This window comes from Elgaria multicarinata, chromosome 6 (assembly GCF_023053635.1).
Source record: "Elgaria multicarinata webbii isolate HBS135686 ecotype San Diego chromosome 6, rElgMul1.1.pri, whole genome shotgun sequence".
NCBI lineage: Eukaryota > Metazoa > Chordata > Lepidosauria > Squamata > Anguidae > Elgaria > Elgaria multicarinata.
The window spans coordinates 60740338-60884516 of NC_086176.1; the positions used below are offsets into that span (position 1 = coordinate 60740338).

Consider the following 144179-nt stretch of genomic DNA (forward strand, 5'->3'; position numbering starts at 1 on the left):
TTAAAGGAGGAAAGGAGTCAGATGAGGGGTGGAAATGTTCCTCTTTCAGGCTACCCTTGGCTTCCAGTGGGGCTGTACTGCCTCAGCAATGGGCAGGTTACCTGCCTGCTCACCTATAGTTTGTTTGCTTGTTTTTATTTTTTATTAACATTTATATACTGCATTATTTGCTAAAAAGCCATTGAGGTGGTGCACAGCGATTTAAAATAATAAAATCTTAAAGCACTAACAATAAGAATATTGAAGGCTAGATTTAAAAAGATGTGTCTTCACACCCTTTCTAAAAGCCAAGAGACTGGGAGCAATTGCAGTTCCCAAAGGAGTGCATCCCACAGATTGGGAGTAACACAGGAGAAAGCCCTTTCATATATACCAGGCAAACAGGCCTCTGTGGGTAATGGTGTTCTCAAAAGGGCCTCTCCTGCAGGTCTTAATAATTGAGAAGCTTATTAAGGCCTTTTCTGCAGTGGCCCCACACCTTTGGAACAAGTCTGCCATGTTCCATCATTGAAGGCTTTTAAGAAGGCCTAGAACACATATTATTTGTTCTAATAGGGCTTTCTCTGCTGTGGCACCCCGGTTGTGGAATGAGCTCCCCAGAGAGGTCCGCCTGGCGCCTACTACTACTACTACTATTATTATTATTATTATTATTATTATTATTATTAATTTATATAGCACCATCAATGTACATGTTGAAGACCTTTTTATTCTCTCAGTATTTTAACACTTAATTTTAACTTAAATTTAAATGTTACTGTTTTAACTCTGTATTTTAATTTTATATCAATTTTGCTGCGTGGTTTTTATTCTGGTTGTGCTTTTTATATTGTATTTTGTATTTGTGCTTTTAACCTGTTGGTTGTCTTGCTATGGTTTTAATTTTTGTGAACCGCCCAGAGAGCTTCGGCTATTGGGCGGTATAGAAATGTAATAAATAAATAAATAAATAAATAAATTTTACTATGGCTTTCTCTTGTTACCTGAGGATACTTGAGCAAGCACCTCCTCCCTTACCAACCTGCCCGGTCACTGAGGTAATCTGAGAGCACATTCCTGGTGGTTCCATATGGATTTATGGTCTGATGGAGTCCACCAGGAGAAGAGCCTTCAATGTGGTGGCCACTTCCTATGGAATTCCTTGCCTTTAGAGGTCAGGCAGGCACCAATGTTATATTGCTTCCGGTGCCTCCTGAAAACGTTGTTTCAGGAAGCTTTCCTTGAATGACCGGCCATGGTTTTACAAGAATTTGGGTTTTACCAGAACTTTGTTCTTTTAAAAGTAGTAATTTTTAATATGCTTTTTAAAAATATGTTTTTATTCTTTTATTCTCTTTGTTATTCACACTCTGAAATCTTTTGAATGGGGAGCATATACAAATACTGTAAATAAATAAAATATGACTGCTGTTGTTGCTGTTATTGCTATCATTGTTACTGCTGGTTTTATTGTTGGCCCTGCCCTCTTTTGTATCTGGTCACTCTAATATAGCTCCTGCAGCTTTAACTGTTGTGATGAAAAGGGAATTTCACCAGATGCTGCATGCATATGAATGACACTTGCTGAAATTCCCTTTTCTATACAACCGTTAAAGATACAGGAAACATGTCCTTTTTCCAGATTATCACCCTAGAAACCACCATTTTAGCCAGGGGCAGCCCAAAACATTTTGCTGTCTGACACAGAGCAGCAAAGGCCGCCCTCCACCCACTCAAGTCAAGGTTCACAGATAAAACACCTGCAGTGCTATTTTGGCAAAAAACACAACAATAACAAAGCCAGTAATTAATCATTAGCTGCCTCTTCATCACACCCAATATCTGCTCCCTGAGGCAGCCATGCCACTTCTCCTAATGGTAGGGCCAGCCCTGATCTCAGCTGCAGGAGCAGCGAGCTTAATTTCTATCACCCGTTATCCTGATCAGTTGTCTTCTCCCTGCAACCAAGCTGGTGGCTGATCAACTAGGCTGTGGGGAAAAGTGGGTGGGCAGATGAATGGTGTCTATAGCTCGGTTTCACCTCCAGACACACAGGCTCTGCCCCTTGACTTCTCTGGATTCTAGCTGCAGGAATCAGCACACCTACAAAAACATTGGGTTTGAGGAAATGGCAGCCTTCATGAGAAAGGGCGTCAAATCATGCAGGAACCAGTGGTTACTGCTTTTGATACAGGACTGAAAAATACCATAAAATGCTCCCCAAGCTCCTATGTCATACTGACAGCATAGGATTGATTATCACCATCCTTCGTTAGTCAATGAAGACCCACCAAGGAAGGCTGTCAGGAAATTCCTCCTGCCTCCCCTAGCAATGATTCTCAACTCCTTGTGGTATGCAGGAGGTAAGAAACACAGTTCTCCTTTATGATCTTCGAATTAGTATTGTGAAAGCATATTTCTTTTAAAATTGACTCTGGAAAATAATACACAGACAGGATTAGCACTCAAGAGCTTCTAAATTGTATCACTATACCCATAACAAAAAGGAAAGTGAGGATGCAGAAGTATCAGTGTTTTACTGACTGTACAGCACAATTCAAACAACAGAAGAATTTGCACAATGGTTAATCCAGCCCTCTGAAATCTTATCGTTCTAAATTGTCCAAACTTCGCCACATTTTACATACAATTAAGCTCAGCAGCAACAACCTAAATCACATACTTACCAAGTCTTCTTCCTACAAGCCTGGGTTACCATGGAAACAAATTCTTCAGAAGCACCAATCAAATGAGCTAGTTGAAAACAAAAGATTAATGCATACCTAATTACACCTCAGCCAAATTAGAGGGGGAAGGGGGAAGCCAATAGAAAACATGAGGGGAAGAATAAAAATGTAACTGTAACTTGGCAGAGGAAGATTCATAAACAACCTACAACATTCATTTTAGAAACTAGAATTGCAAAAGGATAAGTATTAAGGGAATGGAGTCAAACATAAAATGTAAAAGGGGGAAATTAATTTTTATAGCCATTGGCAAAGAGAGCTGTAAAAATAAAATGGACTGAAAATGACTCATCAGTCCCCAAAAAAGCAAGATACACCAATTTATAAGATGATTATGCTTCTATACCTGACTAAGTAGTACATTAAGATTTGTGAGGTGCTTTGAACCAAAATGTGGTGCTGACTGACATTCTTTGAGGAGATGATAAGGTGATAGACAAGTTAAAGAGATTAAATGTAAGACTAATGCTGGTGTGTGTGTGGGTGGGTGTGGGTGTATATACCGTATATATATTGCCTTTCATGATTATTGGTATTCTGCAAAAGGATCCAGTGACCGTGAGCAGAACTTGGTGTGGGGAGCATAATTCTGTTCCCACAGCTTCATGCAAAAGCTATCCATCATTTATTGTTCCCTTTTAGCCCCACAATAATATACTCTTGTTTAACAGAATTTGAAATATTCCATGTTACTTTGTGCATTGTTAAAGTGAATGTTTTTTTTAAAAAAGTCAAAGCTAGAATCCAATAATACTCACCAGAAGCATACAGCTAAGCTTTAGAGGAAAACTGAACTGAAAGAAGGGGGTGGGGGATAAATTATGAGAACATTTTCGATCATTCACCCAAGAAGCTTTAATTGATACATAATCAGTTGTCCCATTTTTAGCCCACAATAACTATGTTAGGTTGGATAGGTGAAGATAAAGTGAATAGTCCAAGGTCACCACTGTGAGCAGATATTTGGCTCCAGGTCTTTCCTGGTCCAAGTTCACTACAGGGTGCACACAACATGCTAACCCACACTCAGTGGTTGAGTGTAGGTTGTTGTTAAACTATGGGTTATTGTGCTGTGTTATGGGTTGTCTGAATGCAGTGCATTTTCCATAGGGTGGTTTGTTAACCATGCAGTGTGACTTATTTTTCTCAAACAAGCCACTTGAGAACCAATGGTTTGTCGTTGGTTTGGTCAGGGAGGTTAAGAAGCCGCACTGGGTTCATACAACACGCTAAGATCATTGTTGAACAAACAACCCACATTTCAACAACAATCGAGTGTGGTTTAGCATGTTATGCGAACAGGGTGACCATATGGAAAGGAGGACAAGGCTCCTGTATATTTAATAGTTGTAAAGAAAAGGGATTCAGCAGGTGTCATCTGCATGCATGGTGAAATTCCTTCTTTATCACAACAGTTAATGTTATACTAGAGTGACCATATACAAAAGAGGGCAGTTAAAAGAAAAAATAAAGCGTGCTCCAATTCTCAGAGCGCCCGATTTCAATCGGCCGTTCATGGTGCAAACGGACGCTTCCGAAGCAGGGTTGGGGGCGGTGCTGCTTCAGGAAGGAGGGGGGGGCAGCTCCAGCCAGTAGCGTTCATTAGCAAAAAATTGCTGCCGCGAGAGAGGGCCTTGGCTACCATCGAAAAGGAATGTTTGGCCATCGTATGGGCAGTGGGGAAATTACACCCATACCTTTGGGGGCGGCCGTTCCAAATACAAACTGACCATTCCCCGCTGTGCTGGCTATCCCGGGTGAAAAATACCAACCAAAAGTTGTTAAGATGGAGCTTGGTGTTGCAGGACTATGATTTTACTATTTCCCATATGAAGGGCAAAGAAAATGTTGTGGCGGATGGGTTGTCCCAAAGCTTTGGGCGAGAGGGAGAGGGAGAGGGGAGGTGTGAAAAACCCCTGCCCCTGTGTGGGCACAAAAAAGAAAATAAACGGAGAAAGGGTTCAATGTGTAAACTGAGGAATGACAAAGGGAGGTAGGATGGAATTTTCTAGAAATTCCATCTTAAGGGGGGAGGTGTAAGGGTAAGGTGAGGGTTAAACTGGACCTTGGGGCTGGCATGTCTTTTAACTATGAATTTTATGGTTCCATAGGAAGGGAGATAAGAACCAGGCAGCTGTATGGGGGAGAAGACTGGAGCCAAGCCGATTGTAACTGTCCGCTTGTCCTTGAGTGATTAACCATCCCGGGCGGAGGTGTGAAGAGATTCCACGCATCAAAGCTGAAGGGAGGGGGGAAGGAGTGAAAAGAATAGTATAAAGAAATCCCTGTGAAGGGAACAGGGGGGGTTCGTCGGCTGAGAACAGTCTGGGGTGACGTATGAATTGTAGTTGTAGTTTTTAGCTTGCTTGCTCTGGGTTCTTACACATTTATGCGTGCTTTTATAGTTTTATTCTGCTAATCCCATGTATTCCTACCCTTTTCCTAATAAATGGTCTTAAACCTCATTTTGTGTGAGCCGTGAGTGTCTGTGCCTGGGGATCCGTGCTAAATCCAGTCAAGAAGCCAGCAGGTTGCTGGGCGCTCTTCCTTTACAATCTTCACACTGGCCGATGACAGTATATGGGAAAAATTAACAACCCTTGAAGATATCCAACCATTACCACATGCTTCCCAGGCAGCAAGATTTTGTTTTTCCTCCTGCCCAACAGAAGAACTTCATAGCCTCAGCAGTACTGGTACTAGAGCTTGAAAGAGTTTTCTTCAAAAAATTTCCTTAAAATTCTCTGCAGATCTTCACATTGAATATGCTTCAGATATTATCCAAATGCTAGAAAATGTGGCAGACATCCAGCAACCATTGGATACCTGTACTTGACATCCGAATTTCAATGTTTAATAGTTGACAGATTTACTCTGACAGCTATTACACAATGTTATTTTGAATTTAACAATATTTGATGGTTGGCATGCAATAGTATTTATTTTCTATCTGAATGAAATGGTCAGCTGAAATTACTTGCTGGATAATATGCAATTATATTTACTGTTTAACAGCTTATGAGGTTTAATATTTAATGCTCACCAACATCATAAAAATCAGGAGATGCTAGCAAGTACCTGAATTCAGAGGTTAAAATGTCAAACTGAAAATGCAAACTCAAATTTTGAATTTTTTTTTCTCTTTTCGAAATTTGAATGGCAAATTTGGAATGGGATTATAATTGAATGTTTTTCATGATTCCTTTCAACTCTCACTGACACTGTGTCTACTGTTTGGCCTCTGCCTACAACCCCCATACCTTCCATGTGCTGTATCGATGAAAGTGCAGTTATAGATAAGGCCCCTCAGACAAAATAGCTTGATTTTTATTTCAATAAGGCTATATGCTCAACCATTACTTTCTTAACAGACAGAAAAGTAAAACACCACCTACTCCTACATAGAATTGGTACCTGGAAGCTTTAGACAGATGTGTAGGAGATGAGTAGTAAAATCCAATCTGCTCAGGGAAGCCATCTTGGGATCTCCAAAGAGAATACCCTTGTAATGTTCTGTCAGGAATGCCCCTTTTACTCTTTCTCCCTGCCCACCCCTCCCCATTTATCCATTTCTTTCTTGTCCTCTTTCTAATCTAGTTTAGACAAGTGAGGCATAATAATGTTTCTTCAACAGTCTGCTGCACTCTTAAAACTCCACCCTCGACACCCAATCTGTGACTGTGGCCTCCAGAGTAGGTCAAAGGAGAGCATCTCTGATTGTCACTGGGCTGCTGCTGTGTTACATATCACACAATGCCCCAGTTATCCAATGCAATATTTCCCCAGGCCACTGTGGGAAATTTAAAATGGCAACTTGTAGCTGCCCACTGCCCAGCAAGGTGAGGGAGGGGGTCAAGGCAGACATGGGTGCCAGTTGACCATGCCAGGGTGTGTGGGGCCCAAAAATTTCTCAGGAATGCCAGGTGCCAATGCTGGCCCTGGCTTCAAGTTTATCCTCTCCATTTTCCTCAGATACAACAGTATCAGGCGTGAATGGTCTATAACTCTAAGTTCTGGTTCTATTCAAAGCCACCAAAATGGAACTCAGTTTTAAATATTCAGAAATTAAGCTTGAATTAGCAGCCCTGCTTTTCCCTATTGATTTGCGTCAGCTAATGGATCTCTTCTTGCACTAAAATCAAACGAATGGAGAGGTAGTTTTAAAAGCTTAAGTCAATATGACGGGAAAAGGACAAGAGCAAAGGTTTCACTATTACAGACATTTCACAGACTGAAGCCCAATCTGCTGTTTGGATTTTACACTCGTATGGCTTTATGGTCTTCTGCTACAGTAGAATAGAGTTATTTGCAATTCTTGTTTGCTCACACCAAACTTCTTCAGCAAGGCAGCCTGTTTACATTATAGCTCGAAAATAGTTTTTTACAATATCGATCCAACATTAGCTAAGAGAAGGCCAGCCTTGCATAAATAGCCTTTTACGAGCAATAAAAAGTTAAACAATTCTCCCCCAAACTTGTTCATGTGTGTTTTTACTAGGTGGGGTTGGATAGGGCGGGTGTTCTATCCCTCTAAACTATCACACCTTGTAAACTGTGTTTTAACTTTTCACTATGCAAACCTATTGGCTTCCTGCCTCAATTTTCCTGTGAGTAGCTGTTTTGCTAGCATGTTTATGGGACTGTTAAAGTTTTTGTTCTCCTGCAAAGAAACAAAAGTTGTCATTCTAATCATCTGAGATATGGTTCAGCACCCACAAGGATGGCTTATTTGAGAAGTAGACTTCACTTCAAAACCATAATTGATTTATGCTAGCTACAGAAAGAAAGACCTTTTTTTGCACATCAGTGCTTTCAATCCAAGCCACTCCTCATGAATAAATCTCTTTCAAAAACACAGAGATGAAATGGAAATATTTTAGTGCATTCTGCAAAATCCTCATAAGCAATTTTGCCTAATCGATGCATTTTACCCAGCACATAAGTCTCTCTGCCCTACATAAGTCACTTATTTGCCACCTTATTACATTAAGCTTATCTATACATGTAAGGTCCTCTTCTGTACAAACTCCTCCTAAAATGTACTGAAATAATGCCACACAAATCTGTAGGGCTGTTCAGTAATAAATGTTTTTGCCTCACTAAATCAATTCAGGGGCTAATTGGGGTGGAAGGTGACTATCTCTGGTGGTTATAAATACATTTGCATTGCTATCAATCTTTTTACATGGCCAGTGTTTAACCAAGCAGAAGGAAAAAGAATTGTCTGTTTCAAATACATAGGCAATGCTGCCATCATGTGGAAAAACTATTAGTTGAACTGCTGACAAATAAAGCTGGGTTGTATAAATGATGAGATTTAAGTTAGTTGCTCTAGTAAGGGAAATTCAAGAAAGGTTTAGCCGGATCAGTCCTGGTGCAGCTAGGACTAGGCTTTGAGGTCAAAGTCCAAGGTCCCCCCCCCAAGCCTCACCCCCCCCCACTCCATACGACTGCCAGAGAGTTTCAGGTGGTGAGGGCATCAGATGGAAACTGCCTTTTATTCCTGTAGTCATGGTGGCACTATGATTTAAGTAAGTTTGAAATGCAAAATTGTACATGCTCAGTGTGTTTTTAAAGTGTGCGTGCACGTACGTGTGTGTGTGTAATCACTGTTTGCAAACAGTTTTGTTGTTGCTGTTGGTCAAACCTATCAGATGTTGTGCAGACTTTATACTGTTAGTTTTACCCTACCCTGTGCCTGCTTACCCTACCCTGTGCCTGTTTGCATTCTCTTCCCCTCCTTATTGTTTTACTATGATTTTATTAGATTGTAAGCCTATGCGGCAGAGTCTTGCTATTTACTGTTTTACTCTGTACAGCACTATGTACATTGATGGTGCTATATAAATAAATAAATAATAATAATAATAGGAATGCTGAAGAAATTGTAAAGCATGAGTTGGTGGTGGTGTGGAAGAAGAGAAATATTAGTAGTGTGCTTCACAACTGAAGTAGCACACATGACAGTCTAAAGCAAGGGTGGGCCAAGGGCCAAATTCAGTTTTAGAGAAGCTCTAGTGGTTGTTCCAAAGGGAAAAGGGAGGGGAGCAAAATCCCAGCATATCTTAGCTTAAAGCTCTTACTGTCATTAACAAAGCCTTAGGAGAGGAATTTCAGCCTTTAAGAATGGGACATGCAAAAGCTGGAAAACCACTGAATGATCCGTGGTTAGGGGGGAGAGGGTGTGGCCATCTGATTGGGATCCAGGAGGGTCAGATTTGGACTGTGGTTCTGAGGGTGCCTCTCCAATGGCCTAAAAGTCTCTCCCACTTTCTAAAGTTAGACAGATAATGACCAGAAATAGAGTTTCACCCCTTTCTAAAGCTCCATGGAGTACAAATTTTCCAGGACGTTGCTCTGGTTTCAAAATTTGATGTCTTTCTATTGCTCACCAAATTTGCCTGGACCTTCCAGCATGTTGCTTTTCTTGCTTCTGGGGCTATAGAGCTGAAGGACTGCACTCCATGGCCTCATCCACCACCTAGGTGGCCAGAAGCCACTGAGCCTGTATCCTCTACCAGGCAGGAAGCTCATCACAGCAAGGGGAAAACCAACCAGCCATAGGGGGAGCTGCTGCTCCAATGCCTGTTTTCCTCTCAATTCCATTTTTCCTTAATATTGTGTCTATTAGATTGCAAGCCTGTGGCCATGGGCTGTTTTTTCGTTCAATATATGTACAGCGCTTAGAAAATCATAGGCGTGAAAACAGCAACACTTATCAACAGAAAGAAAATAAATTCAAAGTAGTGTAAAAGCAACTTGCAGAGGATTAGAAAGCCTGAGGGGAAAAAATTAAAGAACGCCTTTGCCCAGCACTTTAATGGTAAGTAGATGTCTGGTGAGCCTCCCTGGGGAGAGGTTTCCACAATCCATTCCTTGTAGTCACCTGATGACTGGGCACAAGGAGAGGACCAGCACTGAAGAACCTAGCCAACTAACCCTAGGGGCCATCACCATCTCTCATGGTAGATGGTACATTAGCATCTTGTTCATTGCAAATGCTTTTTTCTTTTGCCCCTTGTCTCCCTCTGTATATGGTCAACTGGTTCTCAGATTCATTTGTCTGAAGCAGCAGCTGCAGTTTGGACACCACCGCTTAAACCACTTCCAGAATGTTCCACTTATGGGAAATGATTCCAAGGAAGGGTCTGATTACTACTACTTCATATTGCTCTTTTTATTAGGTGGCTGTTGTACCACTAGAAGAGGTTGTTCCAAAATGAGGGTGCAGAAGAAGGGAGGCTTCTTATTTATTTATTTATTTATTTATTTAATTTATTTATTTATTTATTTATTACATTTTTATACCACCCAATAGCCGAAGCTCTCTGGGCGGTTCACAAAAATTAAAATCAAAATCTGGGCGGTTTAAAATCTGGGCGGTTCACAAAAATTAAAATCTTACATTCTAAACTACCAAGGAGTCAGAATTGATGCCTAGAGTCAATGCCTTCCTACCTTCCAAAGTTGCCTCACCTGAAGTGCCTTAAACTTTCAAGGAACAGCAAGCAAGTTTATCTGCTGTCACTGAGGAACTGCATATTATATGATGAGACTAAAAAGAGGGTTACCTCCCATTTCAACCCAAACTGCTTGCTTTTGTCATACCTTGCCACAACTTTGCTGTACATTTATTGCTTTAGATGTGCAACGTATTTTATGCCAACTCTCCTGCCCCTTTCCTCATGGAACAGGCTGCTGAGTTTCAGCTATGTTTCTTTATTTGAACACATAGGGTTAGTGCTCCCCCAACAACTAGCTGCCTTTGCCCCCGCTGTTCAAAATAAAATGTACGTAATTTATGAATGAACACCCATTTTGGAAGAGCCATACATAACGGACTACACACTGCTGGCTCCAGGTTTTTGAGGGCTCTTGGGCAGGGCAAGGTGATTGTGTCCCCTCCATTGTCGCTAGCTGCGATTGTTCTTCTCATCCTTGCTACCCCTTCTTGCTTGATGGACAGCGAGCCAGTGAGCAAGTAAGCAGTGGCATGTACTGCTCCTCCCTCTCACCACTATTGTCTGGATCAGAGCAAGAGGCAGTTGAACGAGCAGATTGCAATGGAGAAAAGGAAGCCCAGGGAGCTCATTAGTGGGCCACAGAGCCTGAACATGTCTACCCTCAACACTGGCCCTGAGACTACATTCAGACATCTGAAAGATGGAGCATACCAATTTGGATGAAATACGTTTGAACTTATTAGAGCCAAGCGACACTATCAGAAAATCACGTTGCTGGCCATAGCAGCTCAGAGGTGAATTACACATTTTAATGCTTTCCCAAAAGCAAAAAAACAAATATACAACATCCAACCCCAAAAACCTCCCTTCACAAAGATAATTATGTCAGACTGGCTAGGCTAGAATCATTCTCCTTGACATGCTAGCTTTATATGCAAAGAGAGTTTGAAAGCTCTGTGATTTTGACCAAGGTTGCACAAGCGCAGGTGATTAATCAGCCACAGTGGTTTTTAAACAATGCCCACATTGTGTTGTAGTGCAGCTGGGTAGCTTGTTGTGGTCTTTTGCTCTTAAGTCTGGTTTTGCATCACTGGGTATTTAACCATGTTTGCAGTGCTATATTGAAATTGCCACTTCTCCCGCCCTCCACCCCCCGGACACATTCCTCATCTTTAACAGCAACATGACAGGTAGGTAGGCGCAACATAGTCCTTTCCATGCCGTCAATTGAATTGGACCAGCACCAACATGTGAGAATTTTATTTACTTCCCTTTAAATAATAACTTACAAAAATTTACAAATTTCTTCATAAATGGTTTGGGAAGAACTAGTGTTAAACCCAACAACAATGTGGGAGCTAGTGAAACTGATGGATTCACTCAACTGTAACCAATGCTGAAACACGGTTAACTGGTTTATGTAAAATGACCTAATCTTGAGAAAAGTCCTTGAATTACATGACCCAAATAATTTAGATTGGGCTTCACCCATCATGCAAGACCTGTCCTCAAGCAATGGCCCTTTTCCCTTCCTTTTTGCCTGGCATTCTTCAGAGGGATCTTCAACCCCTCAGAACAAAGTGGGGGAAGGGAGACTGCAGGGAAATTCATTCTGTAAGTGATACAACCCAATACTGATAAGCAAAATATTCAAGAGAGAAGCTCTTGGGGGGGGGGGGATTTTTTTTTGTAGATAGGCATCATAGGGGTTTAGCCTATATAAAGGACATTGGTGGCTAGTTGAACATTATGGAATGGAAATTGTGTTAGTGTTCATTCATATGTTTACAGATCTTAGAACTGGGTATCTAAAATATTCCTGTTTTTAATGAAACCTCTGAAATTTGATATCAGCAATAACAAACTTAGTTGAGACACATGTGAAGTCATTGACATTCAAGCCCCTTAAGTTGGGACTTCTAAGGGCAAGAGGTTTGTGCAAAAATGTCTCTAAGGGCACAGCCCTTTGCAGGTTTATACCAAAAAAAGTCCTTCATCTATCAGCATTCTCCATCCAGGCTGGCTGTGGAATGCCGTTGAACTTTGTTCTGTCTAAATATGCATAGGATTGTGTCCTAAACCACATGGTAACCAAAGTCTGCAAACTCCAAATGCAGCATCTTAGTTGTTTTAACGTGTTCCATTGTATCACAAACTAATCTCTTCAATATATAAAATGCCTTAAAGTTATAGAGATGAGGCCTGACCTTTAGGGTACAAATTTTATTTCACTATCAGCTCTTGCATTTATTAATGGTTAACATGAAGTATTTGAGAAATATGACCCGACAATTTCACTGTGTATTTATTCATGTCAACCTTTCTTCTTTACTATCACTGGCTTGCCATATTACAGCTACTGGAGAGCCACTATTCGGTTGTTTCAGAGCCATGAAGGTCAAACACACAATCTTTTTCTGAAAGAAATCCAAAACTCGTTTTTCAACTGCATCATATAAATTAATAAATTAATATATTACAGATGTGGTAATAGGATATTTTCATGAATCGTTTTGCCTGGTTCACGCTCCGGTTATTTCATCCCCCATACGATAGTCTTACTGCAAGCATTCATTCAGAATTTACTAAACAATTAAGGGATGTATTAAATGATTGCCATAATTTTAAACAGCATTTCAAGCTTTAACCAAATATATTTAGTCCGTTAGATTCTACCCTTTCTAAAATCTTGTGTACACACACACGGCCAGGGAGGAGGGGAGTGAAGGCACCACTATAAAATCAAGAGTTTCTATAGGAACTCATCATAAAGAATTTAGGGGGTGGGGTTATGAAAAAGCTATGGTTGATTTCCAGTTCAGTCCTACCACTTACTAAGTTTGGCCAGCACTTCATTGTGGTTGTGTGCGTGCAGGTATGTAAGGAGGAGAGAGTGGGATTAGGGGAATGGCTAAGGAAGAAATCTTCCTCTCTGCCTTACTTGGTTTTCTCAATCTTTTCTAGATATGCGTTTCAAAAGGATTCAGCCACCTTGGTGTCCTTTTGTTTTCTTTTTCGGAATACCCTTCAGTCTGAGCTATGCTGCCTCTTTCTGGTGCGCCCTACAAGTATTGCCTCCCAACCAGGAATTAGCCCAGCCAAGGCCTCCGAGCAGGGTGGGCAACATGCCCCCTCCCCTTGTGTGATTGTTGCCCTGGTGGTGGCCAAAAACCTTCCCGTTGGCTGCCCCCTTTTTTTTTTTTTTTTTTTTTTTTTTGCCATCACTGAATTTGTGGGTGGCAGGGGTGCAGGCTGTGGAGTGGCCCCCAGAAACCCCAAAGTTGCCTACCTATCCCTCAGAGACATGGGAATAGATAAGGGTATTAGCAGCTTTCTATTAATGATACGAGGAAACAGCCACTGCTTCAACAAAACATGTTTATCTGCCCAAAAAGTAGAATTCTGCTTCTATAGGTATGGTTGGAGAAAGAAGAGCAGCTCATTTGCCTGAGCAATGCATGGGCCCGTTTTCTTAAGTGAGGAAGCAGCAATCATGTACTCTTACATAATTCTCACTGAGGACAAGGTTTGGGGAGCAATAAAATTCTTTCTATAGCTACAGGCAGAGCATTCAAATTTCACTATTCATCCTTGAGCAGGGGATTGGACTCGATGGCCTTATAGGCCCCTTCCAACTCCACTATTCTATGATTCTATGTCATACTGAATCAGCTGTGTATATCTAAATAATCCTTGCATTTATGAAACAGAAACCATCCAATTTTATTGGTAGACAACAAATGGCTAATTAAGAGGTGGTTTGTGTATCACACCACCAGCATAATACATGAAGGATGCTATAGGGTCTATTCAGAAGACACCTTAAACTCTGCTGGTTAAGGCTTTTGGTTAAGCAGCACTGTTTATGGTGCCTTGTGCTATGTGTTTTGCTAAACCCTGCTCACTCACTAACCGCAATCAAATCATCTGCAGCAGAGTTAGTGGCTCTAACCACGGCATAAAGTCTTGTATGCGACAGCAGTTTGTGGTTAGTGCTAACCCCAGAGAACCAGTTTCGCTAACCACAGAGCCTGAAGTGTCATTTGAACAGGCCCATAGGGTTGTTGCATTGCTTTTAGCATGGCTACTTCTATATAGTACATAAAATTGCTTTTAGATAAGTTTTAGAACATAGATCTATCAGACCTTATCATTAAACAAAAAAACGACTGTTTACAAACAATGTTAAGGCTCTACAGTTTTCAACGAAGCACCAAAAAGCAGGGAAATTGGGAGTTAAGGCTCACAAGCCTTAACGCCACATCCTCCCTAAGGAGGCAGAAAGTGCCAGTGAAATTTTCATTCTCCCAAAGCAGATAAACCAGGACATGATGGAGGGTGGGATTCCACCAAGGTCAGCTGAGAGTAGTTGCTGTAGAACACGGACCTGCCAACAGAGGTGAGGCCAGGTTTCTGGCAGACCCAGCAAGGCAACTTTATGGCCTGTTAGTCCCTCTGTTTGGTAGCCTGCCTCATAAAGCAAATGGGCACGAGAACTGTTATTACGGTCTGCCACTTCGTTTGTCTTTTGTGGAAAGAGCGGGAATGCTGCTCCTCCCTGTGGAGGGAGTTCATTTTCCAGCTGAGAGTCAATGTGAGATGGACAAGCGGGTAAGGTTCATAGCGCGTTTATTGATGCAATTGCCGCAGGCTCACACAAGCAAGATAGCGAGAGCACCGTTCTGTGGTTACAGCTGTAATTTTATACACATTAGATCTTTCAATGCTCACATCTTGTTGCTACTTTTCAAGGCATGGTGGTGTGCCAAGCTTTCTCAGTCTAAAATGATACTTCTTGCTTTTGCTAAGTAAGTAACTTGAAAATTCCACTCAACCCTCAAGTTTTGGTGGCTGTAGCTACGCACTTTGCACTTCTTTTATCTAAGCAAGAGTTGTTTACCAGCAGTTATAGCTGGCTGACATCTTTGTAGTTAGTTAATTTGGCTTAGTAAATTTCCCACATAGTTTGTGGTCAGGGATCCATTGGCATCAATGGGGTTTTTTTTTAAAAAATTAACCAGCGGGAGGGGGGATCTTGGGACAAAGAAAGAGCGAGGGCGGGGGAGCTTAAACCTTTCTCTCACAAAAAGCCATGGTCCTTAAATACACAGAGCTCCCAGAGAGAACTACAACAAAATGTAGTTCTTGTGGGCTCTCCCACACTGGAGGCATTCGAGGTATCTGGACGGACCATCTGTCAGGTATGCTTTAGGGTGGATTCCTGCAGTGAGCGGGGGTTGGACTCGATGGCCTTATAGGCCCTTTTCAACTCTACTATTCTATGAAAATCCTCACACACCTTCAAGTTAGTGCATGGGAGTGAGTGACATTGCTCTCAGTGGAACTTACTTCTGTGTAGACATGCCTTGGATTGAATTGAAAATCAAGCAGCAGCAATGATCAAATGAATAAAAGAACACACACACAAAGCAAGCAAGTTGTCAATTATAGTACTGGAAAGGAGAGAAACTTCTCACTCTCCCTTGCCAAAGTTCCAGGCAGTTTTAAAAAGGCTACAATCCTCTACACACTTACCTAGGAGTAAGACCATTACACTCAATGGAACTTACTTCTGCAAAGTCACTGGTTATTCTTCTAAGGAAATGTCTTTGCTGCAGGAGGCAGCCATTTCCCCTCAAGATTCCAATATGAGGCGGGAGGGAGTGTGTGATGCTACTGAACATTACACACTATCCACTGTAATAGCCGCTGTAAACACTCTAATGGAGTGGATAAATATTATTTAAAAATCAACTAAAGGGAATTTAAAAAAAAGAAAAGCTACTCCATCAACTAGATCAAAGGAATTGGAAATCATTGGGATTTTAATTAGATAAGGTCTAATTTTCTCACAAAAGGTGGATAAAAATAATTGCCAATATAAATCTTCAGATCCACTTTTATTTCCCCCCCCCTTTTCTATCACATGGTCAGTTCCACAGAAGCTAATATAAAATTGTTGGCTATTTACCTTGCAAAAACCATGAATTGGGACTGGTCCTTCACTATCAACATCTGGTAAGAGTTAGACTCTGAACTGGAAACAATTATTTATGCATTCACAACAGAGCTTGACTTATCAATTTCCTTGACTGATCTATTTTACTGATATGTAAAGCTGTCAGTTTCTTAATTAATGCTGTTTTCTCATTTTGCAATGTCTGACCTATATGTTCTTTGCAGTAAGTAGTAGATCTAATCACAGGAAGTTCATCTTTAAATGGCAGAGTTTCAAAAGTGATTACCTCTGTGAATACTGGTAAATATCACAAATCATATATTTAAAATATCCACCTTGCAATTTTATCAGCATATTTGCAGAGAAGACACAAGTCTTCATCTATTGATGCAAGAGATGGAATAGAGTGCTCCTATCTTGCTACAATAAAACATACACATATGATTGTGCTTTCTGTTGGAGGGAAGTGTTATTTTATGCCAAACAGAAATAAACATCTGATCCAATAGTAACACTTCAATTGTACAAGCAAAAACTACAGAAGTATAATTGCCACCTGTCAAGGAAGTCGAAGAGTAGCGCAACAACCCTTCCCACACCAAATGCTATATAAAGAACCCTGAGTGGAAGATTCACCGGTAGCACTAACAGTTATGCACTTGGGAGATACTAAGGGCCCAATGCTATTGGCGGAATTTTCAGGCCTGCAGACCCTCACTATGGATGAAGTGGCCCTTTCAGCCATACCCTTAACTGGCTGCCAATTACAGCTTGGCCTTGTGGTCTTTTCATCTCAGGTATGCCTCAGACATAACAAGGATGGCAGGAAAATCTTCAATAACACCACAAGTGGAACATTATCCAACTGTACCAGGTGTATCAAGGTTCCTGTAGTTTCTATAGCTCTTTTCATTAACATCCTATTAACCGGTACATATTTTAAGCCAATCCTTTCCTTTAAAGCTCTTAATGCTTGTTTGCCATCATTGCATTTCTTATTCTCTCTCTCTCTTCTATAAATCTTGAACCTTAATTATTTCTTACGTTAGCCCCGTGGCAATGTGTGTTGTAGTGACCGTGACACACACACCCCTCTTAGTTTTCCTTATGCTTCGAATCCTATATGCATATGGCAAAGTCGTTTTTCTAAGGGGGCATCTTTATGTTAACTAAAATGGCACCATCCACACACAAATATTATTAGCACCATTGGGGGGACCCCCAAGGTTTATAGGAGCACAAAAAACTTTTGAAAAAAACAAAAAGGGGGGGAACCCAAAATGAGGATTTGAGCATGCTCAGTAGGCACACAATATTGACTGTTTGGGCACATAGGGAGAACTGGTAGGGGGTAGGGAATAGAGTATGCAGGAAAAGGGCATGGCTAGCTAGCTGGAATCCTGAACAGGAACACTTCAGAGGGCAACATTTTGTGCTAATTCTCACTTGTGTCTTTCTAACAAATAGTTGGAATTCTTCTACTTTTTGAAACAGCCTTAAGAATGCAGTTTTTCTGCTTACTCATATTTTTTTCTATTAGTGCAAGATAACTCTTAACTAATCACCATTTACAACAGAAAGTGCAGTCATATTCAAGGCTTATTAAATTATTATATATCAGCTTACCCCTCAGCTCAGTCACTAATCTTTCAAAGTTCAACCACTACAAATTAATAAAAGGCTGCCTGTATTTGCTCAATTTTTTACTTCACTATATATTACTCATGAATTTTACGTATTCCCATCAGACTAGTATGGGTCCGCACAACTTCTGCCCAGCCACAATGCATAGGCAGTGACATACATTCAGTTTTGACAAAAATAAATTGTGCAAACCTAGCTTAGATATATGATTCAACTTTAATTTGAAATTGTTAAAAAAGTAAAATATGTCTAACACTGAGATGATACTTTATTTTATTTATGGCACTGGAGGAGATTAGCATAAGCTCATTATATTAGTTCGTTCCCTTTGCTACGTTACTGCAAATTCAGTATGTCATTTTAGTGGCATATTCACTAGAAGCAAAAGAAATCCAAATGTTTTCCACAAATCTTGTCAGTAGAATCAGCTAAAACTAAGAGAATGAAATATTGCAGAGCCAATCTCCCCAGTATTACAATGCTTTATCAAGCCACAATGCTATATTATTTTAAAACCTTTTAATCTTTTTCATGCTTGCAGTCTTTTGGTTAAAACTACAAACAACTGCTGAAAATGACAAGAAGGAACCACTTTATATCACTCATTTTCACCAGTTCAATGCTGCTGAAAAGATTGGAGAGGCAAGTAAAAAAACTACCTTTATTTTTTCTTCTTCATCCGTTACATATTTTTAAACAGGGATGTGTTTTATCATTCAGACATTCAGGCAATGTTGATTTTCATTAGTTTAGACAGGGAAAAAGCATATAAATGCAAACATTATTGTTTTAACCTGAACATAACTGCATAATTTACCATTGACCAGTTGTGTGTTGTGAGGACAAGGTCTTCCTTAACATTAAAATGGAGTACTTAAAATATTGCTAAATAGCAATGTTGAGATTCTGGTCTTTGCAGTACACAGGTTTATATATTTTTTGTCTTCAAGTCCATAATGGGGTTAATATACACACTGTTATGTGTAAGGAGTCCAGATCATAGAAACACTGTACAGGCCAAAGAAACCCTTGAGAATGAAACTGAACAGGTGCATGATAAGAAAGATACTGCATGTATTTACAAATATCATAAAGAAAGAAATTTGGTCAAATACTGCAAAGAAAGTGTTCACATTAGGAGGCCATGTTAACCACCTACCTTCTCAGCTCAAAAAATAAAATAAAAATAAAAAATGAACATCAGTCTCCTTGAGAGTTTAAGACATTATCAATAATACAAACAGGTAGAGTGAAACTTTTTGACCAAGTCATATAGTCAATGCTTTTTATAGGCCAGGTTCAAGCTTTTATATCAAGGATTTACTAAAGCTGTTAACAGCAACAGTGACCAACAATGACCAGATTTGCACAATGTGTTCATATGTGCACCTAATTCAAGACAATGAACTGCACTTTTGGCTGTTAAGAAAAAATAAATTACAAAATAATCCCTGTAAATGCAATAATGAATTCAAAAGGTGTGCATTTATCCATTTTAATACATATTTTGAATGTTACCACAAGATATTAAAAATAAATAAGTATGCCAAAAGGCATGCACTGATAGACAAAAGTTATTAAAAGTTAGCTCTAGGGTGCTCTTTTTAAAAGAAGACATACACAATTTGAGTTTTGGTCAATAAATCTGTCTAGCCATTTCCTTCCTTTACTCCAACTCCTCATAGTGACAGCTAAACATGACAAAAGCACACCTCTGTCATTATGGCTTTAAATGAAGTGATCTGGGAGGTAAAAGAAAAGAAAAGGGGGGGCTGCCTTTTCAACTGAACAGTTTGTTCATAATACAGGCACTTCAAGGAGCTATGGGGAAAGTACCTGACCAATCCTATCAACTGTATCTTAGTGTTACAATATTTCACCAAAGCGTAAAAGTTCCAGAAATCCCAGCAGCAATCAGGAAATACAGGCTAGCATTCATTAAAGGCAGCATTACAACCAATCCACTTCCATTTCTTTTCTTAAATCAAATAGCAAAATAATTTACAAACAGATCTAAATTTGTTACATGGCACATCCAAATCTTCACTTTTAAAGCTGTCATTCAGCACTAGCTTTAGATGAATATTTTCAGATTTATTCCCCAATCTACTAATCAGTGTTCACAGTTATTTCCTTGTAGTGTGTTTTAATAACCCCAAAGCATCTCTCTGTTGAAGTTTCCGCACTGGTGTCGTACATAACTGGAAGCACAACTTGCAGTATACATACATTTTGTATTTCTGTACAAGCACTATTACCACTTCTACTACACTGCATCTCAAGTAGAGGCACAACAAAAGCAGATTTTGAAACCCAGATTTCACTGACAATGATTCACTTTCTCCCCTATAAACCACAGCATTTAGCCTTTTATCATCAGATGACTCCTCATCTTGCTTCTGCCTTAGTACCACCAGGCAATGACTGTACCATATTTTTAATAAGATTTAATGGTAACAATTTGCAAATGCAGTACCATCAAAGCAATGACGGGGGAAACCAAGGTAGGTATTACTGACAAAAGAAATCTTAAAGCAAGACTTATTTTAAATGCTTGGGTCTTGTTTTCATGTTCATTGTTCTCTCAAAAATCAACTGCTTTCAATATGGCATCACACAAACCTCAACACATGCCAGGTGTATGAAATATCTGGTCTTCAGCTAATCATTGCTAATGTTTTCTAGGACAGTTTAGTTTTGCTGAGGAAAGAGCAGCATATTCCCCCATTGGTCCGATATCTTAGTGGTCAAATAAGTACTCATGTTGACACAGCTTTAAAGCTTCCAGAAGAGATGATCCAAACTAAAATATGTCGAACCACCAAATCAAAGCAAGTATGAGGACCTTCCCATTGAAAGAGGGGTGTCGGGAAAATGTGTGGTCACTAGAGAGATGACTAATCACGATATAGCAGATGAACAAGTAAGTAATTCCCCACGGTCTGCCTTCTTCCAAAGTCATTTGTGACGCTGAATGGTTTTCCTTTTCCTTCGTTTGAAAAAACAGCAGCACCTGCAATTGTGACATAAAAACTGTGTTATATAATTAGAAAGAAAGCATGTTTAAAGCAAATTATTTCTCTGTGGTCTAAATACACAGTTAATTAATTCCAGTCAGTTCAAAGAACGTTAAAAACAAACATTTACATTTAACAAATAAAAAACATAATAAATCAGATTTTGAATATATTTCATCATCTGATACATCTATACAGATGTTGTGATTAAGATACTATAAAAATAGTACAGTTTGATACTGTGTATCATGAACATCTCTAAATCAGCAAAAATAAGCATAACATAGGACAACGTTTTCTCGTCTACTGGTTTCACTAGATATGGACAAATAATATATTAGGCAAGGTAATGCGTCAATATAAAGTTGAAATTATCAACTCCATTATCTCAATGAAAAGCCCATATTTTGTGGAGCTTGGAGAAGGTCCTCAAATATTGGTTGTTCAAGAAAGTAAGGGATTTGAATTTTTGGTTGTTTAGATAGTATTAAGACCAGCATATGCCTAAAACTGGGAATGGCATGTAAAAATAGCTTTCATATGATTCTGGATTTGTTTATCTTTATGTAGTTTACTAATATTTGTTTAGCTTATTTTACTATTTTATGGTTCTGATAGTATCATTAACATTTTAATGTTGACAGCCACACTGTAGCATTATGGAATGAGCAAAAACAGGGAAAAGAGATGGTGGAAGTTTCTACCAGTTTGTCAGTAGCAGTGTCCCTGCTCCATCAAGCCAGCAGAGCAAAAGAGTATACTTACTTAGAACTCCACTCCCACCTTTACAAAAGCAACAAGGTGCCTTACGGGCATATTACAACCACATCTGATAAATATTAAAATATCAAAAAATAAAAGCCATGTTAAAAGATTAAAATTACAGCAAAATCTTGAATGCCGAAGTAAAAATGCAATCACTACTTTTAAAGTTTCTCAAAGCTGGATTCTAGGAGGCCCCTTTGGGGAATATTCCCAAAGAGTGATTTATGAGTACAGAATTTTCACAGCAAATCTACTGAAGTCCACCTGCCCATTCATAATTTTTTCATTAAGCATGTAGTCCCAAATCAACTAGTATTTTAAAAAGATGAAGCACCTTTTAGATAGCAATGGTACTACTTCAAAACAAGTCTATATGTTCTTCGCTGTTAAGCTTTCAGAAGTTGATCCTTATATTCAGTATTAGCTGAAGCTTCCAAAGGTTTTTTAAGGGTTGTCCCATATATATAATACTGAGTGATACATTCAAGGTTACAGAAACCACGTGTGGCGGTTATTCTATCACTTCCATGTTTCTAAAATGTTGTATTTCGAGCAGCTAGTAAAATGCACTGGGGATTTCCGTCTGAATAAAGGATCATGTTCAGAAAAGTGTATGTTACTGATACTAACAGGAGCAAAAATACCATCAATAATCAACCCAAAGCCTGCCTTTTTACCACACTGATTGCGTGAGCAGGGCTGCCCGTCATCCTGCTTGCAGAAGGGCTGCTCTGCTTATTTGGCACAGAGGAAATTAAATATTACTGAAGCTTGAGCTTTCAACTTTTTTGAAGTTTCAAAATTTTCTGCACATCTACACTGCTCAAGGTTCAGTATAAAAACAAAAATGAGCAAAATCAGCCAGGTAGATCTCTAGTAATAACCCTTACACTACTGTCTTCTTATAAAAGATGGAGACTATTATTCCAAGCACTTTACCATAGAATTGACGAAAACGAGAATAAATGTCTTCATCTCCTAACATTATTTGTGTTTCTTTAGGCAGGCACACATTTCATAAAACATTATAAACTGCTTTGTTTGCTTTAAAATGTAAGAATTCCAATAGCAGCCAAATGGCATGTTCTTAACTAAATGGTCACTAGAGGGCCTCACCTTCCCATGCACTTCACACAATTGCTATTTCTAGTGTTCTACTGTATCTATACCTTGAGAGACAGAAATTTTACATCTATATGGTTAGCAGATGCATACCCATAAGCTGTTACACAGAAAAGCATTTACAGTTTACATGAACTTATTTTGTCAAATGTACTAAAGGCTATAAAATGTTGAGTACATAAAAGCTGTGTGAAAACAGCCATCAACTATTTCAGTACCTTTGTTAAGTACCTTCCTAGAGAGCAAACATATGTCAATGTAAGCTGCCTGGTATGATCTCACGGTTCTACAATTCAGCCAATTTAACAACTTCTCTGCTACCCGCCTACAAAGGAAACTATCAAATCTTTTTCAGACTGAGCTAAGGCATGGGAACGGAAATCTCTCCTTCCCTTGACTCCTCTAAGTTTGACCTTTCCATCTTTCACTTTTAAGATACATCTGCACATCAGGATTTCCCAGTTCTATTTTATAGGCGTTTAATTCTTGTTTTTTACAGCAACTTTGGCTTTAACGGCTTATTTGTTCTCAGGAGCATTTTCTTCTCTCTTAAGTTTACATTCATCAAGTCATGTTGGGCTAACTTAGCGGTTTCTTAGGAAGGTACTACCACTTTTCTACTAGATTAACCTTTTAAAAAAAGCTATTGTCACAACCATCAAATGGTAGTGAGGTTTGGTGTGTGTGTGTATAGGAATACACAACAAAGAGGCAAGAACAAAAAAACTGAAAACCAAGTAGAAGAGATTTGTACCTAGATCTATTGCATGAGAGAAGTTGTCAATGCAAAGTAACATGTACTTGAAGCCACAACAACAATACTATGGTCAGGACAACAGCTGCAGGATAAATGCAAAATTTGTCTATACATATTTTACAGCAATACAACACTGACATAAACAAGGGTTTTCAGTATAGCAACAGTGACTCAACTGGTCTCCAGCTGTGATTGACACAGATGCCACATCGTGCATATTAATCCATAGGTAAAATATTTCTGAAGGAATACCTGTAGTTTTGTTAGATGTAGACTCTTCCTTTGACATTGAACGCCTTGAACTATCATCTCAAAATCCAATCTGGTGCACTATAATACTATTGGACCAGCTTCTTTTATTACCATTTACATATAATTTGCTAACAAATGATACCTGGGTTTTTTTTATCATTCCCTTTATTTGCAATGATTGTAGGTAAGTGTTGATCCTTATGTAATCAAAATGGTACCACCTATGCACAAGAATAGCCTCAAGGTAATCCAAAAGTTTGCAAACCTCTAACAAATGAAAGAACTGCAAACAAAGCCTTTTAATTGTTCGATGTACTTTGTTTATACTAGAGTCAATCTGTTCTGAAATTGCCCTACTCCAGAAACAGGAAGAACGTAAAACCTGCCTTTGCCTGAAAACAACTGTCAGATTCAAGGAACTGCACCAATCCTGTTGCAGTTGCATAGAAAACCTCCTGATATAGCAGAACAGAATCTGGTAAATTATTCATGACTACAAGGCAGAACCTAAATAGATTTGGCATTAATACAAATAACATATCAATGAAACAAGGCTTGGAATGAAATATTCCCGTGTCATGCACAACTGCATTCACACACAAACTAGATATCCTGCTAACTTATTTCAATGATAGTTCATTACACAACTTCAGAAGTGAATCCAGATGATTCCCCTTTTACACAGCTGGACCTTCCCCTTCTGTCTCACTCAGGCATGTATAATCATAGAATCATACAATAGTGGAGTTGGAAGGGGCCTATAAGGCCATTGAGTCCAATCCCCTGCTCAAGCCTTAACTCCCAATTTCCCTGCTTTTTGGTGCTTCGTTGAAAACTGTAGAGCCTTAACATTGTTTTGTAAACAGTCTTTTTTTTGTTTAATGATAAGGTCTGATAGATCTATGTTCTAAAACTTATCTAAAAGCAATTTTATGTACTATATAGAAGTAGCCATGCTAAAAGCAATGCAACAACCCTATGGGCCTGTTCAAATGACACTTCAGGCTCTGTGGTTAGCCAAACTGGTTCTCTGGGGTTAGCACTAACCACAAACTGCTGTCGCATACAAGACTTTATGCCGTGGTTAGAGCCAGTAACTCTGCTGCGGATGATTTGATTGCGGTTAGTGAGTGAGCAGGGTTTAGCAAAACACATAGCACAAGGCACCATAAACAGTGCTGCTTAACCAAAAGCCTTAACCAGCAGAGTTTAAGGTGTCTTCTGAATAGACCCTATAGCATCCTTCATGTATTATGCTGGTGGTGTGATACACAAACCACCTCTTAATTAGCCATTTGTTGTCTACCAATAAAATTGGATGGTTTTTGTTTCATAAATGCAAGGATTATTTAGATATACACAGCTGATTCACTATGACATAGAATCATAGAATAGTGGAGTTGGAAGGGGCCTATAAGGCCATCGAGTCCAATCCCCTGCTCAAGGATGAATAGTGGAATTTGAATGCTCTGCCTGTAGCTATAGAAAGAATTCTATTGCTCCCCAAACCTTGTCCTCAGTGAGAATTATGTAGAGTACATGATTGCTGCTTCCTCACTAAAGAAAACGGGCCCATGCATTGCTCAGGCAAATGAGCTGCTCTTCTTTCTCCAACCATACCTATAGAAACAGAATTCTACTTTTTGGGCAGATAAACATGTTTTGTTGAAGCAGTGGCTGTTTCCTCGTATCATTAATAGAAAGCTGCTAATACCCTTATCTATTCCCATGTCTCTGAGGGATAGGTAGGCAACTTTGGGGTTTCTGGGGGCCACTCCACAGCCTGCACCCCTGCCACCCACAAATTCAGTGATGGCAAAAAAAAAAAAAAAAGGGGGCAGCCAACGGGAAGGTTTTTGGCCACCACCAGGGCAACAATCACACAAGGGGAGGGGGCATGTTGCCCACCCTGCTCGGAGGCCTTGGCTGGGCTAATTCCTGGTTGGGAGGCAATACTTGTAGGGCGCACCAGAAAGAGGCAGCATAGCTCAGACTGAAGGGTATTCCGAAAAAGAAAACAAAAGGACACCAAGGTGGCTGAATCCTTTTGAAACGCATATCTAGAAAAGATTGAGAAAACCAAGTAAGGCAGAGAGGAAGATTTCTTCCTTAGCCATTCCCCTAATCCCACTCTCTCCTCCTTACACACCTGCACGCACACAACCATATATAATCTTCTGCTTCCTACCTTAATTCTCTTTTATTCCCACTTCACCTCACTTACTGGTGATTGGTAGCAAATACAGTAACTGACAACCAGGAGCAGGTGACTCAAACTGTTTGCTTTGGGATTAGCAATCGTCATCCCCAGGACAATCAGGATGGGGTTCCCATTTGGTAAAAGAATGCACCATTGTATTAGGCCTTAAGGAATACATCAGGGAGCTGAGCTAAGTTGCTTGGGGAGTCAGCAGGACTGAGGAAGAACCACAACAGACCCATTCATGCAACCGCCAGCTGAACCAAACCTTGCTGTGCTTCTCTGTGGATATGATCAGTTATTGATCCAGCTCCCAAAGAGAGCAAAGAAAACTTACATTGAGCTAGCAGATGGATGAAGTGAGCAGACCTGCCAAGTTCTCTGAACTAGCAAGCAAAAACCAGCAGGATATATACCTTTCGAACTACAAAGCCACTTTGTTAGTTGGGAAGAATGAAACATTCCCAACATAACAGTGATGGTAAAACTGTGCTGGATATTTAAAGTTTAAATACCTTTACATTTTAGAATTGAGCTGTAGATCGCACGCCTGAAAGTTATTGCACTGAAACTTATTCTTCAGTAGATATGCACAGAATTGAGCTCTGCTTTGTATGACTGGTAGCAAAATGTCCAAAATGCTAAAAATTACATTTGGTTATGTGCACGTGCCCATGCACCTGCAGCCCTTGGGCTGTGAAGCCCTGATTTAAAAGCAGACTGGCATTTTATTTAAAGTTTCTTTCCTAATATTCTAATAAGCAAAGGAAGAGGACAGGGAGGGAAGGAAAGCAAATATTCTAGTGCATAAACTTAGTGCCAAAAATGGCATCTTTCCTGGTATGAGCTGGTTTTGTCAATGTATTTTTATGTTATGGCCTTTACCAATACATTTATGTTACTTTTGTCTATTAATAACTATAAACCAAGGCCTGAGTTAGCTTTCTTCCTCCTCCCTACTAACCCCCTTTCCTTTTGTACTAGATATTTTAGATTGTAAATCTGAGGACAGGGATTATTTTTGACCTTTGCAAGCTGCTATGGGAGCCTTTTTTTTTTTTTTTTTGGCTGAAGAGTGGGGCAAAAATCCTTCAAATAAAAATAATATAATAGCCTATTGTTTAAACAAATAAATTATACTGGATTCAGTTATTTAAAATTTAATGGGATTTAAAGGAATACTTTGTACATCTCCTAGATATCTGATGCAAATACCAAGCTAAGGAAGCTGGCCAAGTTTTTTCAAATGCTTTAGAAAAGCTGACCTATAGTAAATCAATATAATAAAAGTTAGTCTTGTTTAGAGATTGTATTCTGAGATTAACACAATCACTGAAGTTAAGAAACACACAAAATTACAGGGGAGCAATTCTTCAGATTGAGCTATCAATTAGCAAATTACCAATGAGTAACACTTTTAGTAAGTATAGATGCAAACATCTACTATAAATTTAGTGGCATTCAAATGTTTTAATTGTTTATATTGTTAGGATATTACTGCGGAAGTTAAAATACCTGAAAACATTGTTTTCCCTTTAAAGTGGCAAACCAATGAGTAAAACTGTAAATAAGCAATGATATTAAAGCATAAATTTAGAAATATTAGACAAAAGTACACCAAGACTACATTACTTCGGAACAAGCAAGAATTGAAGCAGGCAAAAGTGTTCCTCAATAAGCCAGCAACTTTCTCATGTTATAAAAGACCAATGGCAAAATTCATTTGAATTCTTTTGTACTGGTTTTCAAATTGTACTTTGCTCTTAAGAGCTCTTTTGTGTTTAAAATGCTCTGGAGCCATTTCTGCCTGCCTGTACTTTAGAACTCACCACATGTTCAACACTTTCTGGCAGCTAATACAAAGAAAATACAAGGGGGAAAAGAGAATCAGTATGCTATACATTGCAAAAGGGCTGCATTTTACATATATAATCAACACTGAAGGAGATACCAAGACACCAAAACTAGAATTTGCAAATATCAATGAAATTAATGAAAGCCAATGTGAGCAAGCATATGTTGCTGTTGCAAATATTCAACTACTTCTATTGCATATTTATCTTGTCGCTTATCGAGCTTTCCAGACAGTTTATGTAGTACAACAAATGCACATATGTTGCTTGTTTGTTTGTAGCAAAGATTATAATTCTTTCCATGAGCTTTTACTACAGAATACAATTCTATTTTATTTATTTATATATTTATTTATTACTGCATTTATAGCCCGCCTTTTTTTCAGCAAGGAATCCAAGGCGGCATACATAATCCTCCTCCTCCTCTCCACTTTATCCTCACAACAACAAACCTGTGAGGTGGATAGGGCTGAGTGTCTGTGACTGGCCCAAAGTCACCCAGTGGGTTTCCATGGCCGAGTGGGGACTAGAACCCGGATCTCCCGACTCCCAGTCCGACACTCTAGCCACTACCCCACAAGTGCTTCTACCTCACAAGTGCTTCATGCTAACATTCGTAGAGATCCTCTTAAGTGTCAATAGAGTCCTGTTTCTTCTACCACTACAACCTTTTCACATGCAGATCTTGCATAATTTGCATGCACCGAGAAGGAGATCTGGATGGGTATACAGAATACGTTCTATGGGGCAGATGATGCCTGTGGCTTTCTTTTTTATAAATCACTCTGGGCCTGTTCAGACAACAAGCTAAACCATGGTTAGGCCACTAACCCTTTTGCAGCAAATGGTTAATGAGCTTGTTTCAACTGTGGTTATGTAGCCCCCATGGTTAGAATGGTTCACACATCAAGCTAAGTCATAGTTCACATAACACGCTAAGCTATAATGTTTAGCTCAAAATGCTTAACCACTGTGGCTTAGCGTGTCATCTGAACAGGTCCACTGAAAGCTTTAATGGGGAAATGGTACTGTTTCCGTACTTGTCATTGTAGTGGGCATTGTGATTTGGACAGGTGCATGAAACAGGGTGGCATAAATGCAGCATCAATACACTATCAATTTTAAGCAGCACAAATTAATCCCATGCCTGATGTTTGTTGTTCTGACAAGGGGATGAAGCCCCCGCTCTTTTTTTCTTTTTTACAACTTCAGACTAAAGCTGCTCAAGTGGTTTGACTTCCTTGTTACATTTAAGAACTAAAAATAATGGGAATCACATAGCAAATAATTGGTAGTCTCAGCATCTTAAGATGTGGTGTCAACATAAGGATGACTTAGTTTAACACAATACGTACTTGGTTTCATCCATTACTTCCACTTCTGTAGGGGCTGTGATAGGAGCATTTGAACGCCCTGCAGTAGGATCATCAGTGTTGAGCTCTCCATTTGTTGAGCTTACAACCTGCAATTATAAGCATTTCCAAAAATTATGCAACAGTAAATGCATGCATTTGCGGCATTACTTGACAGCATTTCAAGGACTTGTGGTTAGTATATTAATACATTATTTCATGTTATACCCATTTTCTATTTAAGCATCATGCATTTCTATTAGAAATCTTTCTTCAACTGCTTGTAGAAAAAGCCCTCTACAACACAAGTGACTGGTTAAAGGGTGGGGTGGAGGAGAGACTAAGGCTGCAATCCACATACACTTACCTAGGAGTGAGTCCCACTGAACTCAATAGGACTTACTTCTGAGTTGACATGCATAGGCTTGCACTGCACTTCACTATACTTAGGACTAACTACAGACAACCATAAACAGTAATAGATGCTATTATTAAGAGGGAACTAGTATGCCTCAAGCAAAGATGAGCATCCATACATATTGCATTTCAATTGCAGTTGACAGGATCAGTCCTTTTTCCAGAAATGAGAGAATTAGATCACAGAGTGACTCCAATAAGAGTCTAGTCATTAGTACAGAAAAGGCTATAGCTCAGTGACAGAGTGCATGCTTTGCATGATATAATAATGAATAATGGAGGATTACTCTGAAGCAAAGAATGGCTGTAATTTTGCCATTTTACATAAGGGAACAGCACATAATTGTCTCAATATTCAATGCAGGCTTGTATTATGAATATCCTGTGATGGTTAATTTTGCTAAGACATGTGCCAAGGAAACAAAATTAAGTAGTTCACTGCCGAGCATTTTATTACCCTTCAAGTCATTTGTGCCCCAAAGTATAGGATCTCTCCTTAAAAACCAAGAGGTATTATTTCTTCTACTGCACCAAAACCTTTGTTTGCTACATGCCTCACTCTACTACCAAACATCTGGAGAGAACTTAAGCGGAGGGTGGAGGAGTTAGTTTCAAGAACATAAACCTAACTTGTTTCTTACTGAACAGCTTCACGTGATAAGCCACTGGCTAGTGATACCAAAACCTCAATACTACTAATACAAAACTTCAAACGAATCTTGTAATACAACTTTTGATTTTGAAAAGTAGGTACTGTTTGTGTGTAACAGGTTAGTCACACCCATTTCTTGAAACAAACTTTTAGCATCCGAGACCATCATGCTATTTCAAATTTTAAAGCACCCTTGCACAACCAGTTCTTAAATAAACTTTCACTGGAACTTGGGAATTTCAATGTAACAAGTTCACATGATCTACTAATATAATTTTACCATATGTTCTGAGAGGAGCAAAAGGTTTGTTATATGGTGTAGCCCCATGTCAATTTATTTGGACAAGCTATTTCAGCAAATTGGGATAACCCTAGAATAAGAACAACATGTTGGAAGCCTGTAATTAGGCACGTTTAAAACATTATTTACAAAAATTGTTAGGAAGTCTGAATATAAAATGAAATCAGCTTCCTACAATAAGCAGTAAGACTTCTGGATAATTTGCTACAGGAAAAACAAAAACACAATTTAAAGAGACCTTTTATAAGTGTTTCAAGTTACTGCAATATAAGTACTGTGAAAGAGACAATTCATCAGCGCTATTCAGCTGACATTTTCAGGAACTAAGACAAACTTTTGTAGAACAGGAATGTAGGAGGCTAGCTAGTGAAACACTAACAATGTTGCTTACAGAAACTAAAACAAGGGAGAGAAATGATCAGAAAGATTTTTTTTAATGTCTCCTATTAAGCCAAACACTACAACCGCTTATTTTTTCTCCACAAATTGAATCATTCATTTTCTTTAATGGAAGCTGAATATGCAAAATAAAACTAAGGACAGATTCCCAAAGCACCCTGATAACATGTTTAAGAGACTTTAAAAAAAAACCCAACCCATAATCACCAACAAAGAATGACTCTTATTTTTTTGTATCTAATGAAAATATAGACAAATGAGAACAGAGGACTATTTTTATTCTACGAAGTCAAGGTTAAACCTTTCCATTTTAAAATGCCTTTGGTTGCTTTATAACTGCCAAATGTAATGATGTAGGCTAATATCTTCAATGCTAAAAAGTTTTTTTTGAAGAAACAGTACACTCTGTCCATCCATTTCCAAGAGTGAATAGAAAAAACAAGCACAACCTTGCCCACATTAAGTTCCTTTTTCCTTATCAACACTGAGAATCTTTAGTTCAGTGTGTAGTAACAGTGATACAGTCTATGTTTCAAAGTGTACAGCTCCATGCTCCGCTCTGTAACAGCAGTTTAACAAAGGATCTGGTGATAGTACAAGGTCCTACTCACAGTACAAAGGTGCAACCTATCCTATTCCTGTGATGCTAGGACACAGCCCTCCTACCCCATTCCTGTGTTTGTTGTGCCACTGAATGAAGCTCTGCATGATTCATCTGTACTGCAAAAGGAGATTATCAGAGTAGATCTGTTAAGAGACTCTTACGTATCATCCTAAAAGCCAGCATGTGCTGCATGTGCAAAATACAGCCCCAATAGGCAATTAAAATCAAGTAGAATAGGATGATATTTCAGTTGTAGATGGCAGAAGGCTTGTTTGTGCTGAAGAAGGTTAAAAGGGCAAAGGATTAGGATGCAAATCTATTTGTAGTTCTTGGGACAACACTGAAGGCTTAGTAATCAAGAATGAAGTTTCAGATAGCTGCTCTGATTCAACGTAAACTGCTTTGGTTACTTTACAGAATATTTATATTCAGGATCAGCCATGAGTTGGTTATTTTCATTTAAACATTAGAATAACAGCTATTAATACTAATCTCCAATTCTGGATATCCATATACCCAAAAAATCATCTCAGATGTTGCATTAATGGATGAGAAATAATCCAAACTCAGGCTTAAGACTGTTTAGGCTGTGCGAAATTAAGTTTATTCAGCTTCAGATAAAGCAGTGTCAGCACAGAAAACTCATGCTTACCCGTACCAGAAAGATTTGACCACATAGAATAGTAAACATCTGCTGCCTTAAACCAGTCATACATGTGCCTCCATGCAGGCAATGGCTTAAATTGCTGAGTCTAGAACACTGTTTCAAGCTTCTATGTCCAAACACCAACAAAATATTCAGAATATTTCATCAAATGGTAGAAAGATTGTGCTGATCCATAATTAGTAAATCTAACAGAGAGTTAAATTTATGTACTTTTATCTTTTATGCTTTGTAGAGTTTCTAAACATAGTTTCCAAATTTTGTATCCAAAAGCAAAAATAGTTTGGCTGTTCAGGAACCTGCTTCAAAGAAGGTTTGATCAGGGAACATGACTTGAAATAAGTCTTGAAACATGACAAAGAGCCAGGATATTTTCTTCTGGGATTTATCAAAACGGGATTTCTGCTTATCAAACTGAGATTTCTGCTATCAAAATTAATCAAACCAGTTTGAAATGTCCTGAAAATGCGAAGTGTCAGGAATCAAGATAAGGAAATGATGGGACATCTAGAATACTGAAAGGAAATAGGTACACATAGGTGGGTAGACAAGGACTGAGGATCACTGATGACAATAAGACACAAACATTGTGTGAGCACGCTTCCATGATTCTGCAATAGTCACATATCATTCATAGTATAATTGTGATGAGGGTAACTTTATGCCAATGGATCTACAGTAAGTCTCTGGATCACAGATTTCTTGGCTAGCTCAGGTCTTATGGCTAAAGCATATCAAACATATGTGGCCAAACACACAAAGCCACTCCCAGAAGCACATAAAAGCCCAACTTATATTTGAGGATAACATTTTTCACAGATCTCTATTATTGTACTGCTTTTGATAGGAAGATCTGCTAGAGGATACTCTAGACACAGTTCTTTTTCCTTACCTCCTATAATTATGGTGACAACACTGGATTAGCTTGTGATCTTTGTCACAGAGAATAAAACTACATTAGAGAACCATGCATCAGAGTTTGCTGAACAACAGCAATTACATCCTTAGACAAATAATACAAGTCAAAATGACTGCTCTATTGCAGAATCAGTATTCTTAATATCATTTCTTCTACTGTGAGGATGTTCTCTCACCTCACAGAAAGAGCAGCAATAAGGGCAGCATTATAGGTCACAATGTCCTTCATGAAGATCAGCAGTGGCCGACAGAAAAAGCTAACAAAAAACACATCGCTTTTATAACATGGATGTTGGGCTCAAGTAAAAAAATGATAATGTATGAAGAAACATTTAACCCTCTCATTTCCTTTCAACAAGCCAGAGATCGAAGTGAAGAATTATTATTATTATTATTATTATTATTATTATTATTATTATTATTATTATTATTATCTCTACTGCTACACCCTGAATCATCCATTCCCAATCCTGTCTCAGATGCTGATTAAATCACTCAGTATGGGAACTGGATTCCATTTCCGCTGTTGCCAAGCACCGGAGACAAAAGCAGATTCAAGCCAAACTTGACTATGGTGAGACAAAAGATGTCAAAAAAGCTACCTTCCACCTGTCTGGGTGATTTCCAGTTGACACAAAACCACTGAATAATAAAAAGGGCAGACTTTCAATTAGCTTTGGATAAATATTAGTGATGAAAAGTGGAAATGGAATGCTAGCAGGAGGGAGGGGAATAGCACCATTCAGCACCAATAATGTTCATGGGAAAGATGCAGGAGTCTATGCAGTTCCTTATTTTAAAACACAGGGAAGAGGGAACTGGATGCCAAGGAGCTACCACTGCAACCACTCAATTTTCACAAGGGACCAGTGTGTGTATGTGTTTCCATTTAAAGGGCTAGAGGATTCTAATTCTTAGCTTCTGTATGTTTCATTCATCTTCACATTCCATCTGATATTTGCTTTGAAAAGGTCAGTAAAGAATGATTAGTTTCCTGACTAATACCTCTATATCTGTGGTGGGGAAACTTCCACATTGAAGGCAACATTCCTTCACCAGTATCCTTCTGGGGACCATATGCCAGCAGTGGGTGGAAGCAAAGCCTCACGCACACCCCAATCATCCATCCATCCACATACTACACATCAGACACGTGATGATGCCCCCACGAGAGCAATTAGGCTTTAAAAAATCAATGGCCTTTTTCCATTAGGCTATTTTTCAAATCTAATTGCTGTACCGGAGGTAGGGTGGGGGTATGTTTGTGGGAGTTTCAGTACATGAAGAGGAAAGGTTTAACCCTACTAAGTAGTCAGTCTGACTCCAATGGGAGGCTTTTCTAAAGCTTAACTGCTGTGGAGACAAGGAAGGCGGCACAAGCTGGCCGAGGAGGCGCTGCTGGCTCCCAGTTCCCCACCTGTTTTATTTGATCAATCCTTTGTGGAATTCCCTCTCATGATAGTGAAATAGATAATTAACTTGATTTTTTTTTCACTCTGTAAGTGGAGATGCAGTATCACAACCTACTTTTATACTCATTCACTCTAATTTCATTTCATTTATTGCATTTCTATACTGCCCAATAGCCAAAGCTGTCTGAGCAGTGTGTAAAGGCTAAAAACTTTAGACATACAATATTGTAATTGAGTGAGATCTCTCCAAGTGGAAAACAGGTTTAAACTCATGCATTTCCCCACAATTACCCAAGTATGAGCATGGGAAAGGACGTTGCATCCAGAACTTGGGAGATCTATGGTGCTACTGCACTACACACGCACCACCTCAGAGATTAAACGATGCTTGTGGCTCTGACAGTACATATCTATTACATGACTGTTTATAAAGGGACAGCAAGGTGAGAGCCAAAAGCACTGATCATCTGTTTTTGATGGTGGGACAGCTGCACAAGCACACTATAATAGAAACAGTAAAAACAGATTTCTACTGTCCTTACAGCTTCTTGAAATCAAGGGAACATGTTTTTGGAATCTCACTACATTTCCACCTGATTGTTTGGAAAACCAAAATCATTTCTCAGTGGCAAAAAGCCTAATTAAATATGTTTCAGTAGCACAATAGTTTGCAGATATTATACAGGCTGTTTTACTTTTACTATTAAGAACAAAATATTAGTACTACTAATCAGAATTCTTTGGCCCCAATGGTACTGCCATTTATATTACCACCAAAGAGTGACAATTTCAGAGCCTGAGACTAATCCAGTTAACCATACTAACATATTCTATTCAAAAGCCAGGTAGCTGATGTTCTACAAGCATTTGCAGAAAATAAGTCAAATTTTGTGTGACCTTTCAGAATGACTATTATAATCAAAGAAATGGGGTTATGGACATAGTTATGAAATAGAATATTTATCAGAAAACTAAACACATGCCATGTGTGTCCAAGGATATTAAGATGTGGAAATAGTCATGCAAAGAACAGAAAATACCTGTACCGAGCCACCATGTCTGTCAGCTGCTAGGTGAGCTCTCAAGTGATGGGGATTGGCCTGATGGGGGTCCCAAGCTGCCCTGTGGTCTGTCGACTGCCAGTTATATAATGCATTAAGCATGCATGGAAGAGGAGGAATAAGAACCCAGAACATATTAAACACATCATGCGGCTAATAAACTGTATTCTACATAAATGTCACAAGAACACATGGGCACCTATGCACAGGTAGCAACACATGTACATATGTATCTGAATACAGAAAGACATGTTTAAAGTTTTTTTTAATAGAGCATAACGGTAATTGGGATCACTCAAAAACTTCAAACATGAAAACCCATGCAGAATAGGAATATTTGGGGGGGCAGCCATTTGGGGTGGGATAAGCTTTCCTTTTTAAAAAATAAATTTAAAAAATCAACATTATATCACAGACGAGCACAAACAAAATGAGAGCTCCAGTACTTCCATGGCATGCACACTCAACTAGAACAGATTCTTTCATTGTAACATTGAATGTTTAAAAAATAAAAATAAAATCTGCCAAAAATATTTTTTTAAAGTATTAATAGATTTTTTAACAAGTAACAAACTTAACATTGACACTAATATACATTTTGTATAGAAAAATTAAGAGTATATACAAAATTATGTTTTTGGAACTAAAGCATTTTAGACATCCATATTTTGTAAATGTGCAAAGATCAATGCAAGGGTGGAGAAGTTGTGTCCCTCCAGATGTTTTTTGATTTCAACTCCCATCAGCCTCAACCAATATGCAAATGATCAGGGATTATGGGAGCTGAAGTCTAATTTCATCTGAAAAACCAGTTTCCTTACTCTTGCTGTTATGTGCATTTCTTAGTTTCCCCAATGATTCTTGGGCCAGACTGTACAAACGACTCATTTTATAAACATATGTGAGCTCCAGTTTTACCCTTAGGCATTTTACAATGCCTCAGCTGGGCAATGCCCTTTCCACCATCTTGGGCTTGAAAAGGACTACCTGTCTTGCTGAGGGAAAACAAAGAATAGATGGAGCCAAGCCAGGCCACTTCCCAATAGTTTGGGTCTGGAAAATACTAGCCACGGTGAGAATGTCAGCTACTACCAATATCTTTTATTCTTATGTATTTTTTTCAGCTCTTGTATAGCCAACCAATGTAGTTCAACTCAAATGGTTGAACCACATCTGTAAATGTAAAATACACTATTGCGTTCTGAGCACCTCACAGACTATGAGCTGGCAGTGAAACAATTATTTCAAGAACATTATAAAATGGTACTATATAGTTCAGAAGTTAAGGGTCTTTTGGTCATAGCAACATGGGATGCTCTCACGAGGGAATCTTTATCAGCAACAAATATAATTGTTATTGCTGAGCTGAAACCATTTCCATGTGGTTATTTTATATTTCTACAAGTACTTGCTAAGAAAAGACTCATCATTATGGAAAAAACACAGATATAAAAGGAGTTCCAAAACCTTTCCTAATATCTGACTTTGAAACTGTCTTAATTTTTCTCCTTTAAAATATATACTTAACAAGAAACTAGTTTCTGGAGAGAGGCAACAATGCAAGAGTGAATTCCCCCTGTCTTAAACATGGTTAATAATTACATGAGCAATAACATCAATAACAAAAAGCTAAGCAGAGTTTTCTCTAAATCAGATTTGAAACCTGAGTTTGAAGCTGGCTTTAAATTGTGGTTTACCAGGAATCATGGTCAGTTGTAACCACAGTTAATGCAAGAGCTGATATAACGCTTAGCCATGGTAAAGGCAGGTGGGGAAATTCGCTATAAAGAACAGAGAGGTTTGATTGCAACTATTAGCAGTATTTGTTGAGAGCTTCTTTATTTTGTCTACACTACCAACAGGAAATTTAATATTATATAGTATTGACTGAAACACTGAGGCTCAAACTGAATTATACACACAATAAATTTAAACAAATTTAAAGTGTAACGTCAAAACATATTAATAAATAATGCAGCCAAAAGTTAAATGGTTAACACTTTTGCTGTACTGGTAGCATAAATCACAGCAGAATTATTACAGTACAAAGCTGGTACACATACCTGATTTTTGGACTGTTGCATCTTATCTCTGTGTGGATGTGCTTCTCTGTTAGAAGATATCGCAGGATCTGAATGGATTGAACCCACTGGAGTAGGCTGCAAACAATACATTATGCTGAATACTGGTAAAATAAAATTGTAGGTTTCAAAGATACCAACAGTTATTTTGAAAAACTGATTGAAGCTATTTTAAAAATCCGTGGCATAACTTAAAACAGCCACACTCACCTGGAAGCGTTTAAGTAATAATTACTATCACAAAGATTACTCATGTAAATTACTAGATTGGTACATGTGGACAGGTAAGCTAGTAACTTGTGAACCTATATATAAGACTAACATGAGTTTAACTTAATTATATCTTAAACAATTATCTTCGAAGACCCTAGAAGGTGCTCTCCAAACATTTAACTCAAAAGCATTCATTCATTAAATTGTTAGTTTAAACTTGCCTTCAGGAAGTAAAGCACACCATTTTATTAGAATGCACTAGTGAAAGTTACTTAGAAAGTTGATTCAGTTAATGCGTCTAATGAGGAGGACTGACAGTTTTGCATGACTGTAGCAAGAGGCACCTGAAGGATTTTAAACACAGTGACTTCACTAACGCCTATGAACACACAAGATCATGACTAAGTGGTTACATTTTATAGCTTCCCATATTTTCAAACACAGTGAACATGAATTTAAAAATTCAGTACTAGTTTCTGTAAAAAAGACTTCATCAGCCTCTTTCATTAAAACTTAGAAACAAATCAGTGGTAGGAGTCAAGTACATAAAATAGAATGTGAAACAGGACATAGCCTTTAGTTTCTACTGCAGTAGACCTGCTCAAAGAGTAAACAGTGCTGGTTCTCCATACAATCAAAATACAAGACAAATATAGACCCAGTATTCCTCTCAAAGACACAAAAGAAGTGCTTATAAAACATCTGCCTAAGGCTTCAGAAAAGACAGAGCAGGAACAGAGGTTAAAATGGAGTACCTTCTACATCTATCTATGGTGCTATATACTAATAATAAATTTCAAGAGCATTTAAGTAGTATTTGTTAAACTGTACTTACCAGCTGTTTCCCAATCCAGTCATATTCATAATCAAACATATAGCCCTTCCGATCAAACAAGTCTGTAAAAAGCTTTCTCAAGTAGTCATAGTCTGGTTTTTCAAAAAAATCTAGTCTTCTCACATAACGAAGATATGTAGCCATTTCCTCTACATGAATAAATACATGTTTATTATTTGAACTGTTTGGAAAAACAGAAGTGTTAAATGACTTTAATTCTTAATTTAGTATTCATAGTAAAAGGAAGTATTTTTACAAAGTGCAATTTAGTGCACAAGTGGAGTCTATTCACATTTAAATAGAGATTCTATGTAGAGCGTAAATTTTCCCCAGTCATAGTATAAGTATCAATACTAGCCCTATTTGGATATTCTTAATCTTATTTACAGTGGCACATGAGAAGGGAGAGCGAGAATAAGCAGATTAGTTCCACACACACCCCTCTCACTATTCACAATACCCTCCTCATGGTGTTCAGGATGAACTTCTGAAGCAGGGTTCTGTAGAGGCTCTCCACACCATGTCAAACTGTGGGGGACTTATCTAATTTTTACAGAACTGAATAATAATCCTTCTTGCTATGGTCTGTGTCATTTTCTTTAACCACAGGATTTTCTTCTACATCATCTTCATGTCATAGAATTGAAATCTGGCTTCAATTAATAAATGTTCTGGCTTATTAAACCACTTGTGTACACTTGTGGTTTCTAATATTATGTCCAGGTTCTTGTGAGCGTCTGTTGTATAATCCATTTTCTGTATTGGAACATTATATATTTCAGATTCCATGGACAAAATTTGTCTAGAGTATTTTCTATAGAATGACGAATGTTCATGGTGCCATAGTCTGTTCATTTGTTCCTTTGATCATGTTCAAGGGAAATCTATCTTTCTCTATGTACACATCCATACTACATACAAATGGAGGTTTCAATTCCATGCCATTTATATCACAACAGACTACAGCAAGAAAATTATTAATACATTTTAATTATTTTCATTCTATAAAACTGCAGCACTATGATCCAAATTGTTGTATCAGGGAGTGACGGCTGAAGCCTGACTATTAAAAATGTATTTCTTCCCTTAGTGAAAATATTCTTCTGCTTTGACAATTATTATAGTTATTTGGAGCTTCTGAACTGATTCACATATTTTTAAACTTAACAGTTTTTATATTTCCAGATTCTGAAATTATTGCACTTGCCCATCAATACAAAGGAAAAATTCATATGATACCGAGGGATATGCACTTATTCTAACTTGGGGCTCATCTGCACCAAGCAGGATATTCCACTAAGAAAGCAGTAGGAAAGTGGTATATAAAAGGCAGGAGCCACACTGCTGCTTTATAGCAGTATTGAAGTGCATTACAGGATTTACACTACAGCTTTATAGTGGTACTGAAGTGCACTGACAACTGTTGGGGCCCATGACACATCTACACCAAGCAGGATAAAGCACTATGAAAGCAGTATATGGTATGTGTCATAGGCCCCAACAGTTGTCAGTGCACTTCAATACTGCTATAAAGCAACTGTGTGGCTCCTGCTTCTTATATACCGTTTTCATACCACCTTCATAGTAAAATATCCTGCTTGGTGTAGATGAGCCCCTGTTCTTTACTTACTTTCCCCCAACACTGTATGCTCCACCCCTCAACTTTCCACAAGTATTATCTCATGGGAATAAAAGTGTTGGCACTATGCTGTTTAAATAACCAAAACCTTTGCTCTTTATGAAGTAATTATTTCAGCATGTGTTCTTGGATTATTAGCAATGGAAGCTATTTGGTAGCCACACATTTCCTTTCACAGGTCTCTCCCATGAATTTACTAGACAGCATCTAACAGCCGCCAGTTGCATGGTCAGGTTCATAAAAGCTGTTAGAAGCATTAAAAAACAATATGGGAACAGAAAGAATGCCAACTCTTTCCTTGCCAATATTTCTAACAGCGATTCAACCAGGATGGCGCTGATGAGAAAGAAGGTGAAACATGTATACATAAGATTGATAGTACCAAGTACGAATAATTAGGAGTATAACCTAGTGGTCAACTTTAAAAAATGTCGATGCATACAGACTGTTCTTTCATAGCAGAACTGATTACCTGGGAAGTTTTCACACAGTACTTCTATGGGAGTTGCTCTCTTTGTGTCTCCAATTTTCTGATACCGTTCTTTCAATGTATCTGCCTAAGTTTGAAAAGACATCAAATTGACTGCTTCAAAAACATTTTATCAAACTATGACAATATTTGGAGAAACAAGACAAATTCAAAGAATTAACACACTACCTTTAACCCTTGCCACGGAAGGCTGCCTCTTAAAAAATACATGAACATATGACCTAAAGCTTCCAAATCATCTCTTCTGCTTTGTTCTGAAAAAGTAAATTGAAAATATTAAGACTAACAAGTAAGTCTGAAGTGATTCAAAAGAAATCAATGATACAAATACACTCTACAATTATTTAAGAAATGTATTGTATATTTTATAGCTTTTTAAAAATATAGTTCCAGCTAAAATCCTTTGTACAGAAAACAAGCTATTCTTTACTATAAAATGTATTTTAAAATCTTTGAATGCCTGGTACAGAAAGGTGGGAGAGTTGTTGTTGTTGTTGTTGTTATTATTATTATTATTTGTTTTCCTACTCTACTTAAGACACATATTTAATTGGAAAATAGTTGTTTAGAAAGGAGCCTCACTGTGTTGCTGCCTTTGTACAGCAACCAACAAGGAACTAGATGTGAGGTTTAAAATTACTGAGGATGTTTTCTAACAGCACAGGGCACTTGACTCTTTTCTTCCTCTCCCTGTTCCTGAAAACAAGAAGGGAACAATCCAGCGTGCAGCTTTTACAAACCTGTCTTCCTCTTCCTGATTTTGAAGGAGGGAGGGAGTTCCAAAGACAGCCTGCAAAACCACTCAAAGCTCCCTTTCAGGAGTTGTTGGGGGTGGGGGGAGAGACAAGGAAGAAAATAGCTATGTACACTGCATCTTTAGTTTTGTCTAATGTTTTGCAGACATGGCTGCTGCATTCTGAAGTAGCACACCATCTTCTCCCCTTTGAAGAAGCAGGAAACAACTTCATGCAGTGGCTTCTGAAAGCTGCTTGTGGCTTAGATCAACAAGATCTAGAGCTAGAAAAGGAGAAAATCAAGCACAGGTTGTATCCAATGGGGACTTTGCCTTGGCAGAAAGTGTTTCTACTCATTTAAGTGGGAGAACACACTTTATTTCAATCCTCCCTACCCATTTACACCTCCTTTCTCCCAAAACTACTGCTACTTGGAGGTTGGGAGACCCTGTGGAACAGAATGCAATGTAGCACAGAGGACTGCAGTAGATAGGATAGATGAATTAAAATTGAGTATGCAGACTTTACTGTGAAGAAGTGCTTTTTACCAAGGCAAAGCCACTGTTGAATACAACCCCAAAACACTGTTCTGTTGGGTTCTGATTAAGGGGGCTCATTCTCATCCTATGAAGGAGGAAAAGAAGCCACACCCTTCATACCGCAACCCTTCTAACAGTGAGACAGGGTGCTTTCAACCATATGAGCCTGCCCACTGACTTGAATTTTCAGGGGTCCTGCTTTGGATGGTCTGCCTTCAGAGTTTAGGCACCATTTTCTGTGGTGTCAACTCCCCAGAGACACCTGTTCGGCACATAAAGCTTATCGTTTAGAAGTCAGGTGAAGACTCTATTCTCGGGGCTTTTACCCAACTGGATTTTTACTACTCTTTATATGCTTTTGATCAAGTTTGGTTTATTTGGGCTGTTTTTATAATTTCCTGCTTTGAATTTTGTAACATAGGCAAGATATAGTATTTTGAATGAATAAATAAATAATGGAAACTGCATGCAGATGCTATTAGTATTAGGGTGTCAAAGCTTCATAGCAATAACGGTTGCTGCACCTCCTGATTCCTTTGCTCTGTGCTGGAATGAACGGAAAGGGGTAAAGATGTAACCAAAAGGAAGCTGAAAATAGTTGTCCATGGATACATTTCATCTTTCTTTCTAAAGTAACTGTACATCATATTTAGGCATCTTTCCCAATCATATATTAAAGCAGTAATTTGCATATTTTAAAAAAAATCAATAGATTTTTCTGATGCCATTCAACAAGTTTCCAGAAAAGTATACGAAGTAATTTTTCTGCCAGGAAAACTCCTCTTCCTTACAACAGATCATGGCTATAGACATTTTGTTCCAACCCCATGGTTTTGAAGTCTAAATAATATTAGCCAAATTGGTAGAGGTGGGAATTATCAGGCCCTCATTACTGCTCCATAAAGCCTTTAATGTGAAGAGATGGGAGCACAGGAATGTAATACAAAAGGCAACAACTACGCTAAAGGTGGTGCATGTGATTTGGTCTGGTCACAGATGCCAATCAAACTATCAAACTATGACACAAGAGATCATAGGATTAAACTCAACTGTGCACTACCACAAAATGAAAAGATACCATCTTAGTAATTTTTAAAAGGTTTTCAAAGCTGAGCACTCACTGGGATGAATATTTTGGAACTCGACTTGTAATCCTCATTGAGCATGCTTCAATAAAACAAATGTAGCATATTTAAACTACTAAGTAAATCTGTTCAATAAAAAAACTCAAGTTTGCAAGTGATTATTAATATGCAAAGACCTGTTCACAGTGAAGTTGCTAAAATCTGTGTTCTAAAAATGAATACATACCTTTTCCTAAATGTGTATTTATACTCATGTATCTAGCAGTTCCTGTAAGGCTTTTGTGTTCTCGGTATGGTATGTGCTTCCTTGTCTCTGGATCTATATATTCTTTTGCCAAACCAAAATCTATAATATGAATAATTTGCTGAGTTTTGTTTCCTGGTCGTCCTATTAAGAAGTTTTCAGGTTTTACATCTCTGTATATTAAGTTCTTTGAATGAACATATTCCATTCGAGAAATCTGTTAAAGAGAATGAAAGAAAGGTGTGTGCTTTTAAACCAGAACTATAGTAGCAGAACAAATAAAAGCAAGCATTGCTGTATCTTGACTATCTTGAAGGAACATGCTTCATCATGGGTCAAAATTAAAAATGGAGGCTTTTGTCTTATAAAATCTTCCTTTAGCTCAGGGTACAAGAGTAAGTATATGCTCAGTGGGTAAATATGGAAGATTAATGCTTCAGTCAAATAAGTAGTGCTTGGCATTATGTACTGTTCATAAATACTTCATTTTGGAAGGATACTTTTAAACTTTAAACAAACTAAGAAAAATCTGGTCATAGTAAGAATGCTTGAGTTGCTCCTCAGAGAAAAAGCCTGATGCATTTAGCAAATGCCTTCTTCATTTTATTGATATGACAATGTATATGAAATAAATAAGAAGTCAACTTGCTTATCTCCACTGCCAGAAATGCCTTGGAAATTAAGTGGCTTCTGGATAATAAAAAGACCTGCAAATATCACGCAAATCTGCACCTGCATTGCTTCAGTGCAGAAATAGGTACTGGGTGCAGAATTCAGCATCCTAAACACCACAGTCTGTTTGAAGCACGGTTTCAGATATTAAAGCAATGAAGAGGGGCCTGATATGTGTAAGCAGAGCCAAGTGTCAGAAACTCAGAGAGGACAAGCCCAGAGGGCTTGCAATGGGCAGAGGGTGGGATGCTAGTTGTCTGTATTGCTGTTTGGCCCTTTCCATGACTAGTAGAGGCAGACCTACAAAGCACACAGAATTCAGCTTTCCTAGATTCATAAATCTATGTTTTCTATCAATGAGTATACAGAATCCACAAGATGTGGATTTATGTTGGATCTAGGTTTTGCTTTTAGAAGAGTTTACTGTTATACAAAGATTTTGATTTTGATTCAGAATAACCCTTCCATGAACAAAAGATATCCTTCCATTTGTACAATGGCTGGTGATCCAAAAGAGGCTGTCTCTCATGGATTCCCTTTTCCTTCTGCACCTACTTCCTGCGCTATTCCTGAGGGTCCTCCAATCCTCTGGAGCAGATTTTCAGGGGGAGTGGAGAATCAGTGAAAATTGCCTTTTCTGCTCATGAGATCTCTGGATTCATCCTTTTTTCTTCAAGCATTTAAGTGTATTAACTAGAAATATTATGGAGAACAATCCTTTGATTCTGCACTTGCTCTAAGAATATCTAACCTAACATTGTACAAAAGACCATTTAATTTTTTTTTTAGAAACTATACTCACCAATTGTATGGCTATCATAAGAACAGTTTTCAGAGAAAATGTCCTATCACACAAGTCAAATAAGTCTTCCAAACTAGGTCCCAGTAGTTCCAGCACCATGGCATTATATTTGCCACAAGGGCCAAAATAGTAAACCTGAGGTATTCCATCTGGGAAAGTGAAAAGTAACATTGATTTCAACAAATGCAACATAGCTTGTGTTCAACTCCTAAAAAAAAAATCTTACATATCAAGCAGAAAACACTTTAAAAACATATCTTACACACAAACATTTCCATGGGTTTTAAACTACTGATCACTACTAGGTTTCTGCTAGGAAAAAATATGGCAACTTTCAGAACAGATTTGATTCATTAAAGAATGTTTACGTTCTTCTCTTTCATGGTAGCTTGGACCATCTTTAAAATGTTGTAAACTTTTATGCAGACTTAAATTGTGACTTTTTAATACGCCAGTTGATATAAAATACGCAGTTACTTGATTGCAAAAATAATCATGCACACACAAGTTTTATCAACCCCAGCTTTTTCAAAGTGCCTTGGTAAGCCTATCACATCTTCACTGTTATCATGAACATATATCAAAATGAAATATGAATTTACAACCTTTATTTTGAATTGATAGCGCTTAAACATTTACCAGAGCAAGTTAAAATTTCCAGCATTTTGTCTAAGTGCCTTAATTTAGTATTGTTCATCATCTTCTAATCGTTACAATAGAATCAAGGTTATACACATTTCTAATGCTAAACTCCATAATGTTTACTTATGGAACACTACAGTAAGTGCTTCATTTTGCCTTTCATCAGGCAAGCCAACTTGAATCTAATATGGCATTGCTCTAACAAAAGTGACCGTTTTCCAGCCCATCTGTATGTATAGACCAGATCTAAAGCTTTTACTTGCTCTGGGCCAGGTGTACTGAAAAGTAAACTAACCCCCGGCATTTTTTTGAAACGTTAAGTATGATAGCACGCTATAGGAGATCATATACATGTAGTCACATTTTAGTAGTGGACAAATTCTTCAACTGATCATTCTTAGAGGTATATCAATATGATATGCCTCTGCATCTCTTTGTATCAACATCAGTGCTGTTTAAAAACCTGGGGAAAGAAATGTAAACACAGTCTTACAACTTAGTGTTTTTAAGTGCCTATCAGATTAGGTACTACAAGGCACAACAAACTGGACATATCAATAGCAGATATATAGAGCTATTGTGCATCTTAATGTGGATGCATTAAGATTCCCCGACTGTGGAATGATTTCCCCGATGAGGCTCGCCTGGCGCCAACATTGTTATCTTTTCGGCGCCAGGTCAAGACTTTTCTCTTCTCCCAGGCATTTTTAACAGCATTTTAACAGCATTTAACAACGTTAAGTTTGTTTTTAATGGACCCCACAATTGTTGTTTTTAAATGGATACTGTTGTTTTTATACTGTTTTTATGTGTGTGTGTGTGTGTGTGTGTGTGTGTGTGTGTTTTTAAATTGTATACTTTTAATGTTTACTATTTTTAAATGTTGTAAACCGCCCAGAGAGCTTCAGCTGTGGGGCGGTATATAAATGTAATTAAATAAATAAATAAATAAATAAATAAAATAATTAACCTAGCATACTAATTTCCTTTGGGCAAAGAAATACAATTACATTTTTAAAACTAAAATGTATCATTGTACAGTTTATAAAATCTATTTTACCTTTATTATAAAGAGATTGGCGGGGGAATCAAAGTAGACCAGTCGTAACATTATCCTTGAGCTACACTGGTTAGGTTAGGTAACCCTATCCTTGAGTTACATCAGCTGGAAAAGGATAGGATCCCCTGTGCTGATGTAACTGCAGATTATACTGGTGTAGTTGAAGTTACACTGTTTACCTCACAGTTACCTCTTTGAACCAAACTAGACTCAGTTACTATGAGCAGAGAGTGGAGCTTAGTTGGGAAGAATGGACAGCTCCATCAGGCTACCAAAACTATTTCCATTCTGGCTGGTTGTTAGAACTGTTGAGTTGAAACCTGGGTGCTTAAGGTTTATTTTTCCTCCTTATCCCCTTTTCCTCATGTATTATGTCTTTTAGATCACAAGCCTAAGGGAGGGGCCTGAATTACTGCTATTTGTAAACTGTTCTGTGAACCTTTCTGGCTAAATAGCATGGTAAAAACGCTTTAAATGAATAAATAAGTTTAGCTGGTGCCCCACTGCTAGTTCTTTATGTCATGTATAAGATATGCCAGCAAAATAGTTGGTGGCACTAACTTCACATCCATTGGCATTAATGAAGATCCCAACATGACTTCCCACATGCACCTCTCCCATTCTGCAGCCAATCACAACTCATAACAACAGGAATATATTAGCCACAACAGGGGAACAGAGTTCAAAATGTGTGGGAAGCACTGATATAGCCCATTCTGCATATCTTGATTTGAAGTGGGATCCAATCATAAACCTACTCAACTCTTCAAGACTTACTTGTAAACCACCTATGTTTCAAGCCTTGCTTTCCTCCTCTACACAAATATAGTATGTAAAATATATTACAGCTGACATATCAATAGTTAACACATTTATATTTTTCATTTTTAAACATTAATGACGGTATGTATATAGACAGTATGTATTTTTTTAAAAAAGCATAACATAGAAGGAACAAGCAAATCTGTTTCTTAAAGGAATTGCACAACAGTAATGGTGAGCTCTTTGTCCTGCAAAAGCAAAAAGGCCCTGGAATGAAAAAAACAATCTTCATTATGCAACGCACTCAGGAACCACATCACAATGCTCAGCTTAAGAACCACTGGGCTATATAGTCCATTATTGCTTACAGAACTATGGGCCTGAAGATAGGGAGTTAGTGAAAGGCACTTTGTCCCATATTCTTCCTTTATACAAACCAACAGGCAAGGCTAGCAATGAAGTAAGAAGGCAAACAAGAACAATATTTTAAAATACCCTGAAAGGTATTCTGCTACACGACTCCAGATCCAAAGATGCACCAGGAACCTCAACTTCACTTCTCCAACTCAAGCTGAAAGGAGAAGGCACCTCACAGAGAGAAGAAAAGGGGAAGGAAGCACTGGGAATGCTGGCGGGTGGAGAGAGAGATAGCATGCCTCAAAGTAGGATCACCCCTTATCCCTCTTCCCTGAGCATTCCAACATATGTCGGGCATGAACACATAAAGAACAGGGTACTTTCAACTCCTTTCCAGGAAGCGGCAAATGTGTACTGGCTTAACAATACTCGTTTATACAACAAGTAGCATTTATGTTTCCTCCACAGCAAACACAGGGACTGGGTTCACACAATACATTAAGCCAGGATGATTTATTTTTCTGAATTAACCACTGTAGTTTAGCATGTTGTCTGTACATGGTTTTCCCCAACCACAGTGGTATATTTAGCTGAAATAAGCCACCCTGATAAGCCACAGTTTGCAGGCTATTGTGTCTTCTGGATCACCAAGGTGGGTCAGAGAATCACCTGGCAAGAGCGGCAGAAACTCTTGCAGCTCTTGCCCAGCAGGGTCGCAATCGCCACAAATGATTGACCCCACACCGCTGCCTATGCCAGCAGTACTTTGCAAAATGTAATGGAAGTCTACCAGCAATTGCCTCCATTGACTTTTATTAGATTTTGAAAGTGCTCCTGGAGAAATTCACAGGGTGGGATTCCCTCCCCCCGCCCTGGCAATTTTCTGCTTTTTTAAAAAATTCCCCAGTCCCTGTGTGTTCAAAAAGGAGCTGGGGAAATACAGAAAATCTGAAAATTGGAGCAGGGTGGCAACACATTCCTCGGCTGGGGGATGGGTTTCACTCCCACATACCCCACCCCACCCCTCAATTTTTTGTTTTTTCTTTATTTCCCCAGTATCTTTTTGCACACAACTGCACTGGAGAAATTTTTTGAATAGCTGGAGGTGGGGTGGGGTGGGGACACAGCAAATCCACCACCCCCTCCAAGGACAAGGTATGTATGCCCAGGGTAAGTATGCACTGCACATCCAGGGATACTCAATTGTTCACAAACCAAATTCAGAAAAATGATCATGTGATTGGGCACAGTTGTCTATTTTTAAAATAAGCTACTGTGTGTAGCTTATAAACCACCATAGCTTAAAGTAATGTGCAAAGATGCCCAGGGTAAGTATGCACTGCACATCCAGGGATACCCAATTGTTCACAAACCAAATTCAGAAAAAATGGCTGAGGGGTTCTGTTTGTTGTTGTTGTTGTTGTTGTTTTACAAGGACTGTTTAATTTCTTCCAAAAAGTTCAAAAAATTGAATAGCTTTAGATTATGAAATATTTTCTTTTAGAATTTAATAAAAAATCTTTACATAGTTTTACATAGCTGTTACTCCCCCCAAATAATTTCTAAAAGCTATAGTATATCAAGAACACTTTTATAGAAAGACTCGAGATGTAAAATGTCTGGAAATAATAAAGCATGGGGAAAACGTTTTTTTAAATCATCTCGGTAAGATTCCTAGCACAGTTATTTCACTCACTTCTCATTGCAATTACAGAACTTAGTAGACTGAATTAGTAGATTGAAATGAAAGGTAGAGCTAAGTATCATCCACACATTGATGACACCTCAGCCCAAACTTCCAATGACTTTCCCCAATGTTTTATTGTAGATAAAGCAAGCATAGATAAGATAGACCCTTGCAGCACCTCAGAAACCAATGCCATAGGGTAGCATGATAGTCACCCAGCACCACCTTTTGAGAAGGAAGTACTGAAACCATCAAACACTGTGCTTCCCAAACCCAATATGAATTGTCAGTACAGAAGGATAACACAGTCAATGCCATCAAAAGCCACCAAGAAATTCAGAAGTACCAAGACAATTGCACACTCCCACCCCACCCATCCCCTGGGCAACTGAGTGATTTCTGTTCTCAAACTGGGTGTTAAACCAGAATGAATCCTCTTGAGGATTTTCCAGTGGAGAGAGTTGGTGATCCAGCTGAGGCCCTAACCGCACTGTAGAACAGTGAGATGTGGAGGGCCATCAACTTGATTGCACCTGAGAGCTCTCTCCAGCCCTGTAAAACCCACTCTGTTCCTTAGTATACTAGGGAGCTGTGGTCAATAAAACAGTCCTGAAGAAGCCCACCCTGGACCCGGAGGTACTAGACAACTACCGTCCAGTTGTAAACATTCCCTTTTTAGGGAAGGTTCTTGAGAGGGTTGTGGCAGAACAACTGCAGGCACTCTTGGAGGATACTGATTATCTAGACCAGTGGTTCCCAAACTTTTTCAGGTCACCCCCTCCTTGGTTCCACAAACTCATGCCCAGCGCCCCCCTACTCTACACTATAAAAATCATTATTCAGAATAGTGGTTTTCAACGACCCACCAAGGAAGATAATAACAATAAAATTCAAAACAGTAACAATTAATTGAATACTTTATTCAAAATCCAATTGGTGTGCCCTGCCATGCTGGCTGCAAACAGGCATTCGCTCTCTTTTCCCTCCCTCCCTCGGCAAGCCTGGGGCAGGTGCTTCCCATTTAGAGGGGATTCTAGGAATTGAAGGACTTTTTCTGCCTAAACATGCATAAAATTGTGCCTTTAACTTATCATGTCACACTAGCATGAATACAGGAATCAAATAGGATTTCCTTCTTCAGTGGAACACACTTACTTAGGAGTAAGCACCATTTTGTTATAGGAAAGGATAATAATATTTTAATTAAAATTTTAAAATAAGTATCTGCCACCTGGTACAGAGTTTTCCTATGGAAAATCTGGCTGGGACTGAAGTAGAGGGGCACTAATTTTACTGTACTTATTGTCTTTAAATATGGTTAAATATCCCACAGTTACCTTGCTATTCTATTTCTACAATTCATTTTCTCCTTCTTTTCTTCACCCTCTCTTCGTTTTCAGGCTGAATCCTATGCACATTTACCTCAGAGTAAGTTCTATTGATCTCTACTTACTTCTGAGTAGACATACTTAGGATTGTGTTGCAGCTCTGTTTTTATGGTGACACAAGATACACACATATCACGTTTACCAAAAGAACACTTGAAAAAAGGGGGTTGGACACCCTGAAATAAGCAAGGGCAGATAGGAATTGTTTCAGCAAGCATTCTGGAAAAAGGTGCTGCTGAATCTTCTTTAGCCAGGAAGGACCTGGGGAATTGCAATTCTCTCACAATCCTGTTGTAGTCCAGATTTTGGGGGTGGGGGGTGGGAGCACACACACAGACACACAGCATCACTCTCTCTCTCCAACCGCCCATCCCCCCAAGCCTCACAATAGCTGCCGGGCTGATTAGGACAGGAGGGCAGCAGCTCAGAGGGGAGATGGCCCCAATCTGCAACTCCTGACAAGGGAAGGGAGCCTGGTGATACCTTGCAGCAGCACAAGCAGTCCTGCTCCCCACCCAGCCTGCCGGCTGACTGCTGTTCTTGGCAGCTGCTCTGCCGCCCGCTGTCCTCCACATGCTCCTTCTTCTCCGCCACATGGCTGCTGCTCCCACTTTGTGCAACAACTATTGCGAGAGGTCTGCCGGGGCAGCTTGTAGGAGGGAGCAGCTCTGGCCGAGGGAGCAAGCGAGCGAGCAGGTGGTGGTGGCTCCAGCAGGAAAGAAGCCCTGGGCCCTCCTAGGCAGGAGAAGAGTGGGCAGAGCAGCTGAATTCGCCGCTGTTTCCTGCTCTGCTGCCTCCTGTGGGCGCTTCCCCCACCCACTAATTCTGGTGGGGCCGCTGTGGGCTTGAGATAGGAGGAGAGAGCGGCTGCGTGAATGAGAAAGTCCTTCCTGAGCAGGAGCGGTGTGGGGAGAGCAGCTGAATTTGCCGCTCTTTCCTGCTCGGTCCCTGGGTTTTAGGACCTTCTGGAGAGAGCACCTCAAGGGCCCCCCTGCCGCCCCTTTGCCTGTTAGTGCCCCCTCCAGCGCCCCCCTGCCGTCCCTTTGCCTCTTAACGCCCCCCTATGCAATCCCACCGCCCCCAAGGGGGCAATACCGCCCACTTTGGGAACCACTGATCTAGACCCATTCCAGTCTGGGTTCCGATCTGGTTATGGGACTGAATCAGCCTTGGTCACCCTGATGGATGAACTTTATCGACAGAGGGACAGGGGGAGCGCAACCTTATTAATTATTCTCCATCTGTCATAGGCTTTTGATACAATCGAACATGGTATCATCCTGGATCAACTCCGTGGGATGGGTATCGGAGGCACCGTGCTACAGTGATTCCGGTCCTACTTACGGGGTCATTTTCAGAGAGTAGCATTGGGTGACCATTCCTCGGCCCCTTGGCAATTTAGCTAAGGGTACGATCTTGTCCCCAATGTTATTTAACATATACACGAAGCTGTTGGGAGCGGTCATTAGGGGCTTTGGAGCTAAATGCCATCAATATGCTGATGACACGCAGCTCTATCTCCCTGTGAATCAGGGGAGGCTGTGCAGGTCCTGGACCAGCGCCTAGACTCAGTAATGGGATGGATGAGGGGCAATAAACTGAAACTGAATCCTGGCAAGATGAAACCCCTTTGGGTAAGTAGTTTCTAAGTCCGGGAGATAGGCTCAATGCCAGTTCTAGATGGGGTTGCACTCCCTCTGAAAGATCAGATTTGTAGTTTGGGGGTACTCTTAGATCCATCTCTGTCGCTGGAAACTCAAGTAGCCACCACAGCTCAGAGTGCCTTTTACCAGCTTCTGCTGGTTCACAAGCTACGGCCTCTCCTGGACAGGGACAGCTTGGCCACGGTGGTACAGGCATTAGTAACCTCAAGAATGGATTACTGCAATGTGCTCTATGTGGGGCTGCCCTTAAAGCTGCTGCGGAAGCTGGAGCTAGTGCAGAATATTGCAGCTCGGCTGTTGTCCAGAGCTGCCTCTTTCCAGCATGTAACTTCTTTGCTGAAGAAACTGCACTGGCTGTCTATTCGCTACAGGGCCAGGTTTAAGGTTCTTGTACTAGTGTACAAAGCCATGAACAACTTGGGACCAGGATACCTGAGAGAGCGCCTTCTCCCCTACCAACCTGCCCGGTCACTGAGGCCATCCGAGGGCATGCTCCTGGTGGTTCTACATAGACCTATTTTATGATTGGAGTCCATCAGGGGAAGAGCCTTCAATGTGGTGGCCGTACTCCTATGGAATTCCCTGCCAGGCGCCAACCTCATATTCCTTCCAGCGCCTCCTGAAAACTTCATTGTTTCAGGAAGCCTTCCCTTAGCAACCAGCTGTGGTTTATTTTGCATTTTATTTCCTTTTATTGTACTATTAATGTGTTTTTATTCCATTTTATTTTAGCCACCGCTCCAAAATTCTGAATGAAAGCAGTATATAAATACTGTAAATAATAAATAATAACAATCTTTAATAAATGTCTCCCCCCTGACTTAAGGCAGCAGGAACCATGTCATCACTCAAAGAGGTGTTAACTGCATCCAAGGTCCATATCTCCAACTCAGGCCTGGCACAGTTCAATAGCCAGGATTGGCAAAGATGAAGGGAAAGACAGGTTGCTTACCTGTAACTGTAGTTCTTCGAGTGGTCATCTGTGCATTCACACATATGGGCTCTGCGCCTGCGCAGGGCCAGGTTCGGAAACTTCTATAGCTGAAAATGTTTTAGGCGGGAACCCCTCCCCCACCGTCCACTGAGTATGCTCAGGGGTTCCCGCCTAATCCCCTCAGTTCCTGAAACCGCCTAAACAGTCTCACTGAGGAGAACCACCAGGTGATCAAAAATTAATGACACCATAGTGGGGACGGTGGGAGGGTTGTGTGAATGCACAGATGACCACTCGAAGAACTACAGTTACAGGTAAGCAACCTGTCTTTCTTCTTCGTGGTCTCTGTGCATCACACATATGGGCGATTAACAAGCTGACTTACTGGAGGTGGGTGGTGTCAGTTGGTATAAAAGTAGTCATAGGATTGCCGATAGGACGGCACACCCAAAGGCACAGTCTCTGCGCGCCCTGAAGTCCAGGCGGTAGTGACTGGCAAAAGTCAAAGGTGTCGACCAGGTAGCTGCTTTACAGAGGTCTAGTAGAGCGATCCCCTTTTCAAAGGCTGTAGAGGTGGCCACTCCTCTCGTGGAGTGGGAGCGCACCTTACCCTCCAACGGGAGGCCAGCGAGTTCATAGGCTAGCTTAATGGTCTGAACTACCCAGCAAATATTCTCTGCAGAGATGCCTGGAGTCCCTTTTGCTTGCCCCCATAACAAACAAAAAGTCTTTGGGATCTCCGGAGCGTGGCAGTTCTGGACTGGTAAAAAGGCCAGAGCCCATCTTACGCCCAGGGTATGAAGAGCAGACTCAATAGGTGACGTCGGCGAAGGAAAGAAACTTGGGAGCGTAATGTCCTGCCCAAGGTGAAAAGAAGAAACAACCTTTGGGAGAAAGGCTGGGTCCGGTCTAAGGACCACCTTGTCAGCGTGAAGCACCGTGTATGGTGAATCTATGCGGAGTGCTGCTAGTTCGGATGCACGCCTAGCAGGTGTGACTGCAACAAGGAATGCCACCTTGAAAGTTAGTAATCGCAAGTCTGTCCTTGCTAAAGGCTCAAAGGGCTTGGCAGATAGTGCCTTGAGCAGCACCGAGAGGCTCCATTGAGGGACAAAGGAGCGAACTGGTGGGATGGTATTTTTCATGCCCTTCATGAACCGTTTTGTCAAGGGGTGTGTGAAGATGGAACAGCCCTGAATCCAATGGTGTGAGGCAGAGACAGCTGCTAAATAAACTCTAAGTGACGAGAACTTAAGTCCTTTTTTAAATAAAGAATAAAGGAAGGACAGCACTGCTGCTATTGGTGCTGAAAACGGGTTCTCGTTTCTACTGAGGGCAAAGACAGAAAATGCTGTCCATTTTTTTGTGTATGACCTTCTAGTAGCTGGTTTCCTAGCTGCTAGGATAATGTTCCATATGTCAGTAGGCAGCGGTTGGCTGTCTAGCGATGCCTTATCCTCCAAGCCGTTAGGTTTAGGGACTGGACATCCGGATGGAAGATGAGTCCCTTCCCCTTGGAGATGAGGTTGTGGCATTGAGGTAGTCTGATATACTCCGCTGAGGACAGTTTGAGTAGTGGAGTGAACCACGGCTGCCTTGGCCACCAAGGTGCTACTAAGATGGCGTTGTCGCTGCGCAGCTTTACAATGACTTTTGAGAGGAGTGGTATGCGGGGAAACAGGTACAGAAGCTGTCCTGTCCACATCCTCTCGAAGGCGTCTCCTAGAGATGCTGCCCTGTGGTCCGCCCACGTGCAGTACTGGCTGCAGATGGCGCTCTCTGGTGACGCGAATAAATCTATTACAGGCTGTCCCCATGTCTGAAAGATCATGTCCAGAACAGTGTCTTTCATCCGCCACTTGTGCGTGTCCACAAAGGTGCGGCTGAGGTCGTCTGCCAGGATATTGTCCTGGCCTGTGATATGAATGGCAGACAAAGTCATGTCGTGGGCAATTGCCTAATGCCAAATGTCCAGAGTGAGGGAGATTAGGTCCATATACCTGGTTCCACCTTGCTTGTTTATGTGCCAGACAGCAGCCATATTGTCTGTATGGATCTGGATAACATGACCCGATAAGGTCCGCTGAAAGGCATGCAAAGCTTTTTGGATAGCCATCAACTCCAAGACGTTGATGTGTCTTTTCCTGTCGAGGGAGCTCCATCTCTCCTGGATGGTTAATTCCCCGCAGTAGGCTCCCCAGCCCAATAGGGATGCATCTGTCATTAGATGTTGCGATGGAATTTGGGGTTTGAAGTCCAAGCCTTGTGTGATATTGGACAAGACCGTCCACCAAAGGAGCGTGTCCTTTACTTTGGCAGGGAGCGACAATTTCACTCAGTGAGCGTCCAATGTATTGTCGTACTCCCACAGAAGCCACAACTGTAGGGGTCTCATGTGCAGACGTGCCCAAGGGACGACGTTGACCGTCGCTGCCATGAACCCCAATAAGCTTTGCACCTGGAAGGCAGAGGTAATTTTAGAGCGGAAGAGTTTAATTGCAAGTTTAATTAACGTATTAGCTCTATCCTTTGGGAGGAAAGCCCTGGAGCGGGTTGAGTCCAGAATTGCTCCAAGGAATTAATTTTTTTGGGTTGGATGAAAATTAGATTTTTCCTTGTTGATGCAAAGGCGTATATAGAAAAGATTTAGAAAAGACTGAAAATAGTATTATTCAGCTAAGGTATAACGATACCAAAACAGAGAAGTCTCCAAACGCTGTTGACCCTACAGGCGGTTGAAGAGAACTGAGGGGATTAGGCGGGAACCCCTGAGCGTGGACGGTGGGGGAGGGGTTCCCGCCTAAAACGTTTTCAGCTATAGAAGTTTCCGAACCTGGCCCTGCGCAGGCGCAGAGCCCATATGTGTGATGCACAGAGATCACGAAGAAGAATATATGGTTGGTCTGAAACATCCTAGCAGTTTGTCCATGCCCTCAGACTGTACAAATTGAAAAGTATCCATAATAACATGACAAGACTGTACTCTAGTTCCATCCTTATTGGTTTCTGTCAAAACTGTAGCATTTAAGTCAGAACTGATGTGAATAACTTTATCAGCAAGTTAAGTAGCAAGACGTTGAGAGTTCCAGCTTTTGCACACCACAGTCTACACCAAGAAAGACTTTCACCATCTGAAAAAGCTGACACTGAGCATACAGCAGGGAAAGCAGCAGAGAGTTCTCCACCATGACACTAAACCAGGGCTAAGTCAGACAAACATCTATCTTGTCTAGTTAGGGGATGTACCAATACTTCAAATGCCCGCTGGAGTCTGACCCCATGATTTAGCACCTTCTTATATAACCAATCCTTTTATTGGTTATAAGAGCTTGCTAAGTCATTATTACAAGCATCACATGCCATCCCCAGAGACCAACTCAGAGAACTAGATACTATGAACCCAGCAGGACTGAAGATCTGAAATCTCTCACAGTCCAACAAAGCCAAGGGAAACATGCATTCAGCCGAGATGCCCTCCACTTCAGCAACCTGCCAGGATTGATTCCATTTAAATCAAATTGATTTAAAACATTATTTGAATTGCTTGTCTGAAGAAGTCAATTTTCAACCACAGTAGCCATAGAAACAAAACATTACCAAATGGGGGCTCTTTTACAGTGCTGCTGCAATGCTAGGTATTCCCTTCTACAGCAGAGGATACCTGCAGCAGAAGTTTCCTCAGGAGTCAGGACTGCAAGAATATGTTCTGTTCATTATTGGTTTCACTTCATATTCCCCTCCTCTATCCCTTGCATTTATATCCAGACTCCTCCTCCTTTTTCAGATCTAGTCCATCTCCCCAAATTCTCTATTCATTGACCTTTGCACTTAGAGGCAAGGGAAGAGGGAGAGAGCATGCATTTATGTACACGATCTGCAGTGCAGAATCGGATTTATCAGATTATCTCTCATCTCCATAAACTGCTGCTAACATATTCATAGAATACAATTAGAAGTTGTATCATTAATATTCATGGAGATATCTTTGACCTAGGCTCTTTTTTAACTAATTGTTTTAAGAGAATTTCAAAGTCTGATTTATATCATTGATTTTTATCAACCCTGCTACCTACCCATCATATGCATGCTGTAGGCACCTTGAGATTATGAAGACCATCCAGATGATCCTTAGTTTAAAAAGACTGATTCTCCTACAAGGCTTCTGACTTGACTACATACCATGGTCCTTGCACATATTATAGTTAGGATAAAATGGAAGTGAAAAACAGGCCAATGTCTTATATTGCCATGAGTAAAAATATGGCAGTATTTTCACAACAGATGAATGACCAGATTTGGATAATAGATACATCCAGTAATTCAAACTAATTAGAAAAACTGTCCATATATCTAACTGAAATCCATCTCTATGATATGAATAGGAACAAAGAACACTCATAACGCTAATAAGCTGAATTTCATTTCGCTGAATACCATCTTCAATATACTTTGGCACGTAATTTCTTTTGCTGTCAAAATTAACATCCAATTTTTTGTTCATAGAACTGCAATCTGGACATCATAATTACCCTATTTCTTCGATTCTAAGACACACTTTTTCCCCCATATAAACATCTCTAAAAATGGGGTGCGTCTTAGAATCGCAGGTGCGTCTTAGGGGTTTTTTTTCTGTTGGTGGTACTGAAATTAGTGTGCATCTTACAATCGATGGCGTCTTACAAACGAAGAAATACGGTAGTACAGTGGAAAACACAATGCACAACAATGCCTTTATGGAAATTCACTATTGTGGTTCGAACTCAAGTAGCCCAGTTAAACAATTCCTCTCCAATCAACGCCAACTAAGGTAGTCAACTGCAATAGGCACCTGCCTTGCTTACAAAAGCAGTAGCATAGCAGAAATCATAAGAAGTGGATTCATCACGTTTAGAAGCTACCTCACTCATGGGATTAAGTGCTTGCTCTGTATGAAAAAAAATAACCTGAACTGACTAAAAACTTATTTTTCATAACTACTATGACATAGTTTTTTGTCGTTTTGGGGAACATGCAACATAAGCAAGCAGAATGCATAATCTAGATAAAACTTCCATGTATGTGTGTGTTCATGCTTTTTTACATGTAAAGCAGCACCTTAAATTTTTGATATAATCAAGTCCTTTGCAATGTTTCACTAGAATATAATTAAAGACACTAAAGACTAAACAATACTGAAAGAAGTTAAAAGAGGCACAGATATCATAAACAGATATGAAAGAAAGAAAATATGCCTTTTGCTCCAAACCACACTGGAAATACTTAAATTATGGCTGATCCTCTTTATTAAAATGGATTCCATATAGATTTCGATGAGCTTTAAACTTTACAGGGCAATTCTCAGTTTCTCTATTGTTTCCAAATGGAAACAATTAATTGTATCTAAAGTAACGGAAGTTATTAATTCCCTGAAGAGGAATACTATCCAAGTTTACTGTGCAACATCTTGTTCCACGATTATGATTTCCAAAATGCTAGATATGGGTGTGAATACATCTTTATTCATGGCCAAAACCTGAAGCATCTTCTGCAAACAGCAGCTACCTAATTAAGCTGTACTGCAGTTTGGTTTTTGTATTATACTTGATAATACTCACACAGGGCCAACACCAACACATTACAACCACACACAATTAAAACCCAACAGCTCCTTCAGTACTGCAAGGCAGCCTAGGAATGAGCTGTGAGGAAAGAGGTGCTTAACTTTCCCCTGGCAGCTGTTTGTCCTTTGAAAAGTCATCTTCTAAACACCCTCACAAAGTAAACATAGATGTCGAATACTGGCAGGAGCAGAAGCAGTTTGCTGGGTTGTTTCAACAGAGAATGGGTCATCAGGCTAATGTTACATGTCGCTGCAGTGAAATGTCAAAGACTAACAGAAAAATTGCACAAGTTATTGTGATCATGAATATGTATGAAAAACATTAATCATATGAATGTCTGGTAAAACACACAAATATTCCAATTAGCACACATTTACATTTCAAACAAAGTATACATTTTTATACACCAATATATAAGCTTGTTTCTTTGTAATAATTCACACTCCACCACAACTTGCTAAATTATACTCACCTCCAGATCCTAATTGCTTGTAGAATCTGTATTCCAAGTGTAGCTGTGGTGCTCTTGACTTCATTGGCTCCTGAAGAGACCAAGATTTTAAACTATGAAATCTAAGTTTTCAGTGAAACATTTACATTAATATGACACTAATACAAAGTAAGATGATTATGCTTGTGTGTACAATTAGAATAGGACTATGAGAAGCCTCTCTAACCTCTATATGTTTTCCTTCTCATAAAAGAGACCCAAGACATTTATTGTCCCTGGAACAGTACAAGATTGATAATGCAATGATGTTTACAACTCCGTTTACCTGTATACTATATTACATACAGAACGCTCCATTACAAAACTGTTCTTTCAACAAAGAGTTCTCATAGACTTGGGGCAATAAGACCCATGTAAGTAAAAGAAGGAAACATTAGGATTCCAAAGATAGGATTAAATCATATAGAATGTCAAAAAGTATCATAGTGAAAGAATGCAAGCCAGAAACAGGCAGGAGAAGCATACGTGTATGCACACATGCAACTTCCCATCTGCTGCACGGGTATCTGCAACAAGTGATATAACCACTATTCGTTGTTACAGTGATTGTCCTCCAAGGCACACAACTGTTTGTAACATAAAAACCTCAAACTTATGCCTAAATAAATGCAGTATAGATAATATTTTGGCCTGTTCTTTGATCCTCTGAAATGCGTAAACTATGCAGTGATGTGATGTGGAGCAGAAAATTCCCCATTGCTTTATTTTTCTGCAAAAACGTTTGTTTCATAAGTTTGTTACTGACAATGAATGAATACAGAATGCAAATACAACTTGAGGAAAGCTTGGCCTTAAAAACTGTAGAGTGGTTGTCAGCATATCATGCTCAGTTCTTTGGGCTGCTGAAGTGCATTGTCAAGTTTTCAGTACCTTTGTTTTTTAAATATAAACATTGTAAGGGAAGAATATGCTATTGTCTTTGAATTTTTTCACGTATTCTCATAAAAAAAAACTACATAACACAATCGCAGTAAGCGTCCTTTATTTATTTTTCCTTTAAATATTTCAAGTCAAATAATTGGTGGCATATTAGGATAAACATTAACATGGGGTACTTTGTTTTAGTTTTGTTGTTAACCAAATACAAGTAAACCAAAGACAAATACTAAATTAGTTCACTCTCTAGGCCAGCCTCCCCCAACCTGATACTCTCCATATGTGTTAACCTTCAACTTCCATCAGCCACAGCCAGCATGAGCAATACTACAGTATGCTGGAGATTGCAATTCAAAACATCTGGAGAGCATCAGTTTGGGGAAAGCTGCTCTCGGGCATCAGAAAATTTTCCAATTCATTTTTTCCAGAAAACCTACATCACTAGAAGTGCAACTCCTCCCATCTTTCCAGAACCTCCAGCAATCCATCCTTTCACACCATACCAGTTATAAAAGGAATGCATGCTGTGTTTTCCCCTCTATCAACAAGACAGACAAAGATCCCCATGCCCAAAATCCAAGGCCTTAAATACCACCACCAGAGTAACACTGCTGGAATATCAAGAACACCAGACAGTTCAGAAAAGTTTCTGTGGGAGGGATCATAAGAAACCAAAAAGCTTTGGAAGATATAAACCAATACTAGAAGAGAGGGAACTACTGGGACTCAATGCTGAATCACAAGACTCACTAAGAAAGGTCAGGTAGAAGCTCACACCACATTGGCAAGTGCTTCTATCTCCTATAAAGGCTTACACCACACTCTAAACACCACATGCTTAAAAAAAACTTTTAAAAAATGCTTCTCTATTCCTAACCACAAACCTGGTAGAAAAGCAATTCTTGATCAGATCAAGAACTTAAATGGCAATGTAAACAACTACTGTATATAACACTGAATGGGGAAAAGAAGATTGCGCCATATTATTCATTGGCAAAAGGACTAGTAACTTTATCCCTAAAACTATCTTACTACTACTCAGCTGGCACAACAAAGCACAAGAATGTCTTCACCTAGTGGAAGTTACTGTGGGTCTCTGGGCTTATAGCAATGCAAGAAGGATAGTGCTACTTCAAGTCTTTAGCACAGTACCACAGGGGGTAGGAAATTCTAGTAACATCTTGGGATGCGGTCAGCCAAAAGCAATGGTTTGATACTATGTAGCTTCAAAAACCACCCAGAAAAAAGTGCAACCTTAATAAACCTTTTCAGAACAAACAGGAATAAAAAACCAGGTAAAATTATAGGTATGATCATACTAATAAAACAGAAATTATTTTAAGGGTCCTCCTTGTAGTAGAGGCATGGTATTTTCTTAAAATCATTCTCTAGTTGCTGATAAAGGCAGTTACAGTGCAATCCTATATATGTCTACTCAGAAGTAAATATCATTGGTCCAGTTCACACAATCATCTTAGGTTAAACAAGTTTAAGCCGTGGCACTCACCAGGTGCAAGTTGCACAATTACCTGCCCTGCCTCAGCTTGTTTCATGTGAACTACAGTGGCATGGCTTGTTTGCAGGAAAAACAGCCCTCAACTAGCACATTAAGTTATTTGAGTGCTGGTATTGACATTTAAAGCCCTAAACGGTTTGGGGCCAGGTTATTTGAAGGAACGCCTTCTCCCTTATGTACCTGCCCGGACCTTAAGATCATCTACAGGAGCCCTTCTCCGTGAGCCCCTGCCAAAGGAAGTGAGGCAGGTGGCTACTAGGAGGGCTTTCTCCACTGTGGCACCCCGGTTGTGGAATGAGCTCCCCAGAGAGGTCCGCCCGGCGCCTACGCTGTACTCCTTTCGTCACCAGCTGAAGACCTTTTTATTTTCTCAGTATTTTAACACTTAATTTTAACTTAAATTTAAATTTTACTTTTTTAACTCTGTATTTTAATTTTATATCAATTTTGCTGCGTGGTTTTTATCCTGGTTGTGCTTTTAATACTGTATTTTGTATTTGTGCTTTTAACCTGTTGGTTGTTTTATTATGGTTTTAATTTCTGTGAACCGCCCAGAGAGCTTCGGCTATTGGGCAGTATAAAAATGTAATAAATAAATAAATAAATAAATAAAATTGAGGGTAGTTTCCCCCTCAAACAAGTCATGCTGCCTCGGTTTGGATGACATGGCAAGGTGATTACGCAAATCATGCCCAGCATGCACCACGGCTTAAACAAGCCACTGTGGCTTGTTTAGCCTACGATGATCATGTGAAGCATGGCACTGGGTTCAATGGTCCTTATATCCAAGTAAGTGTGCACACAATTGATTGCAGCCTTAAGGTGGAGGGGAGGGGCCCAGAGCAAGCAAGAGATAATGATATTATTTCTGGTAAAAAGATTTTGGCACTAGTATGCTATGATAATGAATGGAAAGGATTGTGCATGTAGTTCTGAGTAAAAGCAGAACTACCCAGAGAATCTGTTTAGATGTGAACTATATAATATCAGAGACTTTATTTTTTAGTATTTATCATCAGGGTACTATGTGCCATTTCCTGTAGGCAAGCAGCAGGGTGTGAAAATTTGTACTGTTGCTGCATCTCGCTGCCAGAAACTGCTTGGAGAAATGCTGGAGCCTCTGGGAAGCTGCCAATACTTCAGTGTTGCACCAACCATCTGAGCAGTAGTGGGTAGTTTGAAAATATTAATATAATTCATGTTAATGTTAACCGCCCAGGGAGCTTCAGCTATTGGGCGGTATAAAAACGCAATAAATAAATTCAGTTTAGCAAAAAAAAAAAACCTTTGATGAAGTTTAATTAGATTAATTCAAACCATAACATTATATCCAACTCATATTATCCCTTTATGAACTAACAATACCTAAACATTAACTATCTCAAACTGAATATTCTGACAATTTTCATTTATAAACATTTATTCATTAAACAAAAAACCTACAGTTTACAAAAAAGTACGGAAATTGGATGTTAAGGCTCACAAGCCTTAACACCACATCCTCCCTAAGAAGGCATAAAGTGCAAGTGAAATTCTCATTCTCCCAAAGCAGAAAAACCATGAATGGAGAATATGATACGCAGAGGTAGCTATGGAAAACTGATGACCAACAACTTAGAGCCATCAACCTGAAAAATTGTTCCACTGGAATTAAAAATCACTGATTAATGCTGGAAAAACACAAGATGATACAGGGAAGTATTCTATATTAAGATAGGTTACAGTTTTCTATGTTAATTATTACAGCTCATTTTATGCTACATGCTTTTTCTTCCTGTTTAGATCTCAAAATAGCAGATTGTAATCATGTTTGTGGTCAAGTTTCAAGCTTGTATTTCCATCTCTATTTTCTCAAAAGTAACACCCATTGAATTTCCTTGGTTCTTGAAAAGCACCATACTTGCTTTTAGATTTGCCAATCTCAGGACTCTATGTGTGCTATTATGCCTGCTCTGTCTATCCCTATAGTTTCCTGCAAGGCCCAGCCAGGGAAAGTCAGTAAATTAAACCCAGGGATGGAGGGTGGGATTCCATCAAGTTCAGCTGAGACTGGTTGCTGTAGAACATGGACCTGCCATGAGAGGTGAGGCTGGGTTATGGTCTGTTAGTCCCTGCGTTTGGTAGCCCGCAGGAGCACCTGCCTCATAAAGCGAATGGGCACATGAGAACTGTTATTATGGTCTTCCACTTTGTTAGTCTTCAGTAGTCTGTAGTCCAGAAGAGGGAATAGTGTTATGTGGTTGGGTTCAGTCTAAAGTATCACCAGGGGTCCCTTACTCACTGCATCTGATCACAAAGAGATTGAGGATTTACCCCAACTCTGTAATTTGAAGTTACTAGGCCTGTTGAAAATAGATTTTAAAACATAAGCAGGGAAACAGAGAATACCCTTTTTAACTTGTTAAACCAATGAAAACATGCCACACAAGAAGTCTTAAGATATGAATGGTTTATAAAGAAAAGTAAATGCAAAAGTACATTGGATTCAGAAGTGAAATATCAAACATGCAATGATTAGAAAGAAAATACATGTGTACACTATGCAAAATATACTAGTTTTACTGTTTCTAAGGCCTATTAGAAAAACAGTGTGACTAGGCCGAAACCAATGTGTTAGACCCAAAAGCACTTTGAAAGGTTTCAAAGTTGTACTTAAAACTTACACTGGCCCAAACTAGTTAAATGAAGTATCTGAAGGTTTCAACTTCATAGCAGTATGGTCCAAACTCTTAGAAAAAAAGGAATGGAGCAGTGTGTGTGTAGGGGGGTGGGGGATTAAAAGGAATGTATAGCTACCTTTTCCAAAGAGAGTTCTGAAGACCAGGTTATCATGGACCCAGATGAAGGTTGAAAGAGATCTGTCCTAGAATCCAGGGTGTAGAACTCAGCAAAGTGCAAGTGGGGAAAATTAATCCAGAAAATATTTTCAAATGAAAAGTGTTGTGAAGCCCAACTTTCATCAGTGAGCAAAATCAAATAGGGGGTGAAAACTACACCAAGCTGTTCAGCAGCCAGGTGCCTTGCTCAGAGGAACTTAGCTTGAGGCAAGATAGCCCAAAAGAGTCTCAAAGCCAAAGGAAAGGTGTCCGAAAAGAGGGCTCTTCTTCTCTCAAAAGGAAGGCAAGAACCAGGCTGAGTCTGCGTCTTAGACTTCAGGCAGCAAAACTCTCTGGCCTTAAGGAAAGCCAGGCCTGCTTATGAACTAAAGTTTCATTTCCATTCAATTCCATAGCTTCCTTGTGGTAGGGTCTGGTCATGCTGAGGGGTTTGCTTGTCCATGTTCACACAGATACACACAGACACAGAGGTCATAGAAATTCATAGCTGCTTGCTGCATCTACTTTACTCCAGATGGCAGTTATTCCCTCTTCCACCTCCTCCTCCTCCTCCCCCTCAACATTCTGAGTGCTGCATTATGAGCTTCCATAGGCTTTCATTAGCAAAAAAAATTTTTTTAAAAAAAAAGTAAATTGAATTTTAAAAAAAGAAAAGCTATTCCATCAACTAGAAGATCAAAGGAAATAGAAATCATTGGGATTTTAATTAGATAAGGTCTAATTTTCTCACAAAAGGTGGATAACAATAATTGCCAACAAAAATCTTCATATCCAATTTGTTTGTTTTTTTCTACTTCAAACTGCCCTCCTTCCCTCAATCTTTCACCAATCTTCTTGAAATTTTCAGAGTATGTAAAACCAACATTTCTGTCTGGCACATGTAAATTTCAGGAAGATTGGTGGAACATTTTTTAACTTATGTATGTTAGAATGACCAACCCTCGTTTACCCCTTTTATCACGGCTGAATGCTTTTTTCCTGTCAAACCTTAACTAAGGATGCATGGCTGTGCGTCCTTAAATTAATCAGATACCATATACACTTACATTGGTTACAAAAGACTGGTAGTTGACAGATTTGTCAGATAAAGTAGGAAACATCAAGATTTATATTAAGATTTTTCTGTAGTTGAAATCTTATTATTTAGTTATTGTTAGTTCACAAAGTGATGACATGAGTTGAATATAATTTAATGGTTTGAATTAACCTAATTAAACTTCAATATTTTTTGGTTAAGCTGAATAGCATTCAACCCTTGAGATGAGATCGTTATGTAAAGCTTATATTTGCAAAGTATCAAGACAGTATTGAAACGAGTAATCTAATCAAAGAGTTCAATCTATCTAGAAAGGTGTGTCATACTTTTGGACTTTAAGGATTTTTTTAAAAAAAATTAGCTTAACTATTGCCACTCTGAGACCTCAATGATATAGTGCAGGGTACAAATGTTTGAATGAATAAATAGTTTTCTTGAAAAATAAATGACTTTAACCTTTGGCTATATAGCTACAGCATGGAAAAGTTTAAAGTATCTCCCACAATAGGAATGTACACCTTTTAGTGCAACAGAAATAGACAACTATTGAATATTGCCCAGAACAAGCAAAATTCTCTGCCTGCTCCTCAACCTGGAAAGACTTGTCTATCGATTTTGTATCCGACAATTGCTGTTCCTCAAGCTTTTGATACCTAAGATACTCTATATTTTTCTGAGTTAAAATTGGATAAACACTAGTCTTAAAATGAAAAGAATATAAGCACACACCTCTACACACACACCACGGACATGCACAATATACAGAGATAAAAGGGGTGTGGGTGTGGGTGTATGTGTATAAAGACACCCACTTGCATTTCTTACAAGTTGATAGCCCAATTAACATTGCCTCGCAACATCTGCTTTCCTCTTTATCCAAGTCAGTCATGGTTCAAGGAATGCCACTGCATTTTCTGGACATTTAAGACTCCCCAACAACTATAGCACAGATTGCGTCAGTGTCCCAGTGCATATTTACTCACTTCCCTGGGATTATATAACTATATATTGGCAGAAACGATGAGGGTGATAATAGTTGCATGGATGGAATGAGGGATGCCATGTGGTTTAATTTCTCAAGGATCACTTTAGCCCCTCTAGGACACATCAGTGTGCCCAGAACATACTTTGGGAAATTATACAGTGCAAAGGGATGCAGTAAAGAAAAATAGAGCAAACATTTTCCCCATTGTATTTATACAATTACCAAGCTATCAAAGATGGAGTATGGTAGTGCTATGAAAACATAATGGGTAAGTCACTCCAGAACAAAAACAATGCTCACTTTTTAAAATAAAATGGGATAATTATACATTTCTCTCATCCTTATTAACAGTTAAGATATTCAGATTAGAAGCCTGAAAACATATTGCTTACAGAGTTGTTTTATGAAGTCATCCATTTGTTTAACGCAGTCACCAGATCTAGGTACACAAGCTGTCAATGTTCTCATCATGTGATATATCCAGCAATGTAATTTTCAGGGAGATATTTATTTATTTATTTATTTGGGGGGGGGGGGGGCGGTTGCAACTCAAGGAGCTTTCAAAATTTTCTAGGACCCAGACTGGGGGAAGGGTGTGATGAGAGAAGACGAAACTTATCCTGCTTATACCACTGAAATACTGTAATACTGCAAACAGGGCAATGCCACAACCCTTGTAAGAATGATATGTTTGAATACATCGTCAAGCAACTCTTTTATTCCAAATAAACCAAACCAGTTAAAAGCAAGCATAAACTTTTGAAAATCTAGGAGTTTCTATTTCAAATATCAACTAGTGTCAACTTACCAGCTTAATTGCCACATATTCATTTGTATATAGATTTTTCCCTTAAAAGATAAAAGACAAGAATGTCAGACTTCATACTTTTGGGTTCCAAGAAAAAAAGTTATTACCAAAAGAAGTTGATGAAACTGTGCAGTATTAGTTTACCTCAATAAAAGTATTCTATTTGTCAAACTGTCAATGAAAAATAAACATTTCATGAGTGCAGTATCAAACTGTACTGGAACTAATTACAGTGAAGCAACTTCAACCATTAAGCAAAACTGATATCCAGTAACTGACAAGTTAACAACAAACACTTTTGTACCTTGATCCATTGTTTAGCTTATTACATCAATATTTGAAATGTATTGTTATTTTTAAAATGTATACTCTCATTTATCTTCTGCTCATAGCAGCTATCAATTCAACACATACAAAACCACACCATGTTTACAATTACTAACAAATCTACGAACATTGGTTTGGGTCCTAACTTTAATTCTGTGAATAGAACAGTGTTTGTGGGAAGGGGTTTCCCACCTCCCACTTCATTCTGTAATCTCCAAAAATCTGTTCTGAGGATTGGGAACCCTTAGAAATAGTACCCGGGGGGCGGGGGGGGGGGGCTGCAGATGGAAGGGAGTTTGTGGAAACTGCCTCCCTCCTACATCAGTAAAGGAGCAACCTATAATCCAAGCCATAATGAGTGGATAATATCTGAATTTTGTTAATACACCATTAACTATGCAAGCTTTTGACCAATGTAAAAAATGTGAGTTACACGAAGCTTAACTGATTACTCTGAACCCTCAATTTTTCCTGATTCACTTAATGTTTTAGTCAGTAATTAAAATAATTCAAAATAGTATGCCAGTACATAAAAATTCTAAGCAAGCCTAAATATGTGTAACACTTAGTTTTAAACTATAACTCTCTTAAAATTTAACTTAGTTTTTCATCACAATCCATATGAATCCAATATAATCAAGAGCCTTATGTTAACTTGAAGTAGTTTAATTTCTAAAACTAAAATTAATTTCAACATTTATAAAGTAGGACAGTATCATTTAAGTTTGATAAGAAATTGTTTGAAATGAGTGTCCTGTCCAATAAATATTTGTTTAATGTTAAAACGTTCAGACTATTTTTTGCATTTCCTCTTTCCTGCTTTTGCACTTGTTATATTCATGTTCTGTAGCTGCCTTGAGATTTTAGGAAAGCAGTGTACCAATTTCTAATGCAGACAAAATTAAAAACAAACAAGCCTCCCCACAAACCCCAAAGTGACTCCACTCCCAGTGTTACTTATGTAGAAACAAAAGAACAAAGAGTTAGAGCAGCAGAGAACAGCCAATGGGAGGGGGAACAGCACGAAAGGGAAGACAAGATAACAAGGGGATTCCAGACAAGCACCCTGCTGCGTTCGTTCAGCCGTTGCCTGCCCCACGTGACTCACGCAATGGACAAGCAAAGCTGACAGCGCACTTGGTCATTGTTTCCAGGACATCCTTGAAGTGGCGGCCAATGACAATTTACTCATTTTTCAATCTCCGCATGCAGGGCAGGAGAGGGACAAGTGAAGCTTGCAATTCACTTGCCTGGTGCTTTCAGGAATCTGTCCATTTGTTGCTCACCCTCCCTGGTGGAGAATGTGACGGAGATGAGCAAGGTCAGTGGAACACTTGACCAGCACTTTCAGGAGGCAGCTAAGTTCCAACCACAGGGCTCAGCTTCTCCTGGAAACACCAATCAAGTGTGCTCCATTCTTCCCTCACCCTCCCTGCATGGAGAAGGTGAGGGACACGGGCCCCACCCACTGATGTCATCCAGCCCCTGGAACCGGTTTGATTTTAAAGCCATACATGTTGGTGGCCATCCCTACATTTTATGCCAGCAAATTTCATAGTTTAACTATGAGTTTTGTAAAGAAGTGGTGATAAATCTCTTTTTCTCCTCCACATAAAGTGGAGAAACCAAGCAGATTGCTGGACAGAGGACTCCATTCCTCCCTTCAACAGCTTCTTGCTACTCTATGCTGGGCATGGAGGAAGCAAAGTGCTGCCCTTGTAGTCCAACACAGAAACCAAAAGGGCCATGGAGGAGAGGAAGTTCCCTCCACTCCTGGCTCCAAGCATAAAAACCAAGCCTGACAAAGTTCATATTTGCCTTTTTAAAAATAGCCTCTCCTCTACCAGGCTGAGGAGTAAAAAGCAAGCTAGTACCTTTTATGGACTTATTGACAAGGCTGTATGAGATACTGTTTTACATTTGATGTAATGACTATCAGTTTAAAAGTTTGGTTAGGATAGTTGATGACAAAATTTCAGAAAGACATGACAGGCAGACACTGGGCTAGTTCGCACAACACAACAGCCCATTGTGGGTTAATTTACCCTTAAGCAACTGCTGCACATAGCAACCACCATTATGAATATGCAACCACAGACAGAGGATTGTCATGCTGTGTGAACCTAGCCAGCGGGGGTTATTTGAAGGTTCAACAACCCTCACATAACCTTACCACAGATCATGGGAGTTGTATATTCATACATGCTTCAGCTCCTTGAGGGTAATTAACCCATGCTGAACTGTCATGTCATCCAAACCAATGAAAATAATTTCAGCAGCATGAAAAGTGAGTAAAGGTGAGACAAGGTTGACCAATTATAAAGCAAAATATGTTTATAGAAAATGTTTCAGAGTAACAGCGCATTGTAGAATATTGAATGCTGGACTTGTACTGGAAGAGCTTAAGTTCAAATCTATACTGAGCCATGTAACTCACTAGGTAACCTTTAGCTTGTCACTCTCCCTCAGCCTCACTATTTTCAGAAAGCTGTTTATAAAAAACTAAAGTGACATAGACCCAATTGAGTCACCTTAAGTTCTTTGGAGAAAGAGTGTGATACAAGTTTAATAATATTCTATTAAGAGAATGGAACATTGGACATTTAAAGTGAAGGTTCCTTCTGGTTTGGTGTGAGGGAGTTATGCAACAATGATTATCTCCCCCATCATCAAGGAAAGGCAGGTATCACATCATGTAGATTTTTTCATTATGCTAAGAGGAACCTCCGTACTTCCATCCCATAAACAAACTTTAGACAGAGTGTAACCTGAGGAGTCTTGAAAAATCTTCCCTGGTGCCAACAGAGTGCAACAGAAGGTGGAAAGCGGCATTGAATTAGAGAACAGCCCCATAGTGTTCTATGCAACTAAGTGTAATTTTGGTGCCTCCTTCACACCAAACCAGTGTCCAAATATGTATTTTTGTGTGTGAGAGAGGATGCATTCAACAAATGGGATGTGCACAAGCTAACCTAAATACTAAGGTGGGACTAAAGTGGATAAGTCTATGAGAAAAGTAGAAAATGCTGTAGCACCCGTCTCCCAAAGGTTGCCTCTGCGGAGGCAGACATGTCCAATCTGTAGGATCTAGTGAAGGTGTTTCAAGTAGACCATGAGACAGTCCTACAGATTTTTCTGAAGGACAATCCTTAAAAAAAAGTTGATTCAAATTAGTTGCAGAGAAAGTCACACTAAAATTGTGCTCCCAAAATGGCATCTAATTTTGGCACAAAAAGTTGGGATCAAGGAAGAACTGCTAGCCCGGCTTCCCACTTGAAAATGTTTCCATTATGCCCAAGGGGCTCCATGGAGTTTTCCCAAGTCTGGAAGGCCTAAATGGCAGCTGGAGCTGGCATGTCCGGATTCAGAAACAAGCCGACTGATGGTCCCAATGGCAGCAATAGCTAGCTTGGGTGGGCTCCAATTTATTTATTTATTACATTTTTATACCGCCCAATAGCCGAAGCTCTCTGGGCTTCCAACAAAGACTCAGATTGGTGTCTTCAGCTGCTTTGGGTAGGCTCTGGAGAAATCTGAGCAGTGACTCTATTCTATCTTGGGAAAGCCCAGACAACATGTAAAGATGCTGGGCGGGTCTCTGATAAAAAGCTAAGAGGTGGAAGGAAGCATGCTGAGGGTACTCTCAATATAAATCCCAGAAGCAGGTTGCGCAGAGCATGGTTTACTTGTACCACATGTTTACTTTACACAACACATTATCATACTATAAATGTGTTGAAGAAGTATTTTCTTTCACTGCGCTTTAGGAGTAGTTTCCTTTGCCATTGGAGCCACAACAGAGCAGGGAGGAAATGGAAGGTGACTGGGAAGCCAACAGAACGGACTTTAAAAAACAAGAACAAGAAATGTGAAGAGAAATCTGCTAGGTAAAGGTATTATCAGAGATTAAAGCAAAAGCAAGAGGCTTTGTCCTGGGCGAAAGGTAACAAATTGGGAAGGAGTCTATGAGCACTGAACATAGTACAAGTATCTACATCATGTGATCCCTGCCTTTCTTATGCGATAGGTGGAGTTACCCCATTGTTGGGAAGTTCATCACACCAAACCTTTCTGCTAATAATTTAGAATATATAGCAAATAACAAACACTTAGCACTGTTATTGGGTTGGTTTTGACAAAGACCCTGACTTAATAAACTATAATTTATTAAGATGGTAATGATCATTAGGGCTGCACTCTCCTTCACATACTAATTTTTATGTTTCCATCGTAGTTTGTTTAACCCACAATTTCTTATTATGTCTGAAATGGGGAACTGTGGTTTAATGTCAATTTACTATAAGAACTGAAACCAGGATTCATAATTTCATAGTTTAGGAAGTAAATAGACTCTAAACCACAGTTCCGCTTCAGACATACAGGCAAATTGTGGATTAGAGCAGTGGTTCCCAATTGGGGGTCCGCGTAACCCACCCAGGGGGCCCGTGGCACCATTCACATATTCACCATTCATTTCTGGAGTCCACTGACAACGAATTCCTACCAGAAGTAACATATAACATCACTGAGCACCTGTGACTAGCTTCAGGGATTATTTCTCTGCACCTAATCCTGAAAACTCATGGATAAGGAATCCTTTTGAATGTGGTGATGTACAAACTAACAACTCTATATGCGGAAGAGCAAGATGCACTTGTTGACGTCACTTGTGATGGTACATTGAAATCATTTTTCAAAGAATAAAGACTGGACCAATCCTGGGTGATGGTTTTTCCTGATTATAAGAAGTTAGGTGAAAAAGCTTTGAAACATCTAGTTCCCTTTTGTTCCACATATCTTTGTGAACAAACATTTTTGACATTTTGTTATATGAAGAACAAGCATAGAAATCGGCTCGATGTTGATCCAGATTTGAGATTAAAAGTAGGAAATATTGAACCGGATGTGGAAGGGATTGTTTGGGACAAAAAGAGGCATGATTTCTCCCATCACATTTAGGTTTAGTAGCTGCTAGACATGTCATAATTTGTTCAATTGTAAACTAGACATTAGTAAAATTAAATTCGTCTTTATATTCCTAACTAAATCATTGTCATTTCTGCGTGGTAATATCACAAGTATCACAAATTTTATGGTCTGTTTTTTAATATACCTAAAATCCTTTGCTTATTAGGGGCTACCCCTTATTTTCTCCAAAAAATTGCTTCATACAGGTAACTACCATAGAGATAACCAATTTTTCAAAAGTAGGGGGTCCATGGCTTTGCATTTGGAAAACAAGGGGTCTGCAGTACTTAGCTAATTAGGAACCAATGGTTTAGAGAAAACACATCAGAAGTACCAAGATCAATGCACAAGGGAAAGAGGGAGTGGCTTTCATGCTTGTTCCAGGCTTAGTGGCTTAATAAACTGGGTGGGTGTTATGTCATGTTCATTAACACCAAACCTAGAAAAACTCATGTTACCCCAAACAAGGGCTTCATAGCAAAACATTTGAGTGCTATTTCTATTCCTGGGACTCAACACAAGTCAAGACCAACCAGTACAGGTTAATCACAGTATTCTACTTCACACACAAGGAGTCAGCCTATAACTGTGCACTCTCAGGTTAATGTCCCAACCACAACTCGGGTATAGACTCATCCATGAGACCAAAAATTACATTTAATTGCTATACTATTTTCTGGTATGTCTGGAATCAAAGTCTACTGTCCCTAGGCGAAGTTCACACATTCACGCTACTAGTAAGTTCTAACTCTGTATCACAGTCCAATTGATCTATTAAACTACAAGGTTTTGATACACTACAACTAGCCATCATAATATACATTTCTACATATACAATGTTTCATTGGCATGTACATCATAACTTAAAGAAAGTCTTACCTAACCGTAGCTCTCCAAAATTACCACATCCAATTTTTTTCCCAACTCTGAAATTAGGTCCAACCATTAACACTCCAGAGTTTGAAGAGCCGCTGCCTCGCGGGTTATGACTTGATCGTCCACTAGGCCTTGCCATTCTATCATCCAGTTTGTCCTTGTCTTTCTTTTTGCTATCCATATCAAGTTTATGGTACTCCACTTTGAATTTCTTTCCCCAATCAAGACAGGCAAGCTCAAATGGGGTAAAGTAGAAATGGAAACATCACTAGTTAAGTGCTCCAGCTAGTTACTGTGAGTCAGGAAGCTGCTTGCAGGCAGTCACTGTTTGTGTATTCATCCCATTCGCAAAGTATTTTCCCTTGGTAGTTGTTAGATAAAAAAATCTCAGATCTTCTATTAGCACCATTTACTGATATTTAAAGAGCTTCTGTAACAAGAACAACAGTTAATTAAACAAAATGGCAAGTACAAAGTTATATATGCTACTGGGTAGAACAGTTGTATATTACAACACACAATGAAAAGTTTTTTACTAATTATTAGATTAATAAACTCATAGAATACCATAATGTTGAAGGCATATTGTTAATTGTATCACAGTTGTATCTGAGCATTAAAGTACACGCAAAGGAAAATATCCAGGTCTGAGCCATCAATTAACTATTCTTTGGAATACCCTAATATAAATTGACTCTTTCCTTCAAAGTGCACTCAAAGATTCACTGAGCAAGATATTAATGCTAGTCAACCCACTGAAATATTTGCTAATATCTAAGGGCAGAATTGAAATGTCACACGAACTAAGATGCCCCTGTCTAATGGGAGGCACAGGTGAACTCAATGGCATGGAGTTATCATCTTAGACTGATATACCACCCACGTCCTTATCTGGACACAGATAGCCTAGCTACAGTTATCCATGCTCTGGTAACCTCTCATCTGGATTATTTCATGCTGCCTTTGAAAATAGTCCAGAAACTTCAGCTTGTCCAAAATAGGGCAGCTAGTTTGTTAATGGTGACGGTCAATATGAACATATTAAACCAGTAGTTTTTTATCTGCACTGGCAGCCAGTCTATTTCTAGGCCTAATTCAACATGCTGGTATTAATTTTCAAAGCCCTAACTGACTTGGAGGCAGGTTAGCTGAAGGATAGTTTCTTCTGCCTGGACCCTAAAATAGTCTTCAGAAGGCCTTCCCTAGGGTGCTCCCACCAAATAACGTGAGATGGGTGACTACTAAGGAAAGGCCCTTTTCCACTGTGGCACCCGTTGTAGAATGCCTTCCCCAAAGAAGCCTGTCCATGGGCAGTTTTTGGTTTGGGGGCAGTTCGTTAACAACAGCAACAACCCACCTTGCGCTGAATTTGGATGTCATGATACGTCACGGGAACCAACCACCATAGCTTGAATATTCACAATGGTCACCGGCACACACCTCCATGGCTTATTAAGTCATGCTAGGCTGCAGTGATGGTGCAAATGAGGCATATCTCTGGCCATTGTCATTAATATACCATTTACAATCTACCAATTCCCACTACAGTTAAATCTACAGGCTGAATAACTAAGCAGTAGAGTAGGCATTTGATGAGAGGAAAAGGAGCTCTGATATCTAAAGTAATGAGTCATCAAAATATAACTAGCAAAACAGAATCCTAGGCATTCCAACAAAGGGGAAATAGGATTTTAAGAAGTTGGTATCGCTAAATCATTTATTTCTCATCAACAACCGACTATTGACATTTGTTCAGGAGAGCCGATGTCAAAACACACACCGCAAAATTACTTTGAGTTTATTCTGAGGTGCTCAACCTTACTTTAGTTTCATTGCCAGTGTGAATTATGATTTATTTAGAGCTGCAACTAGATTTTAAATTGTTAGGTAATACCAACACCTTTTGTTTAGGGCATCAGGGATTTATTTTAGTATATATTATGTACTTTTTTTACAGAACCAGCTTGCCTCATTTCAAAATGTTACTTGCTTAAGTCCTACCTTCCCAGCATACCACGACTTCCTGAAAAGCTAGGGAAATAAACTTAAACTTACACACACATTAAAAACCAAACCCCTTGCTGCTTTTGCTTTACCATTACCACTTCATTGAATAGTCTCACTGTTTCTTGTGTGACATTTTTACAACAAAACTAGTTCATTTGCCAGCTGTTCATTTTAATTCCCATCTTTGGACTCCCCAAATATACTCCAGAGTCTTTATATGTTTGAGATCTAACACACTCACTTTCCCAGCTTTCCATAAACACTTCATAAAACAGAATTTACAACTCACACTTACCCCCAAAAAATGTTTCAGTTTTCATAGGGGAGGGGCTTCCATCACAATTCACACACTATTTTATATGGAGACATTCTGAAAACAAAAAATACATTCATTAGCAAATAATCCAATCCAGTATTTTGTTACACTAGAATACCATGAAAAATCCTGATGTTGTTAGCATTATACAATTCAGTCCAGCAAATAAGTTTCTATAAAAATTACTGTTCTGGGAAACGTCAGGGTGCTCTTACACTGTACCGAGCAGATCGATATCCCGAAGATGCGCTGGCCCCTGTTACTTTCATCTGGAAACCTAGAAACCGGTCTGATAGCACCTCTGAAAGCAGGCAGCTGTGGATATGGACACACCCAGCTTTTAAGCAGGACATACTAACTGAATTAAAAGCAGTTTTCCAGTGTTCTGAGCCCATAGAGTCCTATAATCCTGAACCGGTTATAACGTTACCTGAAGAAGAAAGCAAAATGGATGAAGTTGAAAATGTTGGCCAGAAAAGGAAGAGGAAAGACAAAGGAAGAGAAAGGGTTGTCCCAGTGAAAAAAATTCTTAGTGATGGAACCAGAGATCCCCACAAGCCTTACTTCTGGACATCACAAACAACTGGGGTTGTCATAAGTGACTTGACAATGGAGATCCTCAGGTATCGGTTGATTGGTCCCCTCTCTCACTGTGTCCTTACAGAGGCACTGAAGGTTGCATCTGTCCATACTGAACTGGATTCTACAGAGTCTGAAATTAACAGTTGGTGGATAGAAAACTGCAGAAATCCTGATCAGGTATCCCTTCATCGCCATCAAGAAACCATCTTTGAACTGCTGCAAGGGTTAAGTTCATCAGATATTCCATCAGGTACTGTACTAGGTTTGACTGTTGGGGATCCTCGAGTGAATTTGCCAAAAAAGAGATCAAAAGCCATGCCAAACCCAGAAAAATATCAAGATGATAAGAATGTTAAAGAGCTCCTCCTGGCAGGTGTGCCCGCGGAATGTGCACAGAGCTTTCTTTGGAACCACCATATCTGCAAGAGTGTCACAGACAATAAAATGCCGGAACAGGTCTTGAATCGTCTGAGAAGTCAACTCTTGGTACCTGGATCACGTCTTGATTTGGGCCCTCAAGAATCCAAGGTTCCTGTACTCCTGGTCCAGCATCCTGGAAAAACAGCTGGAGTCGATCGGCCAGGATGGGGAAGTAGCTGGGACATCTGTTTGCCCAAAGGCTGGGGCATGGCTTTCTGGCTTCCTTTTGTCTATCGAGGTGCACGAGTAGGTGGCTTACAAGAAGCTCTGAAGCATTCCCTGTACAAGCGTACACCTCATGTCCCCCATGATTATCCAGACTGTCCCGCTGGCCTCCAGTCTGCCAAAGAACTAGAGATAAATCTTCTTGAAAAGTTTAAGAGGCGTCCTCCTGCAAAAAGAGCTAATTATGTTAAACATGGGACCTTGACACCATTCCTCTGTCCTTGGGATAAGCTTACCCAGGACTGGGAAGCTCATGGAAACGAAGCTCAAGGAAAACACATCCCCCCAACAGCCCTAGACAGTGAAGCTTGTGCAAGTGATGCACAGGTTTCTTGTGGCCCCAGCACTGAAGCAGAGGTGGTGACATCTTCTATAACCAGCGAATCAGATCAGCTAACGGAGACGTGCTCCCAAAATGTGCAGATGGAAGAGGAAAAAGTGGCTGCATCTCTCTTGGATAGCAAAGTCACATCAAGTTGGGCTTTCTGTGTTCTCAGGAGCAGAAAATTATTAAGGCAGGTTTCAGTCTGGTGTCAGCCTACATCCGCCAGAAATCGGAAGATCCAGCGCCTTGCTTCCAAACCAGATCAGAAGGCGCTGGCAGGGGATGCCCTCTTGCCTATCTGTCTCCACTATCCCAGGGCACTAGTGTGGGTCAGCATGTCCTTCCTCAAAAAAGGTAGCCCCGAATTACACAGTATGATTTGCGTTCCAGCGAAAGAAGACTTGTTAGAGCTCTGCAAAGACCAGCACTTCTGTGGACCTCAGGAACCCAAACACAGGGATCGATTTAAGAGCAAAGTGTTGAAACAAAAGGGAAGGAAAAAGAGAGAGCACGTTGGAAAGGCCACAGAAAGTAGTGCTTCCAATGCCATGAGTGTAATGCCAGCTGAACACGAAGATCTCATTCTGGGCCTGTGGCCTGACTCTCTGCCAGAAGTTGCATCGCATTGTTCCAGAGTCCTCTTGGGTTTTGTCACTCAAGGGGACTTCTCCTTAGCCTCTGGCTGTGGTGAAGCTCTGGGGTTTGTTAGTCTGACAGGATTGCTGCAAATGTTGATTGGGCAACCAGCAGACAAGAAAGGGCTCGTGGTGTTAAGAAATCCAGCATCCCTACAGTACAGATTTGCTTGGCTTACTGTTGAAGTCTAACCTGAGTTGAAATGCAGTGGCATGTAAGAGGATCAAAGACACTCTTCTCTGAAAGTGTACACACTTCTTAATTGAGATTCAGAGCTTCCAAAAATGTTCACCGACTTTGTTCATATGTAACATGAAATAGACTTAAACTGTTATGTACATTCAGGTATCAAGTAACCCCTTCCCTTATTCAGAAGCACATATATTGTAAACCGCCTAGAGAGCTTCGGCTATTGGGCGGTATAAAAATGTAATAAATAAATAAAATAAATAAATATAAAGTGAATAGACAGATACTGAAGTATACCAGTAATACATTTTCCTGAGGCTGTATAGAATATTATATTGTCACCATACTTTAGGCTCCCTGAATATCTGCCCTTGCTTCTATTCCCTTATTTCTCCAATAGAACAACATTCCTCATTACAAGGCTCGTGGGCCACAGTCAGCTTCCAAACTCCCCATTGGTGGTTCCCAAACACATTGCCAGTCCCTTTCCTCACTTCTCTTTCTCCCAAATGTTGTGGCTCTGATTTTTTTCTCTCAGCAGAGAACCTTTTACAACACAGCTGAAAGGTATGGGTTTTCTTCCTTTACCAATCCACATGCTAAGACTCTTATCTCCCTACTTGGCAGGGAAGTGGCTGCTGCCGCCGCTACCCTCCCCAAACAAGGAGAGTGTCTTGCAAGAGCATCTGAAGGGCCAAAGGTGATCAGGCAATTCAATGGAGGATAACCTAACAGTGACTACTTGTCACAATGTATATATGGATCCTCAAGGTTCAGAGGAAGTATGCCACTGAATACAGTTACTGCAAAGCAAGAGCAAGAGCCAGCTATTGCCTTCATGACATTTATGGGCTTCCTAGAGATGTCTATTATGGGAAACAGGATACTAAATCCAGCATTGCTCTTCTAATGACTCCAAATGGGTATTTGTTCAATCTTTTAGCTTTTTAAGTCAGAGATACCAAGGCCATCAGGATTAATGGCCATTGTAACTCAACCAGCCGCATTCTGGTTAGGTGTAGAGTGGCTACACATATAGGGTTTTTATCTTTTAATGACCATGGTTTGCTAACAGCAAACAACCCAGAAACAGAACTCATGGTTTGTAATTGAGTTGTGAACTCTTGTTTGTTTAAATCTTGGGTTGTCAATATGCGTGAATCCAGAATCATGGATTGTTCATGGGTTGTTTTGCCAGGATACAGAAGCAGTAAGCAAGTGCAGTAAAGAAAACACACACCACACCACTTGCTTTACATGCCGGTACTACAGTGTCAGAAAGGCATTTAGGATACAGGGAGGGAGCTGGCAAATGATATAAACAAACAATACTGGGATTGAAAAAATAAACCAATTTTGGTTCAATCATCTGTCAGACAAACCCTGAGTAGAGCAACAAACAATGGGATAAGTATGGGTTATTTAAACCATGGCTTTATCTTTATGTGCAAACTAGGTCATAGTAGTTTATTAACTCAAGACTTCTGACTTAAAGTAATGTGTGAATGCGGCCAGTGATTCCACATGCTCATGCCACAAAAAAGCAGCCAATGTTAAGGCATGTTTTCATGTGCTCTTATAAAAAGCATTTAGCTTAATAGGTGAAGATACTAACCAACTGTGAAATAACTTCAGATTCCCTCATGATTCACGGTGGGCCCGTTCAGACAACACTGAGGGCTCTGTGGTTAGCTTAAGCATGGTTCTATGGTTAGCACTAACCACAAGCCGTACATTTGCACACAACACCATTAACCCTGTCCGGTTCCTGGTTTCCTTAACCAAACACTAACCACAAAGCAGTTAGATGAGCACTTGAGTCCTCCGAATGCCCCACCCTGTATCCCATCAGCCCTTGCACTAAGAAAGCCAGCAGTTGCACGATTTAGGCTATTTAGCCACTCTATACTGCTAGCTCTATGGTTTTGGCCCCTTAACTACAGCTGCATCGCATAAGACACCTTAAGCCAAAGTTAGTGCCATTAACCCTGCTGCAGAACAGGGTTAGTGAAACCAACCACAATGTGGTTAGTGCAGGCACCTGGTTAAGGAAAACACATATCAGAAGACATGGTTAACCCTGCTGATTAACCAAAAACCCTTAACCTGCATGGTTATCAGTGTCATCGGAATGGGGCGATCTTCTCAATTCTGTAATGGAATTTCATTCCTAAGAGCAGTAAATTCTCTAGAAACTATTTAGTAAGACTAACAGCATACTCCTTTATATATCTGTGCAAAAGTAAGTCCCACTGAATTCAATGGGAATTATTCCTAGGTAAGTACGTATAGAATTGCAGCTTTACTCTCTTTACTATCTTTTAAATACTTTCTTACCTGCTACAATTTGTTCAAAGAAAACCGGCCCCATTCAAAAGACACCTTAAACCACAGCTTTAACCACAGTGACTAAGGCAAGCAGCCTTATTCACCCTGGTTAAAGCAGTGGTTTAAGGTGTCTTCTTAACTGGGCCACTGTTTCCTATTATCCACATCTTATTTGAGATTTTTAACAACTAGTCAAATTTCAGGGACATGTAGCACAAAATTAATTATGTCTATAAACTTAAAACTGACCAAATAAATATCTTCTATGATTACTCCAGAAACTTCTGAATATACAAATGCAATCCCCATACTCAGTTCAATTTCTAGAAACTGTTTAGAATGAAGAAATTATATTTTATTTTATACGAAGCCTAACATTTCAGCCTGGGGGAGGGGGAACTAAACTTGAAACAGACTATTTATACTTTGAGAAATCAGTGGTATCTTTGTTACTTTATTATAATTGTTACACTTTCAAATTTTTATTCTAGCACTCAGAACCAATCAATTTTGAACAATTATGTATTACGCTGACAGCACAATCCTATGCATATTTATTCAGATCCAAGCTCCACTGCGTTCAACATAGTTTATTCCCAAGTAAGTGTGAATTGGACTGCACCTTTGTGCTGCAAATATCATCTAACATAAATATCATCTAAATGTTTATATAAAATAAATTCACTATTCCAAATATACACAACTGTACAATGAAAAGCTCGCAAGTTATCTGACCATCAGATTAATTTCTGTGAAAGTGAATAAATAACTTTTTTCAGAGATTAGCTGCCTCTGTAAGAGGAAAAAAAGATATGCATGTTTCTGTAAAGGGAAAAAGGGTATGCAATTTCAAAAGCAGATTTCTTTATCTTACATGGAGAAAACTACACACTTGAATTATGAAATTACATATCTATCCATGTGAAGTGTGACACTGGAACAGATTAAATTATATTGTCTAAATACATAATTAGTCCAAATTTACAAAATTAAAAAACCTGTATTAAAAACTTCAAAAACTGCCTATTGTGTTATGAACTGCACTGTAAAGCAAGTTCAATTCAAAAATTATACAATTTCTTTGCACTGTCAAACAATAGCAACTCAGGTCTAAAAAAAATCTAAACATTTATCCTCATTTATTATTTATATAGCCATGCCCCTCAAGGTCACATGTTGGTTGCATTTCTACTACGAATGCCTCAGGTCAATATAAAAGCTACTCATCTCTCCTTCTGGTGTTCTACTTCACAGGCATTTCTGCAACTGATCACAATGAATGTCAACAACATGAAACAAGTGCAAAGAAGAACTCCGACATGCCTGTGTTTAAGACACTCCAAGAAATGACCCTACACCCAAAGCAACACTACAGTATCATCTAAGCCACATGAGCTTACAGTACGTACATGCAGAAAAATAAGTATATGAGGGATGGGGAAGCTATTTCACTTTGAGAGTTGAATTGGTGTCACTCGTGTGTCGGGGCCAAATGGCAGCAGTGGGCAGGACTGCCAACACATTTGTCCCTAGCACAGACACCTCCCCACGCACAGTCACATGCCTACCCCCATGCATGCCCCCTGTGTGTGCATGCACAATCAGAGAAAGCAAGAGAGGAGTGAACCATCAGCTAGTGCCTCAAAGACAAGCAATTTGAGGCACTGGGCCTGTTTGGAAAACATGCTAAGCCATGGTTAGGCCACTAACCCTTTTGCAGCAAATGGTTAGTGAGCATCTTTAAACCACGGTTATGTACTTTCCATGGTTAGGAATGGTTCACACAACACACTCAGTCAAGGTTCACAAGACATGCTAAGCCATGTTTAGCTCAAAATGCTTAACCACCATGGCTTAGCGTGTCGTCTGAACAGGATCGCTGTCTGAATTGCTCACTGGCTTTGCCCACCTGAAGCAGACTCAGACAGTGCATCAAGGAGCAGCTCACCCCATTTCCCTTCTCTGAGGTGGTGAACCTTTGGGAGGAGGGGCATCATATGAAATTGCTATGGGCCTAAGCAATGGCCTGGAGGGCCAAAGTTGCCCAGTTTTTTCATCCATGCTGTATCTGCAAATTCCTAGATTTGTAATGCACTTCTAAGAAGTTTGTCACATCTATACAGCTTTTCTTCAATTGTTGCTTTTGTCCCTACTTCAGCTTCTATTGTGCACAGCAACTGACTGCACCACTGTGAATCTGCAATGAGATAAGTATCGCTATGTGGATACAGCCGTGTATCTGAATCTGCATCAACTGCATGTGTGGAAGAATGCTTCTTGTGAACTTACCTTCCATGCTGGATTGGGCTGTTTGTATACAATGCTACAAGTAAACGATCTAGTAAGGCTCAATATCACTGAAAGCAATCAGACGCTCCAATGACACATTCATACATTAAGTGGTATACTTATGTTCATTTACAATTAAAGAGACCTAAAAAGCATCAGTGTTCAGCAGAACTGCATGACTTCAGCGGTTCTAAAACTTTTTAAGCATTTTTTTTAGTGGCATGGAGATCCATGCCTTCTATTGAAACAGGCTATATTTAAGTATTTTTTGACAATAACAGGAAAAGAATATCTTCATTTTTATTTAGGACATTGAACTATAACAATTAGTCTACTGCACATTAAAATGCCTTTAAGGCTCAAAGTCCTCAGCTAGAATTTTTGAAACTGAAGAATTTAATAGTGCTGCTTATGAGTCAACTACTATCTACCTGAACTGTCCAATAATAATTGCATTGCTCAATAACCTTGATGGTTATAACTGATCATTAGCTATCTTTCCTTCCAGTTTGATTAAGAATTCTACGTAACTTGCAAAGTCTTAATGCCAACAAAATCTGCTCTAATAAAATATGTATTTCCTTTTTGTACTCTATGGATCAATAGCTAATGTTTATATAAGTTTTATTTTCAGTTTAATATGTTGTTATACATCTGATGAGGAAATATTTCATTGTAGTATGGCGTTTGCTGCACACTGTTCTATGGTTTCCTAAGCTTCAGAATTTTCTAACCTAGGGAGCTTTGAGACTGAGGGCTCGTAGCACTACCAGTCAAAAGCCATTATGCAGCTATTCTGTCTTTACTCATTATTTATTTATTACATTTATAGCCCGCCTTTTTTCCTCCAAGGAACCCAAGGCAGCATACATAATCCTTCTCCTCTCCATTTTATCCTCACAACAACAACCCTCTGAGATAGGTTGGGCTGAGAGTCTGTGACTGGCCCAAAGTCACCCAGTGGATTTCCATGGGTGAGTGGACTAGAACTCAGATCTCCTGACTCCCAGACCAACACTTTAGCCACTACACCACACTAGCTCTCTTTTCTCCTTAATAAATGTTCTATGGTAAGAACAATAGATGGGAGAGGCAGTGGTGAAAATATGGGATGCTTACAAAAGGAAGATGATAACATCTGAACTTCACGTAAAATACTGTGAATAAGTCAAAGCAATTGTACAGCAAAAGCCTCATCTGGAAACACCCTTGAATCACAGTCACATAATTATTTCAGTTTAGTAAAATACACTTTAATTCCTTAACATTCTTTGCATCCTTTGCTGTTCAGCTACAGAAAAATTGAACTGAAGATGGAATAGAAGAAGTAAATCTTTTTAAAAACTTAATCTTTGTTAATGTGAAAACTATGGGAGCAAATCCCACACCTTCCCAAGGTACCTCTACTCACCACAGATTGTACGGCTACTTATACTGAAGGAAGCAACAAAAAACTCTGGATTCTCTCTATAGCACCTTTGTTGAACAAAATATTATGTTTTCCCTAGGAGGATTTTGTACTTCTGTTCTTAAAAAGCATTAGCCATATTAAAGCAAGGTCTACATTCCTGAACAATGTTACAGTAGCAAATAATGCTACTTGAACTAATGTGAAACACATCAAAAACAAAAAGGCAAGTGCTATGGAATGACCCGACAACATATCTGCAACCAGAGAGAGCTAGAGATCACTTAAGTAATTACTCAGGCTACAGTGTGGTTTCCCCACTTTAATATCTATCTTTTTTTTCAAGATCATATATACTCCATATGATCAGTTATAGTTTAGGACAGTTACTAACCTATAAAATACATGTATCAATAAGAAATCTATTACTTAACAAAACAGCACAAAACAGTTACATTAAAATAGAAAAACACATCTAAAAGCCAAGATGAACAAAAGATCTTAACATGGCCCCCAAACTGTAACAATGATGGTGCCACAGCTTAAAATGCCCACTTCGGTCACCACTCACCTCATTTCTGTTCATGTGTTTCCCGGTTTTATTAGGGAATTATATTAAGAATTGTCTTAAGACAATATATTATATTCTTAATATAAGAATATTAGGGTTCGGAAACCAAAAGTAGGACAGTCAGTGAAACACTTCAGTCTAACTAGTAATACATTGGGCATCAGTTGGAAGAGACGAGATGATATACTTAGGAGTGTGATGAAGGATAATTCTCTAGGCTCTCTGTATTGTTTCCCCCAGAATGTCTATAGCTATGCTTGTGTCCATATACAAGTATGAACGTGGATATGCTTTGACTATGGCCTGGTTCACATATAACAGCAAATTGTGGGTTAATTAACCCAAAATTTGCCACAGCCATTCTGAATATTCAAGCTCTGATTAGAGATTGCTACGTGATGTCTGATACACTATAGGTTAATTGTGAGTTAAACAACCCACAGTTAACCTACTGTTAGGTTAATTAGTCGTTAGGGAAGAATGTACACCCAATAAGCAGTTCACTCAATGTACAACCAATAAGCAGTTCACTCATATGCACACAAATTACTCAATCTTAGCATGCCTACCTAAAGTCAACAGGAGCCAGTGGTACTTCCTGGAACAATTAACAAACAGCACAATCCTATGTATGTCTATTCAGAAGTAATTCCTACTGAGTTCAATGTGAGTTATTGTATAGAATTGCAGCTTAAACCACAGCCAGGAGATGGGGGAATCAAAATTCAATCTTCTGAGAGCGGAACAAAAAAATCCCAACTATGACATTTTTATTACACACGTGAGAAAAATGCCAAATTTTGCTTGAATGCTTTTGTAGAAAAAATATATAATATTGGTAACGTAAGTACTACTGACAATTTGAAGCAGAATTTGTAACAAAGCAGATTAAAAGACTTAGAGTAGTTTTCCCACACATAACATTCTAATTATAACGCGTTCAAACATTTTTTTTCTTAACGATATGTCATATAATTAGTATTCAAGCAGAAATGTATGAATTTGTCTACCATTAGTCTCTAAAAAGGATCTCCATATCTACAAGGTAATTTCCATTGCTTTCAAATATAATGGAATGCTACCATTACTGGTGACTAAAAGCAAGGATGACTTTATCATACACAAGACAAGATACAACAATTTTAAAGTATTAGTCAGTCAATCAAATTCTACCATATATGAAAAATATCTTCATTATCCAGATGTTTACGTCACAAATGAAGTATAGTTATCACAAATGAGGTATACTACTGCATCCTGGGATTATTATCATTGTACTGCTACCCAAGGAGACCCTCATTACAGTCACAACCTGGAGTGGAGGCAGAGGACCATACTGTACATTTATACTTATTAGCATGCAAGGATTGTTCTGTATTACTTTGGTTTATGTGGCTTACAAGTCCTTTCAAAGTGTTATGAACAGCACTGCTTACATCTATTGGGAGTGCATATCCACAAAGCAGATAAATAGTCAGTGTGGAAAACTTTGACATTACCAATCATATGCTCAAGAAAGGGGTTCCGTTGTATTCAATTTTTACCTCCCCTGCCAAACCTGTATCTGTTTTTGAAAGAAGGTGCAGGTTATAAATACTTAAAAGAAATATCATGCCAAGGATTAAAGACCCAAATCCAATCAAGCATAAGAGTGTGCACAAGCAGCTCCAGAGAATTAAGTCTATCTTCCATGGGTTTGCCTATCAACTGCTATTAGCCATAACAGCTAAATGAAACCTCCAAGTTCAAAGGCACTTCCACCACGAATACCAATCCTTGGAGAAAACAGAAGTGAATATTGCTTTAATCCTCTGCTTTCATGGGCTTCACAAAAATTCTGACCCCCTTGGAAACAAGATACTGGTCTGGTCCAAATGGGATTTCTTTATAAAAGACACAACATTTTCCAAAAGGGAACCACACACAGCTTACATACATGGATATACCATGTTGAATTGAGGTGCACTTTTTAACAATTTATATCAAGTTTCAGAGCTCTATGCAACACTACATGATATCCAATTAAGTTCTCCTGCTGACAGAATTGCTTCTCCCCATCCTGCACCCTCAAAATCTGCAGTGTGTTGGAGGACCACTCCCAGAGCAGATTTTCAGGTTGCATGGGGGGCTGCAGATGAAGAGGGGGGAAACACTGTGTAAGTGGAATTCAACTTTACAACATTATTTTTCAACTATTGTGCTTAATACACACAACATTTTGAGAATAGTCAAGGGCTTTCTTGAACTTATATACCACATGGGAAGCAAACATCAAGAAGTTGAGTTCCAGTAAGATTATTCTTACACATGCTTTGTTACTGCCCACTTTTATTCAAAGTAATCTAATAGTTTATCTATAGTTTATAATACAGAATACACTTGAAGTTATTTAGAACAATTATTTATTTATTTATCATACTTATACAATTATATTAACAATGACAACTGAGAAAATCACATGCACTATTATATGTAAAGCGATACTTTCGTTTTTGCCCCTTGTGCAAAGAGATAAAGTTTAATGCAGGCTATTATGCAGCACAAGTTAAAGGATGGAAACAGCTTCAGAATTTGTCACTATAGCCTGTGCTAATACCGTATTTCTTCGATTCTAAGATGCACTTTTTTCCCCCATATAAACATCTCTAAAAACGGGGTGCATCTTAAAATCGCGGGTCGTTTATTATTTCTTAGAATCAAAGCTTTTTTTCTGTTGGTGGTACTGAAATTAGTGTGCATCTTACAATCGATGGTGTCTTAGAATCGAAGAAATACGGTAGTATAGAAGAAATCATAAAACCTGACTTGCTTTACAAGCATGGAGCAGGAGACGAGGAAGAAGACTTTGATAAAGAGATATTATGAAGACAGCATGACTAAGTGGCACGTGATACTGCTGCAAATAGTGAATTGTTATACAAATTAATGTTTCAAATTAATTCAAAATTTATAGTCTTAATACAAGTACTTCTTCAGTACTTTTAAAGAATTGTGATGTTTCAGGACCACTTCACATGATATTTTTTTCGTGCATACCCTCAGTATTTAAAAAGATGTAACTGCTTCAAACTTTACAGTTGTTTGATGGGCATGCAAGGTATATCTATAACATGCAGAAACTTTTAAAAAGTGACATATGAAGAGACCCTCCCACCATTCAAAAGTTAAAGCCATCATTAAGTTTAAAATATAGCTGCGTACCTGTCTTGTAAGGGTGTTTTATTTTGGTTTATTATGCTTCTGGTGTTTCTTGAGATCCAATGCAAGTTTTTCCATTAACGAGGACTCAAAGGTATAGAAAATGCTTTAAAACAACTGGACATCCCTCACACACACAGTGTATCTGTAATCTGGGAATGAGAGAAAGAATATTTTGAAGGTTGTTAGACAGTCAGGCATACCAAATAATCTGGACGTGACACACAAAAATTGCAGGTAACAATTCTGAGTGACATGCTCAGATGTATACATTACAAACTTTTTAGAAAGAAAATCAAATAAAACATTCCCTTTTAAAATACATTGCAGTATCAATTTATAAGCAATTTACTCTTACTGATTGTACAATTCACTAGCCAGCACAGCACCTTAATAAACTAATCTTTCAGCAGAAATATAAGACTAGGCCTACATAAAGAGACTTCTTAGGGATTGTTTTCAATACTGCAATCAATTATTTGCAGTTACGAAGAGCGCTTAACAGCAATATGGCTTTACAGGAAATGAGTCTGTTTTCAAAAACAAGAATCAGAATTACAAAGTGATTATCCTACCGGGGAGACGGCAGAGGGCGGGGGAGACGCTAACTATCACGCAACAACTCACACTCTTCTTATCACGGTAATAAATCCCGTCCGTTGAGGTTCATTCCTCGTAGGGGAGAGATTAGGCTGCTAATTCCCTTCTGCTCTCTGGTTGGAAGAGCAGCGGCCAAACCGCGAGCCTTCCCCTCACCCCTACCTTCCACCCCATTAACACTCCTCCGCAAGGAGACGGGGGGATGCGCGAGCGAGCCTGTGTATGTGTGATATCCAACCTCATGCATTATGCACATACAACACAGCCTTTTCCACCATACGTACACCGACAAACGCACACACACCACCACAACAACAGACTGACTCACGGCAATGAAACCACCTAACGTTTGTTCCCACCCTAAACCAGATCTGGAGCCTCCGGTTTACACTATGTGACGCGAAAGCTAGCAGAACCTTCCTCCCTTCAGAAACACACAATACACACGCAAACACACAATACACACGCACACACATATCCCTAAGTCACACGTAAAGCAGAACCTCCATCATCTTTCTCCTCACAAAAGCAACATGCCTCACAGCCAACAGGCAGGGCCCCAATCCCCCTCCTCTTCCTCCCCACCATTTCTGCCACCTCCTCCATTGTGCACCGTTCAATGAGACCCCCCCCCTTTTCCCTCCTCTGCTTCCTCCTCCTCAGGAACCCGCCACCGCCGCCGCCGCCTCCTCTTCCTCCCCCATATCTTCGCCGCGCCGCGCTCTGAGGCGACTCTACCTTGAGAGGAGAGAATGCGGCCGAGTCCGGGCCTTGTCCTTCTCTCGCAGTGGCAGAGGAGCGGGAAGGGTGCAGGTGTCTCCCGAGCGCGGGGGCAGCAGGAACCGGGAGAAGGAAGGTAGGAAGGTGGCGCTGCTGCGGAGGGGAGAGGGGGAGGAAGAGGGAAGGGGAGGAGCCGCCGCCGCCGCCGCTCCTGGCCGGCGCAGGAACCAAGGGAGGGCAGCGGGGAGGCGTTATCGGGGGCTCGCAGTCCCGGCCACCGCAGGCAACAACGGTGAGCCGCCGCCGTCGCCGCCCTCGTTCCTTCTCCTGCCCGGCTGACGGTGGCCGCGTCCCGCCTGCCTGCGCAACGATGGACAAGGCGAGACCTGACGGGGGTGGCTGGGAGGGAGGTTCCGACTCAGAAAGGAACCCGCGGCGGAAGTCGCCCCAGCGGCGGCAGCGGCGACAAGACACACACAGCAGCGAGCTCGCTTGGTCCCCCTCTCCCCGCCTCACGAACAGGAGCGGCGGCGGCGGCGGCCACAGGAGCGACTCCGGCCGTCGGCCTAGAAAGGAGGGGCGGAGCCACTTCAAAGGGGTGGAGACGCACCCACGAGCGAGCCGGCCATGAGGAAACTAAAAGGAAACACACACACACGCACACACACAACTGGAATCAATGGGGAAAGGGGGGCGGGGATGACTCACGAAAAGTAAAGGTGGGAGGAGCCTCGGGGACAGAGTGGGCGGACTGAGAATGCGGCGGGGGCAGATAAGGGCCACCAGCGGCTGGGCCGGGGGCTGGCGGAGTCTTTCTCGCCTTACCTTGAAAGACAGGAGTTCTGACCAATCAGCAAGAAGGCACCTAAAGCCTTCCAGGAGTTGTAAGGGCGGCGGAGGCGGAGGCAGTAGGGTTTCTGTGGGAGGCATTTTTTTTAGTTATCTTCAGAAAGAGGCGGCCTCGACAGGTCTTAAGGATCGCCTTTCCTTTCGCTCCTGAAGCAAGGAGGCTCCATTTATGCTTGGCACTCTATGCTGTTTAGAAGTCAGCCCTAAGTAATGTCCAGAGGTTTGTAGCGTGACAAAGTATGCCTAATCGTGTGTTTTTCCCCCCGCAAGAAACTTTTACTGCGTTCATACGATTTTCTCTGACGACGATGCGCGTGGGATTTGAGTCACGTAGCCCGGTCCTATGCATGCTTACTTGGAATTAGGTCTCAAGTAACGTCCAGAGGTTTGTAGCCTTATTATGAATTTCTAGTTGGATTTACTCAGAAAGAAGACTCGCTGAGTTGGACGAGGTTTACTCCCAAGTAAACGTGCATCAGATTGCAGTCGTATGGCCCAGTTGCTTTCCCACAGAAATGTGAATATGTATCTGTGGAGATAACTCTCTGGTATTCCCAAAGGACAGCCCTTTCAAGTTTAGAGTAGGTTTGCCAGATGGCTCTCTTTTGCAAGGCTTGTCCCTTTTCCCAATGGTGAAAATGGTTGGTTTGCCAATTTTAAAACAGCTTGGCTTTTGGTTGTTCTGACTGGCTTACTTCTTTTTCTTTTTCTTTTTTGCACTGCCTTCCTCCAAATCAGTGGACAATTTAAAATGTCTTGTTCTTAAATGACTAGAGTTGGGTTTTTTATTATTAATTTTTAATTGTATGATAATTCAGAAAATTTCCATTACTAAACTTGATTCTAAGAATTCTAAGAATTTATAATGCAAGAATCCAAACTGAGTTTTTATCCGTCGGGTAAAAGTGAAATAAAAATGTAAGCAGTGCCATTTTATGCTTGAATTAAACCTGTTGGTAGGGATAGAATTGCTGCTAAAGTCCATAATGGTGCCACAGCACATAATTTTGTAAACATAACTGCAATATCAGATGAACTGCACTAGTACAAGATGCAAAAATAATGGAGTTCTGTGTATGGTGGGAAAGATCCAAAGAGACTACTATGCTTGATTAGATAGCAGTTCAGTTCCTAATGACAGCATAAAATTACACCAAAAGTATAGTGTAAGCAAATACTCTTCTCACTAGAGTCATAGCCAGTGAAGGAAGACACTTTGATTGGACAATTGATACTGTGGAGTGAAGATGATCTGCATAGAATAGAAAGAACCATTGAATGATATTGTTTGTATATGTTTTCGTGTTACTGTTGTCTAAATTGAAAAGAAAAGATCCCAAGCCCATTCCTTTGCGTTGCTGCCAGAACTTGTTTCCTCTTGGAATCCTTGTTCAATAAAACTAACTTTTTCAACTTTATTATGATTAATAAATAGGTTTGTTTAACCCATTTTTGTTGTATTATTTCCCTGGATTAAGTAATGAAATGAACTTTTGGGATATTTTCAGTGTTATAGTGTTGTTAAACATTATTGCTTTTAAATCAGTTGGTCTTTAACTACTGCCATGGCTGCACAGTGTTGGAGCAGGAGATGGGGGGGGGGGGGGAAGGCACTAGCAATCAACCTGGTGCCTGATCATAGAATCATAGAATAGCAGAGTTGGAGGGGGCCTACAAGGCCATCGAGTTCAACCCCCTGCTCAATGCAGGAATCCACCCTAAAGCATCCCTGACAGATGGTTGTCCAGCTGCCTCTTGAATGCCTCTAGTGTGGGAGAGCCCACAACCATGATGGGTTTGAGCAAAATGAAAAGTATCCTGCATCAGTTACTTTTCTAAATGAAGCTATTAAAACTCTGATTGCCTTTAACACTGCTTAATCTGAGATGCCTGTGCGTGTTTTCCAGAACTTTCTTCTGGGTTCCCATAGTTAGAGATCAAAACTTGTGTGAGGGGCTTGTGTTCCATTGAGTCTCATACAGCCCTTTCAGTACAGGTTTATATATTGCTTGGTGTGATATATAGCAACTCAGAGTGGTTCTAAACAGCTGCCACTGACTGATTACAGGTAGTGTCTTGAGAGTGATTGTTTTGATGCTGTTGAGATTTGACTCCGAAACATTTTGCAGGGAGGGGAGAAGGCTTACCATTGCAGATGAGTGGGGCATTTTTATTTACTTCCAAAGGCAAAAGAAAAAGACAAAGGCAGGGGAGAATTGATTTAAATTGAGTTCCTTTTGAAACTTTCCCCTTTGTTACTTAAATATATTTCACAAATAATTGTGTAAATCTGACCACTAAACCAGGTTAATTTATAGTTAAGTAGAATTGTGTATACACTGCTTCATTCTTACAGGCAAGCTAATTTAGCTAGGTTAAGAGCAATAATTATTTCTATAGCCTTATTAAAGTCCAGTACATCAAACTGATGATTCGCTACTCCTAATTTACCATTACATACCTGCACATTAACTATATTTTCTCTTAGAATTAAACCATTTGAATGCTACTATATAGTTAACTATGCAAGTGCTACTAAACTGTGCAGTGCTGTATATACATGTGGCGGAGAGAATCCAAGCAGTCTGCCAGAGGTTACTTGGAAGCCACTTACTCTGCTGCAGAGGGAAGACACTTTTTATTCTGAAGTGCGGCTTTCTCCCTTCAGGAGTACTAGCAGCTGTGAGGCGAGCCTCAAAGAAACCTCCAGCTGTGTGAGTGGTTCTCTGCTACTCATGCGTATAGCTTTGTTGGATCATGGCCAATATTTGAGCAGCTCAAGCAGTGTAAAATGTAGGTGCATAAAAGTGCATGTTTAAAAGGGGACATAATACAGAGCATGTAAACAATCGATTCAAAAATAGTGAGCTATGGAGAAGAGATAATTTGCTGTAACTTAGGTAAGAACTGATTGAAATCAGTGTATTATTTTTTAGTGTGTGCTGGTACAATCCATGTACTTTCCATTGGTGTTTCTCATCACGAGGTCTACCTACTTGATCATGAAATCAATCCAGGAACAGGTAGGAAAATAACAGGTGCCCAGGTGGGAAGAGTAAATACAGTAATGTAAACATTAATGAGTTCTTTTTAAAGGAAGGGGGTGGTGCCCATTTCTTTGTTCACATTAGATGGGGATCAGCCATTTCTTCATCCCAGAATCCTAGGTGTAATCTGATACTTGCAGCACCTAGCATTGACTAAGTACTTCAGTCTACAATCTTGAGACTGGAAGCTCCATCACACCTTGGAAGAAACACTGGTTACCGTCGCTTCTCTGTGGACACTCAGTTACTTTCTGTTTTCAAACAGGAAGTAAAAAAGGTGCATGAGGGCCATTCAGTCCCTCGTTGCGAACTCACTGCTTCTCCCACACACAGCAGGAGAGAGCAGCAACTTAGGTTTAAAAAATATTTCAGAATTTTTCTGGTTTTTCTTGCGGCACAAGGAAAACCAGAAGGGGCGGAAGGCATGCAAGAGGCAGACGACGTCATGTGAGCTACCTCCGAGGAATCCGTGAATGCCCAGTAATGAGTGTGCAATAAAATGCTCGTTGGATGGAGCTTTAAGTCTAAAATGCAAACATCTGGCCTAATTTTTATACTTTTGTTTGTTTTTCTGCTGTCCCCTGCTTCTTATACCACTTAGTATTTTTCTGGAGAACTCAAAAGTCTTGCAGCCACTTATGACATTTTGGTTGGTCCTAATAAAGGTATTGCCCAGCTATAGATTATGGATTCCCCGCCCCCTTCATGGACCAATGTGGCTATCTTTGCTTCTTCTTTTCTTTCTTGTGTGTATGTGTGTCATATTTCTTAAGCCCATTAGATTCTTAAGCCCATTAGAATCTATGGGATCTATACATGTTTAACTAATCATGCCTACATATTTTCAAATGCACCATTTGGCACCTCTGGCTTCCATTCTTGCGAAGTCGCCTTTGCATCCTGGTTGATTCCAGTGAATTGTCCTGAGAAGTGTGGAGGGATGTAATTGAGGAATAGCGTTCTGTGGAAATGCCATCCCTTGAATATGGCAGGACATGTTTTTCCTAAATATAATGCAAGAGGTGTGCACTTTTAGAGTTAAAGATACAGACTGATTAAAAAATAGCATTTTTTTAAAAAGCCCTAAAATAGCAAGGTGCTATTATTTCAAATCATCCTTTTGGTACATAGATTTTGAAAATAGGCTTCTTGGAAGAGAGTTGTTGTCAAGAGCAGCCTGGGCACAATTCCTCTTCCATAGCTGCGATGGGAGCCTAGCAGGAGTGACCATGAGCTCCAGCACGTATTAATGGCATTACACACTGGCAGTTACCTGGAACCAAGGGACTGGCTAGCGGGGGGGGGGGGAACGTATCCTGTTGGAGATCCCAGGCAATTTATATGACAGGGCTAAGTCAGGAAGGGAAGCCAGGGGCCAGATGCCCAGCAAAGAGAAGACGCTGCTAGGGTTGAGATGGGAAGCAGGAAGGGAGGCGTATGTTCTTTCACTAGGTTGGGAAGCCTAGGGATAGGTGACTCCAACAAAGCTGGAATGCTGCAACTATTCTAGTCAGGACAGAAGCATCTGTAACAAGCCTGACAGAACCCTGTGGCTTCTGTCAAGCCCTTGTTGAATTATCTTGGGGGGCAGGGGAACTATTGCATTTGTATCCTGCTTTTCAGAACATTATTGCCTCCCAAAGTGGCTCACAGCAATAAAAAGAGGGAGGGAGTAGCCATGCCATCATTCTTACAAACTAAAAATAGTAAGCCTATATATACCAGTTGCTGGGGAACATGGGTGGGAGGGTGCTGTTGCACTATTGGAAGAAAAAGTGACTACTTGAGCAGCAGGTATTCACCCTCCAAGGAATAAGAGAAAGCAAAGAGTTCTTCGACAGAACAGTGGAACTGCAACAGTAACAAGAAGCACAAGAGATGGAAGAGCAACAGCAAGATGAAGCAGAAGTGGCAAATGCTGAGGTGTGGAAAGCCAATGAAGAGGAAACACCCTGGAAACAGGTGACAGGAGCAGATGAATTAGAAGACACTCTGCACCAGTGGAACCACTAGAGTTATGTAACCACTGTCAGCTACTGGAGGACAGCCTGCAGAGAAAGAATTACAGGGGACCCCGTGCAACTGAGCAAGAGGCAGAAGGGCAGTTGACCAAGAAGAAGAGAAGAGTAGTCATTCTGGGAGACTCCCTGCTGTGGGATTGAAACCCAAGTATGTCGTGAAGACCCATGGACGTGACAGGTATGCTGTCTCCCTGGAGCACAGATTAGAGATGTGACTAAAGGGTTGGCAAAGCTCATAAAGCCCACTGACGCATACCCTTTTCTTCTCATCCATGTGGGAACAAATTATACTTCCAAGTGTCGCTATGAAGAAATCTCATCAGACTTCGAAGCTCTGGGAATGAAACTCAAGAACTTTGGGGCCCAGATAGTTTTCTTATCCATCCTCCCAGTTCTTGGAAAAGGAATAGAAAAGGAAAGGAAAATACTCTGGGTGAACGACTGGCTATGAAATTGGTGCCGACGAGAGATTCAGATTCTGGGACCACGGGCTACACTACTTGAAAGATGGACTGCTGGCAAGGGACGGGTTGAACCTCACAAGGGGTTGGAAGAATGTGTTTGGCCACAGCATGAAGAACTTGATCAGGAGGGCTTTAAACTGAATCCTACAAAGGAGGGAGATGTAAACTTGGAGGCAACAATGGATGAAGGCTTATGCACCATAATGAGAGAGAAGAGCTCTAATAGTGCCCCAAAATAGTCTTCACAATAATTTAGGAAAGAAGCCAGACCATAAAGCACATGGTCTTCAATGTCTGTATACTAATGCCCAGAGAATGGGAAACAAACAGAACAAACTTGAACTCTTAATACATGAAGGCAAATACAATTTGGTAGGTATAACTGAAACTTGTTGGGATGACTTCCATGACTAGAATATGGCAATTGAAGGGTATATCTTGTTCAAAAACAACAGGAGAAATAGAAAGGGAAGCTGAGTTGCACTATATGTTAAAAATACAGAAATATGAGAGGATGAGCCTAGTAGCCACATCGACAGCATCTGGATTAAAATAAATGGGGCAAAGAATAAAAGGAACATGAGAGTTGGAGTCTACTATGGACCACCCAATAAGCAAATTGCCAGTATTTCAAGGAAGTGTAATGGGGACATCAGTTACCCCAATATTTGTTGGGAGACAAATTCTACCAAAAGTGGCCCTTCCAATACATTCCTGACATGTGTGGCTGATAAGTTTTTCCTACAGCAAGTGGGGGAAGGAACTAGAGGATCAGCTATTCTTGACTTGATACTGACTAATCGGGATGACTTAAAGGATAAAGTGGCAGTTACAGGAACTCTGGGGGAAAGTGACCATGTCATACTTGAGTTCTTGATTTTAAAGGAACCAAAACCTGAGTGTAGCCATATGGGTACTCTGGATTTTAGGGAACTGATTATTAAACTCAGGATAAGTAAGGTCCCATGGCAAGTGACCCTAATGGAAAAAGGAGTCCAAGATGGATGGGAGTTCTTAAAAAAGGAAAATTTAAAGGCGCAATTAGAAACAATTACAACAAGGAAAAAAGATAGAAGACAACAGAAGAAACCCATTTGGCTCCACAAAAAGCTTAGAGATGACTTGAAAACAAGAAAGGACACATAAAGGAAGTGGAAGAAAGGCCAGAAAAAGTGGAATGAGATTAGTTCAAGGCCAGAACAAGGTGGTGAGCTATAAGCAGGCATTTCAGTGCACTTTGGTCCAGGCTGATCTTCCCTTGCTGGTGTTCCTGCTTGAATAGCAAGTGGTGACTCCTGCTACTTTGGCCGATGGATGAGGCTATCGCATTCCTCCCCTTCTGTAGTCCCAGGGCAACTGTCAGAGCCCAGTGTTATTTCTGGCAGTGGGGAGGAAGTGAGCACCTTGCAACTGCTCCTTTAACTGGCCTCTTATTAGATGGTCCAGGAACAGAAGAAGCTCTTTCCCATGGCAAGACTGGACCCCAGCAGTAACAGCTTCCTGGTGTTACTCAGTGGTATAGTTATGGGAGCTAATACAACTTAATAAAACTTGTGAATGTATGTGTTCACAGTTGTTCTTTAGAGCAAGTAATAGAAGAAGGGGCTTTTGATGTCTCCTTGGCAGGGGAATGCATGATAGGTGATTTAACAGCAGTTTGTAGCAATATCAAATGTGGCTTCCCTGCTGCCAAAAGCAATTTAAACCATTGTTGTTGTCTCTGCAGCTAACTAGAAACCACTCCAAAGATTCTTCATCAATCAATCTTTCTGACTTTTGTAATCATTTACTTTCTAAAAATCAAAACTTCCAAGTCTGTTTCACATATCGTTTCACATGCTCAAGAACCCCAGACCCCAAACCTATCTGTCCTAGATGAATGGGAAATGGCTGTAATCCAGTGCATAGCTAATCACACTTAACTCCCATTGTACCCCTTTTATTTCAGTGGAACTTAAGCATGCTTAATTGTATACTGGATTGCTGCCAATGCCTCATCCTGGATCCTATTCAAAAAAACACAAAAACCTTGTCTACCCAGATTATCAAATAATGAGAGATCTTTTTATTTCACATATACTTCAATCAACACCGTTCCTTTTGATGATTGTTTGTCCCTCACCAGATTCTATGATCTACTTTGGCAGATGAACTGCAGCTCAGTTTACTGCTATAGAAATTAGACTCATGTGCTCCTTCATAATTTGCAGTAAGCAAGAACATATTATTTGTAATGCCCACTGGAGATTACGAGCACTATGATAAGACCATGAGCCATGCTGGATCAGACCAAGGGTCCACCTAATCTAGTACTCTGTTCACACAGTGGCCAACAAGCTATCAACCACAGACCCACCATCAAGACATGGTGCAGCAGCACCCTCTCACCCATGTTCCCCAGCAATTGATGTATATAGGCCAAGGATTTATTATATGGCCAAGGACATTTATTATGAGTTATTTTTCTGTGTAAGGTGATGAAATGTATCTATAACTTATACATTCTTGTTGATGAAATAATAGCAGAAAAAATATGGTGTGAAAATTTATTATCATTATTTACATTATTTATATACCGCTCAATTATCTAACACAGATTCCAGAGCAGTGAACATAGGTATAAAAAGTAAAGTTAGTTGTTCCTGGTGAATATGATCAATGCTGAATTTACCTATTCATGCTAAAAAATTCTATTCTGCCATTCTAGGAAAATCTTTACTCAACAATTTAAAATAAAAGTAGGCTAACAAAACAATTTAAAGTACAAACTTCAAAAAACATAAAAAGAACAGAAGTAAAAATGGATCATTCAAAGGCCCTAGCTCAAAAAATGCTATCTGAAAGAATGGCCAGCAATTACCAGGGGGCTCGGGAGGACAACACTCATGTCTCTGGGAAAGCTGTTACATAACCGGTTTATTTTTTTTCCAACCAAAACTGAAAATCCCTTTCATTTTCACAAGTCAAAATGTTGTGTCAGGGGATCTCAGAAGCTTGAAAATTTCAAACTAGTTCATATGGAAGACCTATATCATCTGAGATCCTGTCCAAGCTGTTTAGGACTATAAAGACTAGCATCTTGAATTGAACCTGGAAACAAATCAGCAGCCAGTGATGTCAATTTAGAACTGGTGAAATATAATCAGTCCTGATAGCCCCCAATAACAATCTAGGAACAGCATTCTGGAGCAGCTTAAATATATGGACTCTCTTCCATGGTGGGCCCATGAAATGCTAATTCCAGTAATCCAATCTGGAGGTCACTAGGGCATGAATGACTTTGGCAAAGTCTCATTTCTCCAGGAAAGGGCGCACAGGCACTCCTGGCTACTGCCTTCACCTGTGAATCCAAAAGCAACATTTTGCAAGATTTAATTTATTAGTTTTGACTGGAATCTACAATCATATTAAAGCACCGGTCCAGGATCATCCCTTTTGTGGACAAGGTTTCCAGGGTTTCCATGGAAACATTAAATTAAGAACAAACGTGACCAGCCCTTCATATTCTCTTTGAACAGGAATACATTTGTAGATATGTAAGACCTCCAGGAACAAATAAGACATTTGAAGATATTCAGCTGAGAGAATCAGTGTTCCCCTATACAGTCTTGTTCTTTAGTTAGTTTCCTTCCCCTGCTCTCTTAGGTCAGAGATGTATTGCTGCTTGGAAGAATCAGAGCATAAATCCTATTTTCATCTGCTTTTGTTTTGTTCCAGAACTTCCAGAAATGAGACCCCTTTTGGTTAGACAAATAATTTCATAAGATTTATTATAGCTGCCTGGTGTTCACTAGAGTGTTACCCCAGGGAGCCAAACAGACTAGTCTAGTTTCTCTGTGATATTATGTCCAAGTTTATTTATCCAGCGGGGTTATAGAAACTTCATTCTGTAACATTCTGATTATGTGTGGGTGTTCCATCTCTAGATTCACCATGTCTTATATTTAAATCAATGCTATTTCACATGGTACAACTAGAAAATAAACTGATTCAGAACTGATTGTTGTTTCACTTGTTGTTATAAGTTCACCAAGTCTGCCCACACAATATGACTCTTCAACATTTAACTGAATATCAGTGGGTAGCTTTAGGTAATCCATTATCTCTTAGGCTCAGTTTCCTTCCTTCCAGTCTAGGGATTGGCCTGCCCTATAGGACTTGTCAGGATTACCAGAATAAATGTACTTGAAGTGCTTTGAGCATTTAGAAAAAGCATTACATAAATATTTAGTATTAAATACCAATTCAAAACTGAAATGTTTATACTATTACGATAGATATCATGAACATTATGCTACTCCAGTGAAATCGCTAAAGAGTAGAAGATGGCTCCTTATGCCAGATTAAATCTAATCAAAGAGGAATCATAGTACTCAACAAGATAGGATTCCTGATGCATCCTAAACTTTTGTTTAGCTTTGTGTCATTTTAGGGGGAAGATGCACAACGAATGATATAGCTAAAATCTCAAAGCTACCTCTAATTAATAGCACCAAAGACTGACCTAGATGACAATAAAGTAATACTAATCCTAGGAAGTCTGTGTAGACATCTGTCACTTTGCTTTGTTCTGCTGCTTAAGGCATCATTTAATTATTTCTCTATGATGTGTGTCTTAACATCTGGCCCAGTCCTTTGTTGCAAATATACAGTAGATACATCGTGATGAATTGCCATCCTCTGTAAAGTTTGTTTGTGTAGGTGTAAGTGTATGTATGTATATGTACAGACAGAGTTTCTTTGGGTCATTTCCATCATCTTGTTTTTATTGAAGTCACAAAAGAAACGAGTCATTCTATGACTCTCGTCGCCCAAGATATAAAGACAAACTCTTCCACAGCTCTGGTTGTGGCTTTCTCATGGCCAGTCAGGAAGAAAAGCAAAAGGTTGCAGCCTGGAGCCTGAAAGAGCAAGTCCCACATGTCAACCACAGGGAGTAGGAGTTCCATGTCTTAATGGTTCTGTGCTCTATCATTTCCCACCCAACATAATGTCACTTGGGGAAGGCACTACAAACTAAAATAATCTGAAACAGATGTTCATGCATATGTTCTAAATTATGTGAGTGTCCAAAGAGATCTCCAGGCTGGGGGTGGGAGAAGAAACGTTGCACACAACCATCACAGGGAACTTCCTCTTTAGGTTTGTTCTGCAGATGAAGAATGAGTACATAAAATACATCTTTTAGCTAAGTAAGGCCAAACATTAATAGGCCTTCATTTTGCTTTCTTGTAAACCGGCTAATTTGGTAGTGACACATGTTCTAAGCTTTCTAGTATAACAGTTGTAGCTAAGAAGGATCTGATTCTTACTTGAAAAATAACAACTGAAAGGAGCCCAATAATAAACCAGCTTTTACCAACACCAGCTTCTTTATTTTCATCAATTTTTGAATAAGTTAAAGATAATAGCCTGAACCAAGCTGTAGTCACAGGCAACTAGTTATAAATAGATTGGATTTACACATTGCCAACAACCCACAATTTAAAAACTCTGGGCTGTTGGAAAAGCAGCAGAAGTATGCAAGTATGCTGGTTCCCACACATCCACCCACTTTCACTGTGATAGACATCCCAGGGATGCCCCATCCTTGGATTTATGTGATGTCCAAATCCAGAACTCTGGGTTGTTGGGAGATTAAGGGCTTCACCACAGCAGGCTTTTTGCCCCACAATTTACCAGGTTTCTGCTTTTGGATTCTTTGCAGGATTTAAATCAATTTTTTGCACAGACTGTTTTTCTTTTACTGCATAGCGCTACCTGCCATTTACACTGCTGGGTGAAGACTGATGGGATGTTATTGAATATCAGCAGCATTGTACGCCCACTGTCCACACGCTTTGGGGTAGTCTCTCCCCAATCTCAGCATGAATGTTTCCATTTCAACTTGCTTGCCTCCCATTTTCACTCCTGTTGCCTCCGACCCCTGCATAGGCAATTTCTATATACCATCCACAGTCCGGAACTTCAGAAGTCTGCTCCTCCCGCATGCACCATGTGTGCAAGTTGGCATTGTCCCTGTAAAAGCCAGTAGTAACACTTTTCTCACGTGAGTATACACTGGGAAAGGGGATTGTATTATTATTTATTATTATTATTTATTTATATAGCACCATCAATGTACATGGTGCTGTACAGATTACACAGTAAATAGCAAGACCCTGCCGATTGAATGGAAAGGGGTTGCATGTGCCTGTATCATATAAGGGCCACTGCAGGCACCACCCCTCCCTGCTGGTGCTGCTGCCCATCTGCTTAGGCATCCCTGAAATGTGGAGCTGAGCATGGCTTGGCTTCATTTCACTCCTGTCCCTCACATGCTGCCAATTTGTTCACTTAGTCGCATCTGCCTGCTTTCCACAGCCAATTCACCTGGAAGCAGCAACTGTACAGTAGAAGCAGGAGGAGGAAGTGGGAGACACTCCGGTCACTTCATAACTGCTGACATCACACCCACACATAGCAGTTCTAAGTGTGATGGCAGAAGGACACAGTCGGTCAGTCGCAGAGTCATTGTGCAACTGCAGAAACTACCACATTTTCCCCTTTCAGAAATAACATTGGGGGAAGAAGGAGGTGGAAGACATGAGGCAGCAGCTGCAGGACAATGGCATGTCAAAGCACATGGAAAATACAATGACTGAAGAATGACAACCACCCCAAAAGAAACCTGTGTGATGTGCCCCTAACAATCCAGAGTTTGAAACCATGGTTAAACTAAGGGGTTCTTCAGATGGGCGATTTTTCATGCGATCATCATAGTTTGGTCACTGTTTTTCCCATGCGCTTTAGAAGATGCCGTTGCCATGCAGTTGTCCCACCTCTCCCCCCACACACACACTTTTCACATGCTATTTTGCTAAGAGGAAGAGCATCATCAGACAGAGGGGAAATCACAATTCCCTGCCGTCACTTATCCACCAGCAAAACTCTTGATTTATCCAGCTGGAATTGATGTTAACCAAGCTGATTGGATCCAAAAGTTGGTGGTACTGAAGCTACGGATGTTTTTAGAAAAAAGAATTAAATAGTAATATTAACATATCTTAGATTGTAATTCTGTACACACTTACCTGAGATTAAGGCCTATTTAACTCAATGGGGTTTTCTCCTGAATAGATAGACAGCTATGCATAGGATTGCACTGTTAACACTGCTAGTTGTTACGTTATGCAAGCAATAGTTCTACTATATGCCACTCAATTGATGTTTGAGGGTGCATAGTGTTTAGTCTTTTACATTCAAAGCAATGCAAGCAGTGTAAATTGTCCATCTGTCCACCTATATCACTTCCATATGTCAGTGCAATATTTTGCCAGATAAAAGTCTGTGCAGCTTTGAAGTGTCTACTTTGTTTTTGAAAAGAATAAGTCTAATGCTTCATTACCATAGGAGGCCCTATGCTACATACATCACTACTAGACAGGTCATTTTCAAAGCTCTTGCTAGTCATTTATTTCCTTCCTGGAAATGAAATGTTTGCAACTTTACATGGTTTGGCATCTGCCATTTTCAATACTGTTGATTCTTAAGATGACCCCCTACGGAGAAAAATCTTCAAGTACAAGTAACATTATAAGCTGTCCTGCCACTGCATTCTGTGTTTTGGTGCAATGTTAGACCCCCAACTTCTTTTGCATTGTGTACTTCTTCTTAGGGCATAGGTTATTGTAATTTCATGTGCTGCAGCAGCCTTTACAGAAGATAATGAAATCTATACAGGTATTTGCAGGCAGTTTCTATCAGACCGCAGACATGAGTGTGTGAATGTGTGTTCACGTAACATTCTCTCTTTCAGTTTCTGTTTGGAAAGCTGAACACTTCTACAGCTCTTTTTTGTTACCACTGTTTGAAATGTATGTTTTACTTATTTTTATTATTGCATTTATATCCTGCCTTTTTTCCTCCAAGGAACCCAAGATGGCATACACAATCCTTCTCCTCTCCATTTTATCCTCACAACAACAAGCCTGTTAGGTAGGTTGAGCTGAGAGTCTGTGACTGGCCCAAAGTCACCCAGTGGGTTTCCATGGCCGAGTGGGGACCAGAACCCAGATCTCCCAGTCCAACACTTTAGCCACTACATCACACTGGCTGTCAATGTATAAGCTATTGTGTTCTCTTCTCTTTCTTAACTTTTGATTAAGAGTCAAAAATGAAATTTCCCCAGTATTCTATTACTTCCTTTGCACAGCAAATTTAATGAAAATGTGGAATTATGCATACCATTCAAAATTATAAATCTTGCTATTTCTATGATCTACTTTAGGAAATTAGTATTTTCTCCAACAAGCCATTATACAATTTTATACCAAATGTATATTGCAATGGAAAACTTTACATATAAAATGTTTGAGCACAAGCCAATTAAAGTTAAAACACTTTTAAGCCCCATTGATTTTAACAGGTGTTAGGCATATGCTTAAGTCTCCCATTAGCATGTAACAATACATTATTCATTGTGGAGTTGTGGAGCCTATTATGTGCTTGGATGAAAGAAGGATTTGGCCATCATACCTATAAGAACCAAATTGGATGGGATTTTAATTTTAATTTCATAATTGCAATTAATGTATCTAGTTTTAAGATCTTAAATAGAACCAGAATTAGGATCAGAACCGTGATGCATGGGGAGGGGAAGTTAACCCATACAGGCCCTGCTCAGAAGACACCTTAAACCACCATGGTAAGGTGTCTTCTAACAGGGCCACAGTGAAATTAAAAATAATTTTGGCTTAGTTTAAGATTAGTTATTACTCTAGTGTTCTGGCTTCCCAAGTGAGCATTTGGTTCACTAGATTAGAAATTAATGCAGTTACCAGGAATATAAACAGAAATATAACTTTCACCCCAAGTAGAGTGTGTAGAATTTTAAAAGTAAATGGCCCTGTTCAGAAGACCCCTTAAACCATGGCTTTAACCATGGTGAATAAGGCAAAAAGCCTTATTCACTGTGGTTAAAACTAGTTTAAGGGGTCTTCCGTATAGGGCCAATGCAGGTTAGTAATTCTGTTGTTGTTCTAGACTAGAATGATACAAAAGGGTACTTGAATTTTTGAATTGCTCTATAGCCTTTTCTATCCATGTTTTTAAACAGAATTGTTTTCTGCTAAGTTCAGATAGTAAAGGGCAGAAACTATTGGGAGTGTGTCCTTGCTGGACCTCTCAGCGGCTTTCGATACCATCGACCATGGTATCCTTCTGGGCCGCCTTGCTGGGATGGGACTTGGAGGCACTATTTTACAGTGGCTTCATTCCTTCCTGGATGGGCAGACCCAGAAGGTAGTACTGGGGGACTCTTATTCAACTCCTTGGGTGTTGGCCTGTGGAGTCCCTCAGGGCTCTGTTTTGTCCCCCATGCTATTTAACGTATACATGAAACCCTTAGGAGAGGTTATCTGGAGTTGTGGGGTGCGATTCCACCAGTATGCTGATGACACCCAACTCTACTACTCCTTTCCACCCAATTCCAAGGAAGCAGTTTCTGTGCAAACCGGTGTCTGTTGGCAGTAATGGATTGGATGAGGGTGAACAAATTGAAGCTTAATCCAGATAAGACAGAGGTGCTCCTGGTCAGTCAAAAGGCAGATCAGGGAATAGCGATTCAGCTTGTGCTGGATGGGGTTACACTCCCCCTGAAGACACAGGTCCACAGCTTGGGTGTACTTCTAGATTCAGCCCTGAGCCTGGATGCCCAGGTTTCAGCGGTGGCCAGGAGTGCATTTGCACAGTTAAAGCTAGTGCACCAGCTGTGCCCGTTCCTAGAGATGTCAGACCTGGCCTCGGTGACACATGCCTTAGTTACATCCCGATTGGATTACTGTAACCTGCTCTATGTGGGGCTGCCTTTGAAGAGTGTTCGGAAACTCCAGCTGGTTCAAAGAGCTGCAGCCAGATTGTTGACTGGGCTGGTTACAGGGAGCATACAACTCCCCTGTTAAAACAGCTCCACTGACTTCCAGTCTGTTTCCGGGTACAATTCAAAGTGCTGGTTATGACCTATATGGCTTGGGTCCAGGTTATCTGAAAGACCGTATTCTCCCTTATGAGCCTGCCCGTGCTTTGAGATCTTCTGGAGAAGCCCTTCTTTCAGTCCTACCATCTTCACAGGCGGGTTTGGTGGTAACGTGGGAGAGGGCCTTCTCTGTGGCTGCTCCAGTGCTTTGGAACTCTCTTCCTGGGGAAGTTAGGCTGGCTCCCTCCTTGATGTGCTTTCGGAAGCAGGCAAAAACTTGTTTGTTCTCACAGGCCTTTGGAGAATAAACTGGTCCTCCATCTATGTTAAGGTCTTGTAAAATTGTTGTGAGTTTTAAACATTTAATGTTTTAATATTGTATTTTTTATTATTTTAATTTTTAATTTTTGTACATTTCTTTTCCTAGGTTTACAATGTATATGTTTTAAATTTTGTATGGCCGCCAAAGCTGAAGGGTGCTCCTTATTCTACAACCTCCCGCTTTAGGGTGATCCAGTCATATAACTATCCCATAAACATTACTCATACATAACTGTTGCTGCACCAGTACACATTTGTTTTCATTGTAGTCTCTTTTGAGTGGCTGCTGTGGCCTCTTAAGAATTCAGATCATCTCATGGTAGATTATGGAAGCAGCTACAAGTGGGCCTTCCTGCTGTATGGGATACTCCTGTGCACCAGCCAGTCATGCCCTCAAACTGTCATGACCTCCATTCCCTCCAGCATTTGCACGTGCTGGCAATCTGACATAGGACACCCAATCAGTGAGACTTCTTTTATTCAGGGAAATCTCACGGTGAAAAGCTTAATGATTACACACTTCAAAAGTACTTAAAGCTGATTGATGGTCAGAAAGCTTTAGGCTCCAAGAGAACGTACAGTCAAAATGCTACTCACTACAAGAACAACCTGGTTTCCCAGTTGCCATCTCAAAGGTTCCAAAACTGGGTTCAAAACCCAACCAAGGGAGGGGAAAGATTCCTGATATGGTCCTTCAGGCAACCACAATGGGATATTCTTGAAAGGCTTAACAAACCATCCCAAGGGAGCTAGTCCAAACGCGGCCACACATTGGTAACTCAGGGAAAATGGCCAAAGCCTAAACAAGATCACGGGCTGGGTAAAAATCTCAGGCACAAGAACTCCCATGCTGCTGCTTTAGCATGGGGAACTCCCTGCCACCTGAGTCTGCAGAGAAAAAGCCTAACAGTAAAAATCAACCCCAGTCTACCCTACACTGAGCAGCTGATGAACAAACACACACAATCCACAACAAATGAAAGTTCAAGTCTATGAAAAGCCTCACAGTACTTTTCGTGGCATACTCCTTGGAAATCCAAAGTCCAAATAGGAGAAAGTCCATGTGCAGAGTGCTTTCAAATCCCAAACGGTGATGGATCTAAACATCTTTATCACAATAGTTAAAGCTGCAGGAGCTCTGCCACCCTCTTTTATATCTGGTCACTCTAATATGGCTCCTGCAGCTTTAACTATTGTGCTGTAGTGGGGATTTCACCAGGTGCTGCATGTGTGACGCCTGCTGAAATTCCCTTTTCAATACAACTGTTAAAGATACAGGAACTCTGTCCTCCTTTTCATATGGTCGCCCTAGCTGAGTAGAAATCTTGGTTGGTGGCTTTGGATTTCTTCTCCTACTCCCTACTATCTGTCATTGAGGGCGGGGGACAGCCATTGGCTGATAGGGGTGGAGGTGCATTAATTAGGTTAATTGGTTGCAACAGGTCAGCAGGGAGAGGTTGAGTTAGTTTCAGTGAGAAGCCTCAGGCACCTTTAAGGCAAATGGGAGCTCCTGGTATTTGCCAGCTAGGAACTTGAGGCAGGGAAGGACTCCCTTTTGGGGCCCAAGTGGGTCATCCACCTAGAATCTGGAGACTAGGGGCAGTGACTTGTGAGGGGGGACCTCAGGAGAGCATGTGGACAGCAGCTCAGCTGCCTCCGTCCTAAGGACAAGTATGCTCGCTCTTTAAGAGATCAGGATCCTGCACTTTTTTTTTTTTACCATGGCAGATTGGTTAATGTTACGTAATAAAATTGTGGCCCTAGTTTACCCAGCCTTCTGTGTCTTGTCTCTTTATTTTGGTGTTCAGTCACAATTTCCTAACATATGCGCAAACATATAGCTGGGTAACATATATACAGCTGCCTTATTTGAGCAATTCTCCTACAGGTGCACACTGATATTAGCTCATGTCAGTCAAGTGAAACTCTTTCCCAATCCTGCTATCAGACATCTCTTTAACTAGAAATTAATGAAACTTCAAACACATACTAACAAAACAAGTTCCTATCACCTGCCCCTCCCCATTATCTCATCTTAGAGTCATAATATGTTACTCTGTAGATGCTACTGAAAATGGCCTCTAAAGGTGAATCATCTCCACCTCAGCCAATTACTCAGCATGTAGATCAGCAACATTATCTGAATCTCTGTACATGTCTCTCCACCTTCCCAGCAGCTGTGGAGGCAGGTTTGGAGTCTTATGATATGATGGTACCAATCTCTGGTTCTCATATACATTACGGCCAGGACGATTCACCATGATCAACATGAATGATGAGGATGACTCACCATTTTCAGCACTAGTTCCATATCTTCTAGACATTAGTTGTGCATCTTTGAATTGAGTTAGATGTGTACCTCTTTGAACAATTTGTTAAGAAATTCATGGGCAACTAGACAAGGACCACTATGGTATAAATATTGGGTATTATTCTAAGAATTTTGGTACTTAAAATCCACACATGGCTATAACGTTAACTGGTAAGTCATGCCCTGGTCCATTCACTTTGCTCACTATGGCACTTGATATATTATACTCTTTTTCTGCATTTTATAGCAGTACTACAATAGGTACTTGATATTTGGATAAGTCCCCTGAGAATTCTTTCTACACTACAGATGATTAGGCAGAAGAGAAGAACATTATCTTTATACCATGAAATGATGAAACGTTTGTCACTATTGTAAACAGTGCTATACATTTCATCAGGTAAAACTGTACATACGCTGTATGTGGATGTTGTAACACTATCCAGCAGGCTTGGAATACATTGTGCAAAGATCACCCCACTCTGTTTACAAGGTAAACCTTTTGGAGCATGGAGGATGCCTTATCTATATTCCATAAAGCACTATGTAGATTTACAAGAGTCTATAAATGTTTTACAAGGATAAGGATAATAATAGCAACAGTGAGAAGCATGTGCTTCCTAAAGAGGAAAGGCAATGATGATTGAATGATACCCAGAACAGATTATGTAATAGAGTTGAATTTCTGGAAATGAGAGCTGGCAGGCTAAAGAGTGCTTTTCCTATTGCATTTTGTATTATAACTGTAATAATGAAATACTGACAAAGAAAGATTTACCATGATAATACTTTCCTCTAAATTAAGGCTCTATTTAGAATAGCACTATTGCTGTTAATACAGCTAAGACACTTCGTAAACATTATGCTGTGGTGAATTAGCTGAGATTTTAACAAGATAGTTTGAAATCCTTTATTTTATTATTTAGTTCATTTTTATACTGCCCATTATCCTAAGCTCACAAAACAAAACTGAAAATCATAAGATACAATACCATGGTAAAACATAGTATGCAAACCATACACTTAAAACAGAATAAAACTAAAGCAAAATCCAAGATAAAAGCCAGCAGTAGTGCAAACACCTAAATATGCACTGAAGCATTTAAAAAAAAGATTAAAAAGTCTTGGGAAATAAAAAGGTCTTCACCTAGCACCACAAACTCCCCAACTTAGACACTAGGCAAGCTCCCTGAGGAAGGCATTCCAGAACTAGGGTACAACTACTGAAAAGACCCTGTCTGTAATATACACCTGTGTTACCTTATCCAACAACGTCACTTAGCGAAGGGCCTCTGAGGTTAATTTTAGGGTCCAGGCAGGAGATAATCTTTCAGGTAATCTGGCCCTAAACTATCAAGGGCTTTGTAGGTTAATACAAGCACTTTAAATTAGGACCAGAAATGGACTACCAGCCAGTGCAGATCAAAAAGCATTGGCATAATATGATCCTATCTGCCAGCCCCTGTTAACAATCTCACTGTCCTATTTTGTACCAGCTATTTTTTACCAGCCCCACATATAATGCATTGCAATAATCCAAACACAAGGTTACTAGAGGATAGATAACTGTACCTAGGCTATCCCTGTCCAGGTAGGACTGTAGCTGGTTTATCAGTATAAGCTGATAAAAGGTGCTCTGTGCCACCAAGTCCACCTGTGCTCCAGCAGCAGTGCTAGATTCAAGCATCCCAAAACAACAAACCCGATCATTTAGGGCAGGGGTAAAAATGGCCTCAGGTGGGGTTTCTGTTGTCATCCCTGCACTGCTGAAATTCGGTGGCAGCAGCAAAAACAATCGGCAGTTTACCCCTGAAATTCAATGGCAAATCACCATAGAGATTCAGATGTGCCAAATTTAGCCCTTTTGAGTTTGCTGCTGAATTTTGGTGGCAAACTAATGATATTTTTGCTGGTGGCACAGCAGCAATGGAAGAAATGCAGCCTGCAGGAATTGTCCCTGCACTACTTGAAGTTCCCCACCCCTGCCTTAGGAAGAGTTCAACCCCCTCCAGAACAGAATGAAATCATGCAATGAAGTTCCTCAAAACAGTGTGATTCATTATGGTTTCCTGCTGTCACTCAATAAGACTAACCTGTTTTTGTAGGTTTCTACCCACAGCATGAAGCAGAGTGTACTTCTTATCGGTCTTTTATACAGATTCATCTCTTCTGTATAAATATCACCATTCAGCAACAGTTTATATTAATGAACAAAAAACCTACGGTTTATAAAACAACGTTAAGGATGTACACTTTTCCACCAAGCATCCTCCCTAAGGAGGCAGAAAGTACCAGTGAAATTCTCATTCTGCCAAAGCAGATAAACCATGAGGACAGGATGGAGAATAGAATATGCAGAGGTGACTGTGGGGTTGTGGAAAACTGATGACGAACAACTTAGAGCCACCTACTTTTTTTGTTTAGAGCAGCCCTTCCCCAACCTGGTGCCCTCCAAAGGTGTTGGACTGCGACGATCCATCATTGCAAGTCAGTATGTCCCATGGTCAGGAATGCTGGGACAGCAGGATGGGGAACGTAGGGCGGCGCCTCCAGGCAAGCCCCACCCCCACCCCACCCCGCTTACCTGCTCTGTCGTCGTTGGGCCCGGGCTTGAACTGAGCGCCCTGGTGCACCCGGAAGCAAGGCCACACTTGCAGCCTTGCTTCTGGGTGGACCCAGGGGCTCAATTCAAGCCTGGGCCAGGCGACGACGGAGCAGGTAAGAACACCCCCCACCTGGCCCCTTACCTGGACCTGCTTCCACCGCTGCACAAAGTGCGGCAGCTCCAGCCAACCCCCCTCCTGCCTGGCCCCTTACCTGGAACCGCCATTGCACAAACTATTGCGGTGGTAGCTCCAGGCAAGCCCCCCCGCACCCCACCACTTACCTTCTCCGTCATGGCCTGACCCGTGCTTGAATCGAGCCCCTGAGTCCACCCAGAAGCAAGGCTGCAGGTGCGGACTTGCTTCCGGGTGGACCAGGGCACTCGATTCAAGCCGGGGCCCAGCAACAATGGAGCAGGTAAGTGGGATGGGATGGGGTGGGGGCTTGCCTGGAGCCGCAGTTTGCACAGCAGCGGCAGTGGGTCTAGGTAAGGGCCCAGGCAGGAGGGGGTTGCTTACCTGCTCCCTCGTCCCCGGGCCCAGGCTTGAATTGAGCTTCCTGATGGACCAGGGTGCTCAGTTCAAGCCCGGGCCCAGTGACGATGGAACACGTAAGTGGGTTGGGGCTTACCTGGCAGCAGGGACGGGCAGGAGGGGCAGAGTGCATTACCTCTTGCTGATGTGAGTCAAACAAGCAACGATATCTGGAGGCCGGACGTTTTGCCAACCCTACCAGCTGAATTCCTGCATTAAGAAGGGGATTGGATTCTTTAATGTTTATAAATTAAACATTATAAATTTTAGTGTTAGATTCATGAGTGTATTAGTGGTAAGTTAGATAGAATACCAATGTATTAGTTAGTGTAAAACCTGAGTTTGTAGCAGTTTTTGTCACGGACTTTTGCGTTCGGGTGTACTTACTGTATGCAGAAAATGTTTTTAATAAACAACACCTCCTCCAAAAAATCTCAACTTGCTTTTTCACAAAACACAGATGTGACTTTATATACCCATCTATTTTATGGTCACATGAATTTTATATTTATATTTATATTTTATATTTGCCTTGGAGAGCTCCTTTGTAGTTCTGACTGGCTATAACTGAAACCTAGAGCGGATTCACCACCCCACTGACATCAGTCACAAGCCACTGCTGGATTTAGCATGTCTCGCTCCTGTAGAGTGACCATATTCAAAGGAGTACAGGACTCCTGTATCTTTAATAGTTGCATAGAAAAGGGGGTTGGACTGGATGGCCTCGTAGGCCCTTTCCAACTCTGCTATTCTATGATTCTATGATTGGGGTAGTTTATGCTCTCTCTCACACACACACACACACATACACACACACTCACTCAAACCCAAATATGTGCCAGTGTAGTGCAATGGTTAGAGTGTCAGGCAGGTTCTAGTCCCCACTTGATCATGAAGCTCACTGGCTAACTTTGGACCAATCACTGACTCTCAGCCTCACCTACCTCACAGTGTTGTTGTGGCTATTAAATGGACAAAAGGACAACTATGTAAGCCACCTATGTAAACCACGTACCAGCCTCTGATACAAAAGTCCTGTTGGGTGGGGGTAGGGGAATTTCACTAGGTGCTGTGTGCATACCTATGACACCTGCTGAAATTCCCTTTTCTATGCAACTGTTAAAGGGAATTTCAGCAAGTCTCATTTGTATATATGGAGAACCTGGTGATATTCCCTCTTCGTCACAACATTTAAAGTCGCAGAAGCCTTGCCTCTTTTGTATCTGGTCAAGATGGCAGGGTTCCTGCAGCTTTAACTGTTGTGACAAAGAGGGAATTTCCCCAGGTGCTGCATGCATACAAGTGACACCTGCTGAAATTCCCTTTTCTATGCAATTTTTAAAGATGCAGGAGCCCTGTCTTCCTTTCCATGTGGCTAGGGAGACCATATGCAAAAGAGGACAGGGCTCCTGCATCTTTAAAAATTGCATAGAAAAGGGAATTTCAGCAGGTGTCACTTGTATGCATGCAGCACCTGGGGAAATTCCCTCTTCGTCACAACAGTTAAAACTGCAGGAGCTATACTAGAATGACCAGATTTAAAAGACAGCAGGGCACCTGTAGCTTTAACAGTTGTGATGAAGAGGACATTTCACCAGGCCCTCCACATATACAAATGACACCTGCTGAAATCCCCCTTTCTATGCAATTATTAAAGATGCAGCAGCCCTGTCCATTCCATATGGTCACCCTACATTGTAACCCCGAATTAACTAGGTCTCTAATTTAGAGGATTTTAGCTACAAAATTGATTTACGGATCAAGAAGTGCTTGGCTTTGAACCTCACCTCTACGCTCAACTTCCTATGTGGCCTTTTGTGGCTGAGGGAGCCATGCTCTCCATCTGCCATATTATGATAATACTAAGCTAATTCTTTCTTCATCACAACAATTAAAGTCACAAGAGCCTTGCCTCTTTTGTATCTGGTCAAGATGGCAGGGTTCCTGCAGCTTTAACTGCTGTTTTCAAGAGAGAATTTCACCAGGTGCTGCGTGAATACAAGTGACACCTGCTGTAATTCCCTTTTCTATACAACTGTTAGAGATACAGGAGCCCTGTCTTCCTTTCCATGTGGCTAGGGTGACCCTATGGAAAGGAGGACAGGACTCCTGTATCTTTAACAGTTCCATAGAAAAGGACATTTCAGCAGGTGTCACTTGTATGTATGCAGCACCTGGTGAAATTCTCTCTTCATCACAACAATTAAAGTCACAGGAGCCTTCCCTCTTTTGTATCTGGTCAAGAGGGAAGGGTTCCTGCAGCTTTAACTGTGGTGATGAAGAGGGAATTTCACCAAGTGCTTCAGCATACAAATGACACCTGCTGAAATGTCCTTTTCAATACAACTGTAAAAGATACAGGAGCCCTATCCTCCTTTGTGTATGGTCACCCTTATTGAGGCCCACAGTAGGTCAGGGGATGCGTGGGATGGCTGGGTGTAAGCTTGGTGAGCTGAATAGCTGCTGGTGCTGCCCAGAACTCCTGTGCTGCCGCCTGCCATGGGGATTTGTTGCTTCCACCCTATAGCTGTGATGCTTCATGGTTTCGAAGGAACAAATGCCAAAGTGACACCATCAAGACACCTCTTTTATAGCACAAGGATGATCAGGGGTCTGGAAACAACGCCCTATGAGGGGAGACTGAAAGAAAGGGGCTTGTTTATTCTGGAGAAAAGAAGATTGAGGGGAGACATGAGAGCACTCTTCAAATACTTCAAAGGTGGTCACACAGAGGAGGGCCAGGATCACTTCTTGATCCTCCCAGAGTGCAGGACACGGAATAACATGGTCAAGTTAAAGGCAGCCAGATTCCAGCTGGACATCAGGAAAAACGCCCTGACTGTTAGAGCGGTATGAGAATGGAACCAATGACCTAGGGAGGTTGTGGGCTCTCCCACACTAGAGGCCTTCAAGAGGCAGCTGGACAACCATCTGTCAGGGATGCTTTAGGGTGGATTCCTGCATTGAGCAGGGGGTTGGACTAGATGGCCTTGTAGGCACCTTCCAACTCTGCTATTCTATGATTCTATGATTCTATGAATAAACAATTTTTTATACATCTAGTGAATGGGCTTTAATGTGTGGCCATACCCAGAATTATAAGACAAGACATGTGCCATTGGGTTAGCATAGGGCCACATTTTTTTAAATGTCAACACAATAGGTTTAAGTGCATTCTTTAATGTTAATTAAGTAAAAATTATAAAATTTAGTGTTTGATTCATGAGTGTATTAGTGGTAAGTTAGATAGAATACTAATGTATTAGTTAGTGTAGTTAATGTTCGTGTAGTGCCCTGCCCTCTTTTAAATCTGGTCACTCTAGTATAGCGCCTGCAGCTTTAACTGTTGTTTTGAAGAGAGAATTTCACCAGGTGCTGCGTGAATACAAGTGACACCTGCTGTAATTCCCTTTTCTATACAACTGTTAGAGATACAGGAGCCCTGTCTTCCTTTCCATGTGGCTAGGGTGACCCTATGGAAAGGAGGACAGGGCTCCTGTATCTTTAATAGTTCCATAGAAAAGGGAAATTTAGCAGGTGTCACTTGTATGTATGCAACACCTGGTGAAATTCTCTCTTCATCTAATTTCCTTGAATGAGTTTAAATCTCCAGGGCCCGATGAACTGCATCCTAGAGTAATGAAGGAGCTAGCGGAAGAACTCTCAGAACCTTTGTCTATTATCTTTGCAAAGTCATGGAAGACGGGTGAGGTGCCGGACGACTGGAGGAGGGCTAACGTTGTCCCTATCTTCAAAAAGGGCAAAAAGGAGGAACCTGGGAACTACAGACCAGTCAGTCTGACATCCATCCCTGGGAAAATTCTGGAGCAGATTATAAAGAAGTCAATCTGTAAACACCTTGAAATCAATGCAGTGATTACTAGAAGCCAACATGGATTTGTCAGGAACAAATCCTGTCAGACTAATTTGATCTCATTTTTTGATAGGATAACCTCCCTTGTGGACTGTGGGAATGCTGTGGACATCATATATCTTGACTTCAGCAAAGCTTTTGACAAAGTACCACATGACATTCAGATTAACAAACTAGCTAAAAGTGGGCTAGATGGAACAACTATTAGGTGGATTCACAGTTGGCTACAGAATCGGACTCAAAGAGTACTTATCAATGGAACCTTCTCAAACTGGGGAGAGGCAACGAGTGGGGTGCCGCAGGGCTCAGTCCTGGGCCCAGTGCTCTTCAACATTTTTATTAATGATTTGGACAAGGAGGTGCAGGGAACGCTGATCAAATTTGCAGATGACACAAAATTGGGTGGGATAGCTAATACCCTGGAAGACAGAAACAAACTTCAAAGTGATCTTGATAGGCTGGAGTGCTGGGCTGAAAACAACAGAATGAAATTTAACAGGGATAAATGCCAAGTTCTACATTTAGGGAATAGAAACCAAATGCACAGTTACAAGATGGGGGACACTTGGCTCAGCAATACTACAAACGAGAAAGATCTTGGAATTGTTGTAGATCACAAGCTGAATATGAGCCAACAGTGCGATGTGGCTGCAATAAAGGTAAATGCTATTTTGGGCTGCATTAATAGAAGTATAGCTTCCAAATCACATGAGGTACTGGTTCCTCTCTATTCGGCCCTGGTTAGGCCTCATCTAGAGTATTGTGTCCAGTTCTGGGCTCCACAATTCAAGAAGGATGCAGACAAGCTTGAGCGTGTTCAGAAGAGGGCAACCAGGATGATCAGGGGTCTAGAAACAAAGCCCTATGAAGAGAGACTGAAAGAACTGGGCATGTTTAGCCTGGAGAAGAGAAGATTGAGGGGAGACATGATAGCACTCTTCAAATACTTAAAAGGTTGTCACAAAGAGGAGGGCCAGGATCTCTTCTCGATCCTCCCAGAGTGCAGGACACGGAATAATGGGCTCAAGTTAAAGGAAGCCAGATTCCGGCTGGACATCAGGAAAAACTTCCTGACTGTTAGAGCAGTGTGACGGTGGAATCAGTTACCTAGGGAGGTTGTGGGCTCTCCCACACTAGAGGCATTCAAGAGGCAGCTGGACAACCATCTGTCAGGGATGCTTTAGGGTGGATTCCAGCATTGAGCAGGGGGTTGGACTAGATGGCCTTGTAGACCCCTTCCAACTCTGCTATTCTATGATTCTATGAGGACAGGGCTCCTGTATCTTTAACAGTTGCATAGAAAAGGGGGTTGGACTGGATGGCCTCGTAGGCCCTTTCCAAGGAAATGACGGGGCTACTCTGGAAAGTACTCCATGAGGGCATGAAGCCCTCCCCCCAGAACCAGCATTCCCCTTTCTAGCAGCGGAAGGTACATCCACAGAAAAAGAATTATCCTTCATTGCATTTGACAGGTTATCAGAGCAGGATTGGGCTGTCCAAAGCTGCATTTGTTGCACTAAAATGTGTTGTGCAGAAAGGCTTTAAGAGGCAGTAGCCTGTCAATTCCAAAGCCTCCTTGTAATCCAAAGATTTAGGAGGGCTGCTGTGGTCTCATTAAAAATCCATACCTGGCTCTGAAGAATAGGTCTGAGTGGGTGGGTGGGGTGGGGGCTTGCCTGGAGCCGGTGCCGCAGTTTGCAGAGCAGTGGCAGTGGGTCCAGGTAAGGGCCCAGGCAGGTGGGTGGTGCTTACCTCTTCCAGATGGACCAGGGTGCTCAGTTCAAGCCCAGGCCCAGTGACAATGGAACACGTAAGTGGGTTGGGGCTTACCTGGCAGCAGGGCCAGGCAGGAGGGGGTGGGGTTTCTTACCTGCTCCGTCGTCGCAGTCCAACACCTTTGGAGGGCACCAGGGGAACGGCTGCTCTAAACAAAAAAAGAAGTAGGTGGCTCTAAGTTGTTCGCCATCAGTTTTCCACAACCCCACAGTCACCTCTGCATATCCTATTCTCCATCCTGTCCTCATGGTTTATCTGCTTTGGCAGAATGAGAATTTCACTGGTACTTTCTGCCTCCTTAGGGAGGATGTGGCGTTAAGGCTGGCGAGCCTTAACTCCCAATTTCCCCGCTTTTTGATGCTTGGTGGAAAAGTGTACATCTTTATACATCTTTAACGTTGTTTTATAAACCGTAGGTTTTTTGTTCATTGAATTTCATGGCTTTTTGTAAAGGATAACGAGAGCCCTTCCCTCTTTTAAATGCGGTCACTTTAGTATAGCTCCTGCAGCTTTAACTGTTGTGATGAAGAGGGAACTTCAGCAGGTTGTCCATATATACAAATGACACCTGCTGAAATTCCCTTTTCTATGCAACTGTTAAAGATACAGGAGCCCTGTGCTCCTTTTCATATGGTCACCCTAGCCACGTGGAAAGGCACTACACGAACATTAACTACACTAACTAATACATTAGTATTCTAACTAACTTACCACTAATACACTCATGAATCTATCACTAAAATTTATATTTTTTACTTAATTAACATTAAAAAATGTACTTAAAACAAGTGCAGTTCAAGGATCTGTATTAAGACCGGTGCTTTCCAACCTGTTCATAAATTATTTGAAATTAGGGGTAAGCAATGACTTGACCTGTTTGCTTTAATTGTGACTTTAACTGTTGTGATGAAGAGGGAACTTCAGCAAGTTGTCCATATATACAAATGACACCTGCTGAAATTCCCTTCTGGGGAATACTGGAGGGCAGTCTTTTGACTTCCAGATTTGAACTTCTTCTACACTGGCTCTAGCCTGTGTCTATTGCGTCTAATACTAAATGTTGCGTTGCCGCACTTTCTTTATGTAAAGCAACTCTGCTGTCACTCACACCAGACTTTCCAACAAATTCAACCTTTTAGAACGGGGAAAAATCACACAAAAGCCTGGAAACGGCCAAACAGATAGTTGGGGAAAAGGGAATGGAGCCAGGAGAAGGGGGTCGGGCCTTCTGGGGAATACTGGAGGACAGTCTTTTGACTTCCAGATTTGAACTTCTTCTATTATTATTATTATTTATTTATTTATTTATTTATTTATATAGCACCATCAATGTACATGGTGCTGTACAGAGTAAAACAGTAAATAGCAAGACCCTGCCGCATAGGCTCGCTCTAGCCAGTGTCTATTGCGTCTAATACTAAATGCTGCGTTGCCGCACTTTCTTTATATAAAGCAACTCTGCTGTCACTCACACCAGACTTTCCAACAAATTCAACCTTTTAGAACTGGGAAAAATCACACAAAAGCCTGGAAACGGCTAAACGGCTAAAGCAACTCTGCTGTCACTCACGCCAGACTTTCCAACAAATTCAACCTTTTAGAACAGGGAAAAATCACACAAAAGCCTGGAAACGGCCAAACAGACAGTTGGGGAAAAGGGAATGGTGCCAGGAGAAGAGGGTCAGGCCTTCTGGGGAATACTGGAGGGCAGTCTTTTGACTTCCAGATTTGAACTTCTTCTACACTGGCTCTAGCCTGCATCTACTGCGTCTAATACTAAACGCTGCGTTGCCGCACTTTCTTTATGTAAAGCAACTCTGCTGTCACTCACACCAGACTTTCCAACAAATTCAACCTTTTAGAATGGGGAAAAATCACACAAAAGCCTGGAAACGGCCAAACAAATATTTGGGGAAAAGGGAATGGAGCCAGGAGAAGAGGGTCGGGCCTTCTGGGGAATACTGGAGGGCAGTCTTTTGACTTCCAGATTTGAACTTCTTCTTCTTCTTCTTCTTCTTCTTCTTATTATTATTATTATTATTATTATTATTAATTTATTTATATAGCACCATCAATGTACATGGTGCTGTACAGAGTAAAACAGTAAATAGCAAGACCCTGCCGCATAGGCTCGCTCTAGCCAGTGTCTATTGCGTCTAATACTAAATGCTGCGTTGCCGCACTTTCTTTATGTAAAGCAACTCTGCTGTCACTCACACCAGACTTTCCAACAAATTCAGAAAGATTCCTGAAATATTTTTCATTTTAGGCTGCTAGGTTGACCCACCCCCTAGCAATTCCATTAACATGGCGGAATGTTCAGATTACTGAACATCCTTAACACAGGAGACACTACTGTGTCTCCTGTAATCATGGATGCAGAACCGCCAGCCTAATTTGGTTTAGCATTCTGACCCCCAAAGCCCCTGATGGAATCTCACTGCCCTCCCCCACAGGAATCTTCACTGTTATCTTCGAACTGAGATTGAAGTTAATAGCAGGGCTGTAGGGGACATAGCGAGCACCAGGAAAGGCACATTGCCTGTGCGATGACCTCATGGGGATGCTGGGCACCATGTGAAACCAAGGACTCAATCAGCATTGACCCAGTTGATTCATGCAGCTACTCCATGGGGACATTAGGAGAAGCCACAGACATGGCCAGGGCAGGAAGAAGCAACTCCTCCCTGTGCCCCTTCTTTGTGCTCTCCCAGCACAGGGCAGGCTAAAATGGGCAGAGTGATGTGGTTGTCAAATGATGTCATACAGACTAAGGAGGGCTTGGTGGAGAGCAATCTGGTCCCCCACTTCTATAATGTTCTCCATCCCTAGTTTATATAGAAGACCATAGTTCATAAACTTAAATTTTATTCATACAAACTGTACCACTGCTGAATCACCGCAGTCCAAAGCAGTAATCAGTTGTCAACATACACACCACAAGATAACAGATTTCTTTCTTTCTTTCTTTCTTTCTTTCTTTCTTTCTTTCTTTCTTTCTTTCTAAGAATGCCAGTATATTTAAAATTCACCTTTACTGGGGCCACCTGATTAGGTTTCCAAAAACCACATACAAAACACTAACGTATCTTCTGTTTTGAAACGCATAGTACAGAAAAATCATCTCCCACATTATCAGTAATGTTAGCTGTATGAATAAGCTCAAATATCCTGGCATAGAATAACAGTAGAGTGCATTTTCTGAATTCATGGATTATCGTTACAGCTATAAATATTGACATAAATGCAAGATATAAATACTGTGTTCAATAAACCTAAATTTGACCCCTTTGTGTATAAATACATTAGAAATTATTGCAGGAATGATTTCTGGAAGTCAGCAAAAACCACATTGCTGTTTTAATTATTAGAATCAGCAACATCTTACACATGTTTCTAATGGCCTTTATATAGACCTGGTTTGCATGTAACAGCAGCAAATCATGGGTTAATTAATCATGAGTTAATATTCAACCTCTGATTGGGCTCTCAGGGGTTATGTGATGTCTGAACCTAATTGTGGGTTAAACATGCCACAGTTACGTTATAATTAGTAGTTAGGTTTACTGTGGCTTGTTTAACGCATGATTAACCTCTAGTGTCCAGGTTTGGACATCATGTAGCTACTCCTGATCAGTCCAATCAGGTTGACTATTCAAAAAGGATATGGAATGGACCTGGCACATGCCACAGCAAATCATGGATTAAATAACCCATGTTTTGCCACTGTTACAAACTGTCCTATAGTTTAGAATAAACCATCATCCAAAAGGATTACAATTCATTACTCCCCCCAATTATCTTCCAAATACATCCAAATGTCTCAGCTCATAATAATCATGCCTAAACACCATAAAAGGGATACTATTTGGCTAAAAAAAATCAGTTTGCCATTCAAAATTATTCCTAGTATGTATCATACTACATACATGTTAATACAACATGTAATAATCACTAGATTCACATCCTGGAATACTTCAGAAGACTATGCAGCACCCAAGCATCTGTACTTGGAGGAAAAAGGTTTTTAGGAGGTCTTCTGTTTTTATTGGGGGGCAGGTGTGTTAGCCCTGTTTATTATTTTAATAACCCTCCTCAAGTATTGCCTCTCCTTGGTGAATTTGTTCCCCCTTTTCTTTGGCAGGGTTTATTCCCACCTAGTTGTATATATTTAAAGGGTACATTATAACCTGTGGAATACTTGGTGTTTTCTAATTTCACTATAAAATGCTGGCAGCCTAGCTGTATCCTCTCGTGCATTAGCCACATCCTGTCTACATCAGCCCCTTTTAACATCTCTTTCAGATGTGACAGCTTTTTATGAGTGTGTGCATAACACTTGGACAGCAATGTAGCCCTCTGGGCACCTTCAAGTGTGGTGTCTTCAGCAGGCATGGGCAGGCCGTCTTCATGACTCCCCCTATTAGATTCTCGTGGCATGCCGTCTTGGAGGTAGACTGTCTCATGCTTCTCATCAGCTTCCTGTCAGAGATTTAGTATCGAAAAGTAAAACACACACATACACACACACACCCTTGTTAGCTATGGCCAATGTCCATGCACAGAGAGAGAGCACTTACAATAGATACTCTTAACAGAGCCATTGCCCAATGTCCTTGAGCTTCTTAAGACAAGCATTTTATAGTGCACTCGTGACTGGCCACTCACAGATGTTCGCGGGTCATTTTGACGACACAGTGATCCTCCTGCGCATCTCTCACTCCTGCTCTTTTTTCCATCACAAAATAAGATCCCCAAAACCCAACTTTTCTGAGCTATAGTGGTATTTATCCCTATTTCCTGCCCGTGTGCAGGAGAAGTTGTGCTATAAAATGCCCTCTAGAGGGCACGGTCCCACTAAACTGAATGGGCCACGTGGTCGCTGCTTTCTTTCCCTTTCTTCCCTGTGTGATTCTGCTCATCCCTATTGCGGAAGAGAACCAAGAAGTGAAACAACGGTAAAGAAACATGATTTCCCACCCATCTGAAAATTCTTTTTGTGAGGTTATGGGTTCCCCCCACCCCCAAAGGGGAGCTACAGTGATCTCCATTGCAAGGAACAACAGCCATGTTGCTGCATTCCTAGGCAAGATCTACACCTTGTGTCAAATCTTTACGACCCCATCATGGTAATGCTATAGCACTCTTACGCATTTAAACCTCATAGGACACACAATGACATTGGTTGCGTTATTTTGGATAATGTGGAATATAAAACAGGAAACAACTAGATGAAAGCAATATGTGAAATGTGCCCCAACAGTTATCAGTGCACTTCAATACTGCTATAAAGCAGTAGTGTAGATCTAGCTCTAGTCTTCTTAACAGCAACACCCCACCAAAACAAAAGCGCCTGCTGCTTGACCCATGTCATTATCAGAGCTTCGTGGGATTATGCTTTTTTTCTCTCGTCAGGTTTCTTAGTTGAATTTATCACAGATCCTACTGGCACTTCAGCCTCTTGACCATTAGTTTTGCTTCCTAAAAAAGCAAAACCCTTCTCTGCTTTACAGGCTATGGGCATCCCTATGGATGCTAGGCTAGGCATTTATTTTAATACACTTTACCTGCTCCACCAAATGCCAGGGTATACTTTGTCCTGGGAACGCCTTTCAGACCAGGGCTACATTCAGTGAAGTATTATGCAAACACAATGCTCAAATGTACTGGTTTCATGAATGAAAAAATGTTGCTTTAACATTACAAAAAAACCTTGTTTCCGATAACACCTTGGCTTTATCTCTGTGTTCAGCATTGAAGGAACCTGGCAGTAGAATCAGGGTTTCCTTATGATGCTCCTCTGGAGCTAATTTAGGAGTAATTGGGATGAGAATGTGATACCATGAGCAAGGAGCATCTGCCAATATGTCTGCAGATATGAAAATACAATTAGTTTGTAATATAAATAGACCATAGGGCATGTTGAAGCCTGCCCAGGCCCTGGAAACTGTACGGCTTTGGGCATATTTAGCTGTGCCCTGAGAGAAAATGAAGACTTACTCTGTTTCAAACTTATTTGAACTTTGTTTTCTGAAAAAATACATCTGAAATATTGCAATGTAGTTCTTTATTTTTATTTTTATTTTAAAACAACCTAAAAGGCGAGCATAAACATGTACGTTTGACCAAAAACCTGCTGTTCCACACTGCATGGTTGTGGTTTAAATTCAGGCCCTCAGATTTTAAAACTCCTTCCTCACTTCTCCCATGTCCCCCTCAAAATCTGCTCTAGAGGGGCCCCCAATCTTCTGGAACAGATTTTGAGCATGCATGGAGAACTGCAGGGGGAGGAAGAATAATTTCTTACCACCACCATCCTACTGATGGATAGAAGCCATCCATCCACAGGAGGAGTTAATTGGATACCCACCTTGAATTGTACAATCTATGCAAGCGTCATGTGAATATTGGGTTAAGCAGTGTTTCAGAAAACCATGTGCTATCATTCTCACAATAGCTTTCATTACTCTTGGTGTTCATTTTGCAACTTTCAGCCATCCTCAGAAAATGGCCAAGTTTTGCCTGCATGATATGGCTGGGGCAAGGTGTCTGGGCCTCAAAATATCCTCCTACTGATCTGCAGTAATGGGGTATGATTATGGAGGGATCACTTGTTTCTGAGGGTCAATCCAGGAAGGTGATAGGAATAGCCCCTCATGGAGCCCATGTCTTCCTCAAGTCTTAGGGCTCTAAACGCTTTTTACTATTGCTGCACAGTAATGGAACATGGTTGTAAGATGCCCGTTCTGGGCCATTCCAGAGAGTGGTTGAAAATAGCTCCCATCTGTCCTGTATGTCCCAGGGCTTTAAAATTTCTTCTTGTTGATCCATGGTGCTATGTCAGGTTCATGACCCTATGCCAGTGATCCCTTCCAGAGGAGGACTTCCAATAAAGACACAAATTTTACTAGAAGGTCTTCTAGTCTACTACTCTCATAGCTACTTTCTTCCCAGAGGAATCTTGTGACAACAGCTTACCCCTAAACAGATATAATATTTGTCAATACTCTGTGATATCATAAGGGTTTAGCCAATAGCAGGAAAATTCATTTATGCAGCTCTGATAACGGGCTTTCTGTGTCAACACAAAAGCTTAGCTGTCCTAGATCACAGGTTGACTACTAACTTGAAGACTGTGCTTGAGGGGGAGGGGAGAGTTCTATTCATTCTTTTCCTCTTCCATGTATACCTAGGACACATGGAGGGGGAAGTGGGATTGCACCTATTGGCCCCACCCCAAGTTTGACACACTTTATCACCCCATCCATGTATTAAGTACAATGTCCTATGGATTGCCTATGGATGCAGATACCCCTTACAGATACTGCCCAGAATGCACAAATTTCAGGGCAAGGCTGTCAGGCACAGCAACATTGGCAGCAAGACCATTGGTCTTCATGCATTCATGGGAGATGAGCAAGTGAATAGCCTTAAACTGTTGTCCTTTTCGAAAATTGTATATTAAATTACAATTTAATTTAGAGCTCCGGCTATTGGGCGGTATAGAAATGTAATAAATAAATAAATAAATTAGCTTAACTCGCACGAACCATCTGTGCACTAGTACTTCATTATTCAGTATCATACTTTTCTGGCTTTTCCACAGGTGCCCAGAAATGCCAGGCCCGAAGCCAACTTGGAATTCATTGGACTCCCCCCTCCCAGACACTCCCCCTGTCTTCCTACCAGCTGCTCCCCCTTCCCACTCACCTGCCCAACAACCCATGCGACTTACCTGAGTACTGTGTGCATGCCAGTGAGCCACCCAGCCTCCTCTCTAGGATCCCCATTCTTATCAACTCCCCCCCGCACTCGCCCCAGCCACTCCCAGCTGTGCTTATATATCCTGTTGCTTAGCCACACAAAGTTCTTCTCATAACTTAGAACCTGTAGCATACAAAGTTCTTCTAATAGCTTGGAACCTCCAATGTGTCATAGCACAGAACCTCCGTGCCACGCATTGCCACGTATCGCCTTAGCGTTTTATATATATAGATGATATTGACCTTTTTCAAAGTGACTTTTTAGTCAAAATATCAAAGTACTACATAGGGGATATCACCCTTTTCTTTTTTTACTCGTTTTGATAGAAGGTACTCTGATATATTACTTATATAGGTACTTCTGCCCATTCCTCCCTTGTGATGACAGTTTAACCCTGAACAAATGTAACGCTGGGGAATATTCTGTGACATCACAAGGATTCAGATTTAAATTTATTTATATAATCATGGGGCTGTATTCATGGTGCCAAGTTGGTGCTGCTCTGACACCAAAACCCGCAGTTTCGCTGGTGCAGGGTGGCAGCAAGTTATCCAGACAAAGGAAGACAGTGAGGGATTTCCAGCAGCCATTAGGCTTGGCAGTCCCACTCCCTCCCCTTCCTGTAGTTTCTGGTTACCAATGGCAGGTTGCCTTCTACCCTGGAACACCCCCCAGAGCAGCGTCCAAGCTAGGACAGATGGGGAAGAGCTGTGTTGCTGACCTTGCTCGAGCAGGAAAAGTTGGGGGTAAATCCCTGATTTTTCTGCTCCGCATCTTCAGCTCTTTGCCCTTGGGTGGCTCCGAATCGGTGGCTGCATCATATAACCAATGCAGCGCAGATTTGGAGACATCACAAGACAAAGGCAGCATTCTGTTAGAAAACCTGAGTTCAGAAATAGGATATAGATACCTGGGCTTTTAAATGGATTCACATTGTTCAAAACTGCATAAAACCAGGAACACACTATTTATGTGCTCTTAGGCCATGGCTAGACCAGGCCTATATCCCGGGATTGTCCCAGGATCATACCTGTGCCTCCAAATGACACACAGGGGATCCCAGGAGCAGGCAGGGATGACCCCTCCATTTGCCTGGGATAATCCTTAGGTCTAGCTAAGGCCTTAGTTTCATGAAAAGCCCTTCTTAAACTGTGATGGAATACTAATAAAGAGCAGCAGAACTAATCGTAAAAGGATTTAACAGATGATATTTCCCAAGCAAATTCTTCCTGTAATTCCTATCAGGGATTGTCATCTGCTGTCAGATATCACAGTCATACACAACTGAAAAGCTTTTCAGAGAGAACATTGCTGGGCACAGATCCAAGAAAAGACAACACCAGGTCTGCAAAATGGGAGAGGGAGAGCAATACGTTTCCACTCATTGACAGAGTGTCCTTCCTGGGAATACTTGGCAAGTGAGCTAAAACCCAAGTTTATTCTTAACAGCAATCGAAGAAGCTCTTCTTCCTTGCAATAAACAATTGGGCTTTCTCTGAGAGGTTCCAGCCTATTTAATTCGCTTTTGGAATGTCTTTCTGAAAGCTGAAAGCGAATTATCTAAAAATGATCTTTTGTATTAACCCACACAATACAAATACAGCATACATGCACCAATAAATCCATCCTAGCCAATTATCTTCAAGAAAAAGGTGATTTCTCTGTGTGGTCTAATTAGACTGGATCCAGTCTTACATTTGATTTTATATACAGGCTCTGATTTTCTCAACTACAGTATATGGTTTAGCTTTCCATGTATCTGTTTGATGTTTGCCTGATAAAAGCTTGTCACCTATAAAAAAATCATGGGAATGCTTTCTGGTGCAACAATAATGAACTAGAAAGACAATTCTTGTCTTTAAAAACAACAGGGTCTTGTGGCACAAAGACTAACAAATTTATTCTGGCATAAGCTTTTGTGGAATACTTCATCAGATTCATGGAGTTTAAGGAGAGTTTCAGGTCTTGTCAGTTCTTATACAGAATATATGGGGGGGCAGTAAGGAAGAATTGTGAGATCAGAAGGAAATTCAATGCTTAAAGTACTGACAGTAATCACATTATTAACAGTGATCATTTCTAGTGCAACTGCTGCTGATAACAAACATCCTGGCACAAGAAGCATCATCAGACAGGGGGGAAATCGTGTTTCCCTACCATTGCTTTCCTCCCCACCCCTCACTTCTGTCCCACAATACTTCCTCTTTCCTTCACACGGGGAAGAAAGTGGAAGTAAACAATGACCACATGACCCATTCAATGGGCGTTTTTATAGCACTGCCTTTCCTGGACATAGCAGGAACTGGCGGCATGTTTAGCTCCCCCCCACCCCCAAGGATTTACTGGGATCTTATTTTGTCTCAGAAAGAAGACCAGAAAGAGCGGGAGATGTGCAGGAGGTGGGCAGCAGCATCAAAAGGATGAAAAACCATGAGTGGCCAGTAACAAGCATGCATTAAAATGCTTGGCTGATGACGCTCAAGGTAAGCCAAATAAAGTGCAATTAAAATCGATTATCTTATTCAAACTTTGATGATAGATTAAATCTGTTGATGAATTCTAATTCAACAGCCTCTTGCTCTAATCTTCCTTTGAAGATATTTTTTCTTTTGTTTCCCAGAATGGCCACTATAAGGTCAGCAACAGAATACCCTGAGAAGCTGAAACATTCTACCACTGGTTTATGAATATTGCCATGTCTGATGTCAGATTTCTGTCCATTTATTTTTTTTCTGCAGAGGCTGCCTTGTTTGCCCTATGTAGAATGAAGAAGGGCACTGTTGACAGAAGATGGCATATATCACAAATGACTGAGTCCTGAATGGTGCTGCCATAGGTAGTCTTTGTCATTGTTTCCCCCCCCCCCATCATCCACCCACCATCATTTTAGTTGCATTGATCGTCTGTTTCCTGAGTAGCTCTATCATCTGAATCATCAAACAGATCCATGGAGAAGTGTAGTTCCGTGCCATGGAATATCACATTGAATGTCTAAATAATGTTTTCTGGATACAAGGCCCCCACTATGTTCAATAATGTATGACTGAAACTCTGCAGCTGAAAACCACCTGCTCCACAATCCAAATACCTGGTTTCTTTATGATCTTGTTTCCCACTGCCTTCACCATTTTTCATTGCAAACTGCATCAAATTCATCAGGATGTGAATGGATGCAATTCTGCAAATCCAGCATTTGGTAAGAAAAATAAAATAAAATCTTAGCAATTATAGGACAAAGCACATATGTATACTAAATGCATGAAAATTTGCACTGGAGCCATGAGAGACAAAAATGAAGCGAAATGAAATGTACATTCCAGATTGGACACATCTAGTCATTCAATATCTGAATCTTTGCATCTCACTGACCTTGGTTTTCAACCATCAACTCAACAGGATGTGATCAATGTAAATCTCTCATTTTTAACTCTCCTCTTCCTTCTTCACAGTGTGGCACCATCCTCTCCATTAGACCACTTTTTGAGACCCACTTTTAATCCCAAACTACAATATGGGTGCCCTTTTCATTGCTTTTAAACCATATATGTTCTTTTCGCTGCCGCCTCCTCCTCTTCCTCCTCTTCCTTCTAATTCTATTTCCCCTCCTACAAAATCTTTAAAAGAACGTGGATGGTGATTCTGCTTATGTTGGGCATGAGTCTTAATTTCCAACCCAGCTGTTGAAGACAAGTGTGCTAGACAAAACAAGCCTCATGGATTAAGCCTTGGCTTTGTTCTGTTTTAAGAAGCATCCCAGCTGTTTCCAAAGTTTGCCATTTCCCATCCGTACATTTCCAAGTACTAATCATTTGGGGTTGGGTTTTTTGTTTTTTTAAACCTCATCCAGATGCTATCTGCAACATCTGTTGAAATGAGTGTGGCACATAGGCTAGTTGAATCAGGCTGGAATCTGGCTATTCCTTGTCTTTTGGAATTTAGATCCTGTGTTGATGCTATCTGTCTTCATACCTTTAGGACATAACATGCAGCTCTTTATAGAGTGTTGCTTTATTTAAAAGTGTGTGTGTGCGTGCGAGGGGTTATCTAGAGCATGCAAGGAGGTTTAAACTGATTAGCTAACTGCTGTGCAGGAGGATTTCCAGGGGGGAAAGGTAAGGGCACTGCTTACTTTTAAGTAAAGAAAGACCCTATACAGAGCTGTACACTACGTATTAAAGGTAACATGTACTAGTTTAAGACATTCTGCAACTTGCCATGCGCAGTAAAGCCACTATGAAAATAAGTAATTTAAAATAAGTTTACACATCCATTTATTATTATTCTTAACTGTTTCTCTGATTGTATTGCTTTTGAACCCCTTGAATTTCCTCTCTCTATATATTTTGGCACAATGTAACACTGATAACCAGGTGCTATAGAAATATAAATGGTTAGATAAGGTTACAACAAAGCACATTGCAGCTTATTTGTGCAGAATTCAATGGCTAGGCTTTTCAGATGCTTTGCTTGGGTTTAACAAAAGGTAGCATTGAAACCTTTCTGTGCAGTAGGAGCTAGTATAAAAGAAGGACAACCCCACATCACTGGTGGAAAGAAACACACCTTGCTACAGCAATTCTGATCTCCAAGGGCATGTGTTTAGTCCTGGAAAGGCAATAAAACAGAATTACTACAGGACAAAGGCTGAAATCATCATATGTGGGTACTAATGTGGGACACTGCCTCTACGAATGGGGTATCCTCAACATTTTGTATGCCATCATTTTTCCATATCAAAGCAGTTCCCTAAACTTCCTTGAAAACAATATTATTAATGTTGACAATACTGTTATGACCTTAAAGTGGTCATTCTTGAACAAAGATATTTCAAAGGCAAATATCAACATGAAATTGCTGAATTACAATTCATCAAGAGATTCAACTCTGTTTCCTGCAGTTAGAAGGACAACGTGTGTGTGTTTTAATCACATTTAATCACATTATATATATATTAATCAGCTTAACATTGTAATGATGTCTGTGTTATCAACCAACATTTTGTGAATGGCAACTCTTAAGGTAATCATTCACTGTCCATATTTCAATTCCCTCTGATAAAACAGTTTACATCTCCTCCACTCTGGCATGTGGATATCGGGCGGTATACAAATGCAATAAAATAAATAAATAAATTTTAATAAACTCAGAACTATGATAAGTAAGGTCCCATAGCAAGTGGCCCTAATGAGAAAAAGAGTCCAAGATGGGTGGGAGTTTTTAAAAAAGGAAATTTTAAAGGCACTATTACAAACAATTCTAATTAAATCTTAGCTATAAATTGCAGGGCCCACTACAGTGCTGAAACTATTCCCTGACAGATATTAGCAGTGTGGATGGCCTTGAAGCAATACTTGCACATGACAAAGTTCTGTTATGTTATGGCACAGTGTTATGTGTCTCTATGGGAGCTAAAAAGACTAGGATCTGGTTTGCCCATAACATCAACCTAAAGTATGGGCTGAATATGGATTATTGTTGAATTGTGGGTTGTTGTTTTGTGCAAATGTTGTACAATGGCATAGCTATGTGTTGTTAACTACAAACAATTCTGAGTTCACAACCCAATGACAAACCATGGGTTATCTTTAACAACCCATAATGCAAGATTCACATGTAAAGCTTCATCCCATCTACACTTTTGTTCTGGTTCTCCCTCGAATTATCCCATACCGTTGTTGTTGCTGTCGTTGTTGTCGTTGAGCTCCATCACACCAGCCTCTGCACCTCTGCCCTGCTCCGGCACACGCCCCGGGAGAGCTGGGCCTGCTCTAGGCTCCGCAGCGCTCGGGGCTGCCAAGGGAGGCGGCTCTGCTCGTCGTCATCCTTCTGCACTCCCAGTGGCTGCTCAGAGTTCAAGAAGAACCGTTCTTTCCACACTCCAAAATACGTTGCCAAGAGCGGGGGGAAGACCCGTGATCACAGCAGGACATAGTTGATGTCATCCAAGCAGACTAAAAGGTGAGCATCATGGGAGTGTTTTGAATGAAATTTGCCATGAAAGCACACTATCAGCCTGGTGTGATAGAGCTTGTAATAACCCACAATTCAACACCAGCTAATAGGGTTTTGTTACATGTGAATCAAGTCTAGGTGATCATCATGAGAGATGAACTAATCCAGATTCTCCCTCTCTAGCCAGGGGAAAGGGTCAAGGTTTCTATGTGAGAAAAGAAAACAGACTGAAGTTTGACTGAAGAAAGACAGAAGGCTGAGTATGGAATTGTAAGCATTTTCAGGTGCTGCCTTTCTCCAAATGATCTGATATGGGAGCAGTGAACACTGACTGGCTGTTGAAGCATTTAGGCTGTGTGCCTCCACTTAAGATCAACTTGTATATTTGTAAATAAGGCAAATATTATAAAAATATTACCCAGAGAACTTTCATTATTGGGCAATTTAAAAGTACGGTAAAGGAATAAATTTAAAAAAAATGGAAAGAAACTTGCAGTGACCTCCTATCAAAGGAAACCTTTGGAAACCTTCCTTCTGCTTTTAAACATGCTACAGTCTCTCCCATTCTCAAGAAACCTACTCTTGATAGGCTATCTCTGTCTAACTACCGACCTGTCTCTTTGTTGCCGTTTGTTTCAAAGATCCTGGAGCGTGCGGTCTACTCTCGCTGTCTTGACTTTCTTTCTAGTAACTCTGCTTTGGATCCATTTCAATCTGGATTCCATCCTCTGCATTCCACCGAAACAGCCCTTACTAAGATCACCAATGATCTCCTTACTGCCAAGTCTAAAGGCCATTATTCCGTTCTTATTCTCCTTGATCTAACTGCAGCCTTTGACACGGTTGATCATGATCTTCTCTTAGATTTCCTTCATGACCTTGGATTTTGTGGCTCTGTCTATAACTGGTTTGCCTCCTATCTAGCGGGTCGCTCTTTCAGCGTGTTGACTAATGGCAGCTCGTCTTCCTCCTTTCCCCTTTCAGTAGGGGTTCCGCAAGGCTCGGTGCTTGGCCCGTTGTTGTTTTCCTTATACATGTTGCCCTTGGGCAAGCTTATTCAATCTCATGGCCTCCAATATCATCTGTACGCCGATGATACACAACTATATCTGTCATCTCCGGAACTTTCTCCTGATGTTCACGATCGTATCTCGGCATGTCTTTCAGATATCTCAGCTTGGCTGCTTCATCGTCGCTTGAAGCTTAACATGGCAAAGACTGAATTGCTTGTTTTTCCTCCTAAACCTTCTCCTCATCTCTCATTCTCTCTTACTGTCAATGATGTTACGCTTACTCCGGTCAAGGAAGCTCGTAGCCTTGGCTTTATCTTCGACTCCTCGCTCTCCTTTATTCCTCATATTGAGGCAGTAGCTAAATCTTGTCGATTTTTCCTGTATAATATTGCCAGGATTCGATCATTTTTGTCTGTCTCTTCTGCCAAGACGCTTGTTCATGCACTGGTTATTTCACGGTTGGACTACTGCAACCTTCTTCTCTCTGGCCTTCCTTCTTCTCACATCAGTCCGTTGGTTTCTGTTCACCACTCTGCCGCAAAGATCATCTTCTTAGCTCGCCGCTCCGACCATGTTACTCCGCTTCTGAAATCTCTTCATTGGCTTCCAATTCACTTCAGAATCCAATATAAACTTCTCCTGTTAACCTTCAAAGCTTTTCACGGTCTAGCTCCTTCCTATCTCTCCTCTCTCATCTCACACTATTGCCCCGCTCGTGCTCTTCGCTCCTCTGATGCCATGTTTCTCGCCTGCCCAAGGGCCTCTACTTCCCTTGCTCGGCTTCGTCCATTTTCGTCTGCTGCCCCTTACGCCTGGAACGCTCTTCCAGAACATTTGAGAACTACAAGTTCAACCGCAGCTTTTAAAGCTCAGCTAAAAACTTTTCTTTTTCCTAAAGCTTTTAAAACTTGATGTTGTGCAGACTTCTACTGTTACTTTCTACTGTTAGTCTTTCCCTACCCTGTGCCTGCTTACCCTTCCCTGTACCTGTTTGCATTCTCTTCCCCTCCTTATTATTTTACTATGATTTTATTAGATTGTAAGCCTATGCGGCAGGGTCTTGCTATTTACTGTTTTACTCTGTACAGCACCATGTACATTGATGGTGCTATATAAATAAATAATAATAATAATAATAATAATAACCAAACATGGTTAAGGGCTGCACCCCTGAAACGTCTCACAGCTTTGAAATGTGGGAGGAGTATAATAGTATTACCCTTTATGTACCTTCCGACAACATTATTATTGTTAACACTATAGCCATTACTGTATTCATATGAACATTCACAACTAACCAAGCTTAACTAATTACACCCAATAAAACATAAAGCATTGTGCTAAAAACAACACTTTTTTATGGGTTCTGCAAACTGATTCAATTTTGTTTTAAATGGATCTTTTGGGGATTAATGGTGGGAGAGAGGAAGCCGGAAAGAGACAAAATCTTTTGAGGATAAAAAGAGAAAAATAATTCCATCCTATAAAAAGTTCTTATTATTTTTGATGAAACAGGATGTGCATCCTTTATGTGCATCCTTATTCACATAATAAGCTTGTAGACAAGACCCAAAGAGGTATTCTGATAGTCTATGGAAATAATGGTTTGATTTCTCTTAAAAGGCAACATCCGCTAGCATAGTAGCCTATGAATGCAGGACAGTTGTAGTTAGCAGTCAGAATGTGCCAAGTTACCATAAGTGAAAGCTGCCTAGTTCACTGAGCAATAAGCTCTGAAGAGTCTGCATCCAGCTTGTATTCTTACAGCTAACAGACTAGTTATTATAAATAAGGGTTGACAGCAGTAGAGCTAAGAGTGCTCTATTCCCTGCAAATCTCATATGCATGTCAAATGTGTTTGGCGTACATAGGTGCAATAAAATCAGCAGCAAGTCATCGTATTTATTTTCTTTAGAATTTAACTGCACCTGACAAGTGATTTCTGCAAGGTCACATACCCTTGAAAAGTACAGTTAGGAATGTGTAAATCAGATTAACATATAGTTTGCTATTTGGGATTTTTAAAATAATAATTAAGGGCAGTATCCAACGCTGCCCATCTGCAACGCAGGACAATATCCAAGCATTAGAAAAATATCCAATGCTTTTCCAACTGCTATTTGCAGTACAGGAGAAACAGACAGAGATCACTTTGGAAAGGGTTAATAGGCACACAGGCACACAGTTGCAGCCCATTTGGGGCTGTCCTGAATTATTATTATTATTATTATTATTATTATTATTATTATTATTATTATTAAAAAACCACAGGAGATCTGTGATCAGATATTAGAAAGCTCCATCTGACTAGCATTTTATTGCCCGCTCGTTACTGGGCACCCACGGAGTTTGCTCAGGTCCCTCACATGACGTCGTCTGCCTCTTGCGCCCCTTCCGCCCCTTCTGGCCTTCCTTGTGCAACAACAACAACAAAACCTCATTAAGGAAAAATTTAAAAATGCCCTTCTGTGCACAGTGGTCTCAATAAAGATTGGGGCCCTACACATTTTCTTTACAGTAAACCAAAAGGGGAGCTCCACATCATGTAATTAATGTAATGTGTAGGTTGACCCTATGTGAACCTCTAAGAAGGAAATTTAAAGAGCATATAGCACAGCTCAGAATCTTACCATTATTATGATGATGATCATGATCATCATTATTATTATTGCCAATAATATACCAAGTAATGAACATAGTTGTTCATACAATCTTATGTGTTTGGCTGCTTTTCTTTATTAGATAGACTTTTTATAATGATATGTTACTCGCAGTGCACGGCCTTTCAGCCTTTGTTTTTTGACTCTTAAACAAACTACCAGCATGATCATTCTAAAGACTTTTCTAATCAAGTTTTAATATGCCATATTGATCATCCATCATGAACTCAAGTGCACAGTGGCTGCTTATGAATCAGTAGGGTCATGGGCTGCAGTACAAATTCATGAGCTGCACACACCCTGCTAGGCTAGATGTTAATTACTGTGATCCTTACCTTAAATGTAGCACTCCAAAATCCTGTTATATAATGTAAGAACCTGAGTTATTCTTGTTGTTTCCATTCTGAAGAGTGAGCAGTTGCTCTAGAACAGCCTTCTTCAACCAGATGATCACCAGATGTATCGGACAACAACACCCCAGCCTGCATCATCTGCAGTGGCCATCCTGAGGGTACCAGGTGTCATGTCCCACCTGGAGGAGTCCTTCTCAGAGCAAGAGATAGAGGCCCCAGAAACTCAGGGTAACCCAGGCCAGGGAGTGCCACTAGACTCACAGGAGAGATGGGGAGATGGTTGCAGGACCATCCCTGTCAGGGGAAAGGGATTCTGTCTCTGAGGCAGAGCAACCTCTTGAGCCCTGGGAGCATCATTGCCTAAGCAACAGGCAAGTAATATTCCTGTAGAAAGGCATGCTTGTCTCCAGAAAGGTCTCCTCAGGAGGAAGGCTTTGGAAAGTAAGCCTTGATTACAGCACCTGAGCTCTGGGTGGGGTCTAGCAGGCTTTTGGCTTAAAAGCCTTCACAAAAAAATCCAGCCAGTATTGGAAGGACTTGGTCCATCCTGCCTTTGGTCATGTTTTCTGAACCATGCCTGTGATTGATGCCATTTCCTGACCTTTGAACTACTTAATGACTTCTGCTTCTGGACTGCATAATGCACCTGAACTATCTACTGTGTTTGACCTCTTGCTTGTTATCCTGACCACTCTTGCTGCTGACTGTTCCTCTTGTCTGCTTGACTGTTTGCTAACCCCACTGCATTTAGAGCGTGCTGTAGTCAAAGCAAGACACAAGGAAGGGGAAGGCTCCAGAAGAGTATTGGGCGTTCTAGTCACTGCTCATGATCCATTTCCCACAAAGTATTTGCAGAAGGCACAGAGCAAAGGCTTTGTGCATGTCGAAGCATACCAGTCAGCCTCAACGGTCTTCATTCACACCTTAGGTGCAGCACGGAGTCCAAACTACCACCATGTCAGAATGGTGTAATGTTGGCCTGTTGCAGAAAGCCCTTGGCTCAATCTATGCAGCACCGTACACGGTGCTTCTTTGCAAATTTTGCAAAAGGCCTAGCTAGATGTCACGTTTCCAGACTCTTAGCCCAGCAGTTTCAGGTTCAAGGGTCCAAGAGTTCCAAGATGGTCAGCACAAAGAGGAATCAGGCAAAAGGCAAGATCTTGACAGTCCGGGTAACAGGCAACAAGGTCCCAAGGCAACACAGCAGACAAGGAACAGACAGAAGAATAGTCAAGAGTTCAGAAGTACCAGGAATCAGTCAAGACAGCAGTCTGGAGTCAAGACAAGGGATGCTGGATTCAGGATGGCCTGGTTGACATTGTTTCCAGCAATTCTCTCAGCCTTGCACTGCTATTTTTATAGCAGCCTTCTCTGCACTGGCCCCACGCCTCTGGAATAAGTTGCCATTGGTGATCTGCCATGCTCCAATATTTTAAGAAGGCCTTGGAAACACATTGTTTTACTTTGAACTTCCAATATTATTGCTTTTGTCGCTGGGTGTTTTTTGTTGTTGTTGATCTTTTTGCTGTTTTTATTGTTGGTTTTATTGCTGTTTTATTCTTTCTGTTTTTATTGTATTTTATCATTTTAAATATCATGACAGTTTTATGTGTTTTATTGCTATACTCTGCCTTGGGAGGGCTTATGCCCTGTAAGGTGGTCAAGAACTATTTAAAATAAAATATTAAATAAATTTATGCAGATGTTTGTTATCCAGAGGTTGTTTGATTTTGCAAATTGGGTCAATAATAACCTCCAACTTTTCATTCCAGGTGCTGGGAGGAAGGAAGAATGCATTCCTAATGTCAGTTTTCCGGGGACCTGCTGGCAACTGCAACAGCATGCTTCTTTGCCATTGCCAACCCCTTCCGTTAGCCGGCCACAACTCATTCTATTATCCATTGTCCCTGATCAGTAATCATTCCCTGATTATTATTTTCCTTGTAAAAGGTAGCATTTCATTAACACACACACACACACACACACACACAGAGAGAGAGAGAGAGAGAGAGAGAGAGAGAGAGAGAGAGAGAGAGAGAGAGAGAGAGAGAGACCTGCCAGCTGAAAGTGGAGAAGTAGGTTTACCATATTGGCTTCTATTTTGCAAATGCATGGAAGAGCTAAGAAGTTATGTGGGGGGTGGGGGAGGAAAGAGATTTTCTAAAGATGGAGAAATGTCATTTTAGCAAGTTATTGACTTGAGCAACTATTGGATCAGATCCTAAATGGGAAGATAATATCATTAGCTAAAGTGCTGAAATGTAATCCTTTGACATTTTGCACAAAAATATATATTGCAAAGACTATTTCCTTAGATGGTAATTATATAACCAAAGTTGAGGTAAAGATCAAGACTGCAGTAATGAACATGTATGCACTAGTGGTGGAACTGTAATTATTTTATCAAGAGCATGATGAAAGAAGTCACAGTAGACCAAGGGTTGATTCCTGTGCAATGGCAAATTTCTCATAGGAAAGAAGCCAAAGAGAAATGTCCTGTTTAAGAGCATAAGTCGAGACCTACTGTATCAAACCAAGAGTCCATCTGTTCTTTCTCTATGAATATAAGAAATTTCGTGCCCACTCTTCATTATAAAATAATCCCAAAGTGAGATACAAACAATAAAACACAGTAAAATCATACAATATTTGGGGGGGTGGGCGGATATCACATAATCAAACAAGGGAGAATGGTAACAGATAACAATTTATATGGTGAAGTGAAAGAAAAAAGAGAAAAATTCAAACACTTAGTAAACAAATAGATATTGTAAGACTTGCTGCCTCCCGTATATGAAAGGGAGAAAGTTCCACAGTTAGGGTGCCTGTATCTAGACCAGCATTCTGCTCCTACAGTGGCCAACCAGATGCCTGTGAGGAATGTGAATTTATTACTATTATTTATTTCATTTCTATACTTCCCAACAGCAGAAGCTCTCTGTGAGTCTACAATTTAATAGTACACTTGCAGTCATGTGCCCCATTAACTTGTATAATTTGCTACAATAAAATAGTTATGAACAAGTTAAAAAGCACTTGTCCCAATACAGGTCCTTGGTGGACCCTTGATGTTTTCATCCCTCTCTTATGATAAGTGATAATTTATGATATGATAATTTATTCCAACTCTCTACTTTGTTTTTTAACCATTTGTTGATCTAGGGATGGAACGCTCCTCTTATCCCATCACTACTACATTTAAGAACATAAGAAGGGCCATGCTGGATCAGACTAAAGGTCCATCTAGTGCAGTCCTCTGTTCACACAGTGGCCAAGCAGCTGTTGACCAGGAACCCACAAACAGGACATGAGTGCAACAGCACCCTCCCGCCTGTGTTCAGGAGTCTTCAGTGAAGGACTCTGAAAACATTTTGAAAGTCCACATAAGTAAGAATTGCAGAAGCCATGTTGATTCTTTTTCAGCAATATTTGAAATATCAATTTATTATACTTGAAATATAAATATCTTCTATTTAAGAGATCGCTTTTTTAAATCACATAAAGTGGATGGTTATGACTTTTTCTTATTTACCCTCAAGCAAATATGTATTTTATTTCACTAAGATTATAATTTTACTGATGGGGATGCTAAAGCTGAGAAACAATGACCTGGTTCACACAACACAGTTCACCATGGGTTATTCAACCCACAATGAACTGCAGCACTCACAGACACCATTTTGCATATGCAATTCCCAATTTGCTGTATCATCCAAATCTAGTCCTCGGGGATTATAAGAGAGTTGCATAATCCTTGGTTTGTTGTAGAGTTATGTACAGGTTGTTTAATGGCTGGGTTCAAACAACATGGCAACCCCACCACCACCACTGAACGGGAGGTGCATATTCAAAATGGTGGCCAGAACACTCTGTGGCTCCTCTAGTATTAATTAACCAACGATGGGCTGTCCTGTTGAACCAGCCCAGTTGCTTGTCAAGTCCAATCAGTGAATCCATGGATGTTTCAGACAGCTGAAATAGTCTGGAAAAGAGTGGGCTTGTCAGGGGTCTGGAAAATAGTCTTTCAGTAAAGAGTGGTTCAAGGTGAGGTGAAGGAGGATGTTGGGATATTCAGTTCTCTGGCAGCAATGTAGCAGATGTGGTATAGAGGTGGCACCCTTGAAGCTAAGGTGGCAGAGAGGAGGAGACAGCAGTACTAGACTTCAATGGAGCTATACTACTTCCTACTCTGCCTTACCGATAGGAGCCATTGTGCAGGGAAAGGTGAGTAATGCATTTTCGGCACATGCTAGATTTCTATGAGAGATATCATGGAAAATGGACAAGACAAGCAAATTAGTGAAAGATTCCTAATCATTGTAGTTAGCCACAGGAGCTTTACCATGAAAAAATACCCAGTGAATTAAATTCTTTAATAACATGTCAGTTGTAGTTTGTAGATTTATGGCATAATTAATTCCACAATTAATTGCCTCGTGTGGCGCAGAGAGGTAAAGCAGCCATCTCTGCAGCTGAAACTCTCCCCACGGCCTGAGTTCGATCCCAGCGGAAGCTGGTTTCAGGAAGCCGGCTCAGGTCGACTCAGCCTTCCATCCTCCCGAAGTCGGTAAAATGAGTACCCAGTTAGCTGGGGGAAAGGTAATAACGGCCGAGGCAACAGCAAACCACCCCGCTATAAGGCCTGCTAAGAAAACGTCAGCGAAAGCTGGCGTCCCTCCAAGAGTCAGTAATGACTCAGTGCTTGCACGAGAGGTTTCTTTCCCTTTTTCCTAATTCCACAATAGAATGCATGGTGTATGCTAGGTAAAGGACAGGGTTTAAATATTTCATTTAACATTTACTATTGAATCTACTCCTTATAACACAACTGATAATTTATATATATGAAAATTTTAAAAATCTTCCCTCGGTTTTAGGGGCTCTGTGATGAGTTAAAGGGAAATTAGGCTTAGAGCAGTGAATGAGCTATATTATATGCTGCTGACAAATTTGATTTTTTTTTTAACATGATAGATGCATAAAGCAACTGATGTAATTCCAATTCCACTGCTAAATGGGTAACTTAGTGTTATTAATTTGTACAGAGTATGCACTAAAAAAAGAATTAAGTCAATTAAGTAGAAAGATTTTAATGCTGTGTTGCAGACATAATGGTGCTTTGGAGGAAAAGACAGACAATTGAAGTCGGATGGGAATTGATTCATTGTTCACCAAAAAGCCTAACAACCTTGGCTATCCATAGGGATGTGAGTGCTAAAGTTGATTTGCAATCCTACACTAAATATTTATTATGACTCATAATACTGTATTGCTGGGGAAATAACTTCCGTGGGTGGTGAGGGCTTCTTAATCTGAAATCTCCTGTCCCCACAAGCATGAAAAATGGCTAAAACAGCATCCTTAACTTATAGAATCATAGAATAGTAGAGTTGGAAGGGGCCTACAAGGCTATCAAGTCCAACCCCCCCCCCCCCCGCTCAGTGCAGGAATCCACCCTGAAGCATACCTGACAGATGGTTGTCCAGCTGCCTCTTTAATGCCTCTAGTGTGGGAGAGCCCACCACTAGTACAAAGGTTAGTAAAAAGACTAGTAAAAGGGTTAACCCTGACTAGGATGTACAACAATGACTTTCTCAATCGTACTGAAAGGATCTAAAGTTCACTGTCTGTTATGGATCACTAGCTGACTGGACGTTACTCCCAGAAAGAGTTGTTGTTATGGTGAAGGGATGAAGTCAACTGAAGCATTGAGATGTCTGGCAGAGCTTCTGAGGCCTCTTCAGCTTCAGCTTGCCTCTCGCTTCTGCAGCTGCCTTTCTGGACAATATACCTCCTTCCAGTCCAAGAAGAGATGCCCAGGCAGTCTGAGCCATCCCAGTCGTTGATTTCCCACAGTATTTTCTGAAAGTGTTCCTCCCTTCTCCACTGTGCCCCATTCATCTGCCTCAGAAGGACATCATGTCTTGGCTCATTTAGCCTGCAATGGGACAAAGAGAGGTCATATCCCTCACACAAGCCCTGGGCACAACAACATGCACCAGAGGAGTGAAAAAGGCTACGTTGCATCAAACTGGAAGCCCTGAGCCTTATTTTAATGAGAGAGGTGGTTAACTCCACCCCTGCTGGAAGTCCAGTCCCATCCCTGGAAATCCCACTTCCGGAGTCCTGCCTCGGAAGGAGGGTTCACTGGATAGGGGTCGTGTGTCTCCTAGATGAAGTCATCATACCGCCATGAACCAATAGGATGGGGGTGGAGACCCCTGCTGTACATGTGGGGGAGTGGAAGTGACCTAGTAGAGGCCATTTCCAACCCCACGCCCAGAAATCCTACCCTGGAGGAAGGGATCATCTGATAACGTCATGTTACCTGTCTACAAACTCATCATGCCACCTCGTCCTATTCGGCCACCATAGCATGAGGAGTTCGTAGAGGGGTCACACGATCCCAACAAAGAAACCCTCCATCCAGGCCAGGACTTTTGAAACTGGGAATTCTTGGGATGGGGTTGGAAATGATCCTGTGTCTGCTACCTTGCCTCCCAAACATTGCCCTGTGATAGATGCTCTGTTCTACTGACCCTTGGACTCCTCAGTGACTCTGCTACCGGACTGTGCAATGCATGTGAGTGCCTCACTGGGTTTTGTCCCCTGACTGCTATGTCGACCCATCTGCCTAAGCCTGAACCCCAGTTAGAGATGTCAGGGAATCCATGTTGGGGGGTGGAGCGTCACAAGCTTTTGTCAGCTCAGCCCCACAGACTCTGTTGTGATTGCTGCACCATCAAAATGACCCATGAAGATCTGTGAGTGGCCAGTCACAGGCGTACGATAAAACACTAGTCTGAAGACGCTCTATATCACAATGAGCAGGGTTGACCCAGGACATTTCTCTGACTGAGGTGAAGGCCAAGTTGCATTCCCACCCCCCCAATGCCACCGCATACCATGTACAAAAACTGACAGGACTGTCAAGTGAATCTTACTTCAGCACTGGTGATAGGACAATATCTGCCAGAAATGTTGTCCATCTAATATGCCTTTCCCCAATACAAGTTAACTTGTACAAGGTATAAAAACAGAGAGCTGTTAACTGCTCTCTATTCAGCTGATTTCAGCCACAAATGAAAAGTGATCACTATCTATTTTATTTATTTATTACACTTATATACCGCTCCCATCGCCAGGGCTCTCTGGGCAGTTTACAGAAATTCTAAAATTGAGGTAAAAACAAGTATACAAAATTTAAAACTCTAAAACACAGAACATACACACATAAAGCATTAAAAACCAATTAAAAACTAAACATGTGGGTAATTAGGATGTGCCGCCATATGCCTGGGCAAAGAGGAAAGTCTTAACCTGGCACCGGAAAGATAGCAGCGTTGGTGCCAGGTGAGCCTCATCAGGGAGATCATTCCACAGTCTGGGGGCCACCACTGAAAAGGCCCTATCCCTCGTTGCCACACTCCGAGCCTCTCTCGGAGTAGGCACCCGGAGGAGGACCTTAGATGTTTAACATAGTGACCGGGTATATTCACGTCGGGAGAGGCGTTCCGTCAGGTATTGTGGTATTGTGGTCCCAAGCCGTGTAAGGTTTTATAGGTCAAAACCAGCACCTTGAATTGGGCTCGGAAACATATAGGCAGCCAGTGCAAGCGGACCAGAGCAGGTGTTATATGGTCAAACCTTCTGGTTCCCGAAATCAATCTGGCCACTGCATTTTGCACGAGCTGCAGCTTCCGAACCGTCTTCAAAGGCAGCCCTACGTAGAGCGCATTGCAGTAATCTAACTTGGAGGTTACCAGAGCATGGACAACTGAAGCCAGGTTATCCCTGTCTAGATAGGGGCGTAGCTATCAGTCCTTCTTTCTCCTTCGGCTTCACACTAGATGTATAATGGATTCAAACAAAACAGTGGTGAATACTTGATGGAGAGTAGGGATGGAATCTGTGAAAGTTTCTTTGGCGAGGGGAGGAGAGATGAGCATGCTTGATCAGGGTCTGTGGTTCAAAAGGTCTTGGACAACTCACTTTACTTTTCATATTGCTATCAGCTAACAATATACAACTTTTGCATGACTTGAATTTTTGAACTACACAAGTGTTCTTTTTTAAAAAAATTGTCTAGAAACTGCACATTTTGTGTCTGGCTGCACATTATTTAAAAAATCCTGCTTCAGTTCTTTCCTCTTACTTCATTCACTTGTATGGAGCTGCAATTAGAAATACCCTTGAGGGGAGAATTCAAGTGCTCCTCCTCCCCTTAAAAGACTGTGTGTGTGTGTGTGTGTGTGTGTGTGTGTGTGTGTGTGTGTGTGTCAGGGGACCATGACAAAATTAATTGTCCTCAAGGGAAGCAAAATGTGTGCTGTGAATTAACTTGGCTCCTTATCACTCAATCTGTATTAATTAGACCCTGAAAATATATATATAAAAATCTTGTGATTCTGTTTCCCTCAAAAATCAGGATGTTTTGTTGTGGGCAATGAAGTAGCACCATACGGACATTCTTGGCTAAGCAGCACTAACGTTATTATCTATTATTTATATATTTGAAATATTCATTACCTTAAACCAGTGGGCAGTTGTCCCAATATCACTTAAGTGTGCAGAGCTGATATTTTTGAAGGGCTTGGATGACGAATTGACAATGATTGACAATGCGGGGGATATATATTTGAATCTTGGTTCCACTAAGGAACAAATAATCACATTGATTTCAACGGGGCTGTTCACAGGTAGATGACTTCAGGACTGTGGTCTTAAATTGCATGAGGAAGATAGAGCTTTGGGGTGGGTGTTATTTAATGGATGGCAAATTAAATCCACCTCTTTCCTTGCAGCATTAACAGAAATCAGCACAGGAGGAGCTGGCGTGGAAAGAAAAGCTAGGAGAAATGAGATCAACTGCAGAGCCTTAGTACAATACTGGAAAAGCCATTTAACTGGGGGTGGCAAAGTATGGGCTCCATCACACCAGCATTTCATCGCACTGTTATCATGCCTGGTTTGCTGTTTTGCAGCATGGTACTCACATGACGTCATGCCTGTCCTGCAGTCACCCCACCTCTTCCCCTCCTTTTCCGTGTTTTCCTAAATATGGCTTCAAATGAATAGAAAGGTTTGTAAATTGAGAAAATCTAGTGATATATGTATGTGCAAGAGATACTCTGGACAGGGGGACATCACCCTGTCATTCCC

General features: G+C 40.6%; 2 protein-coding genes across 5 annotated transcripts; one reads left to right on the forward strand and one right to left on the reverse strand.

Annotated features, from left to right (window-relative positions):
- Positions 1 to 18439: 18439 nt before the first annotated feature.
- On the reverse strand, positions 18440 to 89711 carry CSNK1G3 (casein kinase 1 gamma 3). Of its 4 annotated transcripts, XM_063129479.1 has the most exons (16): positions 89539 to 89710; positions 88204 to 88352; positions 76009 to 76083; positions 73710 to 74136; positions 67536 to 67576; positions 59439 to 59508; positions 44873 to 45021; positions 43381 to 43615; positions 40965 to 41050; positions 40779 to 40863; positions 38668 to 38816; positions 37602 to 37697; positions 35518 to 35613; positions 29114 to 29220; positions 27735 to 27758; positions 18440 to 20805 (listed from the first exon to the last, which is right to left on the reverse strand). In XM_063129479.1, the coding sequence occupies exons 4-16, from the start codon at positions 73885 to 73887 to the stop codon at positions 20751 to 20753; spliced, it is 1371 nt and encodes a 456-aa protein (XP_062985549.1). In that variant the 5' UTR covers positions 73888 to 74136; positions 76009 to 76083; positions 88204 to 88352; positions 89539 to 89710; the 3' UTR covers positions 18440 to 20750. The 4 variants fall into 4 exon arrangements, with proteins under 4 accessions (XP_062985549.1, XP_062985551.1, XP_062985550.1 ...); XM_063129481.1 differs by lacking the exon at positions 35518 to 35613 and having other exon boundaries at positions 89539 to 89711; XM_063129480.1 differs by lacking the exon at positions 27735 to 27758 and having other exon boundaries at positions 89539 to 89709.
- Positions 76162 to 78591, forward strand: LOC134400433 (ribonucleases P/MRP protein subunit POP1-like). Its single transcript, XM_063128767.1, has one exon. It carries the CDS (start codon positions 76162 to 76164, stop codon positions 78406 to 78408), a length of 2247 nt encoding a protein of 748 aa, XP_062984837.1. The 3' UTR covers positions 78409 to 78591.
- Positions 89712 to 144179: the final 54468 nt, after the last annotated feature.

Excerpts from the sequence above, each read along its gene's own strand:
- CSNK1G3 (XM_063129479.1), bottom strand. The coding sequence starts at position 73,887 with ATGGATAGCAAAAAGAAAGACAAGGACAAACTGGATGATAGAATGGCA. Across the intron at positions 59,509-67,535 it reads AATATGTGGCAATTAAGCTG|GAGCCAATGAAGTCAAGAGC; the intron begins GTAAGTTGACAC and ends TGGTCTCTTCAG. Across the intron at positions 27,759-29,113 it reads GAAGTAATGGATGAAACCAA|CTGCCAGAAAGTGTTGAACA; the intron begins GTACGTATTGTG and ends TCTTTGTATTAG.
- LOC134400433 (XM_063128767.1), top strand. The coding sequence starts at position 76,162 with ATGTTGTTAGCATTATACAATTCAGTCCAGCAAATAAGTTTCTATAAA.